At 42.7% G+C, this 142,714-nt stretch overlaps 1 protein-coding gene across 3 annotated transcripts; it reads left to right on the forward strand.

Moving 5' to 3' along the window:
- The first annotated feature begins 39,680 nt into the window (after positions 1–39,680).
- Positions 39,681–120,465, forward strand: uap1 (UDP-N-acetylglucosamine pyrophosphorylase 1). Of its 3 annotated transcripts, XM_068037743.1 has the most exons (10): positions 39,681–40,431; positions 79,877–80,081; positions 90,965–91,140; positions 92,200–92,372; positions 95,423–95,616; positions 95,734–95,874; positions 98,016–98,204; positions 100,263–100,310; positions 102,061–102,127; positions 119,120–120,465. In XM_068037743.1, the coding sequence occupies exons 1-10, from the start codon at positions 40,131–40,133 to the stop codon at positions 119,210–119,212; spliced, it is 1,587 nt and encodes a 528-aa protein (XP_067893844.1). In that variant the 5' UTR covers positions 39,681–40,130; the 3' UTR covers positions 119,213–120,465. The 3 variants fall into 3 exon arrangements, with proteins under 3 accessions (XP_067893844.1, XP_067893845.1, XP_067893846.1); XM_068037744.1 differs by lacking the exon at positions 100,263–100,310; XM_068037745.1 differs by lacking the exons at positions 100,263–100,310; positions 102,061–102,127.
- The last annotated feature ends 22,249 nt before the right edge of the window (positions 120,466–142,714 follow it).

Raw genomic sequence — 142,714 nt, forward strand, 5'->3', positions numbered from 1 at the left:
ATTAGAAATCCTTCTAGTGTATTAATTACCTCCTCTTTCACCATGACCTGGGTAGCATCTTCTTCCTTGGTAAAGACAGATGCAAAGTATTCATTTAATACATCGGCTATGCTTTGTGGCTCCATGTGTAAATCCCCTTTTTGCTCCCTAATCGGCCCCACTCCTCCTTTTACCACCCTTTTACTATTTATATGCCTTTAGAAGACTTTGTATTCCCTTTTATGTTAGCTGCCAGTCTCTTTTCATACTCTCCCTTTGCTTCTCTTATTTGCTTTTTCAATTCCCATCTGAACCTTTTATATTTAGCCTGTTTCTCCACTGTATTATCTACTGGACATCTGTAATAAGCACATTTCTTCTTTATCTTTATCTTAATCTTAATTATTATTGAGAAAAAGTTTGGGCCTCTTTTTTTTAACTTTTTGGGCTAAATTTGCTTTTAAAATGTCTTAAATAGAGTAACCTCAAATTTCCTCAAGATAGGCCATCCCTTTAAAATGATTGTGCTTACCAATGATTGTGTCTGGAGATGCAGTTACATGCAGGTTCCCTGGGTTTGCTTACTTACATTCCTATTGGGATTCAAAACACTGTAAAATGGGTGTAAGCAGTTGAACTACTAGGAAACTTCTCTGAAAAGAAAGAAAACAATTGTAGTAATTATAAATAATACTTTTTTTCTCTTTAGCTGTTCTGTTTCTCTCCGTTTTTATTTTTATAGCCTAGAGAAACAACACACTTCCTCATATCCATCTTTGTTACTTTACAGCCAACAAAAACTTTCTTTCTTTAGGACAGGAAGAATCCTGATAAAATCTTCTTCCCTTGGAAATGGAGTACTCAGCTGTTCCACTGTCCCGCATCTGACAGATCAATTGGAACTTGGCTAAAATCAATCATTGAAGACAACCAAGTTCAAATGTGAGTCAAAGCTAGGATTCAAACAAAGGAAATCAAGGTCAGAGACCAACATCCAGCTAGATCTACAATATTTTCCATATAAAACAAAAAAACGTCACTTATCAGCCTTGAATCACTCTTACCTCTGAATCAGAAGGTTGTAGGTTTAAGTTCCTTTCCAAGGACTTGAGTACATAATCTCGGCTGGCACTTCAGTGTAGTACTGAGAGATTAGTGCTCTGTTGAAGGTGCTAGCTTTCAGATGAGATTAAACAATAAGCCTCTTTTTCAATTATGTCATTTGTACCTGATGCTTCTTTTTGCCAGAAACAACTGACAATTGCACCATGTCAGACACATGCACAATAAGTAAAATGGCATCAGAGACACAGATATGTAAGCCAGAAAAGATGCTATTTTCTAAAAGAGACAAGAGAATTTGAAATTCGGATTTTTGAAAAATAGCTGAATTAGTGCTCAATTCAGATCACACTAGATTTTCTATTAAACTATCTGCTCATCTGAGCTGAAAACAATTGGAATGGAAAATACTAATACAAAAGCAAAATACTGCAGATGCTGGAAATCTGAAATAAAAATAGAAAATGCTGGAAATGCTCAGCAGGTCTGGTAGCATCTGTGGAGAGAGAAACAGAGTTAACATTTCAAGTTTGTGATCTTTCATCAGTTCTGCTTTGTTGTTTTGCTGTGATGAATTCACAAACTCACTAAGAACATTTTCAACTTAATAGGGTACATACGGTACCAACATTGTGAAGTTGCTATGCAAATGTTATAATATTCGAAAAGTGTGATTACTTTGCTACTTGAAGTTTGCTCCTTTTACCTTCAAAGTGAAAAGGGAACTTCGGTAAAAAAGCACACTGTTGTTTAGTAGTCAGGACTTTGAACTGATAGAAAAGGTCCTTATTGTTGTTGCATGTTCCTTGAACATTGTTGTATTGACTGGTGTTTGGTGTTTGTATCGACTGTACACATAGACTGATCACTCAAGATGGGATCAGTAATGCAATATTGTGGGTTCTTTATTGATTACTGAGAGAGCAGCAATTACATTGAGATGGTTACTGTACAGGTGGATCTTCAAGACAGCCTAACACTCAGAATCATGTGGTGTGTTACATCATAGCTCCTACATGCTTTTATTTCAGTACTTAGAACTTAAAATTCTATGTGTTTTAATAAACCGAGAAAAGGATTTTTTTTGCTCAGTGGAAGACACATGTAAATAGTTGGAATTGCTGCAATGTTTTGAAAGGAAGTTCATAATGAGAGTTAAACTTTATGGGTGCTTTGAAAGGAAGTTGAACTTGTACAAGGACAGGAAGGCCAGCAGTTTCAAGGAAACCACAGAGGTTTGATCTTTCCTCAGAGCAGTCTTTTTGAAGGACAAGAGGCACTGTGTCTGGACATGTGACCATGTTTAGGAAGGTTTTTTTTCACCTTGGACCCTTTAAAAAACCAGTGAATTGGACAAAGGGCAGGCCTTTGAAATCATTGCTTCGACCTGCCCACAGCAAGGAAGAAAAGACCCAGAAAAGTGTTACCTCTCTCTGGCGCTCTCGAAAAGGAATCCTGCATTTGAAAGGTGGCAGATTCCTATTGCCTCTGGTCTCTGAAGAATCCCTGCATCCAGTGAGATCCTTGCTGCCTCCTGTGTTCTAAGAAATCTGAAGAACTCTTCTACTGCTAGACCGCTGCTTCAAAACCCAAGCAGACCAATTGCTACACCCCTGATGGAAGACCTATGTGACGCCTGCTGCAGTTAAATTGCCCCGAACGCCTACCCATCACAGACTGTTCATCAACCTCACCCAGAGAGACTTTGAGTGGCATCTGACTATTCGACTCTGGGACACCTCACCGTACCAAAAACATCCTACCAAAACATGAACCTCAATTATTTTTATTATCCCTCTTATTCCTAAGAACCAGCTGTAAACCAAAAATCCTTCTTCCACAGTTAACCGGTTTCTTTTTGAATGTACGTATGTGTGCATGAATGTTAAGGAAATATAAGTTTTTTTTCATATATATGGATTTATATCATTAGCAGTTAAGACCCATTATTTCTTTTCTAATAAATAGTTAATGTTATTGTTGTTTAAAGAAACCTGGTTTGGTGTTCTGGGGGGAAAATACAGTGTTTAATTTTCCTATTCTTCGGTAGGTGGCAATTTTTATTTGATATGCTATGACCTGTGGAGTAGTGGGACTGAATTAACAGTGCATTACTCCCACCTTGGTTGTAACACATGACTAACATGATTGTGTAGCCACATCTCTTAGGGGTGTACACACAAATTGTGCTTTCTCAAACTTCTGCAATTTCACTTGGTCCAGAGGAACTGTATGGAGCAATGATTAATTTGTGCAGTAACTTTGAAATACATTGAAAAAGCTAAAATAAAGGAGTTATACAAAAACATTTACAATTCTGGATCCACAAATTTTGAAAATGTGATATCAAATTTGACACGTGAATGTAAATATAAGATTAGGAATTATTTTGTTGGAGTTGTGAGGGCTGAGCTCAAGAATCATAGTAAGTCACAAATACCCATCCTAACCTACTTCCACTACCCAACTGCTGGAACAGCAAAATCATATCAGTTGGGTTATATAAACTTCTATGCAGTGTTCTTACTTTGAAGATTCTAAAAGTTTGTGTTTGATGTACCTCAGCCAATTACGATTACTTCCTGCCAGGGAATTCATTTTTAAACAGAGTGGTTGAAGTATGGAATAGAATTCCAGAAAGAGTATTAGAGGTGAAAACCCTGGAATTGATTAAGAACCAATTGAATTCTGAAATTGAGGATGTTAGGATCTTAATGGATGAATGAACGAAGAGGGGCAGATCGTCCATAATGATCTTGTAATAGAACCATAGAACCATAGAAAAATTAAAGCACAAAAGAAGGCCAGTCAGGCCATCGTGTCTGTGCTGGCTGAAAAAACTAGTCACCCAATCTAATCCCACCTTCCAGAACTTGGTCCATAGCCTTACAGGTTACAGCACGTCAGGTGCATGTCCAGGTACCTTTTAGAAGAGTTGACGGTTCTGCCTCCACCACCGATCCAGGCAGTGAATTCCAGACACCCACCACCCTCTGGGTGAAAAAGCTTTTTCCTCATTTCCCCTCTAATCCTTCTACCAATCACCTTAAATCTGTGCCCCCTGGTAATTGACCTCTCCGCTAGGAGAAACAGGTCCTTCCTGTCTACTCTATCATGGCCCTCATAATTTTGTACACCTCAATTAAGTCACCCCTCAGCCTCCTCTGTTCCAAGGAAAACAACCCTAGCCTAGCCAATCTTTCCTCATAGCTGCAACCTTCAAGCCCTGGCAACATTCTTGTAAATCTCCTCTATACTCTCTCCAGAGCAATTATGTCCTTCCTGTAATGAGGTGACCAGAACTGTACGCAATACTCCAACTGTGGCCTAACCAGCATTTTATACAGTTCCAGCATTACATCCCTGCTTTTGTATTCTATACCTTGGCCAATAAAGGAAAGCATTCCATATGCCTTCTTCACCACTCTATCTACCTGTCCTGCCACCTTCAGGGATTTGTGGACAAGGACTCCAAGGTCTCTCACTTCTTCTAACCCTCTCAATATGATCTTTTACCTTTCATGATGGTTCTCTTATTTTCCCCAATTACCTATCAATTTACTCGGTTCTTAATCATTTCCGATGAAGGATTTCCACCCAAAATATTCTGTATATTTACTTTCAGATGCTGATAGATGTGTTGTGTGATTTTCTTAATTTACTTCACTTTTCTGTTGAAATACTATTGTTTTATGAAATTTTATCAGCCAGATGCCTATGTCAGTCATAATTAATCACAGATCTAAGAGGATGCAGCTTATAAGAAAAAAAGAACAGTATGCTGTGGGTTAAATGTGACTTTACCTCCCATCGAGTACAGCATATACATAGTAGTAATAATTATTATTATAATAATATAGGCCAATAAATAGGTATTTCTATTTGAGGATTATACTGTCAAGTCTTGTGGTAAGAACAACAGTACTGCCATCAAGTGGTGAGGTTTTTTTTCTTCACATCAATAATTTAAATTTAAGTGCACTGTATCAAGCCATTTCTTCAATTACTTGCCCAGGAATTAGTGGAATCAAACAAAATTACAATTCAGGCAATGACCCGATTATTCCATATTCCCAGAGGGAAATGAGGAGATATTGACAGAACACTTATAATAATTGTATTTTTTACTACACCACAAAACAGGAGCTTAGAAGATTGTATAATGTTTGAAAAACTATACAAAACTGCTTAAAGAGAGAAATTTTAAAAATGTATTTATATGGTGTGGTTTTCGTAGTATAGGAAAGCTGTTACTAGTAAAATAAGCATTATTTTAGTTATTATCCTTGTTATTAGGTGGATTGAAATTTGGACTGCTAAGTCTATGGCACAATTTATGATAACTCTAATGACTGTAATCATTAACATTTTGTGTTAGATAGGTATCAAAAATCTTGACCTGTTCCTAAAAAGTGGCTAACAATTTTTCACATTCTGCAATTTTACCAGCTGATGCTATTTCATAGTCATAGAGTCATAGAGAGATACAGCACTGAAAAAGACCCTTCGGCCCACCGAGTCTGTGCCAACCATCAACCACCCATTTATACTAATCCTAATTTGGTTGCAGCAGCTTTGACAGAAGCGGAGGTGCGGAGCGAACTTGCAGCTGGGAGGTCAGTTTCAGTGTAAGTTAAAGTTAATTCCCTTTTGTTTTCGGAGGACCAGGGGACTGCTGGGTAAGTAAAAACTATATATTTGGGCGGTTTAAAATCACTTTCTTTTGGTTTTGGTTGCAGCAGCTTTGACAGAAGTGGAGGTGCGGAGCGAACCTGCAGCTGGGAGGTCAGTTTCAGTGTAAGTTAAAGTTAATTCCCTTTTGTTTTCACATGTAGTGTCTCCCACCCACCCTCCTCCTCTAACCAAAATAAAAGGACTCCGGTGTGTTGATAAGGTAAGCTTTTTATTTACAAAGTTCTGTCCATCGGATTGCTAAGCTAACAAGTTTTGACTTTTGTTTTTGGTTTTTCAGTAGATTTGTTGGGAATTTAGAATAGTGGGAATGGAAGTTAAGGCAGTTGTATGTTCCTCCTGCAGAATGTGGGAGGTAAGGGTCGCCAAGAGTGTCCCTGCTGACTGCATCTGCGGGAAGTGCACCCAACTCCAGCTCCTCGAGAACCGCGTTAGGGAACTGGAGCTGGATGAACTTCGGATCATTCGGGAGGCGGAGGGGGTTATTGAGAGGAGTTATGGGGAGGTAGTCACACCTCAGGTAAAAGAAGTAGGTAGATGGGTTACCGTCAGGGGAAGGAGAGGGAACCAGCAGGCAGTGCAGGGATCCCCTGTGTCCGTTTCCCTCAACAACAGGTATACCGTTTTGGATACTGTTGCGGGGGATGACTTACCAGGGGTAAGCAATGGGGTACAGGTCTCTGGCACAGAGTCTGTCCCTGTTGCTCAGAAGGGAAGGGGGAAGAGGAGCAGAGCATTAGTCATTGGGGACTCCATAGTTAGGGGAACAGATAGGAGGTTCTGTGGGAACGAGAGAGACTCACGGTTGGTGTGTTGCCTCCCAGGTGCCAGGGTTCGTGATGTCTCGGATCGTGTTTTTGGAATCCTTAAGGGGGAGAGGGAGCAGCCCCAAGTCGTGGTCCACATAGGCACCAACGACATAGGTAGGAAGAGAGATGGGGATTTAAGGCAGAAATTCAGGGAGCTAGGGTGGAAGCTTAGAGCGAGAACAAACAGAGTTGTTATCTCTGGGTTGTTGCCCGTGCCACGTGCTAGCGAAGCGAGGAATAGGGAGGGAGAGGAGTTGAACACGTGGCTGCAGGGATGGTGTAGGAGGGAGGGTTTTGGTTTCCTGGATAATTGGGGCTCTTTCTGGGGTAGGTGGGACCTCTACAAACAGGATGGTCTTCACCTGAACCAGAGGGGTACCAATATCCTGGGGGGGAGATTTGCTAGTGCTCTTCGGGGGGGTTTAAACTAATTCAGCAGGGGAATGGGAACCTAAATTGTAGTTCCAGTGTACAGGATGTTGAGAGTAGTGAGGTTAGGGATAAGGTTACAAGGACGCAAGAGGGCACTGGCAAGCAAGAACTTGGTTTAAAGTTTGTCTACTTCAACGCCAGGAGCATCCGGAATAAGGTGGGTGAGCTTGCAGCATGGGTTGGTACCTGGGATCTCGATGTTGTGGCCATTTCGGAGACATGGGTAGAGCAGGGACAGGAATGGATGTTGCAGGTTCCGGGATTTAGATGTTTCAGTAAGAACAGAGAAGATGGTAAAAGAGGGGGGGGTGTGGCATTGTTAATCAAGGAGAGTATTACAGCGGCAGAAAGGACGTTTGAGGACTCGTCTACTGAGGTAGTATGGGCCGAGGTTAGAAACAGGAGAGGAGAGGTCACCCTGTTGGGAGTCTTCTATAGACCTCCGAATAGTTCCAGAGATGTAGAGGAAAGGATAGCGAAGATGATTCTCGACAGGAGCTAGAGTAACAGGGTAGTTGTTATGGGGGACTTTAACTTTCCAAATATTGACTGGAAATACTATAGTTCGAGTACTTTAGATGGGTCAGTTTTTGTCCAGTGTGTGCAGGAGGGTTTTCTGACACAGTATGTAGACAGGCCAACCAGGGGCGATGCCACATTGGATTTGGTACTGGGTAATGAACCCGGCCAGGTGTTAGATTTAGATGTAGGTGAGCACTTTGGTGATAGTGATCACAATTCGGTTAGGTTTACCTTAGCGATGGGCAGGGACAGGTATATACCGCAGGGCAAGAATTATAGCTGGGGGAAAGGAAATTATGATGCGATTAGGCAAGATTTAGGATGCGTAGGATGGGGAAGGAAACTGCAGGGGATGGGCACAATCGAAATGTGGAGCTTATTCAAGGAGCAGCTACTGCGTGTCCTTGATAAGTATGTACCTGTCAGGCAGGGAGGAAGTTGTCGAGCGAGGGAGCCGTGGTTTACTAAAGAAGTTGAAGCGCTTGTCAAGAGGAAGAAGAAGGCTTACGTTAGGATGAGACGTGAAGGCTCAGTTAGGGCGCTTGAGAGTTACAAGCTAGCCAGGAAGGATCTAAAGGGAGAGCTAAGAAGAGCAAGGAGAGGACACGAGAAGTCATTGGCGGATAGGATCAAGGAAAACCCTAAGGCTTTCTATAGGTATATCAGGAATAAAAGAATGACTAGAGTTAGATTAGGGCCAATCAAGGATAGTAGTGGGAAGTTGTGTGTGGAATCAGAGGAGATAGGGGAAGCGTTAAATGAATATTTTTCGTCAGTATTTACAGTAGAGAAAGAAAATGTTGTCGAGGAGAATACTGAGATTCAGACTACTAGGCGAGATGGGATTGAGGTTCACAAGGAGGTGTTAGCAATTTTGGAAAGTGTGAAAATAGATAAGTCCCCTGGGCCAGATGGGATTTATCCTAGGATTCTCTGGGAAGCCAGGGAGGAGATTGCAGAGCCTTTGTCCTTGATCTTTATGTCGTCATTGTCGACAGGAATAGTGCCGGAAGACTGGAGGATAGCAAATGTTGTCCCCTTGTTCAAGAAGGGGAGTAGAGACAGCCCTGGTAATTATAGACCTGTGAGCCTTGCTTCGGTTGTGGGTAAAATGTTGGAAAAGGTTATAAGAGACAGGATTTATAATCATCTTGAAAAGAATAAGTCCATTAGCGATAGTCAGCACAGTTTTGTGAAGGGTAGGTCGTGCCTCACAAACCTTATTGAGTTTTTCGAGAAGGTGACCAAACAGGTGGATGAGGGTAAAGCAGTGGATGTGGTGTATATGGATTTCAGTAAGGCGTTTGATAAGGTTCCCCACGGTAGGCTATTGCAGAAAATACGGAAGTATGGGGTTGAAGGTGATTTAGAGCTTTGGATCAGAAATTGGCTAGCTGAAAGAAGACAGAGGGTGGTGGTTGATGGCAAATGTTCATCCTGGAGTTTAGTTACTAGTGGTGTACCGCAAGGATCTGTTTTGGGGCCACTGCTGTTTGTCATTTTTATAAATGACCTGGAAGAGGGTGTAGAAGGGTGGGTTAGTAAATTTGCGGATGACACGAAGGTCGGTGGAGTTGTGGATAGTGCCGAAGGATGTTGTAGGGTACAGAGGGACATAGATAGGCTGCAGAGCTGGGCTGAGAGATGGCAAATGGAGTTTAATGCGGAAAAGTGTGAGGTGATTCACTTTGGAAGGAGTAACAGGAATGCAGAGTACTGGGCTAATGGGAAGATTCTTGGTAGTGTAGATGAACAGAGAGATCTTGGTGTCCAGGTACATAAATCCCTGAAAGTTGCTACCCAGGTTAATAGGGCTGTTAAGAAGGCATATGGTGTGTTAGCTTTTATTAGTAGGGGGATCAAGTTTCAGAGCCACGAGGTGATGCTGCAGCTGTACAAAACTCTGGTGAGGCTGCACCTGGAGTATTGCGTGCAGTTCTGGTCACCGCATTATAGGAAGGATTTGGAAGCTCTGGAAAGGGTGCAGAGGAGATTTACTAGGATGTTGCCTGGTATGGAGGGAAGGTCTTACGAGGAAAGGCTGAGGGACTTGAGGTTGTTTTCGTTGGAGAGAAGGAGGAGGAGAGGTGACTTAATAGAGACATATAAGATAATCAGAGGGTTAGATAGGGTGGATAGTGAGAGTCTTTTTCCTCGGATGGTGATGGCAAACACGAGGGAACATAGCTTTAAGTTGAGGGGTGATAGATATAGGACAGATGTTAGAGGTAGTTTCTTTACTCAGAGAGTAGTAGGGGCGTGGAACGCCCTGCCTGCAACAGTAGTAGACTCTCCAACTTTAAGGGCATTTAAGTGGTCATTGGATAGACATATGGATGAAAATGGAATAGTGTAGGTCAGATGGTTTCACAGGTCGGCGCAACATCGAGGGCCGAAGGGCCTGTACTGCACTGTAATATTCTAATTCTAATTCTACATTAATCCCATATTCCCTACCACATCCCCACCTTCCCTCAATTCTCCTACCACCTATGTACTCTAGGGACAATTTACAATGGCCAATTTACCTATCAACCTGCAAGTCTTTGGCTGTGGGAGGAAACCAGAGCACCTGGCAGAAACCCACGTAGTCACAGGGAAAACTTGCAAACTCCACACAGGAGATTTCAATTCTTTGGTGCTTTAGAAATCAACATTAAGCAATCTTGACCTTGTCTCCTAAGCTTCTCAGTTTTCCATTGTTTTCCAAGTGATCGTCTTCCTCAACAATGGATGCCACTACACTTGTAAAATGACAGAAAGTACTGCTTGCCAATTATTCAAAGTCACTATTACTTGCAGCTTACAGCTAAACAGAATCATTGAGGCTTAAACAAAGCATGATTAAACAGCATTGACGAATGTTGAATTTGAGGAACAAGTTGAGAGTGGTGATGATAGTGTAGTGGTGACTTCACTTTTAAGAAACTATACCTTTAAAAGATCAGATGCAACATGATCATACATATGTAAGCAAGGGACACCATTTTGAGAGACATACTCAACACCTCTTGCAAAGCGTACACACACACACAAACTAGCGAGGATAGGACCTGGACCTGAGATTATACAATGTAGATAAGTAAGACAATAAATAGTGTTTGTGTTGAATCTGAATAGATAGCCTGCATTTAATGAAGACTTAAGAACATAGCACAACACTACATTTTTCTGGCGACAAGGAGAAAAAAGAAAAAAAGGAAAAAAAGAAAAAAGAAAAGATGAGGTTACAGAAGGAGCCAAGGACAGAAAGCAAACACAGAACTGGATCAGAGAGAAAACATGACTGGAATTGACAGAAAACCTGGGCTGGAACAGATTTAAGCAAAAGTAACCACCATGTGTGCACAACAACTACCAGCCTTTCTAGCCTTTACAGAGATGGGCAGCAACCCAAGGCCACACTGGATAAATGGCTAGCAAGATTCGAACACCTATTAGAGTCACTCAATATTAATACACCCCGAAGAAAGAGAGCATTACTCCTACACTACATGGGACCAAAGGTCAACGATATTGTCGATACACCCACAGACACCAGAACTGACAATGATTATGACACAGCAAAGTGTGCTCTAACAAGATATTTTCAACCAAAGGCAAATCCTCACTACGAAATTTATGTCTTCAGGCACGCAAAATAAGTTAAGTATGAGACCCTTGACCACTATGTGACCAGGCTCAGAAGTCTGAGCCAGAATTGAAACTTCACAGCCGTGGACAAAGAAATCATCTCCCAGATCATTATGACCTCAAATCACCAAGACTAAGAGGGCGAATCGTTAAACTTGCAAAGGTTACTCGATATTGGTAGGATGCTGGAAGCCAGCAAAAGACGAGCCAAAGTCATAGAAAGGAAAGGGGCAAATAACATAAGATGAGAATCCCCTGAAGCCTGGTCAGGATCGTTCACAGAATCCATGAATGCCACAGGAGGAACGTTTCACCAGAAAAACACATCCAACACAAGGGTACAGAGGAAACCCAGAGCAAGGTCCGAGGCACATCAAGAAAGACCAAGACAGAAGTCACGATCATATCATGTTCAAACATGCAATCATTGCGGTGGTGCATATCCTCACTACAAAACTTGTCCTGTGAGAGGAAAGAAGTGTAAAGCCTGCAGAAAAATGGGACATTTTGCAAGTGCATGCCGGGTGAAGCCGGCATAAAGTATTAGTAGAATTGAATGCCAGAAGGAAGATTATATATTCGCAGCACAGGAGAAAATTATTGTTGCTTGCAACCACAATTACCGATGCCTGCCCACGTGCGATGCGTTCATAGGCAATTCAACAATCTCTGCAGTAACTGACTCAATAGCAACAGTCAACACAATGGATGCCCTGACATTTCATGAGTTACAGAGAAAACGTAAACTGCAATTGAGCAAGTCGATATCTACAATCTTCTCCTACCAGTCCTAGGGATGATCTCAAATCCTCTCAACAGTCCACATGTCTGACTCAAGCAAGGGAATCCTGCTAAGTTTCAAAACTGCCAGCGAATTGAAGCTGATCATGATCAACATTGGCAGAGGACAGAACTACCTGATGAAAGAAGACATCTTGAAGAAGTATCCACAACCATAATTCACACCTAAACAACCCAACATACTCAATGAAAAGCTTGAGAGTTGGAGACGTGAGTCAAAAACAGAGGATAAAGATGCATGCAGACCGACAGGAGGAACAGAATGTACACAAAGGTTAGCAAGATAAAAGGAGACAAAGTCCTGATTCGGCAACAGAGAACATCAAAGTTTAGCTCACCATTTCAGAACATAAGAAATAGGAGCAGGAGTAGGCCATTCAGCCCCTCAAGCCTGCCTCGCCATTCAATAAGATCATGGCTGATCTGTCCCAGGCCTCAACTCCTCTTTCGAGCCTGCTCTGCATAACCCTCGATTCCCCGAGATTTCAAAAATCTATCTACCTCTTCCTTAAATACATATAGTAACCTAGCCTCCACAACTCTCCGAGGTAGAGAATTCCAGAGATTCACTACCCTCCGAGAAAAGAAATACCTTTGCATCTCAGTTTTAAATGTGTGACCCCTTATTCTGCAATTATGTCCCCTAGTTCAAGATTCCCCCACCAGTGGAAACATATTCTCAACATCTACCATGTCAAGCCCCCTTCGAATCTTATATGTTTCAATAAGATCGCCCTTCATTCTTCTAAACTCCAATGAATAAAGGCCTAGCTGTTTAGCCATTCTTGATAAGACAACCCCTTCATCCCAGGAATTAGCCTAGTGAATCTTTTCTGAACTGCCTCCAATGCTAGTATATCCTTCCTTAAATACGGGGACCAAAACTGTACGCAGTACTCCAGGTGTTGCCTCACCCTGTACAGTTGTAACAAGACTTCCCTATTTTTAAACTCTAACCTCCTAGCAATAAAGGCCAAAATTCCATTTGCCTTCTTAATTACTTGCTGTACCAGCATGCTAACTTTTTGTGTTTCATGTAAAAGAACAATCTGCCTTTTTATTCCTCCTGCCAAAGTGGAGGACCTCACACTTTCCCACATTGAACTCCATCTGCCAAGTTTTTGCCCACTCATTTAACCTATCTATATCCCTTTGCCGCTTCTTTGTGCCCTCATCACAACATGCCTTCCCACCTATTTTTGTATCATCAGCAAATTTGGATACGCTACACTCTGTCCCTTCCTCCAAGTCATTAATATAGATCGTAAATAGATGAGATCCTTGTGGCACCCCACTAGTTACGGCTTTGACCCAAGAGTGCTTATGGTAGTTCAGAAAAAAGGAAGCATGATCATAGCAAAGAGAGGAAACTACATTGTGAAGACAAATGTAACCTTCAAAAGAGTCAATGCTGAAACAATTCCAGAAGAAAGGACGAAGAAGACTTCAATGTCTTCATGCCACTGACAACTCAAGAAGCAGCCCAGCCAAATCAAGCACAGCTGAAATTGATACTGCAAAATCCAGACAGAGGATCGAGACCTCATCGATGACCTATCCAATTTAAAGACTAGGTCATGCACTGATGATGAGGAGAGCCAGGTGGGAAAAATGTTTGGTATTGAGGGTGATATGCCTGAAAGCTGTCCCCTCCAAGTTTCAAACTTCAGTCCAACCAAGTTTTGTTCAATATGATTTTGCATAATTAAGCAGTTAGAAAGTAATTGTTATTTTTTTTTGAAAAAGGGGAAACTTTAAATTTAAAAGAAGGGGTAATGTAAAGCAGTATAGTGGTGACGTCACCTTTAAGAAACCATACCTTTAAGAGATCAGGCCACTGATGACATCATCATACCTATATAAGTAGGAGACACCATTTTAAAAGACACCCTCAACACTTGTCTTGCAAAGAGTACATATACACCAGTGAGGAAAAGACCTGGACCTGAGATCATGTAATGTAGATAAGTAAGACAATAAATAGTGTTTGTGTTGAATCTGAATATAAAGGCTACAGTTATCATTTAGTGACTTAAGAACACAGCACAACACTACAGATACTAGATGAATTAAAATTACATAAAAATTGTATTGAATGTATTATGTTAAACTGGCAACAAATTTAATCAAAAAATGCTTTATTTTGGAGTTTGGGAGGCTTTTGGTAGATGGAATGAATTTGTTACCCAGTGTTCTCGTATTAGCAAAAAGATGATGCATTTATCAGCCACCACGTATTACAAAAAAAAGAAATAGGATTCATTCAGCACCATTGTTCCCCCAAATGCATAATCCACAGGCAGAAGCAGATTTGTCAGAAGAGCAGTGCTTTACTTGTTGGAACAAGCTTAATTGTCTGTGAAGCGCCTTGGGACATCCTGAGGTTGTGATAGGTGCTAAATAAATGCCACTTCTTTGCTTTCCTTTCTTTTCCCAGTAATTTAATTTCCTTTCTCTTTGACAACTGACAGCAATTTGAGAAAGTTTTGCAATTTTATAGTGTGACAAGACTCTCAAATGTCTAGAGAGTTATGGATTCCATGTTATCCTGTTGCACGAAACCATTGCTGACATAAAGAGAAAGGATTCCACTCTCGATGTTCAGCTGATCTGTGGCCTTCTGTACTGACACGAACAGCTCTCATGGTGCCTCCATTTTCAGGTAGCCTGCTGTCCCACCAGTGTATGATCCACGAAAGCGAGTCTCAGGGTGGCTTCTGGAGATTAAAATTGCCCTCTGCACCTATAGCTTGCAATGTCTCTGCGGTATGTCAGGACAGCAGCTGAGTACAGATAAAGTGATGTGCAGGCATCCACCAGAATAATTACTGCATGCCATTGGTAGCACAGGCACAATGGACCAAATGCTTCCCTCTGTGTTGTGTCATTCTATGATTCTGTTACAAAGTATTACAGCACAGAAACAAGCCATTCAACCCAACAGGTGTCATCTGGTATTTATGCTCTATATGAGTCTCCTTCCACTTCTTTTCATCTCATCCTATCAACATATCCTTGTCTTCCTTTCTTCCTAATGTGGTTATCTAGCTTCCCCTTGAATGCATCCATGCTATTCGCCTTAAGCATGCCTTGTGCTTGTGAGTTCCACATTCTAACCACACTCTGGGTAAAGAAGTTTCTTCTAAATTACCTATTGGATTTATTCATGACTGTCTTATATTTATGGCTCTGAGTTCTGTCTTCCTCACAAGCGTAAACATCTTTACGTTTACCAGATCAAACTCTCTCAATCTTAAAGACCTCTATCAGGTCGCTGCTTAATCTTTTTTTTCTAGAAAAAAATAGAACCCCAGCTTATTCAACCAGGCATAATCTCTTAGTTCTGGTATCATTCTAGTAAATCTTTTCTGCATTTTCTGTACTGTCTCGATATCCTTTTAATAATATGGAGACTAGGGGTGGAATCTTAACCATTTTGCTCCTGCTGGAATGATGGGACCATTTTTGGGTCAGGAACCCAATTTCCTAATGGGCGAGCTTTGCCCAGGCTCTTTACAAGAGCAACAGCATTAGCATGCTGCCTCTGAGCTCCCTGACTAATTAGAGAGGGTGGGTAGGATGACGTGACCATTAACTAGAAGGCCCCTTCTAGTTAAAGGGGCCATAACATGAGTTACAAGGGCTCATCAACACTTGGATTTTTGAGGCTGCAGCAACCACTAGAATGGAGAGGAGACCTGGGAACACTGCCCCCAGGTCTCTTATCTATAGGTCCTGCTCCAGGATCTGAGGACAGCAGTGAGTTGAGCTCTTCCCAGGACAGGAAGAAGAGGACAACCTCTCCAACCAAGCAGGCATGCATGGAAGTGGTGAAGGGAATCAGCAGCAGGAGTGTGGTCCCTCCAACCTGAAGATAGTGCACCAAAAGGATCCAGGATCTCAGGAGGGCAGGAACGGTGAATGGCATAACACTTTCAGGTGACAAGCCTCACACTCTGACTTGCCAGCATTCTCAAGTCAACACAGGTTTCAGCTCCACTCATTCCTCTCTTTGCAGGCATCTCACATCCCCATTCGTACAGTCAACTCTCACACCCTCAGCCTATTGCCCTCTTCCACCCATGCCTCCCAGTGATTCTACACAAATGGTGTCCTTCCCTCTTCTCCACATGAGCCATTACAAACACTCACACCTCTCTGCTTTCTCTCCTTGCAGAAGACATCACGTCCATTGGAGTTAGATTTTGTAGAAACTCAGGAGGGTATAGACTGTTATCATCTTTGTCTATAGAATCAATGCTGATGTGTTCTTTTAATTCACCTAAAACTTTTTCATTCAAATCTAGCAAATCTTCATTTTTAGCACGAAGAATAGCTTTCGAATAAGTTGTATCAAATAATTTTCCCCACCATTTTTTGCCACATTTAACAAATTCCATCATCTCATCCACCCCTCCCGTGCCATCCCTATCCCATTACTTCCTTTCCTCATTCCATTCCTTCCATCCCTCCCATGCCGTCCCCATGCTGCTCTTGCCATTCCCATCCCTCCCATTAATCCCATCCCATCCCTCATGAAACGATCTCTCCAGCCAAGATAATTTTGATGTTGGGCTACCTTTACCATCTGCTATTTTGTTCTCTACCAACCTCCGCAACCCACCGCCACAGTTGGCAGCCACGCATTCATCACGCATTCTAGTCCTCCACGCACCCCACGTGGCTCTGCATATGCCAGGCACCACTCACGAAATAAACCCACCCACAGATGCACCCCTTAAACTGGCCAATCAAAATAGTATAGACAGACAAAAACTGAGTATTACTATTACTATGAAAGGTTCATAAACATTAAACAGAAAAACAGAAATGTGACAATGTATCAGTGTTAAACACACAAGTGAATATCCTTGTGTGACTACTATTCCTTTATTAACTTTCTTCTAATACTCCTATGTGGTACAACCCATGTGCCTTCAGCAGACTAGAGGCAAGCTGCTTGTTTCCCCGCTCTGACTGCTTAGATACTCTTGGCCGATGTCATCTGGGTTTTGGAGCCTGTGAGGACCCCGCCAAAGACTGCACCACTTACATCCATGCAGGGGCAGACTTGGCCATCGGGACAGGAGGCAGCATGCAGGGCTCTGACTGGGGAGGGCGGCGGGGAGGGCAGTGCAAGGGGACAAGATTTGAAGTGCCTTGAGCAGAGACCCACTTCCATGTTCCCTTTTTCCATCTTCCCTCCCAAGGTCCACCTGCACTTCCCTACTAGCCAAGAGCTGGAGAACACCTTGCTGTGCTTGAATGAGGCTCTGAACAGCCAAGGCAAGATTTTTCTCAATCCTGCTTAAGGTGACAGTCTGAGTGTGCAGGCCATTGGTGAGGACCAGCATGCACTTGATTGCCTGCCATGTCTAATGCTTCATGCAGGTGACCACTTTTTCTGTGAATGTAGACATCAGCGCAAAGGCCTGAAACATCAAGGCAGTCACGCCAGAAACAGACATCTCCAATCTCTCTCCAATTGTGTGCAGTACCTCTGGGAAAACTGAAAGAACCTCACATTTTTTGCTGCTGCTCCAGAATAGTCCTTTTGTTGATGAACCCAGAGGCTCAGCAGCTGCATCAGCTGAGCAGAGCTTGTACAGCTCTGCACCCTCTGATGAGGACTCTCCACTGCTGTAACTGTCTCCAACAAATACTCCTGTTCCTTTTGATGTGACAACCCAGCAGACAGCCTCAGTGAGCAACCTCCTCCAGCATCAACTCCTGAGGGATGCTTGTAGGACTTGTGAGAGATGAATTGGAATTGACAAGGTGAGAGAGTTCTAAGGCAACATATTACAGTGGCTGCTGACATCAAGTCAACATGAGCGAGTGTTGTATGCCAGGTGGCTGTGTTATATTTTATTCTGTCACCAAGTAGCTGGGAGACCCCCATCTCTCCATCAACAATGGTCAGGCATGCAAGGCCCCACTTATCTCCAACATCTCTGCAGCAGCAACTGCAGTCAAAGTGGAAATGAGTGAAAGCAACCTCTGGTTTTCTGTGATTTTCCCCAGATATTTTAGGCACTAAAAATCCTCCCTGGTGGCCAAGATGGAGTCTTAAACTGAAACGCCAATATAGCCTACATTTAATGCAAGACACCATCCCACAAAAAAGGTGTAAAGATAAACCCAGTAACTATAGGCCTGTCAGTTTAACCTCAGTGGTTGGCAAGCTTTTAGAAACGATAATCTGGAACAAAATTAAGTCATTTAGATAAGTGTGGATTAATTAAGGGAAGCCAACAACACAGATTTGTCAAAGGCAAATTGTGTTTAACTAACTTGATGTTTTTGATGAATTAACAGAAAGGGTTGATGAGGGTAATGTGGTTGATGTGGTGCATATGAACTTTCAAAAGATGTTTGATAACATGCCACATAATAGGCTTGTCAGAAAAGTTGAACTCATGAAAGAAAAAGAACAGTAGCGGCATGGAAGCAAAGTTGGCTGCGTGACAGGAAACAAAGAGTAGCATTGAATAGTTTTTATCGGACTGAAAGAAGGTATGCACTATTGTTCCCCATAGGTCGGTACTAGGACCCCTGCTTTTCTGGATATATATTAATGATTTAGACTTGGGTGTACTGGGCACTATTTCAAAATTTGCAGATGACAGAAAACTTGTAAGTATAGTGAACTGTGAGGAGGATAGTGATAGACTGCAAGAGGATATAAACAGGCTGGTGGAATGGGCAGACACATGACAGATAAAATTTAATGCAGGGAAGTGTGAAGTGATGCATTTTGGTAGGAAGAATGAGGAGAGGTAATATAAACTAAAGGGTACGATGCCAGAGAGGATGCAGGTACACCGACACCTTAGGGTATACGTGCACAAATCGTTGAAGGTGGAAGGGAAGGTTGAGAAAGTGGTTAAAAAGGCATACGGGATCCTGGGCTTTATAGAGGCATAGATTGCAAAAGCAAGGAAGTTATGATGAACCTTTAAAAAAACACTGGTTCGGCCTCACCTGGAGTATTCTGTCCAATTCTGGGCAACACACTTCAGGCAAGGTAGAATGGCTTTAGAGAGGGTGCAGAAAAGATTTACAAGTATAGTTCCACGGTTAAGGGGCTTCAGTTACATGGATAGAATGGAGAGGCTGGTGTTCTGCTAACAGAAGGTGGACAATAAATTTGATAGAGATGTTCATAATCAGTCTAAACAGAGTAGATAGAGAGAAACTTTTCATTGGCGGAAGGGTCGTGAACTGGAGTACACAGATTTAAAGTGATTAGCAAAAGAATCAAAGGTGACATGAGGAAAAACATTTTATACAGTGAGTGGTTAGGATCTGAAATGCACTGCCTGAGAGAGTGGTGAAGGCAGATTCAATGGTGGCTTTTAAACGGGAATTGGATAAGCACTGAAGAGAAAAGATTTCCACGGCTATGGGGAAAGGGCAGGAGAATGGGACTGTCTCTTGCAGAAAGTCAGTATTGACTTGACAAGCTGAATGGCCTCCTTCTGTGCCATTACCACTCTATGATTAAGGAGTTGAAGCTTGTCCCAAGAACGGCTACCTGGAAGATCATTAAGCAGCTTAAATTGCCTGCTTGCACTCAAGGAGGCTACACGACGTTTTGGTGGCTAGCACTTGACCTAACAGCCTCTCCTAACAGTATCCAGCTGATTGGGACTAATCTAGTTGTTGCAGAGGTTCGTGAGCAATATTTCAAGTTTTTTCACCTTTTACTGTTCACTTACTGCTGGAGGGTTGACTAGGACTTTTGCAAAAGTTTGGGAGACTTTCTGGGGCACTTTGTAAAGACTTTACCAACACTCAATTACCATTTATTCCAGAAATTCTCTGAGGACTTCACCTGAAAAGAGTGAGTGCTTTTTTTTTCATTGCAGCAGCTTATTCGGGAGCAGAGAGTGCGAGCGAGTGATCAGCTGGGAAGGTCAGTTTCAAAGTAAATTTAATTTCCTTTTGTTTTCGGCGGAGACCAGGGGGCTGCTGGGTAAGTAAAACCCTATATATTTGGGCCGTTTAAAATAACTTGCCTTTCATTGCAGCAGCTTTTTCGGGAACAGAGAGTGCGAGCGAGTGAGCAGCTGGGAAGGTCAGTTTCAAAGTAAACTTAATTTCCTTTTGTTTTCGGCAGAGACCAGGTGGCTGCTGGGTAAGTAAAACCCTATATATTTGGGCCGTTTCTGAACCCGAGACACTACACGGGTAGTGTCTCCCACCCGCCCTCCTCCTCTAACCAAAAAAAAAGGACTCGGTGGTGTGTAGATAAGGTAAGGCTTGTTCTATTTCTTTTTTTTTTAATCGTGTGATTGGTAAAAACTTTTCGTTCCTTTTTCATTTAACTAAGTTAAACTTAAGATTAAAAATGGCAGGAGACCTCAGACCCGTGTCATGCTCCTCTTGCTCAATGTGGGAGCTCAGGGACACGGCTGATGTCCCTGACTCCTTCACGTGCAGGAAGTGTGTCCAGCTGCAGCTCTTGTTAGACCGCATGACGGCTCTGGAGTTGCGGATGGACTCACTTTGGAGCATGCGCGATGCTGAAGAGGTCGTGGATAGCACGTTTAGCGAATTGGTCACACCGCAGATTAGGATTGCTGAGGGAGAAAGGGAATGGATGACCAAAAGGCAGAGAAAGAGCAGGAAGGCAGCGCAGGAGTCCCCTGCGGTCATCTCCCTCCAAAACAAGTATACCATTTTGGATACTGTTGAGGGAGATGGCTCACCAGGGGAAGGCAGCAGTAGCCAGGTTCATGGCACCGTGGCTGGCTCTGCTGTTCGGAAGGGCGGGAAAAAGAGTGGAAGGGCTATAGTCATCGGGGATTCGATTGTAAGGGGAGTTGATAGGGGGTTCTGTGGTCGAAAACAAGACTCCAGAATGGTATGTTGCCTCCCAGGTGCACGGGTCAGGGATGTCTCAGATCGGCTGCAGAACATTCTGAAAGGGGAGGGTGAACAGCCAGTTGTCATTGTGCACATAGGCACCAATGATATAGGTAAAAAATGGGATGAGGTCCTACAAGCAGAATTTAGGGAGTTAGGAGCCAAGTTAAAAAGTAGGACCTCAGAGGTAGTAATCTCAGGATTGCTACCAGTGCCACGTAATAGTCAGAGTAGAAATGAAAGAATAGTCAGGATGAATGCGTGGCTTGAGAGATGGTGCAGGAGGGAGGGGTTCAGATTTTTGGGACATTGGGACCGGTTCTGGGGGAGGTGGGACTATTACAAATTGGACGGTCTACACCTGGGCTGGACTGGAACCAATGTCCTTGGGGGTGCTTTTGCTAACGCTGTTGGGGAGGGTTTAAACTAATGTGGCAGGGGGATGGGAACCAAATGAGGAGGTCAGTGGACAGTAAGGAGGTAGTAACGAAAGCCTGTAAGGAACTAGATAATGAAGTCAGCGTGACTAAGGGGAAGAGTAGGCAGGGAGCAGATGATGAACGCAAAGGGAGTGGTGGTCTGAGGTGCATTTGTTTTAATGCAAGAAGTGTAGTAGGTAAGGCAGATGACCTTAGGGCTTGGATTAGTACCTGGGAGTATGATGTTATTGCTATTACTGAGACTTGGTTGAGGGAAGGGCATGATTGGCAACTAAATATCCCAGGATATCGATGCTTCAGGCGGGATAGAGAGGGAGGTAAAAGGGGTGGAGGAGTTGCATTACTGGTCAAAGAGGATATCACAGCTGTGCTGAAGGAGGGCACTATGGAGGACTCGAGCAGTGAGGCAATATGGGCAGAAACTCAGAAATAGGAAGGGTGCGGTAACAATGTTGGGGCTGTACTACAGGCCTCCGAACAGCGAGCGTGAGATAGAGGTACAAATATGTAAACAGATTATGGAAAGATGTAGGAGCAACAGGGTGGTGGTGATAGGAGATTTTAATTTTCCCAACATTGACTGGGATTCACTTAGTGTTAGAGGTCTAGATGGAGCAGAATTTGTAAGGAGCCTCCAGGAGGGTTTTCTAGAGCAGTATGTAAATAGTCCAACTCGGGAAGGGGCCATACTAGACCTGGTGTTGGGGAATGAGCCCGGCCAGGTAGTTGAAGTTTCAGTAGGGGACTACTTTGGGAATAGTGATCACAATTCCGTAAGTTTTAGAATACTCATGGACAAAGAAGAGAGTGGTCCTAAAGGAAGAGTGCTAAATTGGGGGAAGGCCAACTATACCAAAATTCGGCAGGAGCTGGGGAATTTAGTTTGGGAGCAGCTGTTTGAAGGTAAATCCACATTTGATATGTGGGAGGCTTTTAAAGAGAGGTTGATTAGCGTGCAGGAGAGACATATTGCTGTGAAAGTGAGGGATAGAAATGGCAAGATTAGGGAACCATGGATGACAGGTGAAATTGTGAGACTAGCTAAGAGGAAAAAGGAAGCATACATAAAGTCTAGGCGGCTGAAGAAAGACGAAGCTTTGGAAGAATATCGGGAATGTAGGACCAATCTGAAACGAGGAATTAAGAGGGCTAAAAGGGGTCATGAAATATCTTTAGCAAACAGGGTTAAGGAAAATCCCAAAGCCTTTTATTCATATATAAGGAGCAAGAGGGTAACTAGAGAAAGGATTGGCCCACTCAAGGACAAAGGAGGAAAGTTATGCGTGGATTCAGAGAAAATGGGTGAGATTCTAAACGAGTACTTTGCATCGGTATTCACCGAGGAGAGGGACATGACAGATGTTGAGGTTAGGGATAGATGTTTGATTACTCTAGGTCAAGTCAGCATAAGGAGGGAAGAAGTGTTGGGTATTCTAAAAGGCATTAAGGTGGACAAGTCCCCAGGTCCGGATGGGATCTATCCCAGGTTACTGAGGGAAGCGAGAGAGGAAATAGCTGGGGCCTTAACAGATATCTTTGCAGCATCCTTAAACACGGGTGAGGTCCCGGAGGACTGGAGAATTGCTAATGTTGTCCCCTTGTTTAAGAAGGGTAGCAGGGATAATCCAGGTAATTATAGACCGGTGAGCCTGATGTCAGTGGTAGGGAAGCTGCTGGAGAAGATACTGAGGGATAGGATCTATTCCCATTTGGAAGAAAATGGGCTTATCAGTGATAGGCAACATGGTTTTGTGCAGGGAAGGTCATGTCTTAGCAACTTAATAGAATTCTTTGAGGAAGTGACAAAGTTGATTGATGAGGGAAGGGCTGTAGATGTCATATACATGGACTTCAGTAAGGCGTTTGATAAGGTTCCCCATGGTAGGCTGATGGAGAAAGTGAAGTCGCATGGGATCCAGGGTGTACTAGCTAGATGGATAAAGAACTGGCTGGGCAACAGGAGACAGAGAGAAGCAGTGGAAGGGAGTTTCTCAAAATGGAGACGTGCTGGGACCACTGTTGTTTGTGATATACATAAATGATTTGGAGGAAAGTATACGTGGTCTGATTAGCAAGTTTGCAGACGACACTAAGATTGGTGGAGTAGCAGATAGTGAAGGGGACTGTCAGAGAATACAGCAGAATATAGATAGATTGGAGAGTTGGACAGAGAAATGGCAGATGGAGTTCAATCAGGGCAAATGCGAGGTGATGCATTTTGGAAGATCCAATTCAAGAATGAACTATACAGTAAATGGAAAAGTCCTGGGGAAAATTGATGTACAGAGAGATTTGGGTGTTCAGGTCCATTGTTCCCTGAAGGTGGCAACGCAGGTAAATAGAGTGGTCAAGAGGCATACGGCATGCTTTCCTTCATCGGACGGGGTATTGAGTACAAGAGTTGGCAGGTCATGTTACAGTTGTATAGGACTTTGGTTCGGCCACATTTGGAATACTGCGTGCAGTTCTGGTCGCCACATTACCAAAAGGATGTGGATGCTTTGGAGAGGGTGCAGAGGAGGTTCACCAGGATGTTGCCTGGTATGGAGGGCGCTAGCTATGAAGAGAGGATGAGTAGGATTAGGATTATTTTCATTAGAAAGGCGGAGGTTGAGGGGGGACCTGATTGAGGTGTACAAAATCATGAGAGGTATAGACAGGGTGGATAGCAAGAAGCTTTTTCCCCCAGAGTGGGGGATTCAAATACTAGGGGTCACGAGTTCAAAGTGAGAGGGGAAAAGTTTCGGGGGGATATGCGTGGAAAGTTCTTTACGCAGAGGGTGGTGGGTGCCTGGAACGCGTTGTCAGCGGAGGTGGTAGATGCGAACACGATAGCGTCTTTTAAGATGTATCTAGACAGATACATGAATAGAAAATAGGCGACATGTTTAGGTAGAGGATCTGGTTGGCGCAGGCTTGGAGGGCCGAAGGGCCTGTTCCTGTCCTGTAAATTTCTTTGTTCTTTGTTCTTTTGTTAAGTACCCCACCCCCTCCTTCTATCCTTGGTCTGTATGAGGAATGAGAGGAGGAAATAAGGCCATGCAGAGAAGCACCAGCTGCTGCAGGAGAGAGAGACTGGATAGTCAGGGGAGCAACGAGGGCTCCAGATTCATAGTGGCTTGCTGAATGCTCCACAATCCGGTAATCATGAGATTAGCTATTACCACCAGCAATTGTGCCATAGCTTGAAGCCCAGGAACTACAAGAGCAAGAGGATTAGGGGGAGATTGAGGAAGAGAGAGGGACAGGAGAGTAAGGTGAACTCTTTTCCCCCTGCAAGTACACAATATCTCTCCTCTGAACCTCCTCCACCAGGACCTCCAGTGCTGTGTCTAAGAACCTGTGCATCCTCTTAGTTAGTCCCTAAGCCATCATGAAATGTGTTGCTGTATGACAGCTAGCCCACTTCACATGTTCAGCAAATGTGGGTGAGAGGAGCCTATCTCTGCTGTTCTACCAAAATTGCATCTAATCAGTTCTTCAGTGCTAAACCTGCAGGTGTCTCTGTTTTAGCACCTCCAGCTATATTCAAATTTTGGTGATCAGCAATTCGGATTAAAATTGCATGCTAAAACCAGACTTTTAAACAGAAATATCTTATTTACACAGCACCCATTTAGCACCTGTTTTCACCCTTTCACCAAAATAACCCCTTCCTTTAGACAAGGAAGAAACTGTACTTATTGGAGACCTGTTTAACCATTATCACCATTGTTCAGTGACTTCTAATGAAATTTGAATAATCATGTGCAGCATTCCTTTAAAATACATAGGTGTTTGAGAATATTACATTTACTTAGTGGAATAATTTGATTAAAATATTAATATTAATGCCTCCTATTGTATGTTAATGAGCTTAATTATCAAATAATCCTCAGTGATCTTGATTACAATATCAGTACATAGCAATGTAAAAGCCATAATCAGAAACACTCCCAATCACTTTATTTAATGGGTCATGCATTATTACGATTTGGATTACACATTATTATGCAGATTACTCATTTCCAAGAAGATACAGTGGATTGTGGCAGCTTGTGGGTTCAAGAGAAATTACAAATATTTTAATTTATCAACTTCCCGTCCAGCAACTTAAGTAACCTTCATTCTTTCAAATCCTGTATCTTCAATGCTTTGGCTTCCAGGCTTTTTCAGTTGGAATTTACTGTTAGGCTTTATGCATTTTTCTCACATTCAGTATCAACGTATGGTATCTTAGCACTATACAGTGGTTAAACAGAAATCCTTGCTACTTCATTTAGCTTATTGGATATAGCACAAGTTCTCTTGTGATGGACCAGACTTTCGATAGTGGAAGAATAAACATGCCATGTGAGTGTAGCTTAGACCAGGGGTTCGCAACCTTTTAGCTTTTGAGGCCCCCTCCTATGTTATAAAAGTTCTGTGGACCCCCATAACGCAAGTTTTTTTCTGTATAAAGATTAGTTATGCAATTAAATATATATATTTATCATTTTGTTTTACTTATTTAGTGTGAAACTTGTTGCTGGTGCTGAGCAACAATTCTGTCAAGATGTGGAGGTAGCTTTGACACACATGTGCATGTCATGGTCAATCAGTACATCGTTTTCATCTGTTGAACATCCAGTTTTGCCTAAGTAGTTGTTGCATGCCATAGTCCCAAAGGACCATAGGCATCTCTCCCATTTGAGAGAGACAGTTGGTGATGTACAGCTTGAGGGTCACCACTCCACAAGCATGGGGCAAGGCGAGGATGCCTAAATGGACCAACAAATTCAGTGCTGTATTCAGTTGCACCATAGCTAACATGATCCTGCTTCATGTGATGTCTGCACATATGCACTTTCCAGCAGGAGTCATTGGGTGGCAAACATGAGCAAGAATCCTGGCTGACTTTATTTTACACTTCCAACAGATGTTGTAGTCACTTTTATTGCCATTTGACTCAGGAGAGCTAATAGAGCACATTCCGAAGATCTAACCGGGACACTCCTGTGCTAGTATCATATTAGGCTAGTGCATTTACCCAGCAATTCATTAGAGCAGGCTATATATCTACATTTATTACAGAATAGCAACAGCCACAGGCTTTCCTCTTCCTCCGTCACCCCCCTCCCGCAGTGCCTGCTCACGTCCAAACCCCCACCCCCAAATTCAGCACTAAACCCTTCAAATAATCCTCAACAATAAATCCCCATCACGCTCAACAGTAATCCCCTTCAACTGAACCCCCCCCCCACCTCAGCACTAAACCCCTCGATAAAACCCCCAGCTCAACACTAAAACCCCTGAGTAACTAACCCCCTAAATAAAACCCTGCCTCAACAATAAACCCCCTCAGTAAAACCCTGCTTTGGCAATAGAACCTCTCGATAAAACCCTCCCCTCAATATATGGCCTGCTCAATAAAACACCACCCCAGCAAGAAACCCCCTCGGCAACTGGAATAGATGGGATTCCATCCGAGGTCTATAAACAGGGAGGAGATGTGATCCTTGATAGATCTGTTTACAGCATGCTGGGAGAAAGGTTCAGTGTCTCAGAATGTTCGAAATGCAGTGATTGTCTCCCTCTACAAAAACAAAGGTGAAAAGTCTGACTGTTCAAACTATCTTACTCTTCATTGCAGGCAAAATCTTGGCCAGAGTGCTTCTAATACTTGTTCTGACCATAGCTGAAGAAAGTCTCCCTGAAAGTCAGTGCATAATCAGACCGGATAGGGGAACTAAAGACATGAATTTTGTGCTGAGATCCAGGAGAAGTGAAGAAAACAAAACATGGGCCTGCTACTGTTGTAGATTTCACTAAAGCATTTGATTATAGTCAGCTGGACAGACTTTGGAAGATACTAACTAGATTGGGGTGCCCTCCAATGTTCCTCATTATTCTCTGTCAACTGCACAAAGGCCAGAAAGGTCAGGTCAAGCAGAATGGAGCTCTCTCAGAAGCTTCCCTATCTCCAATGGCATTAAGCAAGGGTGTGTTCTGGCACTGACATTTTTCTCTATTTTCTTCAGTATGATGCTTCAAGAGGCAAAGGCAGGCTTGACAGAGGGCAAATACATCCGCTTCCAAACAGACAGCAGTCTCTTCAACCTGTGACGACTACTGGCACGTATCAAAAGCACAAGAGAAATTTATTGACAGTCGCAACCTCAATGCAGTAGATCAGTTTACCTATCGAGATAGCATTATCTCAAATGATGCCACTGTCAACAAGGACATAGACAATTGACTGTCCAAGGCCAACAGCTCCTTTAGCTGTCTCTCAAAGTGTGTCTGGCGAAACCATTCACTATGCATCTCTACCAAAAGTCAAGTATACAGAGTAGTTGTTACCACTGCTGTCTTGTATGGGTTAGAATGTGACTACTGGAGTGCTTGCAGCAACGCTGTCTTCGATTCATCATGAGCATCAGATGGCAGGGCTATATCACAAACAATGAAGTCCTCAACAAAGTCAATCTTCCCAGCATTGAATGCATTCTCCTACAATACCAGTTGCGCTGGGCAGGATATGTGTCATGAATGGAGGATTCCAGAATGCCAAAAGCAGTGCCTTATGGTGAACTATGCTCCAGTAAGTGAGATCAAGATGCACCTTGCAAACGGTTTAAAGACCAGCTGAAAAGACAGCTCTCTCTGGCCGACATTGACCAACAGGTGTGAGGCTGCCGACAGAGACAGCTGGCGCACAACAACCAGGAAAGCAGCAGACAAGTTTGAAAAAGATACGAGGCTGCTGATGAAAGGCGCAGACAATGGAAGAAATCTGCTTATACCAGAGCCCCCAAACCAGGAGTTCTTGTGCCCCAACTGCTCAAGAGCCTGCAGATCAAGAATTGGCCTCTTTAGTCACCAACAATCATGACAACTATCAGATACAAGCATCCACATGATCTTCGCCAGCGAAGAATCCAACATCATCATCATTACAGAACACACATTGCCAATGTAGGCATCCCATATAATAGGATGTTTTGCCAAGCATTACTTTGCTTTTTCAGTCACAACATATCAGCTTTGATTTTTGTTACTAAAATTAATCAAAAATATATTTCTAACCTACACACACACACACAATTGTCTAGGAATGCAAACTAATTCATAGACATTTGATTAGATTCCCCATCAAGCGGCACAGTGGCGCAGTGGTTAGCCCCGCAGCCTCACAGCTCCAGCGACCCGGGTTCAATACTGGGTACTGCCTGTGTGGAGTTTGCAAGTTCTCCCTGTGTCTGCGTGGGTTTCCTCCGGGTGCTCCGGTTTCCTCCCACATGCCAAAGACTTGCTGGTTGATAGGTTAATTGGCCATTATAAATTGCCCCTACTATAGGTAGGTGGTAGGGAAATATAGGGACAGGTGGGGATGTGATAGGAATATGGAATTAGTGTAGGATTAGTGTAATATGGGTGGTTGATGGTCGGCACAGACTCGGTGGGCCGAAGGGCCTGTTTCAGTGCTGTATCTCTAAAAAAAAAGCCAGGAGCACCTGTACCACTAAAATAAAAACAAAATACTGCAGATACTGGAAATCTGAAATAAAAACAGAAAGTTCTGGAAATACTCTGCAGGTCAGGCAGCATCTGTGGAGAGAGAAGCAGAGTTAACATTTCAGGTCTGTGACTATTCATCAGAATTGGCAAAGGTTAGAAAAGAATTAGGTTTTAAGCAAGTGAAGGGGGTGGGATGCTGGTGGGGAAGAGAAAAAAAGGGAAGGTGTGTGATAGGGCAAAGGGTAGGAGAGATTGAATAACAAAGCTGTCATGGGACAAAAGCAAAGACTATTAATGCTTGTGGTGAAAAACAAAGCATTGGTCCAGACAGAGTGTTAATGGTAGAATAATGAGCAGTTCTGTCTACATGAAAAATAGGCACATGGTTAAAAAATAGAATATAAAAATAAAAAGTAGAAAAAAAAGGCCAGTCATGCTCTGAAATTATTGAACTCAATGTTCAGTCCGCAAAGCTGTAGAGTGCCTAATCGAAGGATCAGGTGCTGCTCCTCGAGCTTGCATTGATGTTTACTGGAACACAGCAGCAGGCCAAGGGCAGAAATGTGGGCATGAGAGCAAAGGGTGGGGGTGTTAAAATGGCAAGCAACCGGAATCTCAGGGTCATGTTTTAGGACTGAGCGGAGGTGTTCTGCAAAGCAGTCATCCAATCTGCGTTTGGTCTTCCCAACGTACAGGTGACCGCATTGTGAGCAGCAGCGAATACAGTATACTAAATTGAAGGAGGTACAAGTAAATTGCTGTTTCATGTGGAAGGAGTGTTGGGGGCCTTGGATAGTGAGGAGAGAGGAGGTAAAAGGACAGGTATTTCACCTCCTGCGATTGCATGGGAAGGTGCCATGGGAAGGGGACGAGATGTCAAGGGTGATGGAGGAGTGGATCGGGGTGTCGTGGAGGGTACGACCCTTCGGAATGCTGACGGGAGGGGATGAGGTGGTGGCATGATGCTGGAGGTGGCAGAAATAGCGGAGGATGATCCTTTGGATGGGGAGGCTAGTGGGGAGGAAAGCGAGGACAAGGGGAACCCTGTCGCGGTTCTGGGAGGAAGGGGAAGGGGTGAAGGCAGAAGTACGAGAAATAGGTCGGACACGTTTGAGGGCCCTGTCAACCACAGTGGGGGGAATCCTGGGTGGAGAAAAAAAAGGAAGACATGTCAGAAGTGCTGTTGTGGAAGATTGCATCATCAGAACAGATGTTTCGGAGATGGAGAAACTGGGAGAATGGGATCGAGTCCTTACAGGAGGTATAGTCAAGGTAGCCATGGGAGTTGGTGGGCTTATAATGAATATTAGTAGACAGCTTATCCCCAGAGACGGGGACAGAGAAGTTGAGGAAAGGAAGGGAAGGGAAGAGTCGGAGATGGACCATGTAAAGGAGAAGGGAGGAAATTGGGAGCATGATTGATGAAGTTTTCCAGTTCGGGGCGAAAGCAGGAAGCAGCACCAATACAGCCATCAATGTACTGGAAAAAGTAGTGAGGGAGGGGGCCTGAGTAGGAGTGGAACAAGGAATGTTCGACATATCCCACAAAAATACCGGCATAACTAGGATACATGTGTGCACCCATAGCAACACCTTTTATTTGAAGGAACTGACTGGAATTGAAAGAGAAGTTGTTCACTGCAAGAACAAGTTCAGCCAGGCGGAAGAGGGTGGTGGTGAATGGGGACTGGTTGGGCCTCTGTTCTGCTTCTATACCACATCTGGCATTGTTTATACCAATAGTTACGCCATGTCCTTATACCCCTACATAAATTTTATATGCAATCGACTCTGTTTAATGGACACACCTTAATGCAAATACAAACTCAGTGAAAGCTCCTTGTGTTAATTACTCATGTGGCAGTGAAAGAGAAAACCCAATGACAGAAAGAAAATGAACGGGGAGATTGTTTAATCTGTGAAAAGAGCAACAACAACTTGTATTTACATAGCGCCTTTAACATAATAAAATGTCCTAAGACACTTCACAGGAGCATTAGCAAACAAAATTTTACACCAAAGCACGTAAGAAGATTATCATGCATGAAAGGAGCCATGATTAAATAAACAATGAAATGGAAGAATAATGAAGTTAAAAAAGTCAACTGTTAAAACTAAATCACAAGAACTTGGACACTTGAACCACAGTCAAAATGGAGTAGTGGCCATGTGACCCCCACCCCCCCGCACTGTAAATCCACAAACTCATCTGCAAAGATGAGACTCATTAACTGTGTCTGAAATAGCTCTGGGGCGAACCCCTTTGAAATTGAAAGGTGCTATTGCATATTATTGATTCTGATCGTCATGAATGAATTAACAGAGGATGCTGCAGAGAGTCTGACTCAGCCAAGCCAAGATGAATAAGGTGTGAAGCAGCAACATCGTAACAGAATGATTCCCATTCAAACATCAAACAATGGCTATGTTATCATCCTGGTCCATTGTGTGGTTACACAGGGGAGCAGGCCAGGTGTCTCCTAACAGAAACTCCAATGTGATAGATTTTGACCTTAAAAAGGTAGCTGTCTGGAGAGAGAGGGGGCAGATCAAGCCAACATCATTGAAAGCCTGTGAGAAGGATCCAGCAGGCAAGAGAAGAATCCTGCTGACCATGAACTGCCACCACAGCAGAGACATCATAAAGTGACTTTGAGACTAACCATCTGTGAAGGTGACAAACTACACGCCACCAGCTTCAGGCTGTATTACAACCTACAATTCCTCCGCAAGTTCAAGATCACGAATAATCAGACCTGCAACTTAAAAAAAAATCTTTTCCTCCTGAGAAGACTCAATAATCTTCTGTAAATCACAAATACTTACCTCACTTGGGACTTTAAACTACCTCTTACCCTTTTCTCTCTATCTATCTATTCTTGTGTATGTATGTGTGGGCGAATGCATGTGTGAGGTTGCGATCATTTTGAAATTTGTTTAAAAAGTTTTTTTTTACCTATGAGAAAACCTGTTATTTGTCTGTTTATTTGTCCCTAAAGACACTCAGGGCCTAAAGCATTATTTTAACAAAATACTATTGCGGTAAGTTGGGACGTGAACAGTGGGAACGACCCGCACCCCTCACCACCTGTCCGTAACAAGATATTAGGGTAGATGCTAGGGTAGGTTTTAAAAGCGTCTTAAAGAAGGAAAGAGAGGTGGAGAGGTTTAGGGAGGGTGTTCCAAAATTTAGGGCATTGGCAGCTAAAGGCATAGCCACCAATGGCAGAGCAATTAAAATCAGTGATGCTCAAGAGGCCAGACTTAGAGTACTACAGGTATCTCGGAGGCTAGTAGGGCTGGTGGAGATTATGGAGACAGGGAGGGGTGAGGCCATGGAAGGATTTGAGAACAAGCATGAGAATGTTAAAATCAAGGCTTGGCTTAACCGGAACCAGTGAAGCTCAGCGAGCACAGGGGTGATGGGTAGATGGTACTTAACGTAAGGAGATAGGCAGCAGAGTTTTGGTTGACCACATGTTTACAGAGGGTAGAATGTGGGGAGACAGTAAGGAATGCTTTGGAATAGTCATATAGAGTCATAGAAAGTTACGGTTCAAAAAGAAGCCACATGGCCCACCGTGTCTGCGCTGGCTGAAAAATGAGCCACCCAGCCTAATCCCACTTTCCAGTGTTAACTGTGGCGCAGAGTCAACTCCCCCTTGTCCCCTTTATTCCCTATACCTAGTTGATCCTTGCCGTCACGTGGGACTGATGTCCTTTTAATTCAGGCTCAGGGCTGAGTGTTACTGGCTTAGTACAAAAAGGAGGAACTCAGTCCTTTCTTTAACTATCAATTTACTTTATTCACGTTGTTGTACAATGTAAGAATAACACTTAGTTAGACAAAAACATACAACTCCCGAGTTATACAGTTAATAAAACTAGCTAGAATTCATACGCACACCCACTAGGTTCCTCTGACTTTTCCCTGACCTAGTCACAGAATACAAAGGATATTACCCGAAAAGGGGAGAGTTAACGCTGGCCAGGCGTTCCATTCTCTCTCTCTCTTCTACGTTGTCGCCGCGTCGCTCACGCAGGGTCTTCCGCTTCCACGATGGTTGATCTCCAGAGTTTTTGCTGGCTCTATGCCCAAAAAGCTCTATTCTTATCCTGTTGCTTATCTCTCCAAATCTGAGCTGTGTCTTTTCGATTGGCTTAAGCTTGATCACCTCGTTCACAGCTTCTCTTAATTGGCCCAGGCCCAAAGACCCCAGTATCACACCGTGTCCAAATAAGGCTCTTTTCCTGTGTCCTGTTCTTTGTCTTGTCTCATAAAGTAATTAGTTCAAACTGGTTTTTACCAGCACAGGCCAGTGTCCGAGCTGCAGGTTACTACAGGTCAACCAATTCCAGCAGTTTGTAACTGATTCTGTGTTTCTTACAGCCCCTGGCCAACATCTGCATTTGGTCCGTAGCCCTGCAGATTATGGCACTTGAGGTGCATATCCAGACACCTTTTAAATGAGTTGAGGGTTTCTGCCTCTACTACCTTTACAGGCAGTGAGTTCCAGACCCCTACCACCCTCTGGGTGAAAAAACTTTTCCTCATCTCCCCTCTAATCTTTCTATTAATCACTTTAAATCCATGCCCCCTGGTCGCTCAGCTCTCTGCTAAGGTCCCATCCACTCTATCTAGGCCCCTCACAATTTTGTACATCTCAATCAAATCTCCCCTCAGCCTCCTCTGTTCTAAGGAGAACAACCCCAGCCTATCCAATCTTTCCTCATGGCTGCATTTTCCAGTCCTGGCAACATCCTTGTAAATCTTCTCTGTACTCTCTCCAGTGCAATTACATCCTTTCTGAAATGAGGTGACCAGAACTGCACACAGTACTCAAGTTGTGGCCTAACTAATGCTTTATACAGTTCCAGCTCTTATATTCTATACCTCGGCTAATAAAGGAAAAGATTTCATATGCCTTCTTAACCACCTTATCAAACTGTCCTGCTACCTTCAGGGATCTGTGGACATTCACTCCAAGGTCCCTCACTTCCTTTACACCTCTCAGTATTCTCCCATTAATTGTGTATTCCTTTGCCTTGTTTGACCTCCCAAAATGCATCACCTCATACTTGCCGAGTTGAATTCCATTTGCCACTTTTCTGCTCACCTGACCAGTCCATTGACATCTTCTTGCAGTCTACAGCTATCCTCCTCGCTATCAACCACACGGCCAATTCTCGTGTCGTCTGCAAACTTCTTAAGTATTCCCCCTACATTTACGTTCAAATCGTTACCATAAAAAGCAGGGGACCTAGTACTGAGCCCTGCGGAATGCCATTGGAAACAGCCTTCCAGTTGCAAAAACACCTGTCAACAATTATCCTTTGTTTCCTGCCACTGAGCCAATTTTCTATCCAGCTTTCTACATTCCATGCGCTTTTGTTTTTTTAACCAGTCAATCCATGTAGACCACATCAACTGCACGACCCTCATCATCCTCCTGTTACTTCTTCAAAAAATTCAATCAAGCTAGTCAGACACGATCTTCCCTTAACAAATCCATGCTGACTATCCTTGTTAATCCGTGCCTTTCTAAGTGACAATTTATCCGGTCTCTCAGAATTGATTCCAATAATTTGCCCACTTACTGAGGTTAGACTGACTGACCTGTAATTATTCAGTCTATCCCTCACTCCCTTTTTAAACAAAGGTACAATGTTAGCAGTCCTCCAGCACCACACCTATATCCAGTGAGGATTGGAAAATGATGGTCAGACCTTCCGTTATTTCCTCCCTGGCTTCTTTTAATAGCCGAGGGTCCATTTCATCCGGCAATGAAATCAATGAGAATTTTTGCAGCTGATGAGCAGAGGTGGGTGATGTTATGGAGGTCAAAATAGGCAGTCTTAGCGGTGGCACAGATATGTGGTTGGATGCTCATCTTGGTATCAAATACACCACTAAGATTGTGAACACTCTGGTTCAGACTCACATAGATACCAGGCAGAGGGATGGTGTTGGTGGCGAGGGAGCAGAGTTGTGGCGAGAACTGAAGACAATGGCTTGTCTTCCCAATATTTAATTGGAGGAAATTTCTACTCACCCAGTACTAGATGTCTGACAAGCAGTCTGATAAATTAGAGACAGTGGAGGAGTGGAAAGAGGTGGTGGTGAGGTAGAGCTGGGTGGCATCAGCATACTTGTGAAAACTGAAACTGTGTTTTTGGATGATGTCACTAAGGGGCAACATGCAGATGAGAAATAAGAGGGGGCCAAGGATAGATCAGAGGATGCAGGAGCAGGAAGAGAAGCCATTGCAGATGAACCAGGCAAGTGCAATCCCAACCAGCTGTACAGCGAGGGAGAGGTGTTCATTCAGATGGAAATACCTCCAGCAGTGTGTCCTCCAATTCTCTACCCTTCAAATAGCTTCTGGACTTCACTCTCCTGCCACACCTGTCTCAAACTTGGACAACAGTTCATTGATGCTTCATGCTGACTCCACCCTACCTATGTCAATTTTATCCCATCACGGGACCTCCTATTTGTTCCTCTGTGTTCTCCATTTACTAACAGGATATGTAACTTGAGGTTTCCCTATGTCCATGTGCATGTTTTAGCTCCCACTTTGGATCCAAGCCTATCACTGCTTTTTCTGCTTCTTTTTCTACCCCTTTTTTAACTTCTTTTCTCTTTACTCCTCCTAGACCCCCCTCTCCAGTTGTCATGCCTCCTTTCATTTCTTCCCTCTCAGGTACCCTGCCCTCCCAAATTGCTTCACACCCATATACTTTCCTACTCTCCTGTCACTGACCCAGGCTTGACTCCCTCTTCAATAAGACTACAGTTTCCCAATGTGCCTAGTTTGGCATCCTCTGAAGGATGTATCGAGGTACTCATTGCTGCCTCCTTATGAGTAGTGACATCTAATGCCCCATCCTACTCTCTCACCAACCTGTCAATTCAGCATGCCTGCTGCAGACTAATCTTGTCAATCTCACCCCTGCCCAACTCACCTCTCCTAGTATAAAAGCAAAATACTGCAGATGCTGGAAATCTGAAAATTCAGATGAAAAGTCACAGACCTGAAAAGTTAACTCTGTTTTTCTCTCCACAGATGCTGCCTGACCTGCTGTGTATATCCAGCATTTTCTGTTTTTGTGTCACCCATCCCAGTGCTGACCCTGTGGACTCTTCCAGTGGATCAGCTATCACTGCCCCTCCCCATACCTCCTTCCAGAATGTCCTTTCACTTGTGAACAAGATCCTTGACATCCATAAGCTTGTTGTGGTTGGTTGCATCAAAATCATGGCCTTGATGGAAACCTAGCTAGGGTGATGGATCCTTCACTGAGTGTGAAGAAGGGAGTTTGGTAAGTGAATGAATTTTAAGCGTTAATCTCTCAAGACTATTTTTTGTTTTGTTTACATCTAGCAATTAATTGAAATTCCTATTTCAGTTAAGAGATGTTAGGTTTCTTGCAGTTTTAAACAGGAGTATACTAACAGTCTGAGAGTATCTGTAGCTAGTTAATCAAGTAGCTAGCTTAAACTGGTTTCTGCGCTGTAGCAGAGCTCTAACAGAGCTGACACAGCATTGTTTTCAGAATATAGATTGAGGGGACTCTCAGTGCTGCTTGTCTGCATTGAGTGCTGCTGGAGGACACAGAGTGTTAAGAAGGGAGCTTGGTAATTGAGGGAGTTCGGTAAAGAGGGGAACTATAAATTAAGAAGAAAATAAGCTTGAGTGCACAGAGTGTAAAGTGGGTGTTTGGTGCGTGAGGGAGGGGCTCCTTTCTTTCTTCTACCTTTTTTCAGCCTCCAGTAGCTGCCTCTCTCTTCGGTACAGGGGAAGAAGTTGATTGGTGAGTAACTGGTAAATTATTTTACTTCTCATTGTAATAAAATGCTTTTAAAGTTACATTATGGCAGGTCAGCTTGGCCAAGTGGAATGTACCTCCTGCGGTATGTGGGAAGTCATGGGCGCACCACGTGTCCTAGACGAACACATCTGCAGGAAGTGTCACCGGCTGTAGAAGCTTGAGCTCCGGGTTTTGGAACTCGAGCAGCAGCTGGAGTAGCTGTTGTGTATCCGCGAAGCAGAGGACAACGAGAATAACACATTTAGGGAGGTGGTCACACTGCAGGTTAGGAGCATGCAGGCAGAGAGGGAATGGGTGACCGCCAGACAGGCAGGCAGGGCAGGAGTTCCCTCAGTCAATCTTGCTTGCTAATCGGTTTTCCATTTTGGATACTGGTGAGACCAAAGGTTCCTCAGGGGAGTGCAGCCAGTCTGTGGCACCACGGGTGGCTCAGCTGCCCAGGAAGGGAGGAAGAAGAGTAGAAGAGCAATAGTGATAGGGGATTCGATAGTCAGGGGATCAGAAAGGCTTTTCTGCGTAGTAAACGTGACTGCAGGATGATGTGTTGCCTCCCTGGTGGTGGTCAAGGATGTCACGGAGTGGCTGCAGGACATCCTTCTGGGGGATGGTGAACAGCCAGAAGTCATGGTCCACATTGGTACCAATGACATAGGTAGGAAGAGGGATGAGGTCCTGAAAGCAGATTTTAGGGAGTTAGAAAGGAAATTAAAAAGCGGGACCTCCAAAGCAGTAATCTCAGGATGGGAATAGGAGGAGTGATCAATTGAACATGTGGCTGGAGAATTGGTGTAGGAGGGAGGGCATCAGATTTTTGAGGCATTGGGACTGATTCTGGGGCAGCTGGGACCTGTACATGGTGGACAGGCTGCACCTAAACAGGATTGGAACTAATATCCTGGCAGGGAGATTTACTAGAGCTGTTGGGGAGGGTTTAAACTAGCTTGTCAGGGGGATGGGAACCTGAGGGGTAGCTCAAATTGGAAGGAAGTAAAGCTGGTAACAGTAAGTAGAAAAGTAGCAAGTGACATTCGAAGGCAGGCGAAACAAAGGCGAGCATCACCTAGGCTTAGAATGCAGAATAATGTCAAGAAGACAAGGTTAAGGGCAATCTACCTGAATGCACACAGCATTCACTACAAGGTAGATGTTTTAAAGGCCCAAATAGAGGTAAATGGGTATGATCTAATTGCCATTACAGAAACATGGCTACAGGTTGACCAAAACTGGGAACTGAATATTCAAGGCTATTCGACATTTAGGGAGGACAGGCAAAAAGGAAAAGGAGATGGTGTTGCACTGATAATAAGGGATGGGATCAGTACTTAAGTAAGGGAGGATCTCAGATCAGAAGAACAAAATGTGGAATTTGTTTGGGTGGAGCTAAGAAACAGCAAGGGGCAGCAAACATTGGTAGGAGTTGTTTATAGGCCACCAAACAGTAGTGGTCGTGTGGTGCATGATATTAATTAGGAGATTAGAGAAGCATGTGGCATGGGTAATACAGTAATCATGGGGAGTTCAATCTGCATATAGACTGGCTAAACCTAATGAGCACTAATGCTGTGGAGGACGAGTTTCTGGAGTGTGGTAGGGATGGTTTTCTAGAGCAGTATGTTGAGGAACCGACTAGAGAACAAACTATTTTAGATCAAGGATTATGTAATGAGAAAGGGGTCATTAATAATCTTCTTGTAAAAGAACCTTCAGGGATGAGTGACCATAATATGATAGAATTCTACATTATGTTTGAAAGTGAGGTAGTTCAATCTGAAGCCAGGGTGTTAAATTTGAACAAAGGAAATTATGAAGGTATGAGGGGCAAATTGGCTGAGGTGGATTGGGAAAATACATTAAAAGGTATGACAGTACATAGGCAATGGATAGTCTTTAAAGAAATATTACATAGTTTACAGCAACTATACATTCCTTCAAGGTACAAAAACCCCAAAAGTAAAGGCAGTCAACCGTGGATAACAAAAGAAGTTAAGGATGGTATAAGATTAAAAGAAAAGGATAATAAAGTTGCCAGAAATAGTAGTAAACCTGAGGATTGGGAGGATTTTAGAATATGGCAAAGGAGGACAAAGAAAGGGAGAATAGAATATGAATATAAGCTAGCAAAAAATATAAAAACGGACTGTAAAAGCTTCTACAGGTACATAAAAAGGAAACGTTTGGCTAAGACAAATGTGGGTCCATTACAGGCAGAGTCAGGAGAATGCTGTCCATGTCTTGCTGCAGCGGGCACCAACTACTTTATTATCTGAGGAGTTGCGAATGAAACTGAATGCTGTGCAGTCATCAGCGCACATCCCCACTTCTGATCTAATGATGGATGGAAAGTCATTTTTGAAGTGGCCTGCGACACTGCCCTGCAAAACACCTGCAGTGATGTCCTGGGGCTGAGATGATTAGCCTCCAACGACCACCACCATCTTCCTGTGTTGGGTGTGACTCCAACCAGTTTTCTCCCGATTTCCACTGACTTCAATTTTACTAGGGCTCCTTGATCAAATGTTACCTTGATGCCAAAGGGCAGTCACTCCCACCTAACCTCTGGAATTCAACTCTTTTTGCCCATGTTTGGACTATAGTTGCAATGAGGTCTGGAGCCAAGTGATTCTGGTAGAATCCAAACTGAGCATTGGTGAGCATATTGTTGGTGAGTATGGCTTGGTTGCAGTCGATGACATCTTCCATGACTTTGTTAATGACTGAGAGTAGATTGATAATTGGTGGGGTTGGAATTGCCCTTTTGTGGACCTGGTATTAGAAAGGCAGGTTATCAAAGGATAATGCTCTATTGCTGATAAAAGTATATAGTTAAAAGAAAAATGCTCGTGTGGGTAAAATTTTGGGCAATTTTGGAAAAAATGTGGACAGTAGGAGTTTGTGAGCAGGGTGCGAGAATGTGCACCAAGAATGCACACATAGATTGAGAGTGTCAGTAGGAATGGGTGTGAGAGTATCACCTGGAATGGATTTGAGATTGTCACCTGAAACTCCCCGGGCCGTAGTACCTGTAAGCCGCCTGTTTGTTGCCGCCCTGTTGATGGGCAGAGCCGGCCCTGTCTGTAGGCGGGCCTTGGCCTCAGTTGGCCTGCGGTGCTGCCACGTCAGTGAAACAGCCGGAGGAATGCAGGCGAACGAAAGGGAGGTCCGAGAAGGAGCCAAGGCAGCGGGAGAGGCGGGGCAGGGCAGCCCGATACGTCTCTATCAACTGCGAGTGGCTGTCGGCAGCTTTGATGCTGACTTTAAATATGATTGCACCCGGAGACGGAAAGGCGCGGATATCAGCGAGGCAGAGTTTACCTCAGGCTGCTTCAAATCTATATTCGCTTTTAAAATTCCAGGCCTACTTACAGTGTTAACGGTCTTTGGCTGTCGTGTCCGATCCGAGACGGTTGGAAAGATTATAAATTTTAATTTCCATTCGGCGTTCACTAAATACGTCTGAATGTGATAATTTGAAAATATATAAAGATTTTTATTTTAATTTGCGAATATATATTTCTTTCAATTAAAATTATTCCGCTAAGCTCGCGCTGTTTGAACCGAATCGAAGGCGATTCGGTTGATGAAGGTGGGGGAGGGAATGGACATGAACTGCTACCGGGAGCAGCTGGCCCAAGTCGGCCAGGCTCATTTGCTTCGCTTCTGGGACGAGCTGGACGAGGCCGAACGAGCCAACTTGTTGGGCGACCTGAGGGGCTGCCACTTCCCGGACATCATGCGCTTCTTCAACCGGGCCGTGCAGGTGTCGGGATCGCTTCACCAGCAGCAGCAGAAGATGGATGAGCACATGGAGCCGGTGCCCAGGGAAGTGCAGGGCAGCGTGACCAGAGACAAGAAGCAACTACCAGAATGGGAGGCAGAGGGTAAGATCGAGCGTTGCTGTGACTTTAAAATCCGCTTTGGGATTTGGCACTTCAGCTGGGGTGAGGTGAGGGGGAGAAGCAACCACTCTGCATGGCTGTCCGCAGACTCCTGCAGGAATTTGTGCCCACAGACCTCTCATGAGCAGCGTACCAACCGCTGTGATGCCTCCACAGCCAAATAGCCACCTCACTGCACTGGGACATGTCCGGACCCCCACCTGGGCGAGGCGCTTGGGGAACAGCTGTGAAACTTTACACCAGCAAAAATGAGTTTCCACAGGAAAGAGAAGCGAAAAAAAAGTTTTAAATTCCATCCAACATGGGTGTTTATATACCAGCTATTCAGTTGGGTCTAGATGCCACAGTAAACTGAGATTTTTTTTGCTGTTAATTTTATTTTAATTTATTTTATTTAGAGATACAGCACTGAAATAGGCCCTTCGGCCTATTTATACTAATCCTACATTAAGCCCATATTCCTACCACATCCCCACCTGTCCCTATATTCCCCTACTAGGGGCAATTTATAATGGCCAATTTACCTATCAACCTGCAAGTCTTTGGCTGTGGGAGGAAACCGGAGCACCCGGCAAAAGCCCACACAGTCACAGGGAGAACTTGCAAACTCCACATAGGCAGTACCCAGAATCGAACCCAGGTCGCTGGAGCTGTGAGGCTGCGGTGCTAACCACTGTGCCACCAATGTTTTCTTAGTCTTCTGAACCCTGGAATGAATCCAGTTTTTTTTTTGTTAAACTGCTGCATGCTTTCTTCTACTGTCTTTGATGAAACAGAATCTATAGTAATAATACTAGTTCTTTGTCTGGGCTGTTTTTGTCAGTTTAAAGGGTGCGTCTGTTGGTAGGCTTATTTGGTGGATGGTGCCTGGTGCAAGCGTTAGCGTGTGGGGCGCGCAAAGGACTGGAGAGTCTAACGCACATGTGGCTGGCCGTGGGTTGCGGGGGGTGGGAGTGTGGAGTTGGTGGAGAACAGAAACAGCGGAAGGTGAGGGGAGCCCAACAGCAAAAGTTACCTGGGCTGGAGAGATTGTTTTCTTGAGGGATGGAGATAGCAAGAGAGGGATGGAATTGGTTAAGTGTGGCAAAATGGCAGGGTCAGTTGTTTGATACAACTTATTATTCAAAAGCTATTATTTATGCTAAAAATGAAGATTCACTGGATTTAAATGAAAAAGTTTTAGAAAAGCTGTCAGGTGAATAACATGATACATCAGCATTAATTCAAAAGACGCAGAAGATGATAACAGTCTATATCTTCCAGAGTTTCAGCACAGTCTAACTCTCATGGTCATGCCACCCCACAAACTTAAAGCTGTGCTGTTGCAATAAAGATATTAATCTAATGGCAAATGTTTTGCAGGTTGTGCTAGTCTTTCACAGCAGCAGGTTTTTCAGGTACAAGACAATTTAGTGACACCCATTTTAAGGTCGTATGACTCATAGTTTCGGATATTTTGTTGCTGATAATTTGCCTATCTCTCTGATATGTATTTTAATGTGTGGAGTTTTTAAAAACATAATTTAGTGTGGCTAGTTCTGATGAAAGGTCACTGACCTGAAATGTTAACTCTGCTTCTCTCTCCACAGATGCTGCCAGACCTGCTGAGTATTTCCAGCGTTTCTTGTTTTTATTTAGGTGTGCCTGTTTCTTTTGATGACTCCATTGTGTGTGCTGAAAGACAAAAAAATTTAGCATTAGTGTAGATAGTATTATGGATTATGACAAAACAAAACAATATGATTAAAACATGATACTGAATGTGATTCCAAACTAAACTTTGAGGGCATCATGATGGGCAACAATGGCCAAGGTGTCCAGTGGAGTTCTTGTAGTTTCACGCTGAAAGATTGATGGTTGTATTGTGGATGCACTAAAATATTTGTGGAATGATTTAGAATTGGATTGATAAAATAGCAAATTAAATTCAACATTAATAAATGTAAAGTTGAAAAATTGTTCATTTTCAATACAATGAATGAGATTGAATTGGCAGACAGATGTAGGCAGTGACCTTCAAGTGAAGGTTAACTCATCACTTTTAATGCTAGGGCAATGTGGAAAGCTAATTACAAAAGCAAACAAATGATAAGATGTAGAGCAGAACAATTCAGTGGCAGTTTCCAAAAATTGTGAGGTTGAGTAATTAAATGATCAGACAACACTTGAACTTGTTCGTTACGGTTACTGAAACATCTTTGAGCATTGGAGAAAATATAGCGAAACACATCACATTGAGAGAAACGAGCAAAATAGTGTAGATGCTGGAAATGTAAAACTAAAGCAGATGATGCTGGAAACAGAATAGGTTACTCAGGATTTGTGGAAAGAACATGCAAATTAATACTTTGGTCACAGATGTTTCAACTCCAAAAAGTACAAATGAACATTAAACTCCGTAAAGATACAAAGGGTGTGCAAATAGCCAAGAAAGTAGGTCTGGGGAAACTAAAGAGATGGAAAATTTAATTTAAAATCAGTTTGAAAATGAGGATATAACTAAGTCTGAAGTTACTGACGTCAATGTTTGGATCGGAAGGCTGAAGAATGCCCACAAGAAAAATAAAATATTGTTCTTAAAGCTTGTGTTGGAAGGAACCATGTACAAGGATCAGAGTGGGTGGGGGTCTTGAAATGACAATTCCTGGGTCACACTTGCACACGGACCGGCAAAGTGGTAATCTAATCTGTGTTGATCTCCCAATATAGAGGAGACTGCATGGTGGGAAGAAAATATACGGATTAGAGGAAATACATGTAAATTGCTTTTTTGTGGAAACAGTTTTTGGGCACTGAACAGTGATGCAGGAGGAAATGAATGAGTTGCTGATGCATCTCGTACTTTTGTGTGGGAAGGCGTCTGGGGAAGGGCAACTGGAATTAGGATGATGAAAAAGGGAACCAGGATGTCACAGGGAACAATCCCTTTGGAAAATGGAGAATTGAGGAAAAGGAACAAATGTTTTGAAGGCGGAATGATGTTGTAGATGGTGGAAGAAGAACAAAAAGAGTGATCTAAAATTTGAAGTTGAATTATGAAGAAAGATTCAAAAATTTAAGCTTTACATTTAGAAATAAGGGTCATTTTAAGGTATAGACAATGGGCTCTTTCCCCCCCCCCCCCCCCCCCCAGAAGAGTTGGGAACAGAGGAGGGGGATGGATTGGGCCTGAAAATACCAGGGTTGCCTGGCATGTCAGTTTCAGGATGCTGTTCCTGGTGCTGGCAATGTTCACCAGGACAGGATACTCCTCCTTTATTGAGGCTAATTAAATGAGTGATAAACCTCATTAAGAGCTTGTTGGAGGGGGAGGGTGGAATATTTAAAGGGACACATGGGTTTTAGGAGCTGTCTGTTTCTGATCAGCTGAAGGGAGGTGGATACAGAGTGGGGAACCAGTCAAGCCTGCCCTGGGGCATCACCCTAGACCCATAAGAAGGACAGCAGGGCATGGGGGACTCAGAATATGGTAAGGAGATGCCCTTGGTGCTGCACAGGTAGTGGGGTGAGTGGGCACTTGACATTTGGCCACTGAACAGGGTCATCATCCCCTGGCCTCGCAGGGGCAGAAGAGTAGGGGGCAAGGCTGCCAAGGACAATTAGGCAGCAGCAATGGGGGCATTATTCTCAGATTTTGGGCCCAGTCGTGATGAGGGGCAACACCCTCCATAGGAAAGGTGGAGCCCTGAGCAACAGGAGGGCATAGGAGAGGAAAGAGGCAGGAAGGCAACAGAGCCATATCCTCAACACAGGATCTACTGCATTAGACTGAGCTACCTAGAAATAACAGAGACCCAGTGTCACAGGGGACTGTGACTCCAGGCAGGTGGTCAAAGACATCTGTGACCATGTCACAGAAGACCTCGCACCTCCACTCACTATGCCCTGTGTTACAACCAGGTGAGGAAGGGGGTCTCAGGCTCCCCTTTCGCCCTTCTCTGGTCTGACCACGACAGGGTTTATCTTTTTTATAGAGTGATTGAACTACCACCTCAGTGAGCGCTTGCTCCTGTTCCTCTAATGTAATTGCAAAAGAACAAATCAGACAGGTTTACTTAAGTTTAAACAAGAAAAATGTAAGTTTATTATCCTTAACACTCTAAACTGGTTAAAAAGTACTAAAATATGCTATGCATCCACGCCCCCATTCACACGAGAGTCTCACACACACACAAATAGATTACAGAGGAAAAAACGGAGTTGGGTGGTTGGAGTAGAGTCTGGAATAAATGGAATTTAAATACAGTTTCAGTCCCTGAGTCAGTTGAAATTGTAGTCCTGAAGTCCTTGCTAGGGCCATGTGCACGGTTTGGGCTTTCTTCTCGGGACCTCAGAAGGCAGAAGAGGGGGTTTTGACCATTGTTCCCTACTGTTTGTTGTGGTGGTCTGTAGACTTGGCAGCTGGTTGTTCTCTGGATCTGTACTGGACAGAGAGAGGAAGAGCTGCTCTGTGGATGGCTTCTCAGTTACTGTTTGCTGTCTGACTGACCAAGCTTAGCCTCTCCAGAGCAGCACAGCAATCGCATGACATTCCCATAACCTCTTTATTGGGTTAATGAGGCCCTTCTGGAATCTTGTCTGAGATTCAAGGCGCCATACCTTAAGCTGTTCAGTCACACTTGGAGGGGGTTAGCTCTTTCAAAGTCAGTGGGTGTTGATGGCTCTTGACGACTGTGTTGACAAAGCCATTTCAGGTAATTTAATCAGACAGCATCCCATTGTTCTGGCTAGATTGAATCAGTCATGTTGTCTCCCATCTAATCCTTTGGTGTTTCAAATGTAAATTTCCATGGCCATCTTGGCTGCCAGGTTACTCATTTTAAAAGAAGTCATTTGTAAAATTTCCAGCAAAAGTCTAAGGCAAGATTCCAATTGACAAAATTAATATTTTCCCATTTGGCATGTGGGTTTCTGTGGCACCTGCCAGTAACCTTCAAAGTCACTGTGGCCTTGAAATTCTTTGCTTCTGGTTTTTTCCAAGGATCAGCTGTGGACCTAAATGGCAGCACACCACTACATCTCACACGTCACAGATGCCCTCTTTGCCAGAACTGGATAGTGCATTCATTTCATGACAGGTGCGGCCTCGCAGGGACAGAGAGTATTGGATTTCGCCACCATCACTGGATTCCCCCAGGTGCAGGGCATCATCGATTATACCCATGCAGTTGTCAAAATATCCAGCGACTGCCCACACAGATTCATCAGGAGGAAAGACTTCCATTCCCTCAATGTTCAACTGTTCTGTGACCACAAGAGCTTCCTCCATGTGTGCACTTGCTTTCCTGGCAGCTGCCATAACTCCATCCACCAGCAGTCTAGGCTACCTCAGAACTTCACTCCAACCTCCAAAGTGCAAGGGATATCCCTTGAATAAATGGCTACTCACCCCTTTGAAGGGTTCCCACACAGAGGCATGGAGGCGATACTACCAATGCCACCTGCTCAGTCATAGAGTAATTTACAGCAAAGAAGGAGGCCATTCGGCCCATCAATTTCATGCTTGCTCTCTACGGAGCTATGTAGTCAGTCCCATTCCCGGCTCGATTTCCCGTAGCCCTGCAAGTCTATATCTCTCAGGCGGCCATCCAACTTCCTCTTGAAGTTATTGAGTGTTTCTGCTTCCACCACCCTTGTCTTCCAGGTCAAAAAAAGTACTTCCTCATATTCCCCCAGCATCTTATGCCCAAAACGTTCAATCTGTGTCCCCTAGTCCGAGTACTATTTGTTAATGGGAACAGTTTTTCCTTGTCTAACTTATCTAAGCCTGTCAATAATCTTGTACACTTCTATTAAATCTCCCCTCAATATCCTTTGTTCTAAAGAAAACCATCCCAGCTTTTCCAACCTAATCTTTTAACTAAAATCTTTCATCCCTGGAAACATGCTGGTAAATCTCCTCTGCACCCTCTCAAGGACCCTCACAACCTTCCTGAAGTGTGGTGACCAGAACTGGATGCAATACTCCAGTTGGGACCTAACCAGAGCTTTATAGAGATTCAGCATAACTTCCCTGCTTTTGTACTCAATGATTCTATTTATGAAGCCCAAGATGCCACATGCTTTACTAACCACTCTCTCAATATGTCCTCCTAACTTCAAAGATCTATACACATGGACCACCAGGCCCCTCAACCATTGAACAGACCATTGAACTTCTGAAGATGCATTTCCAGTGCCTGGACCAGTTGGGTGGCACCCTGCAATACCCTCTTGTAAGGGTCTTGCATTATGGTGGTCTGCTGCACTCTTCTTGATATGGCCATCCACAGAGGTATGGACCTTGTGGATGGTGAGGCCCTGGAAGGAGACAGCTCATTGGGGGAGGAGCAGAAGAAGGCGGTGAGAGGAGGGAAGGAGATGATTCTGAACAGAGAGGTGCCCCTGCTGCACAACAAGCTGGCTTCCTCTTGCCACCCTCAGAAGAGGACCTCCCTGATGGCCTCCAGCATTAGAGCTAGGTCTGCATCAATGAAGTGTGGGGCAGCTCTGCACCGAGTGTAAGGCCTCTGGCTCCCCCGGACATCTCGTTTCTCTCTGGTGCTGTGGAAGGCTTTGGCACAACCAGCAGATCTCTCGCTTAGGTCAACCAGCATGTCATGGGAAGTCTAAATGAGGCCCGCACTTCATCTGACCCACCTCCATTCCCTCCTCCACCAGTCACCGTACCAATTAAGGGCTTACCCACGCAAAAATCTTAACTTTAATCAGTTTCCTGCCAGAGGTTGGTTTCTGAACTGAAAACAAACCCAGCTCTTGTTTCACTCCTCCGTGGTGAAACGTCAGACCAATGCTTCAGAATATTGCCAAGAAAGCAGGAGCAAAGGACATGCTAGGAACAGAAACCCTTGTTACTGTCTTCAGCTTGCATTATCTATTTCAGCCCCTCTTATGATCATCTGGACTTTAGAACGTATTAGAACAAACATTATCTGACTGTGCTTAAGTTATGAATACAGAACAGATTTATTGGCATATAGATCGGCACAGAAGAGACCCAGATTTACAGAAGTATATGGAACACCCAGAATATAGAAAATAACTAACATCCCTGGGTTTAAAAGTAGGATCCCATCACAGCCTAATGTGGGGTTCATGACCTAGCTTCTATGTACTCCACTGTTCTTCCTGATAGCTTCAGTGGCGATCTGATCAATATTGCATACATTTTCATAGTTAATAACTGTACCTTTCCAAAGTTGTCCAGGAATGAAAGAAATCAAAATGTATATCTGATAATTACATCAGGTTGTGAAAACCAAATACGACAGAGCTCTGCTTCCCAGAAACGTGCCCAGCTTGGAGACAGTGAAAACTTAATTTAAAAAAAAATGCAAATGTTGGAAACCTCAAATAAAAACAGAAAATGTGGGAAATACACAGCAGTCAGCATCTGTAAAGAGAAAAGACTGAGGTTTCAAGTGTGTACCCTTCATCAGACATGTGCAAATACTGTACACCAGTTCAAAAACCCAAAATAGATTGCAGCTCACTTAAGAGCTGCTCGGCTAATTCATTTGTTACCTAATTGTAAAAGGTCTCTTAGATTTAAGCTATTCACAGAATAAAGCTCGCAGGTAAAGGAGTTTGCAATTAAAAGTTAGCTTGTTAATATCTTCCTGACCTATGCAACATACACTTTTGGGAGAATTTTGAGTCTGTGCCATTGGGACACCTGGGCTGTTGACCGTTTAATTTGGGTATGCACTTATCATAATTTTCTGACCAATGTTAAAGTAACCCTTTAGTCTCTTTCTGTGTTTCTCTGTAATTGATTGTAAATTGAAATTGACTGAAATTTAACTTGAAACCTTTTTTGTTGGCTTAACCAGTAAGCATTACATTTTAAATTACTACACTATTTGTTTTAAAACTTGGGTTATCCAAGATTGTTCAGTGACCATGAATAAGATCACAAAACAGTAATGTATCTTTTGTATGTTGTTGGTAGTACAATGGTTTTGCAGGAAATTAGTGTACAATAAACACCGCTATTCTGCGTATGGAGTAGTTGTAGAAGAATCAATGTCAATATGCTTACAGGATGCAAAGTTAATCTGCATTTGGAAATGGCCCAAAGTTTGTTCCACATAGAGTCCTTTTCTAAGACCTATTAATCAATGAAGAAAACAAAATTATGATGGCCTTTACATATGCATTTAAAAATTGAGTTGATTTAAAAAGTCAGCACCTTTACCAAACTAAGCACCTAACTAAAAATCCCCGTGAAGCAACTGTGCTGTTGCAAAAATTTTGAGTAAAATAACTGCTATATAAGTTTGAACACTGGTTCACTAAGACTTGCTAAGCCATTTTTTTTGCATTGAATCAACTGCTTTATGCATGTATGCAGCTATTGTCCTCTGCTAATTTGAGGTAGTAAATACAGGAATGCTGGAAAAATTTAGCAGTATCTATAGAAAGAACAGCTAACTTAATATTTCAGGTGTACACCCTTTGAACTAAATTTGAGGAAATTGCTCCAGCTTTTTGTGGGAGTGCTCACAAATCAAGTTGATCAGTTAGATGATATTTTCTGGAAAAAAAATTGAAGTCAAGACTTTCTTGTACTATTTCATGGAAATGGTGTTCAATCAACATCTCGCACCATAATGTCAGCCGTGCTGAACTAATTCTCTTACCACCACTCTGCAAAGGAACTTTACATATTCATTAATCTATATCTCAATCAACATCACTAAAACAGATTATTTGGTCATTATATCACATTACTGCTTGTGAGAGCCTGCTGTGTGCAAATTGCTGCACTTTCTACAATACAACAGTGACAACACTTCAAAAATACTTATTGGCTGCAGAGTACTTTGGGGTCTTGAGGTCATGAAAGGTGCTATATAAATCCAAGTCTTTACTTCATAATTTGATCAGTTGATGAACAATATTAGTTTTTCTCAATGATCTATTGTTTGATCCTGTGCAGTCGAATGGATGTTGCAATCCAAATTAAAGTGAAATACATAATTTATCTGTCTAATGATAATAGTCTAGACTTAATCATTGTGTGCAAAAATAGTGTTTGGTTTATTGAACAAAACCATGCTTCCCCCCTCTCCCTTCATTATTGCCCATTATAAGGTGCTAATCACTAAATGGTAGGTTTTGCTTTCAGAATCAAATAATTGTTAAGTTACTGGTGTATGCTACAGACACTAGATTGAAATCATTGTTAATCTATTAATTGTGCGTCATTGGTTTGATTATATGCAGGCGAAGGATGTTAATTGGAGTCTTAGTTGAGCACATATAAGCAGACATTAGTAAGACTGGTGGAGGGTTTTAAGTGAGGAGCTACATGTTTGTAATCCTTTTACTCTGCATGGTAAATGTGAAACTGAGTAAATATTGGCTACAGCATTATCCTTCCATAATAAGCTTTCTAGAATTTAACAAGCATTACATGTTAAAAGTCACCATCCATCCCACCCATGAAGCAACAGCAGTGTGCAGTTATGCTGCAAACATAAGCTTTATATTCCTGTACTATACAGTGTTACTCTGGTCAAAAAGAAGGTTTAAAAGAGCATCTTAAAGTAGGAAAAAGGAATGGAAAGACAGGGAGGTTTAAGAAGGGACTTCAAGAGATTAAAGCCTAGACAGTGTTATGACAAGGCGGGAGTAATGCACTGTCAATTCAGTCCCATTACTCTACAGATCATAGCATATTTTTTAAGTTTTTTCACCTACTGGAAATTAGCCAAATTAAACACTTTATTAACCCCCCAGAATAAAACAGACCAAACCAGGTATCTTTAAAAGAACAATAAATTAACTATTTATCAATAAACTAAATCTGAAACACTATTTTGAGATGAATCTTATGTCTAAAGACCTTATAACTTCTTATTTCTCTTAACCTTCATGCACACACACATGCACATTCAAAAACCAGTGGTTAACTGGTTTCAATAGAATTAGAGCTGTTTCTTAGGAATAAATAAATAACTGGGTTGTAAGTCTTTGTGGGTTATGTTCCTGGATCGGTGCGGTGTCCCAGAGCCGAACAATCAGATGCCACTCGAAGTCTGCAAGCGAATTCAACGAATAGTCTTTAATGCCCATGCGTTCAAAGCACTTTGGTTGCAGCAGGCATCACACAATTCTTTTAGCGAAGAGTATAGCAACAGGTCTATTTGGATTTTAAAATTGGCAGTCTATCAATAGAAGCTCTACTGAGAATTCCAGAACTCCCAGAAACTCAAAAAGGCAACGGAAAGTCACTCCTGAGGCAAAGACATCTTAGAGATTGGAAGTAAAAAAGAATTTGCTACCTCCAACAATACAAAGATTTCCTTTCCGGGGTTTTTTTCCCCTTCTTAGGCAATACACAGCCTGTAGATCAATGTAGATCTTTCTGCTAAGAGAGACATACCCTTCCTTCAGTGAGCACGCTTTGCTGGTCTCCAGATCAAGCTGGTTCTAGCCAGTCTTTACACACAGCTAACTAATACAGTACAGCAGGTGGCTTCTCTCTCCTGCTGTTGCCTAAGAAACAGACTTGCTGCTTGCACACACTGTTCCTAGAGAGAGAGAAAACAACTCTCAGTCTTAAAGGTACACTGCCCCCCTTAGTTTTAAACAGGAAAAAAAATACACTTCACTTCCATGCCAACAGCTGAAGGCATGGCCACAAATGGTGAGACAAAAGTCTGGAATGCACAAGAGGTCTGAATTGGATGAGTGTGAAGTTCTGGAGGAGGTTAAAGACAAGGGGAGGGGCAAGACCATGGAGGGATTTAAACATGAGTGAGAATTTTAAAATCAAAGCTTTGGCGCACTGGGATCCAACGCAAGTCAGAGAGCACAGAAATGTTAAGTGCAAGTTGAGAAAAGGCAGCAGAGCTTTGGATAAGCTGAAGCTTATGGAAGGTGGGAGACAGGGGACGAGCCATGAGAGCATTCAAGTCGTCGAGTATGTGGGTAACAAAAGTTTCAGCAGCAGCTGGACTGAGGAAGGGCAGCAATGGGCAATGTTACTGAGGTGGAAGTAGACAGTCTTGATGATGAAGAGGATATGGGGTCAGAAGCTCAATTCAGGATCATATGGGGCATCAAGGTTGCAAATGGTCTGGTTCAGTCTGGCCAGAAAGAGGGATGGAATCAGTGGCTGAGGAATAGAGGTTTGTGGCAGGGCTAAAGATAATGGGTTTGATTGTTCCATTGTTTAATTAGAAGAAATTTTGGCTTACACTGTCCACCAGGGACAGAGTATCTTGGCATATACATGCATATTTGTGCAGAACTCATCTCTCTTGGTAGCTTTTTTTTAGATTTAAAATAAAACTAGGTGCTGTAATTCTGAAATAGGCTGGAAATATTCAGTTCGCATTACATCTTTTGGAAAGAATACATGAGTTAACATTTCGGGTGTGGACCCTTCGTTGAAACTGAATCGCTATTATAGACTAACAGCATTTTGAAAAGAAACAGAAGGTGCTAAGCAGGGAATCCTCCCATATCCACCCATGAAAAAGAAAATTGCATGATATACAAATTGGAAAACAAAGGATAGTTAAATGACATGAGACAATAGGGGGCATAATGAAGGAAATGAAAAATATTTACGAGATTTGTGAATAGTCAAGGAGGTGGGGTTGAAGGAAGTAGAAATGGAAGCATGAAAAGCTGGCAAAGCAGAGTAGACTTCAGCAGCTCAGGATCCTGGAAGAAGAAAAACAAAGGTTGATAGCAAATATCCTTTTAATGTTAGAGAAGGTAAATGCCATTTTTTCTAACCTTTAGCAAAGAGCAAAGAATAGTGTCCACTTTGTTATAAGCATTAACAAAAGCCACTTTTTAAACTTGCCCTCACGTTGAACTAAAATTATACTTCACAGTATTGCGCCATGTGATTTGAGATGACCTCTTGGCGTCCTGGTGGGATTGCTTGGTTTTGATGCATTCCGGAGACAGATCCAGACCTCCAAGAATTGTGTTGCATTTTTGCATTGTCTACCTGAAACTACTTTGGTGATGTGGAAGTAGTCGTGTAATTGCTAGTCAAATTCTGCCACTAAATGCTAGTGAAGGTTAAATGCACAGGTAATGGATTACAATGTTAGAATGTGGCATAGTCTAGTTTTGAGGGAAATGCTTTGTCAGGATGTTGATTTGCTTAAGTGGAGAAATCCTCATTCCCTCTGATGCTTTCCTGATCTACTGATCACTTCTTCTGTTCTTTACCTGCCCTTTAATTATTGACTAGCCCTTTCTGTTGTTTGTTCTGAGATTTGAAGTGTTGAAAAGTGGATTAGATAAATTGATTTTGTCTTGTTTCTACCTCAACAAATCTAGTTTAAACATTTTAATTGAATTTCAGAGCCATCCTGTTTGAAAAATGAGCAAAAAACATACTGATGCCCTTAATTAGAAGCATGTCGCAAGCAATATTTACAGTTTAAAACATTCCAAGTTTTTTTAATCTTTGTGAAAATAAAGTTATGAGAGAGAGCACAGTGAAGCTCACTGATTCCCTTATTACTATACTATATTGCTGAGAGAAACTGGCTGGAGTAACATTGCTGTAAACCCAAAAAAAGAACTGCAGTCTGTGTGGGATAAGTAAGCTTTTGACAATATCCTCTATCAATGTGAGGAACTGTTATATGACCTCAGTGTAATGCTGATTCATTTCACTGACTCTCTTGAGCAGAATTTTGCGATTTCTTCAACAACGTAGTACTTTCGTATTTGACCCATTGTTCACTCTAAATGTACTTTGTTTGTGGCCTGTTTATTTTAATGCATGGTATCGTTTAAATATTTTGCATGGCTGTGCAGATGTAGTATCTTGCAGGGAGCAGCCTGTACAGTCTCTCGCACGCACACGCACACGCGCACGCGCACACACACACACACACAGCTTAATGGGAACATTGATTGAGACAAGTGACCAAAAGCTTAGTCAAAGAGTTAGGTTTTAAGGAAGAAGAGGGAGAGTCCATGCTACTTAGTTGCTAATTTTGCATAAACTGCCAACCTCGTAGGGGAGACAAATCAGTCTATAAATCTTAAACATTTTGGATGACATAGTTTTTACATTTGATTCAATAAGCCAGGAAGTGTTTGAACAATTCAATGCTCAGAGAAATTGCATTTGACTTCAAAATATTCAGCAATTCCTTTGTGTAATTATTAACTAGTATATGCTTCATTAACTAAATCGGTTAAGCTGTGTTTGCTACATTTTGGGAACATTAATGCATTAACTGAAGGAACTTGTTCCAATTATATATTGTAGCTTAAAAAAAAAACGAGATACGTGCATTTATATAAGCGCCTTTTACAACCAGCAGACATCTCAAAGCACTTTCCAGCCAATGAAGTACTTTTTGAAGTGTTGTCACTTTTGTAATGCAGGAAACGTGGCAGCCAATGTGTGCACAGCAAACTCCCACAAAGAGCAATATGATAATGACCAGATAATCTTTTTTTTGTGATGTTGATTGAGAGACAAATATAGGCCAGGACATTGGGGATAACTCCCCTGCTCTTCTTCGAAATAGTGTCATGGGATCTTTTACATCCACCCTAGCAAACAGATGGGGCCTTGGTTTCATGTCTCATCTGAAAGATATCAACTTCAAATGTACAGCACTCCCTCAGTACTGCACTGAAGTGTCGGCCTTGACTTTTGTGCTCAAGGTGTGTGACTTGAACCTGGATACTTGTGACTCAGAGGCGAGAGTGCTACCAACTGAGCCACAGCTGACACATCGTGTTAAAAAGTTATCATGTTAAAAGCTGCTGCATTTCAGAACCTGTGATCACTATTGTTTCAATAATTCTGTTCAACCTGATGCTCTTGAAGAATTCTTAGGAAATGAAAATTAAAATGAAATTTTGCATCCATAAAATATCCAGATATTAGCAGCATCAATATAAAACTGGTTTTCAGTTGCTGTTATGTAACACTCCACTTGAAAATAAAATTACATATTTATGGGTTTTTATGCTAGCTTTCTACTTGGGCTTAGTGTAACAGGTCACTCCTAATAAGCAGGTCATGTATCTGTCATGAACCCAAATGTGCCTTTTCCTCCCAATATCTAGATAATGACAACGAAAGTGACATACTGCCACATGATTCCTTATGTGTAAAACATAAAGGGATATGGGGATAGGCAAGACAGTGGAGTTGTAGAAGATCAGCCATAATCTTATTAAATGTTACAGCAGATTAAAAGGGCTGTATGGCCTACTCCTGCTCCAATTTCTTGCGTTATCAAACAAATCTAAACAAGTGCTCAATATATACTTAAAATAATCATAGATTTTTGCTAATCGCCTCTTATCAAAAACAACAAACACTGCTGTTCTGCGTCAACCTTCAATATAAACCTGACTCATCTCACTGAAACATAAAATTCTAAAGGGGCTTGACATAGTAGATGCTGGGAGGATGTTTCCCCTATCTAGAGAGTCTAGAACTACAAGTTACAGCTTCAGAATAAGGGATTGGTCATTTAGCACTGAGACAAGGAGCAATTCCTTCACATCGAGTTGTGGATCTTTGGAATTTAGAGAACTGTGAATGTTCAATTGTTGAGTATATCAGAGATTGATAAATGTGTGTACCATCTACAAGATGCAGTGCAGCAACGCACCAAGGCTCCTTAGACAGCACCTTCTTAATCTCTACCACCTAGAAGGACAAAGGCCGCAGTTGCATGGGAACACCATTACTTGCAAACCCCACTTCAAGCCACACCATCCTGACCAGGAACTATATCGCAGTTCCTTCACTGTCGCTGGATCAAAATCCTGGAACACTCTTCCTAACAGCACTGTGGGTGTACCTACATCCCAAGGACTGCAGCGTTTCAAGAAGGCAGCTCACCATCACTTTCTCAAGGGCAATTAGGGATGGGCAATAAATGCTGGCCTCACTGGCAACGCCCACCTGCCATGAATGAATTAAAAATAAAATTGTTCCTTGTTTTTAAGAAAGAAAGTAAAACATAGGATTGCACATAGCTGTACGCATTCATCCTGTGCACTCCTCAGGCTTTCAGTCATCATTTCTTTTCAGGTTTCTGGTAGTACAGTGTTTATATTTTGGACAGTGCATCGGCAATAATGTTCTTCCCAGCTATATGTACAATTTTCAAGTTCAACAGCTGGAAAAGTAAGTTCCTTCGGAACAGTCTGGCATTTTTCATTTTGAATTTTAGCAGAAATGAGAGAGGGTTGTGTTCAGTAAAGATTTGAATTTGTCTGTCCCTTATTTGCATAAACTTTGAAATGTTGAAGGACTAGTAGGAGTCCTAGCGCTTCTTTCTCTATTGTGGAATATTTTCTTTTGTGTTTAGTTTTTTTTTGAGAAATAGCCAATTGGCCTCTTGAGGCCTGAATCATCGTGGAGGAGGACTGCTCCTGCTCTGACATCACTGGCGTCAATAGCCATCTTAAAGGTTTGTTAAATTTTGGAGCTGCCTATACTGAGTGCTTTGTTAGTATTGCCTTCAACTTTTCGAAAGCCAGTTGGCCCCGCCCTGACCCCACTACTTTTACATTTTTCTTTAATAAGTCAGCTAAGGTGCTTAAGTTGGGAACATATTTTTGGTAGAAACCACACATCCCCAGGAATCGCATAATTTCCTCTTAGTCGTGGGAATGAGGAAATCTATCAGGGCTGGCACTTTTGCTGTCCTTGGCAATGCCTGAACTTGGCTTACAATGTGGCCGAAATAGGCTAAAGCCTTAGCGAATTCACTCTTTGCTAAATTGGCCACTGGGTGAGTTTTCTGTAGACCCTTAAAGAGTTCCCTTAAATGGTTCAAGTGGTCTTCCCAACTATCAGTGTAAACTAACAGGTCATCCAGGTAGACTGCACAGCCACCACCTGGTTCATGAGTCTTTGGAAAGTTGTTGGGGCATTCTATAAACCAAATGACATTACATTGAAAGAAGCCATCAAGGGTAACAAATGCTGAAATTTGTTTTGCTTGGGTGGTTATGGGGACTTGCCAGTATCCTTTCAATAAATCAATGTTACTAATGTAGTTGGACCTTCCTACTCGGTCAATGCAGGGGATTGGGTATGAGTCTGTTTGGGTTACTGCATTAACTTTACATAAGAACTAGGAGCAGGAGTAGGCAATTTAGCCCCTCGAGCCTGCTCCGCCATTCAGTACGATCATGGCTGATCTCATCTTGGCCTCAACTCCACTTTCCTGCCCGTTCTTCATAACCCTTCAACCCATTTCTCATTAAAAATCTGTCTATCTCCTCCTTAAATTTACTCAATGTCCCAGCATTCACTCCACTCTTGGTTAGTGAATTCCACAGATTCACGACCTTTTGAGAGAAGTAATTTCTCCTCATCTCTGCTTTAAGTCTGCTAGCCCTTATCCTAAAACTATGACCTCTCGTTCTAGATTGCCCCACAAGAGGAAACATCCTCTCTATGTCTACTTTGTCAATCCCTTAATCTTATATACCTCAATTAGATCTCCTCTCATTCTTCTAAACTCCAGAAAGTAAAGGCCTAAATTGCTCAATCTCTCTTCATAAGACAAGCCCCCCATCCCTGGAATCAATCTAGTGATCCTCCTGTGAACTGCCTCCAATGCAACTACATCCTTTCTCAAGTAAGGGGACCAAAATGCAATACTCCAAGTGCAGTCTCACCAATGCCTTGTACAGTTGCAGCAACACTTCCCTACTTTTATACTCTCTTCCTTTCGCAATAAATGCCAAAATTCCATTTGCCTTCCTTATCACCTGCTGTACCTGCAGACTAGTTTTCTGCGATTCATGCACGAGGACACCCAGATCCCTCTGCACCGAAGCACTCTGAAGTTTCTCTCCATTCAGATAATTTGCCTTTCTATTCTTCCGACCAAAATGGATAACCTCACACTTACCCACGTTAAAATCCATCTGCCAAATTTTGGCCCATTTATCTAACCTATCCATATCCATTTGTAGATTTCTTATTTCTTTATTGCAACTTACTATCCCACCTATTTTAGTCTCATCTGCAAATTTGGCTATAGTACCTTCTATCCCTGCATCCAAGTCATTTATATAGATTGTAAATAGTTGGGGCCCGAAGACCGAACCCTGTGGCACCCCACTAGTTACATCTTGCCAACCAGAAAAAGACCCATTTATCCCGACTCTCTGTTTTCTGATGGTTAGCCAATTCTCTATCCAAGCTAATAAATTGCCCCTAACTGCATGTGAACTTACCTTGTGGATTAACCTTTTGTGCGGCATCTTATCAAATGCCTTCTGGAAGTCCAGATAAACTACATCTACAGGATCCCTATTATCCACTTTGCTTGTTACAGCTTTGAAGAACTCTAGCAAATTAGTCAAACACGATTTATCCTTCATAAAACCATGCTGACTCTGAGGGATTGCGTTTTGACTTTCTAAATGTCCTGTTATTACTTCCTTAATAATGGATTCTAACAATTTCCCAAAGACAGATGTTAAACTAACTGGTCTATAGTTTCCTACTTTCTGCCTCCCTCCCTTTTTGAATAAGGACATTACATTAGCTTTTTTCCAATCCACTGGAACCTTTCCCGTATCCAGAGTAATTTTGGAATATTATAACCAATGGATCCACTATCTCCACTGCCACTTCCTTTAAGACCCTAGGATGTAGGCCATCAGGCCCTGGGGACTTGTCTGCCTTCAACCCCAATAGTTTGCTCAGTACTTTTTCCCTAGTGGTGATGATTGTTCTAAGTTCCTCCCTTTCTATAACCTCTGCATTACCTGGTACTATTGGGATGGTACTAGTGGCCTCCACCATGAAAACTGAAGCAAAATACTGATTTAATGTCTCCGCCATTTCTGTGTTCCATTCTATTGACTCCCCAGTCTCATCCTCCAAGGGACCAACGTTCACTTTAGCTACTCTCTTTCCTTTTATATACTTATAGAGACCTTTGTTATCCGCTTTTATATTTTGCGCTAGTTTTCTTTCATAATTTGCATTTGCTCTTTTTATTACTTTTTTAGTAACCCTTTGTTGATATTTAAAAGTTTCCCAATCTTCCAGCCTGCCACTGGCTTTTGCAATATGTTTGCAATATGCCTTAGTTTTTGTCTTTATGTTATCCTTAACTTCCTTGCTTAGCCATGGATGTTTTTTCTCCCTCCTAGAATCTTTCTTCCTCTCTGGAATATATTTTAGTTGGGATAAATTGAATATCTCCTTAAACATCTGCCACTGCTGGTCAGCTGTTCAACCTTGTAGTCTTCCTGCCCAGTTCAGTAGGGCCAAATCTGTCCTCATGCCTATATATCTTTGTTTAACTCCAGAACACTCGTGTGGGACTCCAGCTTCTAGCCCTCAAACTGAATTTGAAATTCTAGTATGCTGCGATCACTTTTCCCTAAAGGATCCTTAACAATGAGATCATTTATTAATCCCACCTCATTACACAACACCAAATCTAGAATAGCCTGCTCCCTGGTTGGTTCCAGAACATTTTGCTTCAAAAAACAATTTCTAATACATTCAATAAACTCTCCCTCGAGGCTACCCTTGCCAACTTGACTAATCCAGTCAATACGCATATTAATATCACTGATTTTTTTTTTTTGTGGTAATCAATGCAAAATCTAGTTGATCTGTCAGGTCTGGGGACTAGTACAATAGCTGCTTTGACTGGGTTCAATTAAATCATAGGCCAGCATATATTGGATTTCTTTGCGCACTTGAGCCGTTTTATTGGGACTCAGCCTATAAGGGTTTTGTTTTATTGGTGGGGTCTCTCCGTTGTCTACAGCAGGTATAGTTAGAGAGGTACGACCCAGTTTGTCCCTACAAATGTCCTCAAATTCCCTTAGCAGTGTTGCTAGGTCCTTTCTCTGCTGGTCAAATATGGTATCTAGTCTCCTTTAAAATATTGGTATTTTCCAATTTTACAGTAGGGGGTTGAATTTGAGAATTTTCTGGGTTGTTTTTCCCCCAGTTCATCATCACAAGTGTTGTCGTCCTCCACGGTATCACTGTCTGACATATACTCACTGGTCTATCTGGTTTCTGACTTTTTTCCAGCATATTTATGTGGCATAGTCTTTGCTTTGTCCTCCATTCTGGTGTGTTAATTAGGTAGTTCACTTCATTGACCTTTTTCCCTACACTGTATGGGCCACTGAATCTGGCTTTTAGGGGTTTACCCTGTAATGGTTGCAGTACCAGAACCTGCCCCCCTGGTTTAAATTTTTGGGCTGCTGTCTTCTGTCTGCCTGCCTTTTCATATTTTGCTGACATGCTTTCAGATGTTCTTTTGTTGCAACACAGACTTTAAAAACAATCTCACAAAAAGTGGATATTTATTTTTTTAATTTAGATATACAGCACTGAAACAGGCCCTTCGGCCCACCGAGTCTGTGCCGACCAACAACCACCCATTTATACTAACCCTGCAGTAATCCCATATTCCCTATCACCTACTACACTAGGGGCAATTTACAATGGCCAATTTACCGATCAACCTGCAAGTCTTTGGCAGTGGGAGGAAACCGGAGCACCCGGCGGAAACCCATGCGGTCACAGGGAGAACTTGCAAACTCCGCACAGGCAGTACCCAGAATCGAACCCGGGTCGCTGGAGCTGTGAGGCTGCGGTGCTAACCACTGCGCCACTGTGCCGCTTTAGCAAAGAGGTTTCCTCCTTTTGATCCAGGAATTTTTCCTTGATCAATTTCAGGGGCCTCTCACCTCATGTCGTCGTTTTCTTCTTTGGCCTCCTTGTCTCGAGAGACAATAGATATGCACCTGGAGGTGGTCAGTGGATTGTGAAGCAGCGCCTGGAGTGGCTATAAAGGCCAATTCTAGAGTGACAGACTCTTCCACAGATGCTGCAGATAAAATTGGTTGTCGGGGCTGTTACACAGTTGGCTCTCCCCTTGCGCTTCTGTCTTTTTTCCTGCCAACTGCTAAGTCTCTTCGACTCGCCACACTTTAGCCCCGCCTTTATGGCTGCCCGCCAGCTCTGGCGATCACTGGCAACTGACTCCCATGACTTGTGGTCAGTGTCACAAGACTTCATGTTGCGTTTGCAGACGTCTTTAAAGCGGAGGCATGGACGGCCGATGGGTCTGATACCAGTGACTAGCTCGCTGTACAATGTGTCTTTGGGGATCCTGCCATCTTCCATGCGGCTCACATGGCCAAGCCATCTCAAGCACCGCAGGCTCAGTAGGGTGTATATGCTGGGGATGTTGGCCGCCTTGAGGACTTCTGCGTTGGAGATACGGTCCTGCCACCTGATGCCAAGGATTCTCTGGAGGCAGCGAAGATGGAATGAATTGAGACGTCGCTCTTGGCTGACATACGTTGTCCAGGCCTCGCTGCCGTAGAGCAAGGTACTGAGGACACAGGCTTGATACACTCGGACTTTTGTGTTCCGTGTCAGTGCGCCATTTTCCCACACTCTCTTGGCCAGTCTGGACATAGCTGTGGAAGCCTTTCCCATGTGCTTGTTGATTTCTGCATCGAGAGACAGGTTACTGGTGATAGTTGAGCCTAGGTAGATGAACTCTTGAACAACTTCCCGAGCGTGGTCGCTGATATTGATGGATGGAGCATTTCTGATGTCCTGTCCCATGATGTTCGTTTTCTTGAGGCTGATGGTTAGGCCAAATTCGTTGCAGGCAGCCGCAATCCTGTAGATGAGTCTCTGCAGACACTCTTCAGTGTGGGATGTTAATGCAGCATCGTCAGCAAAGAGGAGTTCCCTGATGAGGACTTTCCGTACTTTGGTCTTCGCTCTTAGATGGGCAAGGTTGAACAACCTGCCACCTGATCTTTTGTGGAGGAAAATTCCTTCTTCTGAAGACTTGAACGCATGTGAGAGCAGCAGTGAGAAGAAAATCCCAAAGAGTGTTGGTGCGAGAACTCGCCTCATACAAAAAACAATTCATATGGGCTGAAGCCTATGGATTCATTTGGTGAGTCTCTGGTAGCAAACAGCAAGAAAACTACTCCTTTCTCCCAGTAATCGCAGCAATATGCCCTGCTCATGGTTTTCAGGGTTTGATAGTATCATTCCAGAGCCCCTTGGGACTGTGGGTGATATGTTGAAGATTCATCTGGTTAATATCAAGGATGTGTATGATTTCTTGGAATATTCAGGGCATAAATTTGGGCAGTCCGTATCAGGTGAGAAACTGGGTCAGTCCCTCGACTATGGCTTTAGCTGTAATTATCCTGAAGGGTATAGCTTCTGGGAATTGGGTGGCTGTATTCATGATCGTTAAGAGGTATTGGCAAGCTGTCCTAGTTTTAGGTAGAGGTCCTGTGCAATTGACCAGAATTCTGCTGAAGCGTTCCTCGAAAGTGGGAATGGGGATTAATGGAGCAGGCTTGATTATAGGTTGTGGTTTCTCTACAACCTGGCAGGTATAGCAGGTCCTGCAAAGTTTAACCACATCTTTGTGAATTTGAGGCCGGTAAAACTCACGGCTTAGCCGGGTCTGGGTCTTTCGGATACCCATGTGTGCAGCCATTGGGATTTCATGGGCAATCCTCAAAATCTCCCTAAGATATTTAGGGGACACTACAATTTGGTGGACCACTGTTCACTCCTCCTCTGCAGGTTGCTGTAGAGGTCTCCATTTCCTCATTATTACTCCATTTTTAAAGTAATAACGTTCAGGCATTTTCTGCACCACTGCTTCAGAACAGGCAGTCTGCTCTTCGGAATTCCGAAGAAGGGTCACTGACCTGAAACGTTAACTCTGCTTCTCTTTCCACAGATGCTGCCAGACCTGCTGAGTGGTTCCAGCATTTCTTGTTTTTATTTTATCTTCCCCATGAAGCTGGGCTGCAGTCCCAGCAGTCGCCACCACTCCCAGTGGCGCTGCTGAGACAGAGAACTGCTGGGCTGGCAGCTGTATTAGGGGAGACTTCCTGCCTCAAGCAGGTGGAAGTCCTGCCTCAGAACACTTAAAGGCCAGGGAGCTGCAAAATGTGGGCCGGATCCCCGGGCCAATTTGATTGAGTTTTTTGAGGAAGTGACAAAGATGATTGATGAAGGAAGGGCAGTGGATGTTATCGATATGGACTTCAGTAAAGCCTTTGACAAGGTCCCTCATGGCAGACTGGTACAAAAGGTGAAGTCACATGGGATCAGAGAGGAGCTGGCAAGATGGATGCAGAACTGGCTCAGTCATAGAAGACAGAGGATAGCAGTGGAAGGGTGCTTTTCTGAATGGAGGGATGTGACTAGTGGTCCGCAGGGATCAATGCTGGGATCTTTGCTGTTTGTAGTATATATAAATGATTTGGAGGAAAATGTAGCTGGTCTGATTAGTAAGTTTGCGGACGACACAAAGGTTGGTGGAGTTGCGGATAGTGATGAGGATTGTCAGAGGATACAGCAGGATATAGATCGGTTGGAGACTTGAGCGGAGAAATGGCAGATGGAGTTTAATCCGGACAAATGTGAGGTAATGCATTTTGGAAGGTCCAATGCAGGTGGGAAGTATACAGTAAATGGCAGTACCCTTAGGAGTATTGACAGGCAGAGAGATCTGGGCGTACAGGTCCACAGGTCACTGAAAGTGGCAACGCAGGTGGATAAGGTAGTCAAGAAGGCATATGGCATGCTTGCCTTCATCGGTCGGGGCATAGAGTATAAAAATTGGCATGTCATGCTGCAGCTGTACAGAACTTTAGTTCGGCCACACTTAGAATATTGCGTGCAATTCTGGTCGCCATACTACCAGAAGGACGTGGAGGCTTTGGAGAGGGTACAGAAGAGGTTTACCAGAATGTTGCCTGGTCTGGAGGGCATTAGCTATGAGGAGAGGTTGGATAAACTCGGATTATTTTCACTGGAATGACGGAGGTGGAGGGGGCGACATGATAGAGGTTTACAAAGTTATGAGCGGCATGGACAGAGTGGATAGTCAGAAGCTTTTTCCCAGGCTGGAAGAGTCAGTTACTAGGGGACATAGGTTTAAGGTGCGAGGGGCAAAGTTTAGAGGGGATGTGTGAGGCAAGTTCTTTACACAGAGGGTGGTGAGTGCCTGGAACTTGCTGCCGGGGGAGGTGGTGGAAGCAGGTACGATAGCGACGTTTAAGAGGCATCTTGACAAATACATGAATAGGATGGGAATAGAGGGATATGGTCCCCGGAAGTGCAGAAGGTTTTAGTTTAGGCAGGCATCAAGATCGGCGCAGACTTGGAGGGCCGAATGGCCTGTTCCTGTGCTGTACTGTTCTTTGTTCTTTGCCAGGTGGAAGTGGATTTACCACCAACCTTTCAGTCGGTGGATGGCTCCCGTCCGCCAAAGGGTAAAATCCCAGCCGTGGTGTGGATGACTTCCACTTTTTGCCTCCCAACTGACTGACCGCAGATAACTGTTTTAAAAAGTAATGTCTTTGTCCCTATTAGTGTCAAATAAATAGACAAACAACAGGTTTTCTCATAGGTTGGAAGAGAAAGATAAATATTTATTTTATACAATAATCAAAATTTCGCTACCTCACCCTCTCATGCATTCACGTGCACATGCACACACACAAAAGATAGAGAATAGAGTGGTGGCATGCAATTAGAGTCTACTTGTGGTAAAAGAGTTTGTTGTTTTAAGAAAACCTTTTGAAGCTTTTCAGGAGGACATCTTTCAACGGCGCAGGCATCAATGTCTTTTATCTTGGAAAGGATGAAGTGTTGCAGGCTCCTTGTGGCTAAGCCTCAATTGGAAGTCAGTGGTGGAAATCCTGGTTCACTTTCACAGATGGGGAGTTCCAAAGTCTTGCAATTTCTCTGTTGCAGTAGTTAGATGATGCAGTCAATAGGGCTGCTGCTTAGCTGGAACAGTTTCACAGCTGTTCTGGGTGGATGGGATCTTTCTGGCAGTTCTGCCTCTCGCTGTCGTTCTCTCACCCACTCTCGCCCTTTCTCTCTCTCTCCTGCTCTCTGTCTCCAGAGAGATACTTTTTAAGGTAGAAACTTGTCAGGTTGGGTGTCGGTGAGGTGGCTAAGGATGCTCAGGGTGCTCTCCCTGGGGTGATTCATACAATGTTCCAGAATATGGGAACCATTATTACATGATGGTGTCTGAATGTGGTCCATTCTGAAAGATAGGTGTTAGTTCACACATATTACTTTGGCCTTGGTTTCGGAGTCAGTCGGTCTGCAAAAGTCTTTGTTAACTCATATCTGCAGGAATGGAGCTATTAACGTGAGATGGGTTATTTTCCATTCCAAAGCAAATTCAGAGGTGCATAATGTGGTTTGCCTTCAACAAGCAAACATGTCTATTGAACAGCATATGAGGTGTCTCCTGACCTCTGCTCCATTTTGTCTGTGGCACAAATGCGTTCATTTTCCTGTAGTTCAGTTCGACAGTTGACTTTTATTTCATAATTCCTACAGTTCGTTTCATATTTCACTGTTTCCTTTGTGAACCTTACAATGGCTATTCTCTGCCACAGAATCTACTGGGTCGGCTTGTATCCCTGACAGCTTAGATTGGCTGATGAGCTGTGCACAGGCAGTGCAGAAGCACGTAGTTGGGGATCCTAGCAACAGAGCTGTCCATCAAAGGAACTAGAAAGAATCATAGTCCTGCACCATTAAAAACCTGCCTCAAGTCTTCAATATTGACATAACTGTCAATCAAACCTATGGTGTCCTAGGGATCTATTTAATGTAAATCACATTAGGAGTTTTAAACTGAACAGTTTCATACCTCACTGATCTTTTGCAATATTTTAATCAACTTGTAATTGTAGGAAATTAACACTTTCTAGCCGGCTAACCACGGCATCGCTGGACAGTCAATGGGCATTAAAGTACCTGTTATCCCACAGGAACAGAAGATACAGATGTCTTTGGCATGCCAGACCTTTTAATGTGTATTCTCTTCAGTTTACAGAAATAGCCAGTGATAACTAATTTTACCACTGTGACTTGAAAGGATGACTCCAATAAATAATTGGAATATTAATACAAATCTGAATGGTCTCTCAATGATGAGAGTCTAGGAGCTGTGGAGGAGCAAAGGGATGGAGATGTCTAAATATGCATCGCTAAAACATAGTGAAAAATAATCGCAAAGGCTAACGGAATGTTGGTCTTTATCTTGAGGGTTGACATTCTAAAGTGAGGAAGCGATACATTAGTTTTACTGGGTCTTGGTCAGACCCCATCCAGAGCATTGTATTCATTTTTTTTTCTCAGTGAATCTCCGACAGGAAAGATGTATTGGCCTTGGAAGGGGTACAGTGTAGATTAACCAGAATGATGTGAGGGTTTAAACAGTTAAATTGAGGACAGGCTGGATAAACCTGCCTTCCATTCTGTTGAGTATATAAAGTTGAGGGGTGATTTAATTGAGCTGTTTAAAATGATAAAGGTATTCAATAGGGTCGATGCATTGTTTCCTCTAGTGGGGTGTGGAAGGTGGGGTGGAGGGGGGGGGGGTTCCAAAATAAGAGGGCATAATCTTGATGTTAGAGAAAAGTGTTAAGTGTGAAATTAGGAAACACTTTTTCACACAAAGTGCAGCACAAATCTGGAACATTCTTCCCCAAAAGATGTGGATGTTGGGTCAGTTGAAAATTTTGAGGCAGAGATTGGTAGATTTTTTTGTTAACAAAATCAAGAGATATGGGACAAAGGCTAAATGGAGTTGAGCTATAGATCGGCCATGATCTAATTGAATGGCAGAACAGGCTTGAGGGGATGTATAGCCTACTCCTATTCTGTTAATACAAAATAGAAAAAATGCTTCTATTTTTGTCACATGCTTGGCCTTTTCTTTAAATTTAATCATGCATGTATCAATTAAAGTCTTGAGAACGTTGAATAGAATTCATCGCACTTAGTATAAAACGTAAACAATCTTAAGGGAAAAGAACGTAAAGAGGAGAAAAACTGTCATTGGAACTGTTATGCTAGGCCCCCACCTGCCAAGAATGAGGCACGTGAATTTTGTCATGATTTTAAACTGTTACTGGAGTGAAGAAAGGACTTGTTAAACAGGTCAGCTGTGGCTGGAGAAGACGTTTGCATATTAACAGACAGTGCTTGGAAGGACAAGGGACCATTCCCTGACGCATTCAACCCACAGTGGACCTCGATCACCAGGTAGGTATTGTGTGTAAGAGCAGCATTCCAGAGACTGATAAGGTGATTAACTATTACAACTGTGCTGTAGACACCAGATTTTCTAAGAGTAACACCATGAAAAATTAGCTAATGTTAATGTTTATCCTGAATTAGAGTAGGATTAGTTTGCTACCCTTCAAATGAGAACTTTCTTTTCTGCAGAGATAATTGTGCATGAATATCGATTTTTTTTTTTCCAACACTAATTAAAAATGGGCTTTTTTCAACATTATCTGTGGTCATCTTCACAATATGCTTTTCTAAATCTAAATTACTAATAATTTTAGTTTTATAGGCAGAGGATTCTAGTTTGCCATGTGGTATTTATTACATATTAAAGTTAATAAAATTCTCTTGATCGGGTAGGCATTTGTTAAGTCATTTGGAGACTTGCTGGTGCAGTGAAATGAGTCTGTCTTTCATCAAGAAAGTTCTTGGTCAAAATCCAAGTCAGACATAATGATGAAATTCTCCTCTGCCTGTCGGGTAAAATATTTTTTCAGGAAATGTTAATTCCCAGTGGATAGACTTACTGAGCAAAATTGCCAATTCATTTCATGCTTAGTTTAAGAATGTATTCTTTGTTTGCTATTGCATACACACAAAATTAAAATAGTTTTCTTGAAATAGTTCTTTTACTTTTGGAAACTTCCAATAGGCGTATCATGACTTCATGTATTAAGAGAAGATGCTGTTATTATGAGTTCCTATGAATTCTGTGCTGGAACATTTGAGTACTGGCTGGTGTAGATGTTTCTGCTTTATATAGCCTTACTGTGGGATAATGTAAAATCCTAATTTGCCAGAAGCATCATAGATTTAAGGAGTGGATGGAGGTCATTATTAAAACTTGTGGGGTGGTGGGGGGGGGGGGGGGGGTGGTGGTAGGGGGAAAAGGAACTCTTCAGTTATTCAGTTCATGGTTAGGCATATGGATATATCTGCCAAGAGGGAAGCATTGACTGAAAATAATACTGTTATAACAGCCCAGAATTTGGTGGAGCAGGGCATCACGTGGTGTATCCTGTTAGTTAGATTCCCAGCATCCCCCACCCCCCACACCTCGCCCTTAAGCTCAAATATTTTTCCCTGTAAATTGCTGAAAGTGCAAGCTGATAATGGCATCTGGGACCTTGGTAAACAATTGAACCAACGGTCTATCTCCTTAACCAGTTAGATTTAAAGATTGCAAAAGAAACCGAGGAAGGACAGTAGGAAACTGGGTAATTTAGAGTCAAATCGGGCAGAGAAAGAGAAATGGAGAGGGAAAGAAAGATGATTAATAGGAAAAAAAGAGGTAAAGAAAAAAAAATGTTTTTAAAACATAACGATTTACTGACACTCCACAATTTAAATTGCTTCCTTTTTGGAGCAGTGACATGGAGTGGCATTGCAGCAACTTAAATCTCCTCATTAAAAAGGTGCTTGCATTGTTTAAAAACAGACTCTCCACAGAAAGTTGGGGCTAATTGGCAATTGATGCGCAAATGCCGGAATTTCATGGCATTCTAGAGGAGGTTGTGGGCGAGCTGCCATTTTCATGAGCTAATGGTGCAGCAGCACAAATTGTCCAGCAATTTGCAACTCACAGGATATTTCTTCCACAAGTTTATGACTGATTTACACAATAATGGCAGATGCTCTAGTGTGTTGATAAGGTAAGCTTTTTATTTAAAAAGTTCAGTCCGTCGGATTGCTAAGCGAACAAGTTTTGACTTTTTTTTTTCGTTTGGTTTTTCAGTAGATTTATTGGGAATCTAGAATAGTGGGAATGGAGGTAAAGGCAGTTGTATGTTCCTCCTGCAGAATGTGGGAGGTAGGGGTCGCCAAGAGTGTCCCTGCTGACTGCATCTGCGGGAAGTGCACCCAACTCCAGCTCCTCGCAGACCGCGTTAGGGAACTGGAGCTGGAGTTGGATGAACTTCGGATCATTCGGGAGGCGGAGGGGATTATTGACAGGAGTTATAGGGAGGCAGTCACACCTCAGGTAAAAGAAGTAGGTAGATGGGTTACCGTCAGGGGAAGGAAAGGGAACCAGCAGGCAGTGCAGGGATCCCCTGTGGCCGTTTCCCTCAACAACAGGTATACCGTTTTGGATACTGTTGGGGGGGACGACTTACCAGGGGTAAGCAATGGGGTACAGGTCTCTGGCACAGAGTCTGTCCCTGTTGCTCAGAAGGGAAAAGGGAAGAGGAGCAGAGCATTAGTCATTGGGGACTCCATAGTTAGGGGAACAGATAGGAGGTTCTGTGGGAACGAGAGAGACTCACGGTTGGTGTGTTGCCTCCCAGGTGCCAGGGTACGTGATGTCTCCGATCGTGTTTTTGGGATCCTTAAGGGGGAGGGGGAGCACCCCCAAGTCGTGGTCCACATAGGCACCAACGACATAGGTAGGAAGAGAGATGGGGATTTAAGGCAGAAATTCAGGGAGCTAGGGTGGAAGCTTAGAGCGAGAACAACCAGAGTTGTTATCTCTGGGTTGTTGCCTGTGCCACGTGCTAGCGAAGAGAGGAATAGGGAGAGAGAGGAGTTGAACACGTGGCTGCAGGGATGGTGTAGGAGGGAAGGTTTTGGTTTCCTGGATAATTGGGGCTCTTTCTGGGGTAGGTGGGACCTCTACAAACAGGATGGTCTTCACCTGAACCAGAGGGGTACCAATATCCTGGGGGGGAGATTTGTTAGTGCTCTTCGGGGGGGTTTAAACTAAATCAGCAGGGGAATGGGAACCTAAATTGTAGTTCCAGTGTACAGGCTGTTGAGAGTAGTGAGGTAGGGGATAAGGTTACAGGGACGCAAGAGGGCACTGGCAAGCAAGAACTTGGTTTAAAGTGTGTCTACTTCAACGCCAGGAGCATCCGGAATAAGGTGGGTGAGCTTGCAGCATGGGTTGGTACCTGGGATCCTGATGTTGTGGCCATTTCGGAGACATGGGTAGAGCAGGGGCAGGAATGGATGTTGCAGGTTCCGGGATTTAGATGTTTCAGAAAGAACAGAGAAGAGGGTAAAAGAGGGGGGGGTGTGGCATTGTTAATCAAGGAAAGTATTACAGCGGCAGAAAGGACGTTTGAGGACTCGTCTACTGAGGTAGTATGGGCCGAGGTTAGAAACAGGAGAGGAGAGGTCACCCTGTTGGGAGTTTTCTATAGACCTCCGAATAGTTCCAGAGATGTAGAGGAAAGGATAGCGAAGATGATTCTCGACAGGAGCGAGAGTAACAGGGTAGTGGTTATGGGGGACTTTACCTTTCCAAATATTGACTGGAAATACTATAGTTCGAGTACTTTAGATGGGTCTGTTTTTGTCCAGTGTGTGCAGGAGGGTTTTCTGACACAGTATGTGGACAGGCCAACCAGGGGCGATGCCACATTGGATTTGGCACTGGGTAATGAACCCGGCCAGGTGTTCGATTTAGATGTAGGTGAGCACTTTGGCGATAGTGATCACAATTCGGTTAGGTTTACCTTAGCGATGGGCAGGGACAGGTATATACCGCAGGGCAAGAATTATAGCTGGGGGAAAGGAAATTATGACGCGATTAGGCAAGATTTAGGATGTGTAGGATGGGGAAGGAAACTGCAGGGGATGGGCACAAACGAAATGTGGAGCTTATTCAAGGAGCAGCTAATGCGTGTCCTTGATAAGTATGTACCTGTCAGGCAGGGAGGAAGTTGTCGAGCGAGGGAGCCGTGGTTTACTCAAGAAGTTGAAGCGCTTGTCAAGAGGAAGAGGGCGGCTTATGTTGGGATGAGACGTGAAGGCTCAGTTAGGGCGCTTGAGAGTTACAAGCTAGCCAGGAAGGATCTAAAGGGAGGGCTAAGAAGAGCAGGGAGAGGACACGAGAAGTCATTGGCGGATAGGATCAAAGAAAACCCTAAGGCTTTCTATAGGTATATCAGGAATAAACGAATGATAAGAGTTAGAACAGGGCCAATCAAGGATAGTAGTGGGAAGTTGTGTGCGGAATCAGAGGAGATAGGGGAAGCGTTAAATGAATATTTTTCGTCAGTATTTACAGTAGAGAAAGAAAATGTTGCCGAGGAGATTACTGAGATACAGCCTACTAGGCTAGAGGGGATTGAGATTCACAAGGAGGAGGTGTTAGCAATTTTGGAAAGAGTGAAAATAGATAAGTCCCCTGGGCCAGATGGGATTTATCCTAGGATTCTCTGGGAAGCCAGGGAGGAGATTGCAGAGCCGTTGTTGTTGATCTTTAAGTCGTCATTGTCGACAGGAGTAGTGCCGGAGGACTGGAGGATAGCAAATGTTGTCCCCTTGTTCAAGAAGGGGAGTAGAGACAGCCCTGGTAATTATAGACCTGTGAGCCTTACTTCGGTTGTGGGTAAAATGTTGGAAAAGGTTATAAGAGACAGGATTTATAATCATCTTGAAAAGAATAAGTTCATTTGCGATAGTCAGCACGGTTTTGTGAAAGGTAGGTCGTGCCTCACAAACCTTATTGAGTTTTTCGAGAAGGTGACCAAACAGGTGGATGAGGGTAAAGCCGTGGATGTGGTGTATATGGATTTCAGTAAGGCGTTTGATAAGGTTCCCCACGGTAGGCTATTGCAGAAAATACGGAAGTATGGGGTTGAAGGTGATTTAGAGCTTTGGATCAGAAATGGCTAGCTGAAAGAAGACAGAGGGTGGTGGTTGATGGCAAATGTTCATCCTGGAGTTTAGTTACTAGTGGTGTACCGCAAGGTTCTGTTTTGGGGCCACTGCTGTTTGTCATTTTTATAAACGACCTGGATGAGGGTGTAGAAGGGTGGGTTAGTAAATTTGCGGATGACACGAAGGTCGGTGGAGTTGTGGATAGTGTCGAAGGGTGTTGTAGGGTACAGAGGGACATAGATAGGCTGCAGAGCTGGGCTGAGAGATGGCAAATGGAGTTTAATGCGGAGAAGTGTGAGGTGATTCACTTTGGAAGGAGTAACAGCAATGCAGAGTACTGGGCTAATGGGAAGATTCTTGGTAGTGTAGATGAGCAGAGAGATCTTGGTATCCAGGTACATAAATCCCTGAAAGTTGCTACCCAGGTTAATAGGGCTGTTAAGAAGGCATATGGTGTGTTAGCCTTTATTAGTAGGGGGATCGAGTTTCAGAGCCACGGGGTCATGATGCAGCTGTACAAAACTCTGGTGAGGCCGCACCTGGAGTATTGCGTGCAGTTCTGGTCACCGCATTATAGGAAGGATGTCGAAGCTTTGGAAAGGGTGCAGAGGAGATTTACTAGGATGTTGCCTGGTATGGAGGGAAGGTCTTACGAGGAAAGGCTGAGGGACTTGAGGTTGCTTTCGTTGGAGAGAAGGAGGAGGAGAGGTGACTTAATAGAGACATATAAGATAATCAGAGGGTTAGATAGGGTGGATAGTGAGAGTCTTTTTCCTCGGATGAGGATGGCAAACACGAGGGGACATAGCTTTAAGTTGAGGGGTGAAAGATATAGGACAGATGTCAGAGGTAGTTTCTTTACGCAGAGAGTAGTAGGGGCGTGGAACGCCCTGCCTGCAACAGTAGTAGACTCGCCAACTTTAAGGGCATTTAAGTGGTCATTGGATAGACATATGGATGTAAATGGAATAGTGTAGGTCAGATGATCGGCGCAACATCGAGGGCCGAAGGGCCTGTACTGCGCTGTAATATTCTAATTCTAATTCTAATGCTATTAAATGTTAATTTGACAGTAAAATCTGGGCCATGATATGCAATGAATTATTCCACCTGCTCTCCAACTTGTAACTCTCAAAATCTGCAACATTGTATTGGAATAGGCCTGGCATAAGATTCTAACTTTATCTGTCTGTTAACTTATGCATTTATTATCACTGAAATTATAGATTCAGCCACCAAATCAGAATTGGACCAAAATTCTGCTGTTGAGTAATGCATAGCACATTTTAACTTCTACAACCTAATGTAGGAGCAAGATCATAGCAATAGCTGGTAAAACTTCTAAACAGAGGAGCACAAAGACTTGGGATGCTTATATATTTTGGCAACTTGAGCTGAGCTACCGTCTTGATGTTTATAGGTGTGGGAAATTGTACGGGTAGAACCTTGAGGATAAGAAAAGCAAATAGATGAGTTGGTGTGTCTCTTGTTTTCACGCTGTTATTTTGCAGTCTTCACAAATATAAAGCAGTGAAAATTAAGAATTGTAAATTGACAAAGCCCTATAATTGTATAACTTTTATATAAAAGTAATGTATCGTATTTGCATGAGGAAAATCTTTTTCATGCAGTGAGTGGTTAAGGTCTGAAATGTGCTGCCTGAGAAAGTGGTAGAGGCAGGTTCAATTGAAGCATTCAAAAGGGAATTAGACAGTTACATGCAAAGGAACAATGTGCAGGGTTATGGGGAGAAGGCAGGGGAATGGGACTGTGGGAACTGCTCTTTCAGAGAGCCAGTGTGGACACGATGGGCTGAATGGCCACCTTCTACGCTGTAACAATTCTGTGATATGTGAGTGAAGGTTACTTTAAAAATGTAGTTCCAACTTAAACCAGCACTATTTCCCCCTCTCCAAATTGAAATGCAGCGGCTATTTGCAAGCATTAAATACTCACCGATAAGAAACAAATTCACAGCACTTGTACTGCAGAGCAGAATTGTCCTTGGAAGAACCCCACTGGAGAACCAGTTAATACAATAAGAAATCCTTTTTGCAACCAGACATTAAAATGAGCTCGGGGTTCTTGTAGTTTTGTGTGTATTGGCAGGAAAAGGAAGGTCACCTAACCTCTTACCCCATTTTGTTTTACGAGTGTCCGTTTTGGATTTATTTCATAAGTTCATTTTATATTTCATAAGTTCGGACTGCGTGAGCGTGGCACTAGACTCTTATACAAATAAATCGCACTTTTTACTGAATGACACTCCCAACCCATGCAATATAGAAACATAGAAAAATAGGAGCAGGAGTAGGCCATTCGGCCCTTCGAGCCTGCACTGCCATTCAATACGATCGTGGCTGATCATCCAAACTCAGTACCCTGTTCCCGCTTTCTTCCCATATCCCTTGATCCCTTTAGCCCTAAGAACTATATCTAACTCTTTCTTGAATATATTTAATGATTTGGCCTCAACTGCTTTCTGTGGTAGAGAATTGCACAGATTCACCACTCTCTGGTGAAGAAATCCCTCCTCATCTAAGTCCTAAATGGCTTACCCCTTATCCTTAGGCTGTGACCCCTGGTCCTGGACTCGCCCGCCGTCAGGAACATCCTTCCTGCATCTAGTCTGTCCAGTTCTGTTAGAATTTTGTATGTTTCTATGAGATCTCCTCTCATTCTTCTAAACTCTAGCAAATACAAGCCTAATCGACCCAATCTCTCTTCATACATCAGTCCTGCAATCCCAGGAATCAGTCTGGTGAACCTTCGCTGCACTCCCTCCATAGAAAGAACATCCTTCCTCAGATAAGGAGACCAAAACTGCACACAATACTCCAGATGTGGTCTCACCAAGGCCTTGTATAATTACAGCAAGACATCCTTGCTCCTGTACTCGAATCCTCTCGCTATGAAGGCCAACATACCATTTGCCTTCTTAACTACCTGCCGCACCTGCATGCTTACTTTCAGCGACTGGTGCACAAGGACACCTAGGTCTCATTGCACCTCCCCCTTTCCCAATTTATTGCCATTCAGATAATCTGCCTTTCAGTTTTTGCCACTAAAGTGGGTAACCTCACATTTATCCACATTATACTGCATCTGCCATGTATTTGCCTACTCACTGATCCTATCCAAATCACACTGGAGCTTCTCTGCATCCTCCTCACAGCTCACTCACACACCCAGCTTTGTGTCGTCTGCAAACTTGGATATATTATGTTTTATTCTCTCATCTATATAATCAATATATATTGTGAATAGCTGGGGTCCTAGCACTGATCCCTGCGGTACCCCACTAGTCACTGCCTGCCGCTCTGAAAAAGACCTGTTTATTCTTACTCCTTGTTTCCTGTCTGCCAACCAATTCTCTATCCATGACAGTACCTTACCCCCAATCCCATGTGTTTTAATTTTGCACACTAATCTCTTATGTGGGATCTCATCAAAAGCCTTCTGAAAGTCCAAATACACCACATCCCCTTATCTATCCTACTAGTTACATCCTCAAAAAATTCCAGTAGATTTGTCAAGCATGATTTCCCTTTCGTAAATCCATGTTGACTTTGTCCGATCCTGTCACTGTTTCTCAAGTGCTCTGCTATTGCATCTTTTATAATGGACTCGAGCATTTTCCCCACTACTGACGTCAGGCTAGCCGGTCTATAACTTCCTGATTTGCTGTGTGTGAATACTGCAATTTGATTGGTTGCCTACCTGCTTGCTGCTGCATGCCAGATCATCCCTTTGACTCGGCATCAGATTTAAACTGTCATTGGGAAAGGTGAAATTTGCGCCACACAGATCTTTCTGGCGGCTTTCTTCAAGGTCAGTGGCGAGTGCACTTGCTTTACTGCTGACTGCAACATTGTGTCCTGCATTGGATAGGAACAGAAAATGCTGGAAATACTCAGGTCAGACAGCATCTGTGGAGAGAGAAGCAGAGTTAATCTTTCCATTTGATGACCTTTCATCTGAATATTTCAGATTTCCCACATCTGCAGTTATTTTGCTTTTGTATTAATGTGGCAACCATCTTGTCACTCAAAGTATTTGATATTCTCAAGTCTTTTGTGCCCTATTTCTTTATGGTAGTTTGGAAATCATATCCAGTAAGTGCTCTAAAATTAAAAATGTAGGCTTAGGTTTGAGAAATTTTGAAATTGTTTTACTGCTACAGAGAGCCGGCATGGACTTAATGGGCCAAATAACCACCTTCTGTGCTGTAATGACACCATTAAAATAAAGCTTCGATTTTTACTGAAATTTCTACTTTATGTTCATTTTAATTTTTATTTACTCTTTTTACATTTCATAATCCACCAATTAAAACTTTTTTTTGTCATTTTACTGAATTTTGAGCTGAACATTTTTTTGCTTTTGCTTCCTGTAAACCCATGCTTTCTCTTGCCCTGCATTCAAATTAATGAGTCTGAAAAATAATTTTGCCTTTTACGCATTGGCACGTAGATGACATTTCTTTCAATGTTACTAAGATTTTTTCTACAATTTTCATCAAATTTTGACACTCCTCAACTCAATCTTTGCTTATTTTGAAAGGTCCAAAATAAAATATACCCCAAAATTATCAGGAAGTCTTTTTAAAAAGCATAAATGTGGAGTTCTGCTGGTAAGTTATATTTAGCAATAGAGCAACAAGAAGAGATACAGCAAACTCAAGGGACTGAATTTTTAAACGTCCACTATTACCTGCCACCAGCCAGCGTGCTGGTGTCCCGCCACACCCCACCCCCCCCCCCCCCCCCCCCGCTCTCTCTTTTCCCCCCTTCCCCTCCAGTACCATTTTTGTTCCGGGATTACTGGCAGGGGGCATGGTGGCAATGGCAATTTGCCCACAAGCGACGGGTGGCTTATTAGGCCAATTTTTAAGTGGGAATGCAGGTGCCCCACTGAAGCCGAAACACAGCCAAACGATGGAGCAGGCCTCCCAGTGGTGAGGGGAGTGGGGGTGGGGTAGCGGACGGCAGCACTTCCACCTAGGGGCCACCACCTCCCCCACCATGCCCACCCCCCAACAGCTACCATAACCATCAGGCCATAACTGCAGCTGTTGGGCATCCAGTAGACAGGTTGCCCCTCCCCGAGGAAGGTCTGGCAGCTGTGTCCTTTCTAAATTTTTAAAATCTCTCACTCCTCTCTCTTCCCTATCTGCATTGGAAGCTCACCACCTCTGATGGTAGGGCTGCGGATCTGAGAGTGCTAGAGGGCGTTCTGTTGGCTTTCCAGCTTTGGGAGCCCGCACTTCGCCCTTAATTGGACAGGGCTCCTGGAGACGTCCACTTAATTGGCCGCCTCCTGAAAAATCGCTCTGTGGATCCTGATGCTGGCATGTGTGGGTTCTCGATGCACATTTCCTTTAAGACAGTGGGATCGAACCACTGGCAAAAATTCAGCCCATGATCTCCCTTTCTGACAAAGTTACTAGTTAACTCAGTTGTTGGCCACTTTGCCTACCAGCAATGTCTGTCAGAAGGTTAGTAGCCATCATTGAATAGCAAATTGATTTTGGTAACCTTTATTGTAAATGTAGTTTGCTGCTCATGCAGGTGGAGAAACAATTTGTATTCATTTAACTTATCTTTAGACATTTAGTTAGTAATTTGCCTGCAGTAATTTCATATTCAGATGTCTTCACCGGTTCATGGTAGGATGTTAAACTTATCTGTTTAGCCAGAATATTCTAATTTTAATCTTTCCAGATTTATATTTGGAGTGAAATTTAGAAACTTTTGAGCTGAGGAAAACAGAGGATGAATATCTAATTATTTAAAGATTTCAAGAACTATTTCAAGATGCAAGAGGCAGTTGGATTTTTTTTTTGCCAGTGGTTATTTTATCAAGTTAATATTTTAGCATTTGTGGCCGTTTTTCAGATGCCCATAATTTACACAAGGATTTTATTTATCTGAGATAATTTAATTTATTTCTTTAGGTAAATTCAGTAGGTCCAAGGAGGCTTTTTTTGTACTCATTCATGGGATGTGGGCGTCGCTGGCTAGGCCAACATTTGTTGCCCATTCCTAATTGCTTTGAGAAAGTGGTGGTGAGCTGCCTTCTTGAACCGCTGCAGTCCTTGGGGTGTAGGTACACCCACAGTGCTGTTAGGAAGGGAGTTCCCGGATTTTGACCCGGCGACAGTGAAGCAACGGCGATATAGTTCCAAGTCAGGATGGTGTGTGACTTGGAGGGGAACTTGCAGGTAGTGGTGTTCCCATGCATTTGCTGCCCTTGTCCTTCTAGTTGGTAGAGGTCTGATCTAGTTTATACATAGAAGTTACAACATGGAATTAACAGAATCAAGCCAGTCAGCCCAACTGGTTCATGCCGTTGTTATGCTCCACACAAGCCTGCTGCCACCCTTCTTCACCTAACCCTATCAGCATTTATCTATTCCTTTCTTCCTCGTGTGCATATCTAGCTTCCCCTCGAGCATCTATGCTATTCACCTCGACCACTTTGTGATGGTGAGTTCCACTGTCTTAAAGAAGTTTTTCTCCAGAATTCCCTATTGGATTTATTAGTAACTATCATATCTATGACCATTAATTTTGGACTCTTCCACAAGGGAAAGCATCTTATCTCTACCTCATCAAACCCCTTCATAATTTTAAAGATCTTTATAAGGTCTTCTCTGTTTGCCCTTTTCCTAGCCCGTTCAATCTTTACCAATAGTTATAACGTCTCATTCCTGGTATCATCCTTCTAAATTTTTTTGCACCATCTCCATCTATATCTTTTAGTAATATGGAGAGTAGAACTGTGCACAGCATTCTAAGTGTGGTCCAATCAAAGTTCTATACAGGTTTGACATAATTTCTCTGCTTTTGAATTTTATTCCTGTAGAAATGAACTCCAGTCCATTGTTTGCTTTTTAAATAGCCTTGTTGACCTGCGTTGCTATTTCTTATGATTTGGGAATCTGTACCCATCAATTCTTCTGTGCCTCTATCCAATTTAGGCTCTTAATATTCAACCAGTATGTAGCCTACTCAATCCTACCTAAATACACCTATTCCCACTTATTTACAAATTACATGCCTATTCTGCACATTTATTCATGTCTTGTATTTTTTCTGTCTTACTTAATATTAACTATATACCTCCCAAAGTGGTGTCGGCTGCAAATTTGATTATTGTACTTCAGATTCCCTGTCCAAATCATTTCTGTAAATAGTGAACAGTGGTCCCAGTAACGATCCGTGGGACACCACTCACCATCTTCTGCCAGTCATTTGGGAGTGAGTTACATTTAAGTGGTGTGGGTTCACACAAGTGTAAAGTTCTCTTTAAATCATATACAGCAGTCACCAAGCCAAAGAAAAGTTTACTGTTTAATGAGACATATTTGCACTGAAGCTGGATAGACTGGTTTGTGGAATGTGCTGTGCACTCCTCTGTTAGGCATGTCACGAATGCCTTCTGTAAGGATACCTTAATTTATGTGTGCAGATGCCAGAGGTTTCTGTCTTATTTAGTTGATAATGACAATGAGTGCTGATGACCTCACTGTCATTCCTGTTGCAAAATCCTGGCCATTAAAATTTCCTTCACGTCAGTGGCAGCAAAACTGAAAGCCATCCTTTTTGTCTCCTCCCAGAACCTATGTCTCTGGCCTCAAGTCCATTAATCTTCCTGTTTGTCCTTCCAGGCTAACCTTTGGGAGGTATGCAGTCTCTCTGTTCTGTTCAAACAAAGCTGAACTTCTTGCCCTATATCCTGTACATTGTCGAGACTTATTTCTTATATGTTCCACAATATTGCTTGCTTATATCTGTAATGCTGGTCCAATCTCCTAATGCAGTTGAACTTAAACAGAGCCTTCTTCATCTTGACTTCGCAACACTTGCCTTGTCAACCACTGTTTTTCACAACTTTGACTAATTCTAAATTCCACAGTCTGCATGTTTTCTTACTTTCATCCAGGTCGTTTCTAAGCTAAGACTGCCTTCCTGTCTCCTTGCAAAGTGACTGAAAAATATTAGGGGGGATTTTTAACTACCACCAGACACTGGGCAGTTGAAAAGGAGTGGGAGATTTGCCCTGTAACCTCCCGTCCTGTTGCCACCAACTGTAATTTTAAATTGTAGGTGCCAAGGACATTTGCCCAAAGATGATGGAGTCCTTCTTTAAGGTTGGGTCCCAATGAAGTCATTTGGACCGAACGACCATTTTAGTGTTGCCCACAGCAGGGGTGTGGCTGTGTTATTCCTGCCTGGCTGAAACTTGTATCAGTAGGAGAAAAGGCTGCTTTCCTCCCCTTGAGAGTTGAAATTCCCTTTGTTGTCTCCAAATCTTTCCACAGCCTTACTGTACCCGAACTGAATAATTTCCCCATTCTCTGACACTTGATTGTTGTTCATTCTTTATTCCCTTCACCCCACCATCTTTCAGTCACTACACCCTGGGTAATTCTCTCACAAAACTATTTTTCGGCTTGCAATCACCAAAAGCCTAACTTTAAAAAAACACTTTGGTCCCCCTTTTGCTCTGTCTCAATCTCTTTTCTTTCTCTTTTACCTGTTTGATGGCAACCTTTCATGATCTGAGACATTTTTGTAAATAGTAGCACTTAATTCTGTAAAGTTTTTTTAAAACAGGAAGTTCATAATAGAAGTCATTGTGTATAGGGCAAAGAATAATAGTAGCTAATTCTATTTTCCAAACTCTGTTTTTCCTCAGGTCTCCTTCAAATCTCTGAAAACAAAGTAGCTGTATTGCTTTTAGCTGGTGGACAAGGAACTCGTCTTGGAGTAACCTATCCTAAAGGAATGTACAATGTTGGTTTACTGTCAGGAAAAACTCTCTTTCAAATTCAAGCTGAACGTATTCTGAAACTTCAGCAATGGGCTTCAGAGCAGTTTGGGTGGAAGTGCACTATTCCATGGTCAGTATGTCCATCCAATTCAGTACTTTAGTCACGTGTATAAGTTTAACTGTATAAATGAGATTTTGAACTAATGCATTGTACAATTAAAATCACCTCTGTTACAACGTGTCCGCATATAGACATCAGTGTCCGTGGTAAAAATGTTGAGGTCAATGGTAATTTTAAATTCAGGGATAGGAAATTTCCACCACATGGCTGATTTCCGACTTTAGGTTTTTGAAACTCCGTCATTGGCTTCTTCCTTTACCAGCTGAGCACTTATTTCAGATTTCCAGCATTCGCAGTAGTTTGCTTTTGTTCTAGTTAGAGATATCAACTGATGATTGATCGGCAGCATTTATGGTGGCGAATGCAGTTCTAAACATTGGCTGAAATTGGTTCGCCAACATTAAAGATGGCGGTGGTTGTTATAAGCCAGGGTTGTTCAACATACGGCCCGCGGGCCAGCATCCAGCCCGCCAAAGGTTTCAGTCCAGCCCATGGATGTATTTTAGAGATAAGAAATTTCCCATTGTCATTGTCTTTCAGACCAGCTTTTTAAAACATCGCTGTCAGTTTCACAGCTGACAGGCGCTGCATGAGAGTGACGACAGCAGTTTCCAACTTCAGACGAGTTCGGGGTTTTCTCTTTTTTTTTAAAAAAGCTGTCGGAAAATCCTGCATCTGTCCGAAGATAGGAAACTGCTCTTCCGGCTCCCAGCACCTGTCATCTGTGAAACTCAGTGTGATTTAAAAAAGAACTGACCAACCGCAAAACTGCTGTGCTGAATGCTCCCGCTCCCTGCAACTGTCAGAGGCAGGGGAGTGGGAGAGAGAGAGGGGCCAGGGAGAGTCTGGGGGGCTAGATAGAGAGTGGGGGGACAGCGAAAGAGGGGGGGACACATAGGGAGGGAGAGGGGGAACGGGGTGGGACAAAGAGAGAAAGAAGGGGAGACACTGAGGATGACACGGGGAACAACAGAGAGAGGGGAGCACAGGGAGAGAGAGCGCCAGAGAGTGTAATCAAGATCACTCCTGACAGATGAACATCGATCTGGAATACTCCACATCATTAGAACAACTGTGTGGGCAAACATTGGCTACTTATGCAAGCAAAAAAATGCGAGGTATCTGACCAAGTCACTGTCCAACATAGTGATGAGCAAGTAAGTCAATAAATTTTCTCATTTAAAGCTTCTTCACAAAAATGCACATTTATTGTTGTTTTGATTAGTTGTAAGATATTTTTAACGCCTTTATCTTTCCGAAATTGTTTCACCAGCTCCCCCCCCCATGTAAGACAAAAATTGTAATGTGCCCCCCTCACCCCCACGCGGAAAGGTTGGACAACACTGGTATAAGATATGGCTGAAGGTGCTGTGCCAGTATTAAAGGTGATGGTGGCCATTTGTTTAGCAACTGTGCAAAAGCATGTCCTTTTACCATATGAGGTCAATAAACAGAGAGGGGAACCACAAGAGAGTGGGGCAGTTGGGAGGGGAGCCACAGAGAGGAGGTTGGAGGCAGGGGGGAGAGCCACAGAGAGCTTTGGGCGGTGGGGAGAAGCAACAGAGAGCACGTTGAGGGAGGAGAGCCCCAGCGAGTAAAGGGGGAGAGCCACAGAGAGCAAAAGGTGGGGAGCCACAGCAAGTGAGAGGCTCAGAAACACAGAAGGAGAGAGACAGAGAGGGTGGTGGGGTGGGAAGAGAGAAACAGAGATACGGGGAGGGGAGAGAGAGACAGAGACACGGTGGGGGAGGGGGAGAGACAGATACTGGGGAGAGAGTGAGAGACAGTGACATGGGGAGAGAGAATGATTAAGATTGCTCCTGACAGGTGGGCATCTATCCGGAATACTTCACATCACTAGATCAAGTGTGCGGCAGACATTTACTTACTACTTGTGCAAGCATAAACAATGCCAGGTATCTCACAAAAGAGGGAGAAATGTGTTTTAAATCGGACTGTTTTAATGGCATTCGGTTGGCTATACATTTTATATACAGATTAATTGCCCCCGTGCCCGTGCCTGAGTCAATACTTGGTCAAGTGTCTGTGATGCAAAAGTTGGTGCCTCTCCCTGGTTGCAAAGTGGATGTAGATTGAATTCAGTTTGTCATGGTCTAAATTGATTCAATCATAGCTTTTTGCTTGGCTCAATGTTGCTTTAGCTGGGTGAAATGGGTTTCAGGTTGAGCTTTGCTAATGTGCCATATATGGAAACAGTAATTGTATGTCTCCGAGGATAGGGAGGGAGAAAAAGAACATGTGGATCCCTTGCAGAGCTTTGGGTACACTTTCATAAGGATAAATGTCACCCTATCCTTTATTTGAAATGAGATTAGTTGGGAATGATGACCAGTCCAATTTTTATTTCAAAATTAAGTCATTGCTTTAATTCTGGGTAACCTATCGAATGCAATTACTGCAGATCATATGGTGCAACAAAGTGTATGTTTCAGCTAAACCAATGTGACAGTGATTCTGGAAGAGAAGATGTAACTTCGGTTTTGGGAATTTTTTTTAATTCTAGTTTTATTTTTGGCTTCTGTTTTTGAGACTACTCTCTCAAGTAAGCCCTGGCTCCCTATGCCCTAGAGGGAGTTTTCATTTTCCCTATAAACAGCTTGCTCAGGGATCAAATAGAGAACTGTCTTCAGTTTATATCAGCTATTGGTTTTATCACTTGCTGTGTCATGATCCTTCTTGCCTTTGAAAGGTGGAAAAGTAACACTAAATTCTTTTTCTTGTATTTTAACTGCCAAGCAAAGTTCTTAAATACTGAAAGAACAAGCTAATAGTAAGAGCAATATAATGCCAATTTACATAGTAGCTATGAAGATTAACTATCTCAAATGAGTAGGAAATATTGAATAGTTTGTGACTGCTGCATTGACTTATTATTTAAATAATACTTTAATCTAATGGTCCCTTTTCCTTGACCATCCAGGAACCTGTTTGGCTGGGCTATTTTTCTTTGAAGGCTTGAAAAAGAGTATTCATTTGAACAACAGATTGATAAATATCTTCAAAAAAGTGACCAGGGCCAAACAAATTTAAATAACCATCGTACTGTATTCAATTTTCCAATCAAACATATATTATACCAAACCGCATTAAATGGCTTTGTTTGTGCTTTAGACACTTGGCTGAGACAAAATGGTTCAAACATATCTAAATAAAGACTTTTTTTTCTGAATGCAGCTACTTATTAATTCTTTACCATAACAGAATTCGAGAAACCAATGTCATGCTAAATCTTAGACAAATAGGCTTCATATTTGTCATATCACTTACCCCCTGTCCCTTTTGGATTTGATACAAGTGAGTGTGCCAACATAGCACTTGTAAGAACCAAAATCATCTTTATTCCTGATGTGACAATACATTGGCATTCCTGTTTTGTAGGCAACACTGATGTTGAATGACCGTGTTGTATCCTTGTAGAGTGTTGCTTCATCGTGACAGATGCACATTTTTGTCATGAGTCAAAGGTAAGCATACTAAGCAATTTGTGGTCAGGATAATCATTGGATGCAGATCTATTGAAGTTTCTGCAGTGCCCAGATAAGAAACAGTTGTGTTGATTTCCTGAGTAAGCCATTTTGGTAAATGACTGAGAATTCCTCCCCAAATGTAATTTACCTGGCAGCAATGGTGCGAACTGTTGAAGCTCACAGTCATTTATGGTACAAAAGAAGGCCATTAGGCCAGCTGTCCATAGAGCAATTCAGTCACCCCCATTCCCCCACTCTGTCCCCGTAGCCCTGCAAGTTTATTTCCTTCAAGTATCCATCTAATTTTCTTTTGAAGTCTTTGCCTCCACCACCTTCACAGGCAGCAAATTCCAGGTCATTACCATCGCTGTTTGTATAAAAAAAACAAAGTTCTTCCTCATATCCCCTGTGCATCTCTTGCCGAAAACCGTAAATCTGTTCCCATAGTCCTTGTATCATCAGCTGATGGGAACTGTTTGTTGTCTACCTTATCCAAACCTGTCATATTCTTGTAGACACTTAAAATTTCCCTGCAATCTCATTTGGAGATTGGAGAAGGAGAACAACCCCAGTTTCTCCAATCTAACCTTGTAGCTAAAATCCCTCATCCCTGGAACCATTTTGGTAAACCACCTCTGCACCCTTTCAAGGACCCTCACATTCTTCTTAAGGTGTTGTGACCAAACTGAATGAAATACTCTAGTTGTGGTGGAAACTAGAGCTTTATAAAGGTTCTGAATAACTTCCCTATTTTTGTACACAATATTTCTATTTGTGAAGCCCAAGATCCCATATGCTTTGCTGACCATTCTCTCAATATGTCCTGCCACCTTCAAAGATCTATGCACGTACACCTCCAGGTCCCTCTGTCCCTGTTTCCTCTTTAGAACCTTTTGCCCTTGTTGGAATATACCTGAAGCATCTCCTCCTTAATGATCACCCGTGGTTTTGTTGCAGTTTTTCCTGTCTGTCTTTGGTTCTGTTTACCTTGGCTAGATCCCTTCTCATCCCTCTTCCAATTTAAACATTCTCCTTTAGATTGTTCCTTGCTCTTCTCTATTACTAGTCCAAACCTTATGATATGATTGTCACTTTTCTCCATGTGCTGCCCGGCAGGCACTTAATCCACCTGGCCCATCTCATGCCCCAGCACAAGATCCAGCAATGCCTCTTTCCTAGTTGGACTGAGAACATACTGGTCAAGGAAGTTCTCCTAAACACATTTCAGAAATTCTTCCCCTTCCTTACCCTTTAGTCTAATACTATCCCAATTGATATTTGGGTAATTAAAGTCTCCCAATATCACCACTCATTTGTTCTTGCACATCTCTGATTTCCCTCCAGATTTGCTCCTCTATCTCCCTCTCCCTCTCTCTCTTTCTCTCACAATTTGAAGGCCTGTAGAATTCCCCCAGAAACGTGATCATCCCTTTTTTGCTTCTCAACTGTAACCAAATGGATTCTGTCTTTGCCCCCTCAAGGACATACACTCTTTCCAACATTACAATGTCTTCCCTGATCAGTGCTGCCATCCTACCTCCCTTTTCTCCTTCCCTATCTTTTCTGAACATTTTGTATCCTTGCACATTAAGCATCCAATTCTCACCATTTTTAAGCCACGTTTCTGTTATTGCCACTACATCATATTACCACAGGGCTATTTGTGCTTGTAGCTCACCAACCTTATTCACCACACTTTGTGCATTTACATACATGCATTCTAAACCTGTCGTTTTATTCCTAGAAGTCCTTCTTAGTCTGCTTCAATCTAGTATGGTTCTATTTCTAGTATTAGCCAACGCTCCCACTTTGCCCACCTTATTCCTCTTTTCTACTTCCATATGCCGATGCCCATCACCTAGCCAATTTAGTTTAAACTATCTCCAACTACACTAGTGAACCTCCTCTCGAGGATTGGTCCCAGTCCTGTAGAGGTGCAACCTGTCCCTTTTGAATAGTTGCCTCTTGCTCCCACAACTGGTATCAATGCCCCAAGAATCTGAAACCCTCCTGCCTGCACTATGCCTCAACCCATGCACTGATTTCCCCCTATCTTCCTATTTCTACTCTTGCTAGTGTGCAGCACTGGGAATAATCCAGAGACTGCTACCTTCGAATTCCTACTTTTTAACTTACACCCTAGCTCCTGTATATTTGACGGTAGGACCTCAATACCTGCTGTCTCTGTCGATGGTACTGACATGTATCACAACTTCTGACTCACCGTCTTCCCCCTGCAGAATATTCTGCACCCTTACTGTGATGTCCTTTACCCTAGCACCAGGAAGGCAACATACCATGCGGGACTCCCGAGGGTGGTTACAGAAACGCCTCTAAACTATGAAATTTCCTATACCGACTACATTTCTACTCTTTGTTCTCTCCTGTGCAGTACCTTGCCCGTTGGTGCCATGGCCGTCACTCCAGCAGTCTCCAAAGCTGAGTACCGGTTTGAGAGTGACACACCCCCCGAACCTTATTTCGAAAACCTGACGATGACAAGGGGAACAAAATCTGTAGCTTCACTCTTACTACGTTGCTAGAAATTGACAATCATTTTCTGACTGCATATTGTGTAGAACAGTACAGTTCAACCTTGACAAACACAAAATGCTTTACAAGAAAACTACGACTCAAGCTATGTTACGGATGAACTGCAAATGTTCTATCCCGTGGGTTGTGATTTATGAATTGTTTTCCTGCTTCTAATGAAGCCCATAAGAAACAAAAGGTATTGTCCAGATGTATTGGCACCAGCAACACATTCTCGAATCACCAAGGGTTGAAGATCAGATTTTAGTCAATCTCCCAAAGAGTATTGAAAGTGATTGATTATTTTCAGATATAATCCTCTCCTTTAACTTCCACATGGGCTTTTGCACAGTTCCCAATGCAAACTGGTACACATTAATGCAGAAATCCATGCTCATTATTTTAAATGTTAAGCTGTATGCACAATCTTGTAAATTTTATTAAAGTACAGGTTTTAAATTGAGAATCTGAAATAAACTAAATTCATTTATTTTTGAAAATATTTCTGAATCCAACACAATTTTGAGTTTGTTTTTCCACAATTGTTGCTCTTAATTCATGCATGAAGCTATTGTAAAATGTTTTCTTGTTTTCACCCAAGTCTGGCATAACCTGCGTTGGATTTTTATTTCTTTAATTTTTAATATCACTTTTTTAATGAAAAAGCGCTAAAGCCTCTTGGTAACATTTCAGGCACTGGAAGAGATTGCCCAAAGAGCTTTATAGGGGATTGCAAAAGCCATTAACCCTGAAAGGTCTGAAGCTGAATATTAAAGGGAAAGTGTCATGGGCATGGAAAAGTAGAATAATTGTCTGGAATGTCACAGTGGAGGTACAGAGGCAACTCTGATCCTTCAGATACTGAAGAGTTGGCTGTAACGTACCAGGTTTCCCCACAGGTTTGGAGCTTGAGATTGCCATCTTGATGTGTGGAGTTTGTGGCCTTGTGAAATACAGGTAGCAAAAGGCAGCAAAGTAATAAGCAGAACCAGAAAGCCACTGCAGGGTTATTGCTTCTGCATTTATTGGCCTGCTTTCTCCATAACAAATTTTTCTTTGTTTCAAATATTTATCAAATTTTCCTTTCAAAGATGCAATATCATAGCTTTAACTACTCCCTGTGGCAAAATATTCCATGCTCCAACAACTCGCTGCATAAAAAAATTTTCTCCTAACACCTCTTCTCATCCCGTTAAGTGGCCGTTTTAAATTTGCCTTCATCACTGCCTCCTCAATAAGAAGAAATACACTTTTATCCTTGCTGTATCAAAACCATTCATTATTAAAAGAACTTCCTCTTGGCCTGCTCAGCTCTAGTTTCTAAAGTTTCCTTGTAATTATAATTTCCCATCTATGGTGTCATCCTTATGAATCTGTGATATCTGTTTTCTATGGCTTTAATGCCCTTGCTTCAATGGGGACCCTAAAATTGCATGAAGTACTCTAAATATGGCCTAACTAATGTTTTGTACGGATTTATCAATTTTCCCACATGTACTCTATACGCCTCTCTATAAAACCCAAAATGTTATGACTGTATCTACTTGCACTTTTTCAGGGAATTATGTATTTGAACTCTGATATCTGTGTTCACACTTCAGCATTTTTCCTTTTAAAATAAATACTCCCATTCCTGGTTTTTCCTCCAAATGTATCATCTCTCACATTTCTGCATTAAATTGCACCTACCAGCTGATCAAATCCATTCTTATATGCTTTCAGCAAATTTTAAGATTGCTCCTCATGTCCAAGTGCAAATCATCTTCATGTATCAAGAACAAAAGTGGACCTGGCACCGACTCCTAAACTACACCATATACAATCTTTGTCCTATCAGGCAACAGTCGTTTACCTTAATGCTTTGTTTCCTGTCCGTCAACCATCTTTTTATCCATGTTTCGGCATTTCCTCCTATATGATGCACCTGAATTTTTCTAATTTAGAACGAGTAGCCAGTGTAGGCCTGTAAGTATTGAGGTGATGGATGAGTGTAGCTTGTGTGGGATAGGATACAAGCAGCAGAGTTTTCAATGTACTGGAGTTTATGGAGAGTGAAAGATCGGAGGTCAGCCATGAGAGCACTGGAGGTGGAAAAGGCATGGATGGGGACTTTGGCGGCAGATGGCACAATGCAGGCAGTATTACAGAGGTGGAATTGGGTAGTCTTTGTGGTGGACAGGATATAGGGTCAGTGGCTCAGCTTGGGCTTAAGTAAGTTGTTGAGGTTGTGGACAATCTGGTTCAAGCGAGACAATGGCCAGGGAAGGAGATGGAATCTGTAATGATATGTTTGTGTTGGGGCCAAATAGAATGGATTTAGTCTTTGTGATGTTTAACTGGAGGAAGCTGCAGCTCATCCAGAAGTGGATGTCAGGTGAGCAGTCTTGACAACACAGGCAGTGAGGTGTTGAAAGAGATGGGGTACAGTAGAGCTGGTTGTGTCAACACATCTGTGCATCGTGACCATCATCATATCTATGGATGATGGTGCCAAGGAGTGGCATGTAGGTGAGGGAACCAAGGTTAGATCTTTGGGCAACTCAAAGTAAGAGTGTGAAAGTAAGAAGAGAAGCCATTGCTGGAAATTCTCTGGCTATGCTTGGATAAGTAAGAGTGGAACCAAGTTAGAACAGTCTCACTGCGTGGGACAATGGAGAAGTATTGTAGGAGAATGGTACGGTTGGCATTGTAGAGTGGTTGAGAATTATGAGAAGCAATGGTATACCATGGTCACAGTCGCAGAGGATGTGATTTGTGACTTTGATTTGGACTGATTTTCAGTTGTCAGCCATGGCTCAGTGGATAGCACTCCTGCCTCTGAGTCAGAAGGTTTTGGGTTCAAGTCCCACTCAAGGACTTCAGTACAAAAATCAAGGCTCACACTCCAGTGCAATACCGAGGGAGTACTGCACTGTTGCAGGTGCCATCTTTCAGATGAGACATTAAACCGAGGCCACATCTGCTCTCTCAGGTGGACGTAAAAGATTCCATGGCACTATTACAAAGAGCAGCAGGGAATTAGTTTTAGTTTTAGAGATACAGCACTGAAACAGGCCCTTCGGCCCACCGAGTCTGTGCCGACCATCAACCACCCATATTATACTAATCCTACATTAATCCCATCTTCCTACCACATCCCCACCTGTTCCTATATTTCCCTACCACCTACCTATACTAAGGTCAATTGGCCATTATAAATTGCCCCATCAACCAATTATCCCTGGCGTCCTGGCCAATTATTATCCTTCAATCGACATCATTTCCTATATTGTAATGGTGACTGCACTTCAAAAGTACTCATTGTCTATAAAGTGCGTTGGGACACCCTGAGGTCATGAAGGGTGCTGTATAAATGCTAGTCTTCTGTTTTTTTGTTTTGTACTGTAGCAGGGGTTAGCTGGATCTGGAGCAATTCAAACAAGCAGTTGCAGGAAAGGCAGACAGTGATGCGTCTTCTAGAACAGGGGTCGACATCTTAATAGCAAGAAGAACCATTTTTTAAATTTAGTCAAAAACACAATATCTTAAGAACTGCAATGCTGTTACTCAAATGCCAATAATCATGAAAAACAAGGCAGAGATACATTTATGGATTGCTGTGCAACACATTTTTACTGATGCTCACTCACATATCTGTCGAATCAATCTGTGCAGTATCATTAACATCACACAATTCATCACAATCAATAGAGAAGCCTGGAGCTGAACTTATAACCTTAACCCGCTGGCTGGTGATATCTGTGGTTATTTTCACTGTCCTGACCCTCAGTCATTGAAGCTATTTCAACCCCTCTAATTATGCCAGTTTTTTTCAAATTAAAATCAGTTCAAAAGAAATGTCTGTCAACCTTAATATTCTGATGGATGTTGCAAACTTCTGTTTCCTGTAATAGATTAGAAACTTCTGTAGCAAAACAACCTGTAAACAATGGCTACAGTTAGTTCCTTTTATTGATGCATACATCTGTGAGCGACTGACATAATTGGCTAGCAAGCAATACGTAAGCTATTAACACAATGGTGGCGTGATGTAATTTTGCTTGGCAAAACAGTGCAACTGTGACTTATGATCCAAGCAAGTTTTGCATAGAGTTTCATATTTTAGTGATTAAACATTTCGTAAAGTTCCAGCTGTTGTCTGTTTTAAAATATCTATTGCCAAGGATTTTTTTTAGATATTTGGTATTCTTTTAAAATCAGGAACATATGTAGATAACTACTTTCTAAAAATTGATGGTGAGAAAAAATGGGTTTGATTGATCAAGGTCAGAAGCTGCACGAGTCCTTAATGAGCCACATGACCCATGTTCTAGGTGGTAGAGGTTGCGGGTTTGGAAGGTGCTGTCGAAGGAGCCTTGGCAAGTTGCTGCGAGTTGATTGGTTTTATTCTGAATCTAAAAGTATGCTCTAGAACTTTGTACAGAGATTTTGGCTTCTACAAAGCAGCCTTTTTATTGTATTTAAACAAAATTTAAAATGAAGCTGCTTTTTGCAACATTTACTTTCTTGTCATAGAGTCATACAGCACAGAAACAGGCCCTTCGGCCCATTGTGTCTGTGCCGGCCATCAAGCACCTACCTATTCTGATCCCATTGTGAGAAGAACCTGGCATTGTACCATTTTCTTTCTCAACATGATTAGACATACTTAATGGGTATGACTTTCTTCAGTTAGTTCTATTGAACAGCTTTGTGATTAAATAGTCAAATGCTACTCTTTGTTGTGTTGTTTTCAATAAATACAGGGGCTGATGCCCCTGGATATATATTTCTGGATAGTTTTAATATTCTTAAAACAGCTTTTTTTTAATTGAACCAACAGATGAGACTTTGAAGTTTTTTTGTTTCATTTGCCTTTTTAAAATCTCTTAGGTATATCATGACTAGTGGTCGGACAATGGAATCTACTAAAGAGTTTTTTGTTAAAAATGGCTACTTCGGCTTGCAGGAAGAAAATGTCATCCTTTTCCAACAGGGAATGTTGCCGGCTATGACTTTTGATGGGAAAGTCATCCTTGAAGGAAAAAGCAAAATTGCAATGGCACCAGGTTGGTTAAAAACTTTGGGGACAACTGCCTGCAAAAGTTGGTTTCGTACTACAACTAGCTGTCTGGGTGTAGATCATGAATGCATGCCTGGCTTTGAATACCCTCTCCCTTCATCCAAAATGAATCCAGGTGTTCCCGTACTAATGTGTTTCATCTTCTACAATTTGGATTTTGAGCAATTTCCCAAAGTCACTGACTAGGATATAACTATTGACAGCTTTTATTTGCCTTTTAATAGAAAAAACAAACATCATTGAACATTACAAAAATGTTTTATGGTAGAAATTAAAATTGTCCAGATATTTCTTTATATGAAAAGTAAATAGAAAGATAGTAGAGGGAGTGGACCATTCAGCCCCCCAGCCTGTTCAATTAAATCATGGCTGATCTGTACCTCAGTTGTATTTATCTGCCTGCCTTCCATATCCATGAAGATAATGACCTCACTTCCCCACATTGAGCCCCATCTGCCTTTGTCTATTCACAGCTCTGCAAGACAAGTAATAGGAATACTATCTTTTTAAAATGCCATATTACTTGATTACATTCTCAGGTTTGTGTAGTATGTAAATATCATGAGTATTACTAGTACAGTGGATCCATGGCCATTTTATTTTGGTTATAGTATAAATTTGTAAACTCCAATCTTCTTGAAGTGTTTGTTGTACCACTTTGAGAAAAAAGAACCATTATTTTGCAGTAATAAGGTGATGACAATTTCGTTGAGATTTCTACCATTACCTCTAATGCTCAGCAAACTCTCTTGCTCTTTTTAAATTTTACATTCAATTATTGCTTTACATACTGTATCACTAAATACCTGAAACTGAGCTTACAGAATCGCATGTTCTTCCATCTCACCATCCGTCACCGAGTGGCATTGTAGCGTTGCTTACCAGTCATTCTGCAACAATTTTGCCTTTTTTATTTGGTTTACAGTGATATTGTTTTCATCTTCCATTTTTGGAAATTTAAACAGATTTTAAAATATACAGAAATTGAAGTTTGCCATTGAACTATATACATTCCAAGAGGTATATAAAGTATTCTGTTTGACAGATGGGAATGGGGGCCTTTACCGAGCACTTGGAAATCAGAAGATTGTGGAGGATATGGAAGATCGAGGCATTAATTTTATTCACGTGTACTGTGTGGACAATATTCTCGTTAAAGTTGCAGATCCAACTTTTATTGGCTTCTGCATAAAGCAGAAAGCTGACTGCGGAGCCAAGGTATGTGTATATTTTTATACAGTGCTCAAATTCTTTTGGCACTGAGAACGTATTGTACAATCAAGTTTAGTTTATTCAGATGAGATGTCTCCTTGGGTAGACGTAAAAGATCCCACAGTACTGAAAGCAGGGAAGGTCTCCTGATATCTTGGCAAACATTTATCCCTCAAGCAGCACCTAAAGCTATTGATCGGGTCATTTGTTTCATTGCAATTTGTGGAACCTTGCTGTATGGAAAAATTGGCTGGTGTATTTCCTGTATTACAATAGTGACTGCACTTCAAAACTATTTCACCAGCTGTAAAACACGTCGAGATGACCTAAGATCATGAAAGGCCCTATATAAATATAAGTTCTTTGTCTTATCTTTCTTATTCTGTCAGTTCTCTCTCCAGTATATAAAGTTATATGGTATAAGTTGCTGTCCACCATTACAAACATAAACATGCATAAACGTTAAAAAAAGCATACAGGATCCTTGGGTTTATAAATAGAGGCATAGAGCCCAGATTTAACTCAGAGTAAGTAAACCTTAATTAATCACTAGTTAAGCCTCAGCTCCAATATTGTGTCCAATTTTGGGCACTACACCTTAGGAAGGACGTCAAGGCCTTTGACAGGGTGCAGAGGAGATTTATCAGAATTATACCAGGAATGAGGGACTTCAGTTAAGAACAGAGAGTAGAGAGCTGGACTCCTTCTTCTGAGATCAGAGAAGGTTGAGGAGAAACTTTCCACTGACATGAGGGCCAGTATTCAGAGGATACAATTTAAAATAATTAGCAAAACAGCCCGAGGGGAGAAAAGGAGAATTTTTTTTTTTACGCAGCAAGTTATCATCTAGAATGCACAGCCTGAAATTATGGTGGAAGCAGATTCAGTAATTCCTTTCAAAAAGTAATTGGGTATATACTCAAAGTATTAATTTGCAGGGCTATGGGACAAGAGCAGGGGAATGGGAATAATTTGTAAGCTCTTTCCAAGAACTGGTAGAGGTACAATGAGCTAAACGGGCTCCTTTTGTGCTGTAAGATTCTTGTATATGTCTTAATACTGGATGCAAGAATAATTAGAGTGATACCCAAATTGTCTGTGAATTCAAAGCTTTCCATGTAAGGAAACAAACTATGGTATGCAATGTTGTTTTTGGCCCATTAAGAGGACTTTGCAACAGCTGGTATCTGACAATACCACCTGGCAGTATTGAGAGGTGCATTCTCGCGTAAAATAAATGCAAATAAATAAGTAATAAATGTTTACTGGTGTTTTGATATTTTCACATAGTCCTGCATATTCATCAGTCTTTTTTTAATGTGGAGTATTACCCTGCCTCATAGTGTGGTTTATGAGACCAGCTCATAGGTTAATGAGACCATATCATTTGTAGACGAGGTTTTATGTTTTGCAATAAATGGCTCATTCTTGACTATGGAATCATGAGCCATTGGGAGGCCTGGGACTCATTTCCATTCCACTAGTAAGCTGCAAGTGCTCTGCTGCAGTCTGCCATTTCTGGGTAATCAGCTGGCTCCTGTGCTGAGCTGGCCAACAGATGCTGGGCAGGTGCAGCAAGCAATTAGGAAGACTAATGCTATGTTAGCCTTTGTTGCAAGAGGATTTGAGTGCAGGAGTAGTGAAGTCTTGCTTCAATTGTATCGAACCTTGGTTAGACCGCACCTGGAGTACTATGTGCAGTTTTGGTCCCCTTACTTTAGGAAGGATATTATTGCCATAGAGGGAGTGCACAAAGGTTCACCAGACTTGTTCCTGGGATGGCAGGACTGTCCTATGAAGAGAGATTGGGGAAACTGAACCTGTATTCTCTAGAGTTTCAAAGAATGAGAGGTGATCTCATTGAAACCTACAAAATGCTGAAAGGGATAGACAGGGTAAATGCAGGTGAGGTATTTCCCTTGGTTGGGGAGTCTAGAACCAGGGGACGCAATTTCAAAATAAGGGGAAGCCACTTAAGACAGAGATGAGGAGAAATGTCTTTGCTCAGAGGGTTGTGAATCTTTGGAATTCTCTACCCCAGAGAGCTGTGGTAGCTCAGTCATTGAGTATGTTTAAAATAGAGATTAACTGATTTCTAAATACAAATGACATAAAGGGATATGGGGATAGTGTGGCAAAAAGGAGTTGAAGTAGATGATCAGCCATGACCGTATTGAATGGTGGAGCAGGCTCGATGGGCTGAACGGCCTACTCCTGCTCCTATGAGGGAGAATAGGCAATTGGGGCTGGTGGGGAGGTGAGGGATGGACAAACTGGCAGCGGCAGACATTATTTTTTGTGGACACACACTCCTGGTTCTCCTGGCTCCAGCAAAAATATATACCTTGGGCCATTTTGTATGCATGTCCCAGCATGCGCTCCACCCATTTGTGCCTCAGAATTGCAATTGAGGTCTTGTTTACATCACAGGATCCTAGTTTGCATAATTAATGAGCTTCCACCTAAGGGGGAAAATTAGCGGCATATGGGATCAGTGGGGGAACTGGGCAGTAAATGCAGCACTCCCATTTTAGGCCTTGTACTGCTCTGTTTGTGGTGGGCGAATCAAGTTAAAATTGGACTTGGTATTTCTAAGCTTTTGGGGAAAGAAATCATCACAAAAATGTCACCTAGGAAAATAATGTGTTTTAAAAAATTTTTTACCCAGGAAAAGAATGAACACAGAACATTTTGATCACATATTTCCTGCTGTGATTGTGCAGGTGAATTTTTTAATCTGCCTATGTGCTTGTGTTAGGTACCTATCATTTTTATTTCCTTTCTCCAAAATTTTCGTTGTTTCATTGGTGTTAACAAAATAAATGCCAACTTTAAAATAAACTCAGAGTTTTACTTAATATTATGTAAATTGAGAGTAATGAGGATCTTAAAGTCAAATGTTCAATTTTTCTGTTCTACAACCTTGGCTAAATTTCTGGAGTTTATTAATTTTGTTTCCTAAAGCTATGAAATATTAGAACTGCTTGTTACTGCGTGAATGAGTAGAGCAGCATTGAATACTGGGTACTTGAGATATTTTGTGTGTTTAATTTCAGGTAGTAGAAAAGACAAATCCAACTGAGGCTGTTGGTGTCATATGTAAAGTAAATGGCCTGTATCAAGTTGTAGAATACAGTGAGATCACCCTAGTTACTGCACAGAGAAGGAATGCTGATGGACGTCTAACATTCAATGCAGGGAACATATGCAATCACTTCTTTACACTGCAGTTCTTAAAGGACATTATTAAGTAAGTTAATGCGTTGGGTTTATTCCGTGAAGTATGATTGACTTCAGGATCCATTATGTAAATGCTTGACTGTTTTAGTGCTACTGAATGAGTCCATGTTTTCTTTTTCTCTGTCAGAGTTTATGAGCCTACGTTGCGGCACCATGTTGCCCAGAAGAAAATTTCTTATATTGATAATCAGGGGCAGCAAATTAAACCAGACAAACCTAATGGAATCAAGATGGAAAAATTTGTATTTGACATCTTTCAGTTTTCAAAGTAAGTTCTTGTGGCAAATAATGTTGTCCTAATACATTTTTCTTTTCCTCCTGTAAGCAGGGTCTCCTGCTTTAGTATGGTTCATACAATATGTGTCCAAGTTGCTGTTCTTTACTTGTAAGTCTAATTAATGAGTGTCAACTAGCTATTTGACTGTGAGGAGTTTTGGACAGCAGAGCCTCACCCAGTCCTAGGACCTCCCTGATCTGTATGGTTTATTATCACACTAGACAGCCCTTTTACTCAGCCATTGGGAGAGCTGGATGAATAAATACTTTGACCCAATTGTGTCTTCTGTCATCCCATTGTGCCACATGCATTTCCATATATTTTGAGTGTAAACTATTCTTGTGCACACATTAAACGTGATTCATAAGACTGCTATGGATAGGAAAAATCATCCAGAATCCCTTGTTACTGAGTTTCTCTTTCAAGATTATGATTGGCCATTTTAGTTTTGTTCCTGCTTTTGCTAAGGTCCCATTCTTTATTTGTGCTGAATGGAGAATCATTTTGAACTGTACTGATTCAATATTTACAGCACTAGGTGGCAGTACCAACTTTGAAAAGAACAGTTCCTCAGGTTTTGTTTAGTTCATGTTTTCCTGAGCTTATAATCATGCCCTTTTGGTTTTGAAAATAGTCTTGCTACTTTCAGTCTATTTTTTTTTAAAAAGCAATTTTGTTTTTTGCAACCAGCAGCTCCCAGTTGCACTGCTGGTTGCAGAAGAGCTGTGTTGCGCCCCTCCCCCAAAAAAAATTAGGTCAATTTTTGATGTTAGAGAATGTGAGGAGGCAGATTGCTCTCTTTCCTAAAATTAAAACTTAACAGTAAATTCACTGTCAGTTGGAGATGTGTTATATTCAGTATGAAGGCTGAGTGCTGAGACTTCCTACTAGGTGTGATCTTGGCTTCAGTACTCTTAGGAGTCAACTCACCAACCTAACTCCCGAGGTATACTCCTGTTTTTGTGCCCCTGTGCAGCCAAAAGCACATCTTTATATTGTTGAGGTGAATATGTTGCTTTTGGCAAATACTAGTCTTTTGTCAGTCGAAATGCCACAGTTTTTACATCTAAAAGGGAAAAAATGGTGGGAAACTTCTAGAATTTGTGTGGGAAGAGAATAACGTCTGCTTCCGGGATTCCACTTTTTTTGGACAATTTTAAGCACTGTGTTGAAAGAATTTTACTTTAGGGGACTATATTGCTCTTTCCATCTCAAACGTTAGCAATGCTCGTTGTATTTCCTATGAATGGTCCTGCTATTTCTTGGGACATTTTGCCGATGGGAGTGATTTTCATCATCCCGAACCTTGGTTGAGTTTAATTCTAGTTGTCATGTTGGCTCCTACAGTGACCACTAGAATTTGGCTTATCCAAAATAGGCTGTTAACAGAGTATTTCATTGATGAAATGTGCATGCATTGGATGAATCATTTTTTTATGATTCTGTTCTCATGTTGCACCCCAAATGATATTGTTCCCAAAAGTATAAATTTCATTTGCGGATCTGAGATTTTTTTCAGGGAATAAACATAACTACAGAGGTTCCACACAGCTTACTTAGTTGCTCACTACAACTTTTACTATTTATAAGTGCATATTGTTTCTCACTCAGCCAATTAATTTATCTGATTTAAATATTCCTTTATCTAAGGTATAGAGGGCTGTGGAGGCTCAGTCATTGTGTATTTAAAGGCAGAGATTGATGGACTTCTAGATATTAATGATATTAAGAGATGTGGGCATAGTGCGGGAAAATGACAATGAGGTAGAAGATCAGCCATGATTTAGTTGAATGGCGGAGTAGGCTCAAGGGGCTAAATGGCCTTACTGCTCCTGTTTCCCATGTCCATAAGGTAAGAGTCTCTTATAGATCGGGGGAAAGTATCAAATCATCTAATGGTTTGAATTTCCAGGGGAAGGAAGGGAAACAAGGTAACCTTTCACTACCCTATCATTATGGATTGTTGTAAACCTTCTCATATAACTATAATTACTATATATTCTTAAAAAATGTATATTGCGTTTCCTTTTGGCTGCTGAATTTGGAACCATTTTCACACTACCCTTTCACATAGAAAGTGATAATTTTAACAGTTTCTGCATCATAAAAGTAATTAAAGTATATTTTCATAGGAAATTTGTGGTGTTTGAAGTCTTGCGCGAAGATGAGTTTTCTCCACTGAAGAATGCAGATAGTCAGTATGGGAAAGACACGCCTACAACAGCACGCCATGCGCTGATGTCCCTGCACCATCGTTGGGTGCTAAATGCAGGTGGACACTTTGTTGATGAAAATGGAACAAGGATTCCTGCAATTCCCAGGTATGTAGTTAAGCAAAGTTTCTGCTATAAAGAGTACCCTCCTTTGGCAGCATCTCCCAAACCTGTGACATCTGCTACCTATGGTGCATGGAAAGCTTATCAGCTCCATTTTTAAGTTTGGTTCAAATACAATAAAAAGGCTGCTTGTTTAGAAGCAAGAATCTCTAGAAAAGTTCTAGAGCACACTTTTAGATTCAGAATAAAACGTGGTAACTCGCAGCAGCTCACCAAGGCTCCTTAGACAGCACCTTCCAAACCCAGGACCTCTACCACCTGGAAGAACAAGGGCAGCAGGTGCACGGGAAGACCATCACCTCCAAGTTTCACTCCAAGTCACCACCTGACTTCTATACATTGCCGTTTCTTCTTCATCACTGGGTCAAATTCCTGGAACACTCTACCTAACTGCATATTGGGAGTACCTTCACCACGCTGACTGTAGTGATTCAAGAAGAAAGTTCACACCATCTTCTTAAAGGCATCTAGGGATGGGCAATAACTACCGGCCTTGCCAGCGATGTCTACATCCTGAGAATGAAAATATATATATTTTTAAATTATTGACGTTTTGGGTGGGCAGATGAATCCCTATCTAAACAAACCCATTTCCCAAATATAAGACCTCACCTTTCAAGCTTCCAATGTGTGCTGCTTTCTTCAATGTGGTTTTACACCACTACTCATCTGTTGATATAAAATTGAAAGTAATCAACAAAAATCTTGGGTCTCTGATCAGCTGCTGTAACATTGGTGATCAATCAGCAGAAACCCTGTTTACATCTGTATCAGGGTCTACCTACTGGCTTCATCTCCCTGCACTTTTTGTTCCTGAATCTTGTAAAGGTGCCATCAATAGATTGCTACAGTACAACAGAATTTCATTGCATAAGCTTCAGCACCTGAAACAGAGACTGTTTTGTAATATGAGGAAAGGCAGAGATTTCAATGCAGTAATCTATTTTAAATGTTTATGACAATTATCTGAACCCTGAGATTGGATTGCAGATTTCCAGTTCACTTTATCTGTGATGGGTGCATCTTTGTGTCAACATTGGTTCAGTATGGACACTAAAGTTTAGACTTTCCAATTGTTGTCTTTTAATAGCTTTAGTAACCATTAAACATAAGTGGGTATCACTAGTGTCAAAATATCAGTAATCTGAAATCTAGGCACAGTTGTCTGTGCGTTACGTGTACGTGATATATGGTTTTACATTCACGCAGAAGTAGCTGATGTTGATAGCATAGCCATAAACAATTAAACTAAGCTTTTATTTTAATATAGCTTCCCAATTAAGTTAATTTTAACAGTTGTTAATGTATAAAATATTTCCCAAGCCCCATGTGGCTACTTCATACCTCAATGTAACAATCCCTGTGTATGTAGTGTGGTAGCAACTCATGGTAGACTTTCACCATTCTGAATTCTCAAGCATTTTCCCAATTTCTCGGAAACTAGCCATAGCATACATCATTATAGGCATGTTGTATAGAAATTTGAACTTCACATTCCCAAGTTTGTGAAGTAATGCGAACAGATAAAAATACTGAACTGTTTTGAGTTTATTTTCCCCAACTGATGTAGATCTGTATTAAAATGTCTATGTTCTGACTGCAGATAAATTGATAAATTTAGATAATATCCAGAAATCTATGACTTTGATTTCTTTTTACAAAAACTTAATGAACATTGAATGTTATGCTAAGTTACTTACAATTGTTTTTATGATGTCTACATTCTGTTTGAGGTGTCTGGTGTATGAAATGTGTGGTTTGAGTCTATTTTCTAACTCATCATTTGAACAATAGACTAGCCAGTCTAGTTTACTACCCAGTTATAAAAAAAAATGCACAATCTCTTGGGAGAGGACGAGGAGAAACTTATCATGAGAGAAAAACCCTTGTTATCCATCCTTTATCGTGGTCTTTCAAAATCTTTTAAAATGGAGGGTGCTTTTTATTGATTCAATTTTATTTTAACCCCAAATTGATTTGTAACATTGTGGTTTTGTTGCATTTTATTTTCCCATTAACTCACTTTTTCTTCCCATGTGGCAGTTCGACAACTGGAATGTCAGAAGCAGTCACTGCTGTTGTCAATGACAAGTAAATATCTTGGGTTTGGTTTAATGCATGGTGATGGGTCGTGGCTGCTTTGATGCTGACTTTAAAAAAAAAACACTGTAGAGAAAGACTTGCCTTTTTGTACTGCCAGTGTGTAAATGCTCATAAAGCAGAGCAAGATTCTATTAACATGCTTTCTACATTTCATTGTAGTATTTTAGGCCTCTACTATGAACAGTAATATTACCCTCTGAAAATCTGATTAACAGCAAGGTTAAATGGGCATGTATAGATTGTGTAGGATCCACTATTTCTGTTATGCAAGTCCAAATTTATCATCCTCTCATTGTGATATAGTTGTGCAAAGAAATCTCTGGAGATGCCTTAAATGCAGAAGAGCATATGTTCCCTGTGGCTACACAATAAATGAGACAGTACTTAAGAGTACATGAGGGGTAATCACCACAGATCTGATCTGAGTTATGTTGTTTTTACAAAAACTCTATATTCTTTACAGATCATCCGTCTCTTTTTTTTTAAAAAAGTAATGCCTTGTACTTATCCACTGATATTCAAGATATCAGGAAACCAAAACAGACATGCTCTTTTTTTTCAGTTTGTTCTTAATTTGAGAATCCTTTGTGCTTTATTTTTATTTTGCTTGACGATTCACTGTTTGCTATCATTCCATTCGTGAGTTTTCACCTCCTCAAACCACTGAATTATTGGATTTGGCCCACTTTTTCAGATTGGTATATTCATTTTTCTCAATTTTAATTTTTTAAAATTGTGTGCATTAATACAGAGTAAAGATAATACCATTGAACGTAAGAGAATAGTCCATGCCCATGTTTTCATAGTGCAGTTCTTTAATGCATCAACTTGGTTTAGACATTGGCAGTTGCGGGTAAATGCTGGCCTTTAGATTGGCAGTGAAAAGACTAACTCAAAACAAAGGTTGCATGCATGAACACTTCTTAGCATGTTAACTTGAGTATTGGTGGTTGATTTTGAGCTTTTTAATTCAGCAGTGCTATGTCTTCTAAAGAATCTATCCACAAATACATCAATCAAAATTCCCTTTTAAAATTACATGTCATTTATTTGATTCCTTTAGTACTGAGGGTTACTGAATAGAAAATGGGATTAGAGTGCACTGATACTCCACAAAGTTAACTGAAGGCCAAATTCACTTTGGGTTTCTTAAACTTAAATCCAATTGATCTTCTAACATTATCACATTTCTTTTAATTGATTGTTTAAGTACAAGGAGACAGTTATTAAGACAAGAGTTCTCATTTGCCATTCTAACTTGTAAGCTGATTTGATTTTTTTTTAACATGCTCAATGTAACATGTTCCCTTTGCTTACAATTTTGAGGTTTTAATCCAACTGCAGAAGAGCACAGTTGCAGAGGTCTGCAATATTGCTCTGAAACCGTCAAGTTGTTAGGGGTTTTGCAATCACTGTTATCCATAGTGAATGAGATCACTTGATTTTAGCATCACAGGGAAGTGGAGACCACTGCTGTGTGACATCAATTTGTTATGTAAATACTCACTTGTAGTTCTAACTATCTCCAAATGGGGGGTATAGTTGTTTACAATTCTAATCCAATTGTCTTTTTCTGGTTTAACTTGAGTCTTTCAAAGTTTATTAAAATTCATTTGGAGGCTTTATTATGTGTTAAAAGCTAGTAATGCAAGAATTGTGGTGATAGATTCTAAGGAGACTTGGTATTTGCTGGGCAAGTTTTAAATAAGTTGCTGAAAATTATATTCTACTTTTTCAGTCTAAAGGAGTTGACAGATCTTCCAGTCAAATGTGAAATTTCTGCACTTGTATCTTATGCTGGAGAGGTGAGTCTGTTCGTTTAACACAGAGAGGGAGTGATCACCTCTAAGTGAATCCTGCAATTATAAAGAATTATTGTGAATTAGTCAGTTATTGAAAATAGTACAAACTACAACACCAAATGTGGTATATAGTCCAACAAGTCTTGTATAAAGCTAAGAAGTTTCAGCTTTGAAAACCTTTTTATTGATGTAACCTACTTTTGTATGAAGTAGCCAATTTAGCCAGAAAGCCTACCGTGATGAACTCCTGCATATTTTAAACTTTCAGCAATGGCTATCTCTGAGCTTCTGAGTGGGTAGGATTAATGCATTCATGTGGTGGTAGTGGACTGAAACTTCTCCAGGGCTAGTGTGAGGTGAGTCCCAGGAGGCATCAGCTCTGTGGAGATCTTGCAAAGGCATCAAAAGGACATGTTTTTATTGCTTCTGAGAAAATTGTGTGTGAGTCCTTCTGATAGAACATTATATTGTAGTGTCCTGGAAGAAGACACAAGAAACTAACCCTTTGCTGGAACTTGCCTCCCTGCTTCTCCATGGTCTGCCCTTTGAAAGGGTTGTCCATTATGGTGGCTTCCACCCTGCCTCAGCCCCTGCCATATTACTAAGTGCAGCTTTCTGTTGTGGTCTGTTTTCACTTCAAGAACAAAACTTGGAGGAGGGTTATAACATACTGACAAGTTACATTGAAGAAGGGTGAGAGAGAAACATACTTTATGTAGGTAAGGAGGAATAGAAGCTTGGGAGCTTCCAGGGGAAGGTTGAAAACAGAAGGCTTTCAGGACCTCTGCAAGAGAGATTGTGAGGTATTGGGCTGCACACAGCAACTATGGCCCTATCTTTCAGTTTCTCACTAAGTTCATGAACTTTTTTCAGGCCAACATCCGTGGGCTTTGGACAGTAGAACTGAAATTGGTTTCCGCACAGTGGCGCCAAATTACACCAGACCAAATTGGCATTAACTTGCTAGTAATAGCCTTTATCTCCGTGTTAATGCCAAAGCTCCAGCTGCTGTCATTTTTAATCATCCCTTGCCTTGGGTGGCTAAGGCGCTAGCCTGTTTCAAGTGGTTAGGTTTCTTGCTATTTTTGGGTGCCAACCTTCTCTATGATCTCCATAAGGAGATCTCTTTGTAAGGCAAAGTTGTGCAGTATGCACAGTCCTTGAGACTCTAGCCAGAATAGTTAAGATTTCCAGTTGTATGCTTCATGATGACTGGTGGCAAAATGGGCTTTGTTATAACAGTGCTCATCTGGTGTCCTGATAAGTTGTACAAGTATCAGTCTTTGCTGTAGATGGTGACCTTGATTTCCCAAGATCCACCAGGATCCAGGAAGGACAGGCAAAAATGAAAAGGAGATGGTGTTGTGCTGATGATGAGGGATGGGATCAGTACATCAGTAAGGGAGGATCTCAGATTGGAAGAACAAAATGTGGAATCTGTTTGGGTGGAGCTAAGAAACTGCAAGGGCAGCGAACATTGATAGGAGTTGTTTATAGGCCACCAAACAGTAGTGGTAGTGTATCAATCAGGGGATTAGAGAAGCATGTGGCATAGGAATACAGTAATCATGGGGACTTCAATCACTTCAATCTGCATATAGACGGAGTAAACCTAATGAACCCGAATGCTGTGGAGTGTGTTAGTGATGGTTTTCTAGAGCAGTATGTTATGGAACCGATGAGAGAACAGGCTATTTTAGATTTAGGATTATGTAATGAGTAAGGGCTAATTAATAATCTTGTTGTAAAAGAACCTTTGGGGATGAGCGACCATATTATGATAGAATTTTACATTATGTTTGAATGTGAGGTAGTTCAAACTGAAGCCAGGGTGTTAAATTTGAACAAAGGAAATTATGACAGTATAAGGAGCAAATTGGCTGAGGTGGATTGGGAAAATACATGAAAGGTATGACAGTACAAAGGCAATGGATAGTCTTTAGAGAAATATTACTTAGTTTACAGCAACTATACATTCCTTCAAGGCACAGAAACCCAAAAAGTAAAGGCAGTCAAACGTGGATAACAAAGGAAGTTGAGGATTGAATAAGATTCAAAGAAAAGGCCTACAAAGTCACCAGAAATAGTAGTAGACCTGAAGATTGGGAGGATAATAGAATACAGCAAAGGAGGACAAAGAAACTGATAAAGGGAGAATAGAATATGAATGTAAGCTAGCAAAACATATAAAAACGGACTGTAAAAGCTTCTGCAAGTACTTAAAAAGGAAACGTTTGGCTAAGACAAATGTGGGTCCATTACAGGCAGAGTCAGGAGAATTTATAATGGGGAATGGAGAAATAGCAGAGAAGCTAAATGATTACTTTTGTGTCTGTCTTCACTGAGGAAGATACAAGAAATCTCCCAAAATTAGAGATACAAGGGATTAGGGGAATGAGGAATTGAATGAAATTCATATTAGTAAGAAGGTTGTATTGGAGAAATTAACGGGGCTGAATGTTGATAAGTCCCCAGGACCTGATATTCTACATCCCAGAGTGTCGAAAGAGGTAGCTCTGGAGATATTGAATGCATTGGTGATTATCTTTCAAAATTCTATCGATTTTGGAACGGTTCCTGCAGATTGGAAGGTTGTAAATGTCACCCAACTATTTAAGAAGGGAGGGAGAGAGAAAACAGGGAATTACAGACCTGTTAGCCTTACATCAGTTGTTGGGAAAATGCTAGAATCTATTCTAAAGGATGTGATAAATGTATACTTGGATAATAATGATCTGATTGGGCGTAGTCAACATGGATTTATGAATGGGAAGTCATGTTTGACGAACCTGTTGGAGTTTTTTGAGGATGTTACGAACAGAATTGATAAAGGGGAGTCAGTGGACATGGTATACTTGGATTTTCAGAAGGCTTTTGATAATCCCCCCCCTACTTGTGGTTGGTTAGCAAAATTAAAGCACATGGGATAAGAGGTAATATACTGGCATGGATTAAGAATTGGTTAACAGGCAAAAAGCAGAGAGTAGGAATAAACGGGTCATTCTCAGGATGGCAGGCTGTGACTAGTGGGGTACCGCAGGGATCAGTGCTTCAGCCCCAGCTGTTCACAATATATATCAATGATTTGGATGTGGGGACCAAATGTAGTATTTCCAAGTTTGCGGATGACAGAGAACTAGGTGGGAATGTGTGTTGTGAAGAAGTTGCAAAGTGACTTCAAGGGGATTTGGACAGACCTAGAGAGTGGGCAAGAACATGGCAGATGGAATGTAATGTGGAAAAATGAGAGATTATCCACTTTGGTAGGAGGAGCAGATGGGCAGAATATTTCTAAAATGGTAAGAGATTAGAAAGTGTAGGTGTACAAAGGGACCTGGGTGTCCTTGTCAATAAGTCACTGAAAGCTAACATGCAGATGCAGCAAAGAGTTAGGAAGGCTAATGGTATGTTAGCCTTTAACGCAGGAGGAATTGAGTACAGGAGTAATGAAGTCTTGTTTCAATTGTATCGAACCTTGGTTAGACCTCACTTGGAGTACTGTGTGCAGTTTAGGTCCCCTTACCTTAGGAAGGATATTATTGCCATAGAGGGAATGCACGAAGGTTCACCAGATGGTGGGACTGTCTTGTGAAGAGAGATTGGGGAAACAGGGCCTGTATTCTCTAGAGTTTCGAAGAATGAGAGGTGATCTCATTGAAACCTACAAAATAATGAAAGGGATAGACAGGGTAGATGCAGCTGAGATGTTTCCCCTGGTTTGGGAGCCTAGAACCAGGGGACACAACTTCAAAATAACGGGGAAGCCACTTGGGACAGAGATGAAGAGAAATTTCTTTACTTGGAGGATTGTGAATCTTTGGAATTCTCTATCCCAGAAGTCTGTGGAAGCTCAGTCATTGAGTCTGTTTAAAGCAGAGATTGACAGATTTCTATATACAAATGACATAATGGGATATGAGGATAGTGTGGGAAAAAGGCATTGAAGTAGATAATCAGCCATGATCATATTGAAGGGTGGGGCAGGCCCGATGGGCTGAATGGCCTACTTCTGCTCCTATGTTCCTATGTTCTTCCCTTGCTGTGTCAAAGAGTGTGAGTGAAGTGCCTTAAAATTAAAATATTTTGGCGGCTGCCTGCAAAGTAAGTATTCATTTGTATGATGCAGTATTGCTGGTCACGAATGTGCTGGGCATTGTGTTGAGAGTGGTGTCCCTTTAAGATCTTAGTATGCTAATGAGCCAAGTACCAGGATGCAGTCATGTGACTACAAGCCTGAATCTCACTGCAACTGTATTACCTAGAGGCAGGTTCTGTAAATAGTTAGCTCTGTACTGTATAATAGTTTAGCTGTAATAAACATGTTTGAGATCTTCAACCAACTGGACTCCACGCAGCTCATTTATGTTGCATCAAACAAAATAAAAAGAACTCATTATATGGTGGCAGCTTTGGTGAGAAGACAAAGTCTCAGATTGAAGACCACAGGTCAAACAGCTCTGAAAAAGACCTTTCCTACAGTCAGAAGAGAGAAAGTTTAAAAAAGGACTGGCTCAAACAGTGGGGAAAAAAAGCTTGCCTCAAGCTGTAGACGACAGCACAGAACGACAGGCTGCAAATACATCAGATGACTCTCTCTCACTCTCCCTCCTTCCTCGGCTGGTCAACATCGGTGCCATTACAGGAGGCGTCTGACAGCAAAAAGCACGAGAATCCTCTATTCACGCAGATTGTAGCTAAAGATCTAAAAAGAAACAATTGAACCACTCGAACGCTGCAGAGCCTTCACTCACTCAGCCAAAGTTTAAAAAGAAATCATAAAACCACTGAAGTGGGAAGAATTGCCTATTGAATGGCTGTATAAACAAACTCAAGCACACAAAAAAGAGCACTTGAAATGCCTATTGCACAGCTGTGTAAACAGACAGATCAGAGTGCTGGATGCTAGCTAAACAGATAAGCACAGCTAAACGCCTGCTCCTGTCAATCAAAGCAGCCAAGTGAGTTTCTTAAAGGGAAGGCAGTAAGGCAGTACCGAGGCATAGAACAAGTCCTAAAGCAAGTATTTAAGCAAAGGAACAGTAGAAAGATGGGTACCAAATTTCCCAGCATGAACTGGAAAGCCTTGGATATCCTATCCGAAGTCCAACTGTTCAAACAAAGAATGCAGTTATGCTTCACAGACCAAGTAATTGTAGAACCCGAAAAACAGGCTGTGAAAATACTAACAGCAATTGTAAATGAGGGATTACACAGAATCAATACCTCAGGCTTATCTGACAAGGACCAGAAAGATCTCGCAAAGATATGGAAAGTGCTGGAAGATCAACTCCAATTAAGAGTGATTTTTCAAATTCACCGCCTAGAATTGATGTCCTACAGGCAACAGCCACAGGAATCAATAGACCAGCTCGTCAGTAGATGCTATAGTAAGGGCAACGAGTGTGATTTCTCAGAAACTGAGATGCCAGAACGACTAATGGAGTTGGTGATTGTATCAACACGCATTGAAGCAATTCAGAAAGATCTCTTGGGGGGAAAAGAAAGGTCACAGCCTTGAAGCACTGCTGGAAAATGGCAGGAAATACAAAGCCATTGTTGCTGGATGAAAACACCTGCAAGCTCTAGGTGCAGATAACAGTATCGGCACCATAACCAGGTCAGAAAGAGCAAGCAAACAGTGTGGTAAGTGGTTGTCCCACTCAACACGACATTGTCCTGCATTTCAAGATTTGTGCAAGGCATGTGGTGCAAAAGGACAGTGGGCCCGCCTACGTAAGAAAGCTGGCTCAAAAGACACAGCCAGAAGTCACGATAGAACACAAGCAAACAGAAAACAGAGCAACAGCAACAAGGAAAGTGCCAGAGACATGCATAATGCAAGCCGACACATGAAGTCACCAGCGAAACAGACCTGAGACAAGACCCAGAGAGAAGTAATTCTCAGCGAGAAGACGAACTGACGTTCCACATTGTGAACCTGACACATCATGTTGTCGAAGTCAAACAACTGGAAACTTTCACCACTATTAACATCACATTCCCAAAGAAATTTAGCAAACATACACTCGGGGTCAAGATTGACACCAGCACTAGTGCAAATATCCTACCGTCCAAATCCTCAAATATATATACCGGAATCGTTGGAACTCAATGATACAACCGACAACTGCCGAGTTATCTGCATACAACAGGTCACCCATCCCTTGCGGTGGCACATTAACAATTCAATGCAGATACGGGAACATGGCATGGAAACCGTAATGAGTGGACCAGCAGTGCTAGGACTACCAATGTGTAAGTACCTCAACGTCATAACTACCCACGAGGTCACCAAGGTACCCATTATAGAAGAGACCAAGCGGGACTGACATATGAGGAGAGATTGGGTTGGTTAGGATTATATTTGCTGGAGTTCAGAAGAGTGAGGGGGGATCTCAGAAACCTATAACATTCTAACAGGACTTGACAGGGTAGATGCAGGAAGGATGTTCCCGATGGTGGGGGAGTCCAGAACTAGGGGTCATAGTCTAAGGATACGGGATAAACCTTTCAGGACTGAGATGAGGGGAAATTTCTTCACCCAGAGAGTGGTGAGCCTGTGGAATTCACTACCACAGAAAGCAGTTGAGGCTAAAACATTGTATTTTTTCAAGAAGGAGTTAAATATAGCTGTTGGGTCTGAAAGGATCAAAGGGTATGGGGCGAAAGCGGGAACAGGCAACTGAGTTGGATGGTCAGCCATAATCATTATGAATGGCGGAACAGGCTCAAAGGGCCGAATGGCCTACTCCTGCTCCTATTTTCTATGTTTCTGATACCCGCATTGAGTCAGTCCACGACCTACAGCAAATGTACCTGGTCAGGTTTGACGCCATAGGAAGCTTCAAAGGTGATGCCGTACTGCACCTTGGAGAGGATGCAATTCCGTCAATCAACCCTCCCAGAAAGAGCAGTGTGCACATACAAGAAAAGCTCAAGCACGAGTTAGATGGCATGAAATACAATGGCATCATCTGTTGTGTGCATCATCACACAGACTGGTGCAGCTCAATCAGATCCAACTGAAGAAGGATGGAGCAATCAGGGTATATCTAGATTCGAGGCCTCGAAACCTCTCTCTAAGGAGATGCCCCCACAAGATTCCAACATTAGAGGAATTGAATTCAAAGCTCACAGCAGAAAAATTCTTCTCCAAATTGGATGCCAAACATGGATATTGGTGAATACATCTAGTTAAGGAATCTCAAGAAGTCACCACCTTCAGGACACCATTTGGAAGACACTGCTTCCAGATACTACGCTTCGGCTTATCTGTCAGTCATGATCTGTTTCAGCAATGTATGGACAGAATTATAGAAAATGTGCCTAGCTGCATTTGCATTGCCGATGACATTGCAGTAATGGGCAAAACCAAAGAAGAACATGATCAAAATCTCCATTCCCTGATGGCAGTAGCTTGTTGCAAAGGGCTTGTTTTTAACAGCAAGAAGTGTCAGGTGAATGTAAGTCAGATCAATTTCTTTGGCTCCATCTATTCCAATTGCAGAATCCATCCCGACCCAGGCAAAATCGAAGATGTAAGGCATATGCCTACCCCACAAGATGAGGAAGACCTCCAGACATGTCTTGGCACCGTACATTCCAAATTTTGCTGACAAAGCATCATCGTTGAGATAGCTCTTAAAAAAAGATGTACCATTTGTACGGCAGGAGGACAATCAGCATATGTTTGAGTCTCTCAAAAACATTGTCAGCAGAAACCCGTACCCTGCTCTACTACGACCCAAGGAAGAAGACAATCCTTACAGAAAGGGCTAGGAGCGTGCATCCTACAGGATGGCAAACCAGTTGCATTCAGGTCCAAATGTTTATCCTCAGCACAGTGCAATTACTCAAACACAGAGCAGGAAACGCTTGCTCTGGTGTTTGGTATCACAAGTTTCCACACCTACCTGTTAGGCAAGCAGCTCACAGTGGAAACTGACCCCAAAACACTGGCGATGATCTGGCACAAACCATTGACAAGCGCACCACCTCGACTGCAGCGACTCTTAGTGAAGGTACAGGGGTACGACTTAGACGTCCGCCTCAAACGGTACTAAAATGGTCACCTCAGATGCACTGAGCAGATTGCCAAACCTGAGCAAGAATGAAGACGTTCTACTGGAACTACAAGTGGACAGCTTAATCATCAAGGTGAAAGATGTGCTCAAAATCGACTTATTGCATTTTTTCCAGCACAAATGTGACCATTTGCAATCAGAAACTGGAGAGTCATCATGGAAGGCTGGCCTGACATGGTAAAAGAGGTGCCAGAAACCCTCAGATGCTTCAGGCCTCACAGAGATGAACTCGGTTTCCTGAAGAGGCGTTGCCTCTCCGAGAGGACATCTTGTCACAACTTCTTCACCAAGGCCATATGGGCAGAGAGCGAACGAGACGACTGGCCAGGGATCAATAATGACATCGAAAGGTTAGTGAGGGTGTGTGAGGATTGCCAGAGCCACCAGCCACAACAATGCAAAGAACCTTTACACCCTCACGAGATTCCGTCAGTCTCTTGGTCCAAAATTGTCATTATTATCAGTTAATGGAGAAGACTTTATCTTAGGCACTGACTATTTCTCCAAATTTCTAATTGTCAGACAGGTAAAAGACACTTCAAGCGCAGTTATCACAAGTACGTTGGGCTGAATTCTATCAGCCCTTTGCCGAAATCGGCAGCAGGCAGGCTGCATGCCAAAGAGTTGCCTCAATTCCAAGCGTGGCTCATTTAAGTAGCCGGGGCAGGCCGCCACAACCCCCCGATCACATGGAGGGGGCAGGCTGTCAGTATCCGGCAATGGCATCAGCTGCTTATGCGCTGGCGCTGACGCCATTTTTAAAGGGCTGTCGGCCCAACCGGGACACTTAAATATTTAAAGTGAAATTGAATTAAAATAAATAAATACATTTCTTTTGCCCCTCTTCCACCTACCCAATATCAATTAAATTAATTATTTGCCCTCCCCCACCCCAAAAAATACACATCTTCGCAATCTGACCCGCACCCCCCCCCACCCCCAACCATACAGTACAAACTTTAAACTATAACCCTTTCCACCATCCCCTACATCCATGACGTACAGTTGACCCTGTTTTTCCCCCCACTCCCCGCACTGAGAAACCTACATCCTCCCCCTCCCCACCAGTGTTGCACCTCATTTCCCTGGATAGGGATCCAAAGGTGTGGCGGTGCCTGCCGCCCAGGTGAAGATCACAGCGGGACTTCAGGAGGCGAAGGGAGACTCATTAATTCAGGTAATTTAATGTATTTAAATAATTAAATGGCGGTTCCATCGCCAAGTGCCATGAGGCCTCACCGCCACTGGCAATATCGGGCCATGCCCTGCTGGTGTTGAGGTCCATGGCGGGCCTCATCCAGGGCCATCTTCAAGCCCGCAGCCATAGATCCTGACGTCGAGGCCTTGATAGAATTTAGCCTGTTGAGTGCTATCTTCGGTGCACCTGAAAAAATCATTTCTGACAATGGGCCACAGTATATGTGCACCAAATGTGGCGTAAACCATGTGATGTTCTCACTACATTACCCTAGGTCTAATGGTCTTGCCGAGCGAATGGTTCACACAGTCAAAGCACTTAACCTAAAGTGTAGGACAACGAAACAAGTTTTTCATGTTGTCGTGCTCCATCTCAGAGCTTCACCTATGGATATGGGTTTACCGTCACCAGCAGAGATCATGTTTGACAGACAAGTGCGGACTGTACCAAGCCATCAACTATCCAAATTCTCCTAAATGCAGAAGACACTGCTCGAAAAGCAAGGGAGAATCAAGATGGTGCATGACTGACACGCAGGGGTGGAACTACCTTAGCTACATGTAGGACAAAAGGTCAGGGTCATACACCCCACAATGAAACATGGTTGCCTGCAGAGGTGTCAGGAGTGTGCGGTGAGCCTAGGTCTTGCGAGATTATAACATCTAGTGGAGCAGTGTTGAGAAGGAACCCGAAGCCAACTGAGAGAAGTGTGCAGTACTCCAATTGCGCACGGCGGACTTGAGGGAGCACACTCCGATGGTGGGGGTGTGACAGATCAACAGTACAGCAGCCAAGGCATTGCAACATGCCTGCAAACCCAGGACAACCAAGGGTGAAATCCACATCCCCAGAAGGTTATACCTCAACCAGATGTGGAAGAGTTGTCAAGCCACCAAAACGATATATGGACTCTTAAGCTTCTACATTTGTAAATTTCACAATTTGTATCCATGTGTAAATAATGTTGATATCCAATTTTGTATTTTTTACTTTTAGCATACAAGACTTATCTTTGGAAAGAAAGGGGATGTTATGTGATGTGATGTCCCTTTAAGATCTTAGTATGCTAATAAGCTAAGTGCCAGAATGCAGTCATGTGACTACAGGTCTGAGTCACTCTGCAACTGTAACACCTAGAGGCAGGTTCTGTAAATAGCTCTGTACTGTATAATGGTTTAGCTGTTTGAGATCTTCAACCAACTGGACTCCACGCATTTCATTTATGTTGCATCAGACAACATAAAAGAACTCATTACAGGCATTGAGGGCAGTGTTGTTGATAATGGAGTTGGCCAAGGGAGAGCCTTTAGCAGGATAAGGGCAATATATAGCTTGTTGAACCTTTGGAGTATTTTGGTACTCTTAAAATTGCAGTATCCTGTCATGCTGCTGTTAGTTGTCCAGGGGAATGTGGAGATGGACCATTGATCAGGTTGTAGCTTGTGGCATAAATGGCTTCCTTTGTGAAGTGCAGCCTCTGCAGTCAATGCTCCAGAGTCACATGGAAGTAGCAGCATATCACATTCTATATTCTGAAGTGGGAGTACTGGCAGGTGGGTGGCATATCCATTTTGAAGAGTAAATTCCAATATATTTTGTAAGTTAATTGAAGTTAAATTAATTCTACTTAAAATTGTAATTATAATTATTGTATTTTAAATTAAGAAATCAATGAGTGTTTTAATCTAATCTAATGTACAATTCAATATTATGAACATAAAAACAACTTTTGCTCAAACAGCAGAAGACCTACAGTTCATTCAAGAATCTTCCTGATGACCAAATCTGGCGTAAGATTATCTAATTCTGGCAGTATGTGAAAGCGAGGAAATTAAGAGTTTGAAAAATTGTTTCTCTTCCAGTTAGAGACATATGGGATTTATTGCAAATTTTTTCCACTTGTCTAAAAGCCATTTTTGTCACAATTTTGTTGCAAATATTTAGTGGCTTTGAACAATGAATTCTGAAAAGTATTTGTGCAGTATGATTAATTTAGGACAGACTGTTGAAACTTGGTCTTCCTCCCAACTTTAAACTTCACAACAAAAACAGTTTCTATGAACATACCAAATGTCATATAAGGCAAAACCTGAACCCTTATGAGTACAGTGAATAAAATAGCATACCACAGGACTATAAAATGCCCGAAGCCACGTGAGATAACCCCCACATTTTCCTGTCTGTTCCAAAAAGCTCTAAGTACCATGTTGCCTGACAGTTCCTAGTGTCTGGAGTCAACCTGGTACAAAGGAGGATGGTTATGGTTGTTTGAGTCCAATCATCTCAGCCCCAAGATATCACTGCAAGAGGGCCTCAGCAGCAACTGCTTCATCCATGATCTTCTCTCCATCATAAGGTTAGAAGTGGAACTGCTTGCTTATAATTGCATTGTGTGTTCAGCTGCATTTGCACATCAGATAATGAAGTAGTCTATCCTGCACGCAGAAAAACATGGATAACACCCAGGTTTAGGTTTATAAGTAACATTCGGGCCATACACTTATCAGGCAATGACCATCTCCAACAAGATAAGAGCATAACCATCTCTTTGGCATTCAGTGGCATCAGACCCTGGCTGGGTATTCTGCAGTGAGTAGCCTACCTGACCCTCCAAAGTGCTGTCTACTACCTACAAGGTGCAAGTCAGAAATGTGATGGAATGCTCTCCACTTGCCTGGAGCTTCATCAGCACAAGAAGCTTGGCACTAACCAGAACACAGCAGTCTGCTTGATTGGCACCCGATTCATTGAATTAAACATCTACTCCCTCCACCCTTAGTGTACCAGCGCTGCAATGTGTCCTATCTACAGGACACACTGCAGCAACAATCTACTGTAACCACTCTACAACACAATGGACTGGATTTTATGGGACCCCTGAGATGGGGTTAGAGGCGGGGCGGGGCGGGGGGGGGGGGGGTGGGGTGCAGAAGGCCCATCGCTACCCAGTCGCCAAGCAATTTTGCTGGGGGTGGGATAGGCTGATGGCGCTCATTCCCCCCCCCCCCCCCCTCCCCACCAACGCCAATTGAGGCCCTAAAGTGGCCAATTAACAGCCTCTTAAGGGCCTCTTTCCCCGCCCGACGCCCCCCCCCCCCCAGCCGCTGGGATTTAACCAGCGTGTAGGCGGCCACCTTGTAATACCAGGTGCCCTCCCTGCGGGCTTGGTGGGGTGGGGAGTGGTGGTTCCTTCTCCGTGGGCAATCCATAGCCCTCAGAGGACCCCCGCCTACAAAACTCCACCTTCAGAGACTCTCCTCCCCATGGACTTCCCGTTCACCACACCCCCTCCCCCCCACCCCTGCCAGGGCCTTATAGACTGGCCCCGGCAACCTCGCCTCACTTACCTAAGGTCCAGGGTCCAGCAGTGGGCCTGGGTCCAAGGGCTCTGCAGTGCCCACAGTGGCCACTGCTCCCAATCCCCTGTGATTGGCCGGCAGCTTTTGGAGGCAGGATCCTGTCCTTAAAGGGGCAGAGAACCTGGCACCAAAAACCTCCCTTCCAGCACAACGGAGAATTGTGCAGGGAGCGTGGAAAGGCACAGGTAGGGATCCCCCCGCCTTTTTGGCCCAGCACTGGGAATCCAGGCTCCTCCACAAAATCTAGCCCAATGCTCCTTGAGTGAGACAAAGTTGAGAACTCTGTGGCTGCGAAAGTTCCCATGGAGCCTTCAAGGCATATGATGGCTTTTAACTCTGTGAATCAGCCTTTCTGTTACTATTGGGGGAGGGTGTGGGGTTCTGGCTAAGACTACCAACTGGTTGGAGGGATTGTTCATGTGGCATTGGCATCTGATCGCATAGTGTCTGCAAATGGTATTGCATTTACCCTGTGAAGACTAGAATCCTAGATCCACAGCAGCAGCTGTTCAAGAATCTCCAAGCACCAGGAGGCCATCTGTGAACAGGGGAAACGAAAGGTGCCTGAGAGATTGGTAGCGTGGAAGCCAGACATAGGAGGAATTTTGATTCCACCAGTAACTAATGGAAACTCTCTGAAATTGTACCGTTAACTAATAGTAATACTGATACCACTCCGGTTCCCCTCATAAACAACAGTAATATAATAATTCTGATAGTTTATATGTAACTGGTATTAATAGTGCAATGGAACTCCGTTCCCTAGCTACCCACTCCATGCCGCTCCCTGGCAAATGTCTGAAACTAAACCAGACTGTTAGTAACCTTGGTGTCATATTTGACCCCAGATGAGCTTCCAACTACATATTCGTGCCATCACTAAGACCGCCTGTTTCCACCTCCGTGACGTCGCCCTTGCCCCAGCTCATCTGCTGCTGAAACCCTCATCAAGCCTTTGTTACTTTTAGACTTGACTTCTCCAACACATTGCTGGTTGGTCTCCCATAATCTACCCTCCGTAAACTTGAGGTCATCCAAAACTGCTGCCCATGTCTGAACTCGTACCAGGTCCTGTCACCTTTGTGCTCACTGGCCTGCATTGGCTGCTGGTCAAGCAATGTCTTGATTTTAAAATTTTCATCCTTGTTTTCAAATCCTTCCATGGCCTTCCCCCTCCCTATCTCCAAAATTTCCTCCAGTCCCACAACCCTCCAGGATATCTGTACTTATCTAATTCTGACCTCTTTAGCATCCCCAATTTTAATCACTCCACCATTCGTGGCCATGTTTGCATTGCCCTGGTCCAAAGCTCTGGAATTCCCTCCATATGCCTCTCTACCTCGCTTTCCTCCTTTCAGGCACTACCCCTACTTCTTTGACCAAGCTTTTGGTCATCTGACTACATATTTCTTTATGTGGCTCAGTGTCTATTTGGTTTGCTCATGTGAAGCACCTTGGGATGTTTTACTAAGTTAAAGGCAGGATATAAATGTAAGTTCTTGTTGTAATGCCCTGATATCCTATCTGGAACAAGTGGTAATCTTATTTCACTGATATTCAGCCTGTAATTACAGCCTCGATCTCCCTGTATTGCAAAAGGTGCTGTTAGGATTCCCAGTCAAGGCCATTCTCTTATCTCCTTGCACTATGCTCCAGACTCTGGTTCTGTGTGAAGGTGAAAACATGTAACTCGGAACCTCAGTCAGAAGCTGTCTGTACTTGGAATTCACACATCAAAACTGGCTGGCACAGGCCAAAATGAACCAAATCGAGAGATCACCCACAGGGCCTCCTTTACCTCCGACCCGGCTGAACCTCAAACCTCCAATTTCCTCCCAGTCTCTCCCAGAGCTTTCATCCCCTGTTTTCTTCTTTCCTAACCAGTCTGCTGTCAGTCTCTTTTCCCTGCTTCCTTCCCCAGTCACATACTTTTTTTTAGAAAGGCAAGACCCATTGCCCTGCCACCAGTCCTTCCTCCTCGCTTTCCCCCCCACCTTGCTCCCACCTCCAGCATCCCTTGTGCTCTGCCCCAGCATGCCTCACTCCCTGTCCCAGCATCCATAACTTTCTCCCCCAGTGCCCTCCCTCCCGCGCCCCTCCCCAGTATCCCTCCATCTCGTGCCCCCCAGTATCCCTCCATCTCGTGCCCCCCAGTATCCATCCCACTTGCGCCCCCCAGTATCCATCCCACTTGCGCCCCCCAGTATCCATCCCACTTGCGCCCCCCAGTATCCATCCCACTTGCGCCCCCCCCAGTATCCATCCCACTTGCGCCCCCCCCAGTATCCGTCCCACTTGCGTCCCCCAGTATCCGTCCCACTTGCGCCCCCCAGTATCCGTCCCACTTGCGCCCCCCAGTATCCGTCCCACTTGCGCCCCCCCCCACGTCAATCCCTCTTCTACCCCCCCCCCAAGTCCCTCCCTCTCGCGCTGCCCCCGCGTCCCTCCCTCTCGCGCGCTTCTCCCCCCCCCCCCCAGCATCCCTCGCCCTCATGCCCTGGGCCTCCTGTGCTCTCACTCTTTTTCCCCGCCCCCACCCCGCTATCCCTCCTTCGCCCCCCCCCACCTCACTAGCTGTTCCTCCCCTGCACCCACCCCCTGCCTCACTCGCGCTCCTTTTCCCTACCCCCACCCAACAAGAAAAGGTCAACTACTGTGTGGTAAATGTATTTTTTCTTTAAACATTCTTGAGAATAAATTCATTGCTCTTATCTTTTTGCACTCACGGGTCTCCAGTATGTAGAACTTAAACTGTATGTGTAAAGTTATACTGTGCCATGACTGCCTGCCATCTTTTTATATTTATGTGTAGCTTCCAATTAACATAATTGTGGCAAAATTTTGGATGTTCATCGAGGGAGTTTTTGAAATGGAATAGCTGGAATGTCTGCTGTATCGTGCTTTAAGATCACTTTTAGGGATCAGGAAAGTTGTCCTGTGCTGCATGGACAGCAAGAACCATTCAAGGTTCTGGGAACATATAGGCAGTGTAAAGGTATTGTAGATTCTCCTAACTAGATCAACAATTAATTGGACTGATCTGAAAATGCAATAGAATACTTAAATAAAATTTTTTTTCATTAAATTTCATTCTTTGGCAAGCGCCAAAACATTTTGATACCCCAGTAGCTGTATGGAGCATTCCAAGTCCCCACACAATGGGCTGAACTTTGTTCTGCCCATGTAGACGGCATGGAGGTGGGGGGGAGGGGGGAGGGGAAACAAAGTGGCAGGGGACACTGTTCCTGCCCCCTGCCATTTTGTCCGAGGCAGGGAAGACCAAAGACGGACTAGCCATCACAGCCCAATTAGAGCCCTTAAGTGGCCAATTAATGGTCACTTAAGGACCTCTTCCCATCTCCATTTCAATGTATTAATTGAAGGCAGAAGGACCCTGCACCGCGGGCAGACGCGCCAGGTAAAGTCTGACGGCCTCCTAGCAGGGTCAGGGGTGTGGTCCCTCCTTTGGGCGCAATTCAGAGCTCCCCAAGGACCCCCCAGCCCCATTGCCGGGGCCTGCCTGATTGGCCCCAGTGACCCCACTTGCCACTCCTGGGGTCACCTCCAGTCTTCCCATGCAGGGTCTCGTGCAATACCGGCAGTGACCACTGCTCCCAGTGGCACTGCCAGTACTGCAGAGCTGCCAGCCCTCCGATTTGGCCGGTCGCTCTGGAGGCGGGAGCTCGTCCCTTAAATGGACGGCGTCTCTGACAATGGGCAGTTAATTGGCTGCCTGCTATGTGACAGCAATGGTAGTCCAATGGAAGACCGATGCGGGGTCTCTCCCCACCTTCCGGCCCACCACTGGGACCTCCATTGCCAGAATGAAATCCGGCCCAATGTCTTGGGCTAGGTGCAGAATTAAATTCCTCTCTGCTTTCTTCTAACAATGAGGGAATGACTTCCTTTACATGCAGCAAAATTGTAAACTCTGTACTTAAACCATTTCAATTATACAGAAGAAATCATCTCATTATGTCCCTTAACCCCAGTATCAGAACACCCTCTAGTACAATTGTTTCCACTTTCTAGCCCAGCTGCCCCTTTGACCTATCTGAATGAGGTTGGCAAGTTTGTGTCAGTTCTGAACTATGGGCGTGTTCAGCCCCTGCAAGGAGCTCAATTAATGCTACCAATATTTAATGCATGTGGGATTCTTCTAAATGGCAGATGGAGAGGAAGACTTTTCCATTAATCTGGGTTTAATTTCAATGCAGAACTGAGAGGACATGGTTCTAACCCATAACACTACCCTGAGAATGTTTTTAATTTCATATGAGTGGCACTATTCTCATCCTGCTCATGCAACTACACAATCCCATTGCTGGAATTAAAACTGAAATTTGTGTTTCAGGGTCTGGATAAATATGTTGCAGGCAAAGACTTCCGGCCTCCGCTGATTATAGATGAGAAAGGGGTCCGAGAATTGACTGCGAATGGGCTCTAAAGTGAAACATACAGCAGAATATGAGGATCCTTTTTAAAGTCATCTTTTACAGCAATTAAACTTCATGACAAAATGTAACTAGGATCATTTGTACGTTGTTCAACACTGCAGGCCACAGTTATAGCCAAACATGTCTTAAATTATAATTTTAAAAAAATTATTTTCTTTGAAAGAAAATTTTAGTAAACTATTTTACATTTTTTATATTTAAATTGTGACTTGCATTATTATAGGAACCGGTTTATTTTTTCAGTAGAATGGTTTTTTCCTCTGGCTATAGTTAAATTTTTGTAAGTCTAAATGTTAATATTTCACTCAAGAATAAATTGAATATCTCAAATTAACTAGTTGATAAAACAATGTTACAGAATAATTGATTTGAATTTTTTAAAACACAGCCCTTGCAATAATTAGAATATCATTTTGAGTGATGGTCCAACTCAATTGCTGCTTTAATTTGTGGGGAAGACCTTCAAAATTCTGATAGTTACAGCACTTCGAGTTTTGGATCTTGTACTTGTGATTAAACAAATGACTGTTACTGATGTGTTATCATATGTATATATATATATATTTATATATACTGGTCTGTGTTCTATACAAAGGGTTTCAATTGGTTCTGGGATATTTATATTTAAAACTGAGCCTTTCAAGCATAATTTCCACAGATTGGAGTTGGTCTAAAAAAGTTACTATAGCCCCACATAGGTTGAATTTGCATTGTAGCTTGCAGTCTAATTTTATTAATGTCTGTTCTGCCTGACCCATATTCTCCTTCAGATTCATCCTGGGCCAATACCCTGGCTTGTTAGCACAGATTCAACTTCTCTACTGCAGTACTTGCAGTAAGGAAATGTGCAAGAACAACTCCCATTAGAAAAAAAATAGGATCCTTTGAAGTCTGTCTTGGCCAGATTTAAATTTTGTGAAATAAACCTATCTTGAACTGCGTAGCCTGTTGTTGGATTCTAAAGTTATGTTCTAAAGGTGCTGCCCATTTTCATCTTATTGTGCCAATCGTGAAAATTATCTTTCTAATGTTTTTGCTCTGTATTGCTATTGATGGTACTTTTTATTATTAAATTATATCTTCAGAATGTTCAATAATGGGAAAAGATGTATTGTCACAGAGAAATTCCAAATATATGGCTTTTGCAGCGTTAGCAAATTGATCTATGTAGCTGATTTTTTGTCGAACACTTTTTATAGTGAATGATTATTTTAACAGTCAAATAAAAGCAGATCTAATTTTTTGTTTGCTTATTAATCTTATTTATAGTTGTTGAGCTAGTGACTCCCTTAGAAATGATTATTCATAATTCTGCCTTTTAAAGCAACTTTCAGTCAATGGGTTCCCTCCTGCTGAAACATAGGCACTGATATTAACATGGAACTGGGATCTGAGCAAGTGCTGGGAGGGGTCAGCAGGGGAACAACGAGGAAGGCTGTGAGACTTTCGCATTGGTGGGTGTAATACCGATCTGCATGATGCAATTTCTCCTCAACTATTTAAAAACCCAAGTTCCTCTGCAATTTGGAGGAGTTGATGCATTAAATGAAGTCAAGTGGAAGTAGGAATGGAATCAGGGAGAGCAAAGACGCGACCCGATTTAATGAAAGCATCCCTTTAAGTACTGCTGAGTACAATAAGGGCTTGAATGGAGCTTCACCTTAAATATAATGACAGAATCTCCTCTCCAGAGCAGGTTACTTGAACACCCCGATATTAGCCACGATTAAAGATTTCTCAGCACAGAAACAGGCCATTCGGCTAACCAGTCCATACCACTGTTTATGCTCCACTCGAGCTTCCTCCCATCCTTTCTCATCTAACTTTATCAACATAACCCTCTATTCCCTTCTTCCTCATATGCTTATCTAGAATCCCCTTTAATGCATCTATCCTATTTGCCTCAACCACTTGTGGCAGTAAGTTCCATATTCTCGCCTCTGTCTAGGTAAAGAGTTGCTTCTGAATTCCCTATTTGATTCCTTGGTGACCATTATTAATTTGATGATTTAATTCCTGACCCCCTCCCGGCCATCATGAGGGTGGTTAAATGACCCTTTAATTTATCTACAAGTGTTACGTTTGGCTCAAATTAGCACTTTCGTCACCGTGTCAGACATTGGTCCAAACTTGACTCGACCCAAGACTTGACCACATAATCTGAGTTGACATTTCAGTGCTACTATTCAGATTAGATGCTAAACCAAGGTCCTAACTTTCTGTTCAGCTGGATATAAACAATTCTTTGGCATTATCAAAGGAAGAACATGGAGCTACATGGAATTACATAGAAAGTACAATACAGAAGGCTGTTCAGTCCCACCAGTCCACATTGATGTTTATCTCTGTACATAAGCAGTCGTCCTAAACCTAGTGCCTACCCTGTTCCCATCTTTCTTTATTCCATTTTCCTTAAAACACCTATCTAACCTATCATTAACTGTTGACATGGGCTGGGAAATCGCTAGCACTACTGCTGCACCATTGTAACTTTGCCACAAGTACAGCAGATATCCCAACAGGAGAGGCTCTGAGGAATTTTCTGGCAATAATCTGTACTTCAATCAGTAACTCCAGTAGCACTGTTGGGATGAGGAAATACAAAAGACTTGAAAAATTGGGGCTGTTTTCTTTAGATCAGGAGAGTATGGTGTGATTATATAGAAACCTTTAAAGTTGTAAAGGATTTAATGAGTAGATAGAAACAGACTGTTTCCAGTGATTCATTCCCTGTTCCACCTCTTCATAACCCTCATAGTAAAACAAATTTTTTCCCCCCACTGTCTTTAATTTCAATTTAATTGTTAAATACTGAAGTAAAATACACCATTATTCTACACACTTCCTTTTAGCAATTCTGGACAGTGATCTTGGATAAAATAAAGGCCATGTCCATTATTACAACCCTGTCAGACCCATTGTCCTACCTGCTCTGCCCATTCCTAGGAGCTCAAAGATTTCCAGAGATGAACAGATTAGTACAGCTCTTGCTGTAAGGGGTGAGACGATGCATCTCTTCGATATGCCATATACAGTTGTACATCTATTAATGCTCATGTTTGAGATGAAAGTAAATAAGAATTTTTTTGTGCAAATAATGTGTGCATGAATTTTAGTTTTGTTAATGTTCACATTTCTGGAACAAAATTGGTTATATTTTTTCAGTAGATCCCTGAATTTGTGTAATTGGGCAAAGTACATCACAAACTGTAGTATTTGTGACTAATTTGCACTATACTTAAATCATACTAAAGTGAAGTTACTGAACCTATGCAGTACACCTTTACAAGAACAGCTTCTTCAGATGCTTAGCTCCCATTAGTGCATGTTTTAAAATAAATCAATTTATCCTTCTAAATCATGTGGTATTATGTAATCAGCAAGGAGAGCACTAACGTAATTAGCATAATATTTGTTATGAAAGTGATTTTTTTGTTAAAATATTTTTAAAGGAATTTATAGTTAAACTGAATAAATATTGGACCAGTTTTTTTAAAAAGCGAACCATCAAGGGGACACTGAAGGAACTAGATTGGCAACAATGTTACTGATTGTCACATGACTCAAGTTAAAGATAGAACAGAAAACCTGGTAACAGGCAGAGAAATGACAAGTATCCCTTGACTGGACAAACTCAATAACAGAGCACAGCTGGAATGGGCAGAAAGCTTGCAAGCTTTGTTTGTTGGTGTGTGTGTTTTACCTTCTGGAGTGAGTGGATCCAGTTTCCAACCACCGTCTGGGTGAAAACATTTTTCCTCAAATCCCTTGTAAACCTCTTTCCCCTTATCTTAACTCTATGCCCCCTGGTTATTGACACCTCTGCTAAGGGAAAACGTTTCTTCCTATCTACCCTATCTATGCCCCTCCTCATTTTGTGTACTTCAATCAGGTTCCCCCCTCAGCCTTCTCTGCTCTAAGGAAAACAACCCTAGCCGATGCAGTCCCTCTTCATAGCTGAAATGCTCCAGCCCAGGCAATATCCTGGTCAATCTCCTCTGCACCCTCTCCAGTGCAATCACATCCTGCCTATAGTGTGGCGACCAGAATTGTACACAGTACTCCAGCTGTGGCCTAACTAGTGTTTTATACAGCTCCATCATAATCTCCCTGCTTTTATATTCTATGCCTTGGCTAATAAAGGCAAGTATCCCATATGCCTTCCTAACCTTATCTACCTGTGCTGCTGCCTTCAGGGATCTATGGACAAGTACACCAAGGTCCATCTGACCCTCTGTACTTCCTAGGGTCCTACCATCCATTGTATATTCCCTTGCCTTGTTAGTCCTCCCAAAACACCACCTCACACTTCTCAGGATTAAATTCCATTTGCCACTGCTCTGCCCATTTTACCAGACCATCTATATTGTCCTGTAATCTGAGGCTATCCTCCTCACTATTTGGCACCCATATCATCAGCGGATTGTTTATTCTGCCAGTTAGAAGGATAAGGGTGAGCTAGGTGTTGAGATGGGCATAAGGCAGGAAAATGTTATCAGTAAAGTTACATGTTACAGGCAAGCACCATGCAGAGAGCCATACCCTCTGCAGAGCTCAGGAGATGCAGGCGTCCTTGTACCCCACCATCTCTGCTCTGCTCCTGTCCATTTTGTGCCACCTTGTCCTGCAAGAGAGAGGGCAGAATGTTAGTGATTGTGCAGCACTGAGTTTGGGTGATGTGCCTGCTGTAGCTGAATAGTGGGTGTGAGGCTGTCACGTGAAGATGCATTCACTGACCTTGACCACCCCCGTGAGGTTATTAGACATGTTGTGGCACCGTTTCCAGGTCCTCAGATCCAGAATATGGAAGTTGACCTCACTGGCCACCTACTCACACTCTGTTCTAAGTGTGGTCCTGAAGGGTCTCCTGGCTCCCTGCAGGACCATGGCATCTTTCCTTCTGCCCACCTGCCCCACTAATGCCTCCAGCGCAACATCCATCAGTCTTGATCCCTTGGTCTGCCCTGGCAGTCACTTGCAAGAATATACATTGCAGTAATCTTTCTGTCCAGCTTCCCTTTCAGAGACAGCCTGTCTTTAAGAAGAGCAGGCTCCCTGTACCATGTGATCAGCAAACTATGCTGCCGGGACCTTCTGCTGTGTGCAGAGCTCACCGGCAGTGTTAAGAAGCAGGGATCAGTACTGGAGGTGCATCAGCTAGCACCATAATCATTCAGATGAGGTGGGGACATGAATCTGAATGGGCTGGGGCAAGTGAACTGCAACCCCCACAACTGAAAATAGGGGCTAATGAATTTCTAGCCCATTAACTCCTAACTACCCTCCTCCTGAGCTTGGTCAAAGCTGGCCCTCATGTTTCTGGTTAAATTCTGACTGCTGGGTCTGACTGGCACCTACATCTCATGGCGAATTTCCTTGGGGGTCCTCCCAATTGTCTGCCATGGCTTTGAGGAATGGAATTTACCATTCCTAGTAAAATGGTGCAAATACTGTTTGTATGAGGTTTTGTGGCTCTTTCATCACAGGTACAGCAGACAGATGGGTAAGCCAAAAAGACTTGTCAACCTCTGTTTTTTATTTTCCTCTGTTCACAGCCAGAAGTGACAACTGAATTTCCATCACCTTGGGTATGAGGCATTTTTCTATTGCAAAAACAGTCCAAAATTAATTATTTACAAACTGAAAGGAAACAATATCAAAGCTTAGCACAGTAGCATTTTAACCATGTGTCACCTCAGTGTCTTTTTAAATCTGTGTGAGTACACTTTAAGAAACCCTACTTTTAAAACGTAAGGGAACACATGAAATCGGTGCTGGCAGCTCATAATAATGAATCAGATGTGCAGCCAGCATTACCCGTGCTATTTGTTGGCTACATACCTGCTTGGAGGGAGGATGGGAAATCTGGTGTTTCTGAAGCATACTTAAAGGCCAGTGCCTCTTAAAGGGGAGGTGCACTCTGGCTGCAGACAGCAAGGAAACTTCCCAGATTGGAAAAAATGGCTGGAAGATGTCCAGAGAGAGCACCCAGATTGCCTGATTCTCTGTTTGCAGTGCTGGTCCAGGTCATAGACAGGAGGAGGGAGATGCGGTTCCACAGGAGATTGGGGAAAGGCAGAAAGCTCTCCAGGCAATAATCTCTACCACCTGTGGGAAGAAGCTGCAGAGGAAGTCACTCCCAGGAACTTAACTGCCAGGACATGGGTGCAATGCCAAATAAGTTCAATGACCTCACCAGGGTTGCCAAGGTAAGAATACTGCTCTATTACTCTCTGCACACACCTCTACCATCTGCAGCCACACTGGTCACAATTCTCATTTCACCACTTCCCTTCATGCTTCCACACTCACTGCACAACACTTCACTCCACTTCCTACTCAGACACTCACCACTATTGCAACCCTCACTTCCCTACACCTCATATCTTACACACTGCACACGAACTATTTGACCATAACAGGCACATTCTCCAAACACCTCAAGGATGTTGTCAAGAAAAACGATGCCAAATAAGGAATATTAATTCATCAGTTGGAAACATACATAAAACTTCCAATGGGAAAAATCTTGCAGGTAACTTTTAAAAAACTAGCAGCCAAGATGGCCACTACAATTTGCATCTGAAACACCTTTTCACATTCCAAGGCTCCAACCAGAGACAGAGGTCTGAGAAGCACAAACTCAGAACAATGGAGTATTCTAAGAGATTGAATTACCCAAGATTAACATGACATTCAAGACAATCCTAACATGTTGACATTGAAACCCCTTCAAGTGTAAATATTGGCATCCTGGGGCCTGAGGAGCCAATTCCGAGAGAGTATTAAGAAAGCTTTCCAGAAGGAGAAGGAGGAAAGAGAGTTAAGGTGGCTTGAGTTAACTAGCGAAAGGCCCAGTACACCCAGTGAAGGTACAGCTAGTGAGGAAGCTACCCCTAGCTCAGAACCGTGTGTTTTTAGTTTTTAGTTTAGAGATACAGCACTGAAACAGGCCCTTCGGCCCACCGAGTCTGTGCCGACCATCAACCACCCGTTTACACTAATCCTACACTAATCCCATATTCCTATCACATCCCCACCTATCCCTATATATTTCCCTACCACCTACCTATACTAGGGGCAATTTCTAATGGCCAATTTACCTATCAACCTACAAGTCTTTTGGCATGTGGGAGGAAACCGGAGCACCCGGAGGAAACCCACGCAGACACAGGGAGAACTTGCAAACTCCACACAGGCAGTACCCGGAATTGAACCCGGGTCGCTGGAGCTGTGAGGCTACGGTGCTAACCACTACGCCACTGTGCCGCCCTGTGCTGAGCTCTTAAAGTTTTCCAGTTGATCCCACAGTTCAGTGAGCGGGATATGGAGGCATTTTTCGTCACTTTTGTAAAGCTTGCAAAACAGCTGAAATGGCTGACCAAGAGCTGGATGCTGTTGTTACAAAACAAGCTAACAAGAAAAGACCACGAGGTTCATTCACTGTTGCCAGATGAAAGTTCATCAGATTATGAGATGACTAAAAATGCAATCCTGGGGGTATATGAGCTAGTACCAGAAGTGTACCACCAGAAATTCCAAACCCTCTGGAAGCAACCTGACCAAACTTACCTCTAATTTGAAAGAGTTAAGCAGCTTGCTTTTGACCAGTGGATACAGGCACTTAAGATACAGCCCACATATTAAAACCTCAGAGAGGTGATCCTTCTCAAAGTGTTTAAAAACTCACTTCCCGTTTTGATTAAAACCCACATAGAAGAACTAAAGGTTCAAAGAGCCAGGCAGGCTGCAATTCTGGCTGATGAATTTACCCTTGTACACAAGCTCCAACGCCAAGGGAAACCCTTCCCGAGTCACCCCACAAACCTTAAAAAGATAAAAGGTGGGAGGGTGATAGGAGCCTGAACAACTATGTGCTAGAAGGGAAAGCTGGACACACAGTGGCCCCTCCTCAGGCCAAAATGATCAGTGCTGAGAGCAGGAGCTCTCTGAGCACTTGAAGACCTGTGTGTTTCCACTGTAACAAGACAGGTCACTTTCCAACTGACTGCTGGAAATTATGGGGAAAACCTGTAGGATTAATCAGGGCACACCAGACTAGTGCAGGAGAAGGGGCCCTGATGGAAAGCACAGCAGAGCAGGCTGTGGCATTAACTGCAGCAGTAAGACCCAGTAAATCTACTGCTGTGAGTGCGGGAAACTTTAACAAAATCCCTGAAAGTTATCAAGTGGGGCAAGTAAGCCCATAGTCATATTCAGGGATACAGGGGCCACCAAATCCCTTCTGCTGGGAAAAGGCATGGCCTTTCCTCCTAGAGTGCAGTGAATGCTAGAGTGTTAGTGAATGGTATTGGAGGATGATATGTGCCCATACTTTTATACCTGGTGCACCTGGAGTGTGACCTAGCTTCAGGACTGGTAACCGTGGGGATTGTCCCCTAGTCTACCAGTGGATGAGGTCAACCTGCTCCTGGGTAAATATCTGGCAGGGGAAAAGGCGGTAGCTTCCCCAGTAGTTTTAGAGAGACCGAAAGAGGTCAGGGAGACAAAGCAGTTACAGGAGAAGGTTCCCAGCATTTTCCCTGACTGTGTGGTGACTCGGTCCATGGCCAAACAAGCTCCATCCGAGGAGGTTGAACTGGCATGGCAGACAGATGACCCTACTGTCTGGTTATTTGAGACTTTTTTTGGGAAGTTAGAGGACCCAACAGATGGGTTAAACAGAGCTTCCTTGGTTGAGGCTCAGCAAGCCGACCCAGTGTTAAAAGTTAGCACAGACTGCCCAAACTGAAGCAGAAGCCGAGGAAGTCCCAGAGCGCTACTATTTAAAGAATGAGGTGCTGATGAGGAAGTGGAGACCTCCTCACAGACTTGCGGACAAAGAATGGACAGTAGTTCACCAGATAGTGGTGCCACCGAGGTACCGTAAGGAAATACTAAGAATACCCCACGAACTTCCAATAGCTGGACATGTCGGTGTATAAAATACCCAAGCCCACATAAGACAGCATTTTGACTGACCAAAACTCCACAATGATATGGTGGAGTTCTGTAAAACTTGCCACATGTGCCAGGTTGTGGGGAACCCCAACCTGCAATAAAACCTTCACCCTTAATTCCCATACTGGCTTTTGGAGAACCTTCAGCAGAGTGCTGATGGATTGTGTGGGACACCTGCTGAAAACAACAGGGGGCTACTAGTATCTTCTCACCATTACGGATGTGGCTACCCAATTCCCAGAGGCCATTCCCCCCCTACAAACTATCTTTGCCAAGGTAGTGGTGGAGGGGCTAACCCAATCAGGTCCCCCCTCAGCCTTCTCTGCTCTAAGGAAAACAACCCTAGCATATCATGTCTCTCTTCATTTCTGAAATGCTCCAGCCCAGGCAACATCCTGGTCAATCTCCTTTGCACCCTCTCCAGTGCAATCACATCCTGCCTATAGTATGGTAACCAGTACTATCCACAGTGCTCCAGCTGTGGCTTAATTGTTGTTTATTACAGCTCCATCATAATCTCCCTGCTCTTATATTCTATGCCTCGGTTTAATAAAGGCAAGTGTCCCATATGCCTTCCTAACCACCTTATCTACCTGTGCTGCTACCTTCAGTTATCTATGGACAACTACACCAAGGGCTTTCTGACCCTCTGTACTTCCTAGGGTCCTACCATCCACTGTATATTCCATTGCCTTGTTAGTCCTCCCAAAATGTATCACCTCACACTTTTCAGGATTGAATTCCATTTGCCACTGCTCTGCCCATCTTACCAGCCCATCTATATTGTCCTGTAATCTAAGGCTACCCTCCTCACTATTTACGACACCACCAATTTATCGTGTCATCGGCGAACTTACTGATCATACCTCCCATATTCACATCTAAATCATGAATGTACACTACAAACGGCAAGGGTCCCAGCACCAATCCCTGCGGTACACCACTGGTCACAGGCTTCCAATTGCAAAAACAACCCTCGACCATCACCCTCTGCCTCCTGCCACTAAACCAATTTTGGATCCAATTTGCCCTGGATCCCATGGGCTCTTACCTTCTTAACCAATCTCCCATGCGGGACCTTATCAAAAGACGTATGAAGTCCATGTAGACTACATCAACTGCTTTACCCTCATCTAAACATCTAGTCACCTCCTTGAAAAATTCAATCAGGTTTATGAGACATGATCTCCCCCGACAAAGCCATGCTGACTATCCTTGATTAATCTCTGCCTCTCCAAGTGGAGATTAATCCTGTCCCTCAGAATTTTTTCCAATAGTTTCCCTACCACTGATGTTAGACTCACTGGCCTGTAATTACCTGGTTTATCCATGCTACCCTTCTTGAATAATGGTATTACATTTGCTGTCCTCCAGTCCTTTGGCACCTCTCCTGTGGCCAGAGAGGATTTGAAAATCTGTGTCAGAGCCCCTGCTATTTCCTCCCATGCCTCACATAACAGCCTGGGATACATCTCATGTGGGCCTGGGGATTTATCCACTTTTAAGCCCACTAAAACAGCTAATACCTCCCCCTTTCAATGCTAATTTGTTCAAGCGTATCACAATCCCCCTCCCTAATTTCTACACCGACATCGTCCTTCTCCATAGTGAACACAGATGAAAAGTAATCATTTAAAACCTCGCCTATGTCCTCCGGCTCCACACACAGATTGCCACTTTGGTCCCTAATGGGCCCTACTCTTTCCCTGGTTATCCTTTTGCCCTTAATGTACTTATAAAACGCCTTGGGATTTTCCTTTATCTTGCCCGCCAGTGTTTTTCATGTCTCCTCTTCGCTCTCCTAATTACTTTTTTAAGTACCCCCCCTACACTTTCCATACTTCTCTAGTGCCTCCACTGTTTTCAGCGCTCTGAATCTGCCATAAGCCTCCTTTTTTTTCCTTATCCAATCCTTTATATCCCTTGACATCCAGGATTCCCTGGACTTGTTGGTCCTACCCTTCACCTTTACGGGAACATGTTGGCCCTGAACTCTCACTATTTCCTTTTTGAATGACTCCCACTGGTCTGATGTTGACTTTCCTGCAGGTAGCTGCTCCCAGTCCATTTGGCCAGATCCTGTTTTATATTGAAATCGGCCTTCCCCCAATTCAGTACCTTTATTTTCGGTCCATCTTTGTCCTTTTCCATAACTACCTTAAATCTTATAGAGTTATGGTCACTATCCCCGAAATGCTCCCCCACTGACACTTCTTCCACTTGTCCGGCTTCATTCCCTATGATTAGGTCCAGTACTGCCCCTTCTCTTGTCGGACTTTCTACGTGCTGGCGCAAAAAGCTCTCCTGTATGCACTTTAAGAATTCTGCCCCCTTTAAGCCTTTTGAACTAAGACTATCCCAGTTAATATTGGGGAAATAATATTATTATTACCCTATTATTTTTACACCTCTCTGAGATTTGCCTACATATCTGCTCCACTTTCTCTCCCTGACTGTTTGGAAGCCTCTGGTACACTCCCAGCCAAGTGATTGCCCCCTTTTTGTTTTTAAGTTCTACCCAAATGGCCTCATTTGAGGAACCTTCTAAAATATCATCCCTCCTTACTGCAATAAGTTGATGCTAGTGACCGAGGAGTAGGTGCTGTCCTGCTTCAAGATGATGAGGCAGTCATTGAGAAAGCAGTGGGGTACTTCTCCGAAAAGTTAAACTGACACCAAAAGAGATATTTCACTGTAGAAAAGGAGACACTGGGGATTTTACTAGCTCTCTAGCACTTTGACATCTATGTGCAAAATGGATATAAGGAGACGGTGGTTTATACAGATCATAATCCTCTAACTTTTGTGGATAAATTCAAAACTCAAAATGGAAGGCTATTTCGATGGAGCCTACTCTTACAACCCTACCATTTAAAAATTATCCACAGTGCAGGGAAAAACAATGTCATTGCTGATATGTTGTCCAGGGTCTAACCTGACACATACCCATCCCAGACAAACTCCAAAAAAAATTTAAATCAGCATAGCTGTTGCAGGCAAAGACAGATGCAGCAATTCTAAGATTAATGAGTGAACTTGAGGAGTGAGTGTTGACAATGAATATGTTTTTTTTTTATTTTCACAACTTTAATGAAATGTTCCTATTGTCACATTTCATTCCGTGGGGTACAGTGGTGTCAAGAAAACATGATATGCCAAATGAAGGATTATTTATTAATCGGTTGGAAAGTTACATTAAACTTTTCACGGAAAAGATCCTGCAGTTAACATTTATAAAACTAGCAGCCAAGGTAGCCACCGCAATTTGCATCTGAAACACTTCTTCACATTCCACAGACCCATCTGGAGACTGAGTCTGAGGAGCATGGACACAGAACAATGGCTTTCTCTAAGTGATTGAATGACCTAAGATTGCTTCCTTAGTATGGCATTCAAGGCAATCCTAACACCTTGACTTTGAAAGAACAAACCCCTCCAAGTGTAAATATTGGCATCCTGTGGGCTGGGGAGCCAATTCAAAACCTTGAATCTCATTAGAAGGTTCCAGAGAATTCCTTGAGGCAGTCATGTGACTGTCTGTCCATCTCTGTGAAAGCTGAAAGTTTCCTTGAACAAAAAGTCAAGCCAGTAACTCAGACTGTGCAGCAGAGAAAAGGGTATGTGCCTTCCTCTCTTTCTCTCTCTTCCCCCAGATAACAACACAAGTCTGAAAACTGTCTGCGACTGTGGACCCCCCAAGCCTACAGATTGCTGCAGACAGAGATCAGGGGAAGAGAGCCATCTACACATCTGCCTCCAAGTAAGCCCTGAGCCAAGCGGGCGAGCCACAAAGTGCACTTTGACCTGCGAAAGCCTTCAAAAATACAGTGGTTACGCAGTGAGTGGTAAGAATCTAGAAGTCAGCAGGAAGACCACCATATCATCCAACCTCACAGACTGTGAATTTAATTTCCATTTATTCTGGACTCTATTCCAACCACAAAATCTACTTTTCACTCTGTAATCTATTTGTGTGTCTGTGTGATTGTCACGTGAATGTGTGCGTGAATTTGGAGTGTATTTTTATTTTTTTTAGATAGGGTTTAGATTGTTAAGTATAATAAACTCACCTTTCTTGGTTAAACTCAAGAAAACCTGTCCGATTGGTTCTTTCACGATCACATTAAAGGTAAAAAGTAAAACACTCACTGAGGAGGTAAGCACAATCACTGTTATAAAAGGAATAAATCCTGTTGCGGTCAAATAAGGGGAAAGGCAAGAGGAGAGCCTGTGACCCCCTTTTCGCCTGTCTGTAACAACGTCATCAACTCTTGCAGAAGATGATGTAATACATGAGACATGAGGCTGCCACCCAAGGAAGCTTGACCCCTCCTGCACACCCTCTCCTCTGTGGCAGAAACCATGCTGACCATCACAGGCAGGGGCAAAGTCATGGCCACGATGAGTGGCAGCATAGAATGAAACATTATGCAAGGTTTCTTCACATTTTCCTTTCCAACTCAGCCTACACACACTGCATGACAAACTGCAGATGTTATCACTGGCCACTTCTTCCTCTGTTCTGCCTTCACACTAAAAGTATATCTTTGATTTAGAAAATGTTTATGAGAATGGCTCCAGAGATGAGGGACTTCAGTTACATGGATAGATTGGAGAAGCTGGGGTTATTCTCCTTAGAGAAGAGAAGATTGAGAGAAGATTTGATAGAGATGTTCATGATCATGAGGGGTCTAAACAGATAGAGAAAAACTGTTCCCATTGGTGGAAGGGTTGAGAACCAGAAGACACCAATATAAGGTGATTGGCAAAAGAACCAACAGCGATATGAGGACATTTTGTCTCACGTAGTTTGGAGCTTAAATGCAAATCTGTGAGTGTGATGGCAGGTACAATCGTGGCTTTCAAAATGGAATTGAATAAGCCATAAAGAGAAAAAAATTGCAGGGCTATGGGGAAAGGGTGGGGCAGTGGGACTAGCTGAGTTTCTCTTGCAGAGAGCCAGCACAGACACGATAGACTGAATAGCCTTCGTCTGTGCTGTAACAATTCTATGATTCTACGATTCTATTTTCCCTCTCTTTTACAATAGATGCAGAAGATGTGTACATACCTCTATCACTTTAGGAAGAGGAGGCCAGCGTTCCTGAAGATGCACCATCACTCGATATCATCATTGCAAACATCAGCTCAGAGACTGGCATCATGTGCACTTTAGAGGGTAGGACAGTGGAGGGGGCTTCATGTGATGGATCATTGACCACAAGTGTGCAGAAGCTAGGGCAGGGAGATAGCTTGCACAGGTGCCAGCTCTCCAAAGGTTGACATCACATGCCAGCTCTGCTCCAGAGAACTGAGCTGCTCACTTCAGGGGCCCAGGCCCCACTCTATAGCTGTGGCCATGTTCCTGGCAGGAGCCATGGCCCAAGTCTGAAAGGAAAGGCCTTGTCATGCAGTAATGAGCCTGTAACGGCCCAGTTGGAATAAAGGTGGCACAGAGGACTGCTGTAGGATGGTTGCATCATGACTGTGGCCAGGAAACCAGGCACAGACCTGCATGATACACTGCTTATATAAAAGAAAAATACTGCAGATGCTGGAAATCTGAAATAAAAACAAGAAATGCTGGTAATACTCAGCAGGTCTGGCAGCATCTGTGGAGAGAGAAGCAGAGTTAACGTTTCAGGTCAGTGACCCTTCTTCAGAACTGGCAAATATTAGAAATGTAAAAGGTTATAAGCAAGTAAAGCGGGGGTGGGGCAAGAGATAACAAAGGAGAAGGTGTAAATAGGGCAAGGTCACAGAACAGCTGACCAGAAGGTCGTGGAGCAAAGGCAAACAATATGTTAATGGTGTGTTGAAAGACAAAGCGTTAGTACAGTTAGGGTGCTAATGGACTGAAAGTTGAACAGCTGCAAGTACAAACATGAAAAAAAAGTGGGTAAGCAAACTGAACAAACAGAGATGATATAAAATAAAATAAACACACAAAAAAAATATATTAAAAAAAAGGAAAAAGAAAAATATAACTGAAAATAAAAGAAAAATGGGGGGCCCGTCATGCTCTGAAATTATTGAACTCAATGTTCAGTCCGGTAGGTACACTGCTTCCTGTCTTCTTGGCTGCTCCATCTCCCTGCAGCCCCAGAGGCAGGCCTAACAGACCACCCACACTGCAGCAAAACATTTTTGAAGGCAGACAAAAGCAGTCTAGCATAAGGGACAAACCAGCACATAACCTGTTTGTAGTGGATCAACCCTTTAAATAGCCCTGCTGAAAGGACCTTAATGCCTGTTAGTGCCACAAATTACTAAATGAGTTTGTCATATCTCGCTGAGGCAAGGCAAATTCATAAAAGGATTCTGCACTAAGTATTGGACATAATTTAGATGTTATAATGAGCTTCCTGAATTGTTCCAGTGTCTGCCCTGGAAACTTACAGAGGATTCCAATCTAATATGGTGGCAGCAAATTTCCATCATGGGACGAGGCCTCATGCATTGCCTGCCATATTGGATGCTGAGGCAACTGTTTGCACGATACCAATGAAATTTAGCCCAATATTTTTGTCATTTCTGTGATGTGTTTCTGTCACATTTAAATTTCCTCTGTCTAATCCAACTTCTCATTCTTCCTACAGGACATGTTCCCAAGTTTGGATCCTTGAGCCCAACCTGTGATTCCCATCTCCAAGTGACACTGTTGTCAACAGCTCCAAATACAACTTTCAGCAATTGTAAATTTAACTTATAGAATCAGAAAATGGTTATAGCACAGAAGGAGACCATTTGGCCCCTCGTGTCTGTGCCAGCTCCTGCAAGAGCAACTCCCCACTCCCCTGCCTTTTCCTCGTAGCCATGCAATTCTTTTTTCAAATAATTGTCCAATTCTCTTTTGAAAGCCATAATTGAATCTCCCTCCACCATACTCTCAGGCAGTGCATTCCAGATCCTAACCATTGTTACAAAAGTACTTCCAATTTTTGGTAAATTTTGAGGACTTGTGTTTTAAAACTGAAAATGGATTCCATAGATGCGGGACTTTGTTTTATTTTTAAAAATAATTCATTGTAAGGTCTTTTGGACCTTATGTTGGTTTGTAAACAACATGTACTGGAAGTCACCTGTCTTCAGATAAATACCCAGCAGGGGCTATTTGCCTTGGGGGAGATGTTTACAGAGAAGTCACAGGTCAAGATTTATAGGGGTCAGGAGGCTTGGACCAGCCGAGAGAGCAGTCACTCCAGCTCAGCCTTTTTCATCTCTTTGTAAAGCCTGCCAGCTTTTCCATCTCTTTGAGAATCTCTTAGTAGCTAAGAAATAGAGAAATTATTGCTACATTCATCCTGAAAGGCCTGCTTGAAATAAGTGTTGCCGCATTGCTTCTGGAAAACCTGTCAAACTGATCCTCAATGTCGCCAGAAAAGAACTGTTCAGGAAGATCCCAGAGACAGCTGTCGACATGTATTTGGGAGGCCAAACCAGAAAAGGGATAGCTGACATCTTTCCATATCCCCTTTTTTCTTCAAGAATTAGCAAGTATTTGGCCAAAGTATTCTTCTTTGTCTTTTTTTTGTAACAGAGCTCTAAAAAGAAAATCTCTATTTTTCCCAGTTAACCGGGGTGTGCGACTGTGTGTGTGTGTGTGTGTGTGTGTGTATGTGTGTTTGTGTGGGTCTAAGGTAAAAAGGGAACTTTCGTATTTCAATTTGTGTGTTAATGCTTTGCTTTGTTACTGTTTAAATCTTGTTTTATAATAACCTGATACTTTTGTTGTTTATTGAAGAAACCTGGTTGGTGTATTTTATTCTGGGATAAAAATAAAGTCTATGATTGACAGTATCAGTAAGTGGGTAAACATTTAAATATATGTTGTGACCAGTGGAGAAGTGGAATTAGAAAGAACAGTGCACTCCTCCAGCCTCGGCCATAACATATAACTGGGGGCTCTGTGTGGGATAACCCAGTGCTGACGACGTGCAATTGTAAGTGGGGTAATTAGATTTGAAAAGTGAAAAGTAAAAAAACTAGGTTTCTTGTGCATTAGAGTAAGGTAAATACTACTGGAGTGTCTGTCTGTTGCTATGACTTTTCTGGGGAAAGAGGATGTATCCCTGAGTGATTTGAGAAACTTAACCAAGACTAGACTAAAGAATTTGGCAAAATTGTTGGTGTTAGAGTTAAAACTAGGAGGGAAGAAAGCAGACATAGCACAGCATTTGCAATTAGAAGAAGAAGGCAAACAACATAATAGTATAGTTGAATTAGCTAAGATGAGGCAGATTGATCTTGACAAAGAAAGAGAAAAAAATAGAGTTGGAAAAACTTAAGCTTGAATTTCAAAGGCAAAGTTCAAGAGAAGGAAGGGAATTCAAATTTAAAAAGATGGAACTAAGACAAAGGGGTGGTCTTGACACCAGTGAAAGTTCTAGTGAGGAAAGATCTGACTCCAGCCCAGGACCTATCTGAAAGCTGTTTAAATTTGTACAAGCCATTCTGAAATTTGGGGAAAGGGATGTAGTAGCATTTTTCATTTCTTTTAAAAAGATAACCAGACAGCTGAAGTGGCCAAAGGAAAGCAGGACACTGCTTATGCAAAGCAGCTATGTAGGGAGGGAGGAGAAAGGACAAGAGAGCAATAGTGATAGGAGATTCTACAGTTAGGGGAACAGATAGGCATTTTTGTGGTCACAGACGTGACTCCAGGATGGTATGTTGACTCCCTGGTGCAAGGGTCGTGGATATCACCAAGCAGCTACAGGGCATTCTAGAGGGCAAGGGTACACAGCCAGAGGTCGTGGTCCACATTGGTACCAATGATATAGGAAGAAAGAGGGATGAGGTCCTGCAGGCTGAGTTTAGGGAGTTAGGAATGAGATTAGCAAGCAGGACCTCAAAGGTAGTAATTTCCGGATTACTCCCAAGGCCACGTGCTAGTGAATATAGAAATAGGAAAATACACCAGATGAAAGCGTGGCTGGAGAGATGGTGCAGGATGGAGGGCTTCAGATTTCTGGGGCATTGGGACTAGTTCTGGGGAAGGTGGGACCTGTACAAGCCGGATGGTCTGCACCTGAATAGGACTGGGACAAATATCCTTGCAGGAAGGTTTGTTAGTGCTGTTGGTGATGGTTTAAACTAGTTTGGCAGGGGGATGGGAACCTGAACGCAGGACAATTTCAGGGCAGGGAACAGGAGGTAGAAAATTAGTGAGTGACTCTGAAAGACAGAAGAAGCAAAGGTTAAGAAGTGTGCAGCACAGGAATTTGGCAATGTTAAAGGGTATTTGTTTAAATGCAAGGTGTATAGTAAATAAAGTTGATGAGCTGAGGGCACACATAGACACATTGCAACACAATATTGTTGCTATAATGGAAACTTGGCTTAAAGAGGGGCAAGAATGGCAACTCACCATCCCTGGATATAGAGTTTTTAGGCGGATAGAGAGGGAGATAAAAAAGGAGAGGGCGTAGCATTATTAGTTAAGGAATCAATAACAGCTTTGAGAAGGGATGATATGCTAAATAAATCATCAAATGAGGCCATATGGGTGGAACTCAGAAATAAAAAAGGGGCAGCCACACTACTAGGAGTGTACTATAGACCCCCAAATAGTGAGAGGGAGGTAAAAGAACAAATATGTAGGCACATTTCTGAGTGCAAAAACTATAGAGCAATAATAGTTGGGGTTTCAACTACCCCAATATCAACTGGGGTACAAACAGTGTGAAGGGCACAAAGGGCACAAAATTCTTGAACTGCGTTCAAGAGAACTTTTTTAGCCAGCACGTAACAAGCCCAATGAGAGGGGGCGCAATTCTGGATTTAGTCTTCGGTAATGAGGCTGGGCAAGTGGATGAGATAACATTGGGTGACCGTTTTGGAGATAATGACCATAATACAGTTCGTGTGAGCATAACCATGGAAAAGGACAAAGATAAAACAAGAGTAAAAGTTCGAAATTGGAGGAAGGCAAATTTTACAAAACCGAGAGGTGACCTGACGAAAGTGGACTCAATACAGTTAGTTGAAGGAAAATCAGTGGCAAACCAGTGGGAGGCATTCAAAAGCGAGATTCTACAGGCACAGTGTAGGCTTGTTCCCACAAAGATAAAGGGTGGTATTGCCAAATCTAGAGCCCCTGGTTATCAAGAAGCATACAGGGTAAGAGAAACCAGAAAAAGAAAGCTAATGACAGTAACAAAAAACTTAATATTTTAGAAAGCCTAGAGGAGGATAGAAAGTGCAGGGGTGAAGTAAAAAAGGAAATTAGAAAAGCAAAGAGAGGACACGAAAAATTATTAGCAGGTAAAATCAAAGATGTTTCATCAGTAGATTAAGAGCAAAAGGATAACAGAGGAAAGGGTAGGGCCTATCAGAGATGTACAAGGTAACATGCGTGGATGCAGAAGATGTGGGCAGGATTCCTAATGAGTTTTTTGTCTCTGTCCTCACAAAGGAGAGGGTTGATGTAGACATTGTAGTTAAAGAGGAGTGTGAAATATTAGATACGATAAGCATAATGAGACAGGAAACACTAGAGGGTCTGACATCCTTGAAAGTGGATAAATCGCCAGGATTGCATCCCAGGTTATTAAAGGAAGCCAGGGAGGAAATAACGGATGCGCTGAGGATCATCTTCAAATCCTCACTAGTTACAGGTGAGGTACCAGGCGACTGGAGATCTGCAGACGATGTACCATTGTTTAAAAAGGGTGCGAGGGTTAGGCCAAATAATTATAGGCCAGTCAGTCTGACCTCGGTGGTGAGTAAAATGTTAGAATCTTTTCTGAGGGACAGAAGAAACTGCCACTTAGAAAGGCACAGATTAATCAGGGATAGTCAGCATGGATTTGTTCAAGGAAGGTCATGTCTTACTAACTAAACTGAGTTTTTTGAGAAAGTAACAAAAAGGATTGATGAGGGTAGTGCAGTGGATGTGGTCTGCATGGATTTTAGAAAGGCATTTGACAAGGTCCCGCATGGCAGACTGGTCAGAAAAATGAAAGCCCATGGGATACAGGGGAATGTGGCAGGTTGGATCCGGAATTGGCTCAGGGACAGGAAACAAAGGGTAATAATCGACGGATGTTTTTGTGAATGGAAAGCTGTTTCCAGTGGTGTTCCACAGGGTTTAGTGTTGCTCCCTTGGTGTTTATGGTATATATTAATGATTTGAACTTAAATGTGGGAGGCATGATTGGGAACTTTGCTGATGACACAAAAATTGTCCGTGTAGTTGATAGTGAAGAGGATAGCTGTAGACTCCAGACAGATATCAATGATTTGGTTGAGTGGGCGGAAAAATGGAAAATGGAATTCAATCCAGATAAGTGTGAGGTACTGTATTTGGGGAGGACAAATAAAGCAAGGGAATACACAATAAACGGGAGGATATTGAGAGGGGTAGAAGAAGTGAGAGACCTTGGAGTGCATGTCCACAGGTCCCTGAAGGTGGACAGGTAGATAGAGTGGTGACGAAGGCATATAGAATGCTTTCCTTTACTGGCCAAGGTATAGAATACAAAAGCAGGAATGTAATGCTGGAACTGTATAAAACACTGGTTAGGCCACAGCTGGAGTATTGCGTTCAGTTCTGATCACCACATTATAGAAAGGACATAATTGCTCTGGAGAGAGTACAGAGGAGATTTACAAGAATGTTGCCAGGGCTTGAAAGCTGCAGCTATGAGGAAAGGTTGGATCGGCTAGGGTTGTTTTCCTTAGAACAGAGGAGGCTGAGGGGTGACTTAGTTAAGGTGTACAAAATTATGAGAGGCCTAGATAGAGTATACAGGAAGGACCTGTTTCCCTTAGCGGAGAGGTCAATTACCAGGGGGCACAGATTTAAGGTGATTGGTAGAAGGATCAGAGGGAAAACATTTTCACCCTGAGGGTGGTGGGTGTCTGGAATTCACAGCCTGGAACAGCGGTGGAGGCAGAAACCCTCAATTCTTTTAAAAGGTACCTGGACATGCACCTAAGTGCTGTAACCTGCAAGGATATGGACCAGGTGCTGGAAGGTGGGATTAGATTGAATGGCTAGTTTTTTCATCCGGCACGTAAACGACGGACTGAATGTGCTGTAATTTTTCTATGGTTCTATGGTTGATGGACAGAGCTCATGAAGTTTATGCCATGCTTTCTGAGGAGGCTTCTGCAGATTATGAGATGACAAAAAAGGCTATTCTGGCTGCTTTTGAGTTGGTCCCTGAAGCTTCCTGGCAGGAATTTCGGACCCTTCGGAGACAGTCTGAGCAGACATATAGAATTTGAGAGGGTAAAGCAAATTCATTTTGCTCATTGGATGCAGGCACTAAAGGTAGAAGCCACATATGAGAACCTTAGGGAACTAATTTTCCTGGAAGAATTTAAAGATTCACTCCCTCTGTTAGTGAGAACCCATGTAGAGAACCAGAAGGTTTCAACAGCCAGACAGGCAGCGGAAATTGCTGATGATTATGAGCTTGTTTATATGCCCAAACCCTTTGTTCATCACTCGAGAAGGATAGAAGGTGGGAGGGTGAAAGGAAGGCAAGTAGCCGGGGACAATATGAGACAGCTGGGAATGCCCCAGATCTCCTCCTCAGGCCAGAAAGGAAGATGTTGAGGGTGGACATGAGGTCCGCAAGCCTAAGTGTTACCATTGTCACAAGGTGAGACACCATCATGCAGAATGCTAGAAGTTGCAGTGTAAACCCATGGGACTTATTGGGATACACAAAGCCAATGTAGAAAAAGGGGCCCTGACCAAGAGTACAACAGATCAGGTTATAGCTCTGACTGCAGCTGTGAGGCCAAGTACAAAAACCACTCTGAGTGCAGGGGACGTAAGATACCTGAGAGTGATAGGGAATTATTATCAAAAGGAAAAGTAACTCTATATCCCTAAAGTGAGGCAGGTAAACCTATAGTTATACTTAGGGATACAGGAGCAACCCAAACTCTTTTGCTGAGAAAAAGTATAACTTTTCCACCAGAGAGCGCATTGAATGGTAAGGTTTTGGTGAATTGTATCAGTGAGCAGTATATATCCATACCTTTGTATCGGGTGCATCTAGAGTGTGACCTCATGTCTGGAACGGTAACTATGGGAATTGTCCAAAGTTTGCCTATAGACAGAGTTGACCTACTCCTAGGGAATGATTTGGCCGGAGTGAAGGTAGTTGTTGCTCCAGTAGTCATGGAAAAACCAAGTGAAGTCAGACAGACAGAACAATTGCAGGAAAAGGTACCAGGAATTTTCCTTCATGTGTGTATGTGTGTGTGAGGGGATAAGGTAAAAAGGGAACTATCATATTTCAATCTGTGTGTTAATGCTTTGCTTAGCTACTGGTTAAATCTTGTTTTTAAATTAACTGATAATGTTGTTGTTTATTAAAGAAAAGTGGTTGGTGAATTTTATTCTGGGATAAAAATAGTCTATGATTGTCCGTATTGGCAACTGGGTATATATTTCAATATATGTTGTGACCTGTGGAAAACTGGAACTAGGAAAAACAGGGCCCTCCTCCCACCTCGGTCGAAATACCATTCACTACATAAAAACGCTTTTCCTCATGTCACCAATGCTTCTTTAGCCAATGACCTTAAATTGGTGCCTTTTGGTTCTTGATCCTTCCACCAATGGGAACAATTTCTCCCCATCTACTCTATTCAGACCCCTCATGATTTTGGACATCTCTATCAAATCTCCTCTTAATCTTCTCTTCTCCAAGGAGAACAGTCCCAGCTCCTCCAACCTATCCACATAACTGAAGTTCCTCATCTCAGGAACCATTCTTATGAATCATTTCTACACCATCTCTAATGCCTTCACATCCTCCCTAAAGTGTGGTGCCCTGAACTGAACACAATACTCCAGTTGAGGACGAACCAATGTTTTATACAGATTCATTATAACTTCCTTGCTTTTGTACTCTATGCCCCTACCTATAAAGCCCAGGATCCTGTGTGCTTTATTAACCACTTTCTCAACCTGTCTTGCCACCTTCAATGATTTATGCACAAAAATAGCCCCAGTCCCTCTGCTCCTGCACCATTTTTAATATTGTACTCTTTATTTTATATTGCCTCTGCTCATTCTTCCTACCAAAATGAATCACTTCACACTTCTCTGCATTAAATTTCATCTGCCACATGGGAGTCCATTCCACCAGCCTATCAATATCCTCTTGAAGTCTATCACTATCCTCCTCACAGTTCACAATACTTACAAGTTTTGTGTCATCTGCAAATTTTGAAATTGTACCCTGTACATCCAAGTCTTGGTCATTAACATATATATCAGGAAAAGCAGGGGGCCTAACACTAACCCCTGGGGAACCTGGCTGTATACCGTCCTCCAGTCCGACTAACAACTGTTCACCACTACTCTCTGCTTCATGTCACTCAGCCAACTTTGTATCAATCTGCTACTGTCCCTTTTATTCCATGGGCTCCGACTTTGCTGATAAGCCTATTATGTGGCATTTTATCAAATATCTTTTGGCAGTCCATGTACACCACATCAACTGCATTATCCTCATCAACTCTCTCTGTTACCTCATCAAAAAACTAAGCAAATTAATGAA

This window comes from Heterodontus francisci, chromosome 8 (genome assembly GCF_036365525.1).
Source record: "Heterodontus francisci isolate sHetFra1 chromosome 8, sHetFra1.hap1, whole genome shotgun sequence".
NCBI lineage: Eukaryota > Metazoa > Chordata > Chondrichthyes > Heterodontiformes > Heterodontidae > Heterodontus > Heterodontus francisci.

Bases quoted from the DNA above. Each gene is read 5' to 3' on its own strand.
- uap1 (XM_068037743.1), top strand. From the start codon at position 40,131: ATGAAGGTGGGGGAGGGAATGGACATGAACTGCTACCGGGAGCAGCTG. The intron at 92,373-95,422 runs GTATGTGTATAT...GTTTAATTTCAG, and splicing joins AAGCTGACTGCGGAGCCAAG to GTAGTAGAAAAGACAAATCC. The intron at 100,311-102,060 runs GTAAATATCTTG...CTACTTTTTCAG, and splicing joins ACTGCTGTTGTCAATGACAA to TCTAAAGGAGTTGACAGATC.